The following is a 142741-nucleotide window of genomic DNA, read 5'->3' as shown; positions in this document are numbered from 1 at the left end:
GTCAGAAAGTTTCTCCTTATTTCCAGGTTGAATCTCTCCTTGTTCAGTTTCCATCCATTATTCCTTGGCCGGCCTTCAGGTGCTTTGGAGTATAGCTTGACCCCTTCCTCTCTGTGGCAGCCCCTCAAATATTGGAAGGCTGCTATCATGTCTCCCCTGGTCCTTCTCTTCACTAGACTAGCCATGCCCAGTTCCTGCAACCGTTCATTGTATGTTTTAGTCTCCAGTCCCCTAATCATCCGGGTTGCTCTTCTCTGTACTTTTTCTAGAGTCTCAACATCATTTTTATAATGTGGTGAACAAAACTGGATGCAGTACTCTACCACAACAAAAAAGTTCACCATCACTGGCCTCTATCAAGATGTATAACAATATCATAAAAAGGGAAACTTAAAAAAAAAAATCTGCAAAGTAGCACGGTATTTATTTTGGTGAGCATGGGCTCACCATACCTGCACACAACAGGAAAGGAGCTTGGATTGTGAAATCGCACCCATCATGTTGCATCTGACGAACATGCCACTGCTCTTGCACAACATTGCATTTTTTTCCTCTGTCCACATTTGTTCTTTGCTTTGTGAAACTAATTAGAAACTGATTGAAAAGATTACAGGTCGACTGCAAATGGTTGCTTAAATAGATTTAAAAAAAACAACCCTGAAGTCATGCTTTTTTTAATTGCCCAATTGACTAGACTTAAAATGCAGTTTGTTGCTAAATGCTGCTTTTCGGTGAGCTTAAAAATCGAGCTGGACGAGTTGAGTTTCTTTGTTTTAATTATGAAGAGCAGAAGATGAAGTTGATGAAGAAGGTTGCTGCTGGCGAAATCTATTCAAGGGATCTTGGAAGTCTTCTAGTCCAACCCCCGTCTGAAGTAAGAGACTCTATACCTGTTGTGGTTCGCTGGCAGCCGGTGCAGACGGCAGAGGTATCGGACAGTGAGGACGAAAGGGAACCACCAGTCAGAAAGTCTGACAAGGATTAGGACAAGAGTCCTGCATCTGATGCAGGGATGCGGCCAGGACCATCTGGGAGTGGGGTGCTGCCTTCGGAGCCTTTGGAGTCTGGCAACAGTAAAGCAGAGGACCCAGGGGAGCCTGTCTCCGTGTGCGTGTGCACAGAGCTGCTAGAAGATGAGAGCAGCTGAAGCTGAGGGGGCAACTCGGGAGTAAGGCTGGAAGATGATTGCCCCTCCCATAAGGGATAAAAGTCAGCCCTTGGTGACATGCTCTTTGCAGGAAGCAAAGAAGTTCATTAGATTCTGATTCCTCAGTGAAGCCCTGGGAACTCTGGTTTGTTTTTGCTGGAACTCCTATCGGTGCATATTCTAAGCAATTGGACTTCTGTTTCTTGGCAGCCTTCTACAACCCTGAAAGGTGTGAGCTTATCTCAGAGAACTGTGTATAATTAGTTCTGGCTGGGAATGCAAGAAATCCCCAGCGTTGCATTAAAATAGGTTTGATTTTACACTCAGTTTGTGTTTCCTTAATTTGGACAAAGCCTGCGTCAGAACAATACCCATGATGGGAATGACACGCATGCTGGAAGTGGCACTCAGAGCCATCTCTCCGGGCACGTCAGCTGTCGCACATTGCTCTTCCGGCAGTGGTGGGATTCAAATTATTTTACTACCAGTTCTGTGGGTGTGGCTTAGTGGGCGTGGCAGGGGAAGGATACTGTAAAATCTCCAGCCAGAGGTGGTTTTTGCCAGTTCTCCGAACTACTCAAAATTTCCGCTACCGATTCTCCAGAACTGGTCAGAACCTGCTGAATACTACCACTGTCTTCTGGGTTCCAACATGCGTGAGCCAGCTGGTCTTCGCATGCATAAGAGTGCTGGAAACAAGAAGCGCAGCTCCCGGCGAGCAGCATGCACACCAGCCATCTGGTCTTCCAGTTTTTTAAGGTGCATGTGCGCACGAAGACCACCTGGCTGGCGTGTGCATGCATGTTAGAAATTGGTCAGCCAGTTGGCCTTCGCCTGTGCATGCGCATTAGAAGCCAGAAGACCAGGTGCACCCCTGTGCCTCAAAATTGCTTTCCCCCCTTCTTCAAAAGGCAACTGGACTGTTTTTCCCTTGAGGAAGAAGAACAAAGTGTTCCAAGGAATTTCCTCAGATGTGACGGCAAGGTGATGGCAGCAGCCACAAGGGCTCTCAGAGAGAATGCTAATTGAGCAGATGACTTCAAAGAAATACAATCCTTCCATCACACATACACACCCATTCGGTCAGAATCTATCCGTCCATTCCCCCACCTTCTAGACTCAACTGTCAGTATCTATCCTTCCATCCCCATCTCACCCCATTCCCTCCACCATCGCAATTCATGAAGTTATAACAGACTAATAGAGTTGGAAGGGATTTTGTAGATCATCTAGTCCAACCCCTTGCTCAAGCAGGAGACCCTATATACCATTTCTGACAAATGGCAGTCCAGTCTCTTCTTGAAAGCTTCCAGTGATGACACTCCCACAACTTCTGAAGGCAAAGCTGTTCCATGGGTTGATTTTTCTCCTCAGTCAGAAAGTTTCTCCTTATTTCCAGGTTGAATCTCTCCTTGTTCAGTTCCATCCATTATTCCTTGTCTGGCCTTCGGGTGCCTTGGAAAATAGCTTGACCTCTCTGTGGCAGCCCCTCAAATATTGGAAGACTGCTATCATGTCTCCCCTGGTCCTTCTCTTCACTAGACTAGCCATGCCTAGTTCCTGTAAATGAAATATTTTGTTTTTCTTCCTGAAGGAAAAAAAACAACCCATTTTTTCCAGGAACACAAATTCCTGGGTGACCTTGAACCGGTCACTCCCTTTCAGCCCAACTCAACTCACAGGTTTGTTGTTGTGGGAAAATAGGAGAAGGAAGATGTGTTGAATACGTTTGTTACCTTGAATTATTTGTAAAAAATAGTAAAGACAGGATACAAACAAACATAGAAACCAATCAACAATATAACTTGACATCATTTACCCTATGTTTTCTCTGGCAATCCCTTGGCCTTTGACATATTAATTTTCAGATCCATCCTTCTCACTGCATTATACATGCTAACTAAAATTGACTGCAAATTATTCTATACACACCAAAACACTGTGCATGTCCATATAGGTACATATATGCATCTAGTACATATGCAGGTAGTCCTTGATGTACGACCACAATTGAGCCCAGGATTTATGTTGCTAAACGGGAAATGTGTCAAGTGAGTTTTGTTCCATTTTGCAACTTTTCTTGCCACAGTTGTTAAGGGAATCACTGCAGTTGTTAAGTTAGTAACATAGTTGTTAAGTGAATCTGGCTTCCCCATTGACTTTGCTTGTCAGAAGGTTGCAAAAGTTGGTTGCATGAACCTGGGACACTGCGGCCGTCATAAATATGAACCTGTTGTCAAGCATCTGAATGTAAATCACGATCACGGGGATGCTGCAATGGTCATAAGTGTGAAAAATGGTAATAAGATACTTTTTTTCAGTGCCGTTGTAACTTCAAAGAGTCATTAAATGAACTGTTGTAAGTCAACATATACATATACATATAGACAGACAAACAGATAGATGATAGATGGTTGTAGTGGTGCGATTCAACCGGTGTAACAACCAGTTCAGCGAGCGCATGCTTCATGTGCGCACGTGCCAAATGCATGGTTTGCACGCATGCACAGCATTTAGAAAATACAATTTTTAACTATAATACCTACCTTCTGCTGCAGCCCGGTGAGTAAAACAGCTGATGCATGGCGAATCACTCTGCCATGAGAATCAGCCGTGCTCAAAAACAAAGAAATAAAACACAGGGAAAGAGCAGGGGTCATATGATCACTGGAACAACCAGTCTGAACCGGTAGAATCCCACCCCGAATGGATGATGGATAGATAGATAGATGATTGATAGATGATAGATAGATAGATAGATAGATAGATAGATAGATAGATAGATAGATATAGATAATGGGCCTTTCTCTAAGCAGATGTCCTTAGCCAATCACATGGCATAATTAGTACGTGTTCCATGAGCCTCCCCAGCCAATATGCATCTAATGTTGCATGTCATGTGTCGATCAGTTAGCCCTATGCATTATCTCAAATAAAGCACCACAGTTATCCATACGTGCATTAAACAAGCATCCCATACCCATGTCATACTTTTTTTCATGTTTAGCAAGTGGCTTGCAACTCTATAGTCAGGTCACACATTCCTTAATCTCTATTTATTCACTTTACAGGTGGTCCTCATCTTTATCACCATTTGTTTAGTCTCTCTCTCTCTCTCTCTCTCTCTCTCTCTCTCTCTCTCTCTCTCTCTCTCTCTCTCTCTCTCTCTCATAGCCCTAGAAAGAAGAAACAAGCAACGGCAAACCACTTCCAAAAATCTTGTCAGGAAAACAAGTGCCTAAGGTTTCACTTTCAAGGTGTCACCATGAGTTAAAAACTGCCTTAAGGCACAAGCAGCACTCCACCTTATAGAAGGTGAAGAGTCGTGGTGGCGTAGTGGTTAGAATGCAGTATTGCAGGTTGACTCTGCCCACTGCCAGGAGTTTGATCGAGACCTGCTCAAGGTTGACTCAGCCTTCCATCCTTCTGAGGTGGATAAAGATGAGGACCCAGATTGTTGGGGGCAATAGGCTGACTCTGCAAACAACTTAGAGAAGGCTGTAAAGCCCCGTGAAGCAGTATATAAGTTTAAGGGCTACTGCTATTGTTAAATATTTTTTCTCAATCAAGAAAACATGTACAGGGTGCTTTCTCTCACATTCATGCATTGCTCAGTGACCATGTAAAAGAAATATCTGGCCCCTATATGCTTCTCAGCTTAAAACCACTTCCTCAGGAAACCACATCTGTGTATTAACGCTTCTCTAATTACATCATCTTTATCTGTGGCATTACAACTTTTCATCATTCTCACAGCTTTGATCACACCACCGTTTTTTCTTGGATTCTAACATTTCTAGCACTCATTTTAAATCCTGCCTTCATTCCCACCCAAATCTCTATAATCCCCCTTTTAGCGTGCTGGACTCTCAATTCAACATGGGATCATGTGACTGTAGGATGGCGCAGGCAGCTGTACATGTGGGCCTATTGTCAAGTGCACAAAATGTTGTCGTAGGGGCCCCAGTATACTGTTTGCCAGAGGCCCGTGATGCTGTTAAGACATCGCTGTACCAGGTAAGGCACAAATTGAGGAGAAAGAGCTAGAAAAAATAACTAAATATTGTGATTTGTAAATTGAAAATGAGCGATTGTGGAGGGGAAAAAATCAATGGTTGTACCAATAAATAGGAGCCCTTGGAGCAACACCCAAAGGCCTGCCTAAATACATGGAATTTTTGAGCTTATTAGACCTGAATATCCCAACTTTGCCAAAAAAAATTAAAAACCCACCTTATTCACAACTGCTTATATATTCAGGTGCTACCTTAACAGCTCTTAGGTCCTTGGTTAGGTTTTTACCAGTCCTATACTGTGAATTGAATTGGAGATTAGCCATAATAACAGAATAACACAATTGGAAGGGATCTTAAGTCCATTTTCTATTCATTCTTTTGAGAAGCTATTTTGACCCTCTGTCACTATATGTGAGATAGCTTAAACATCTGTAGAGATTCTCCATCATCCAGGCCATGGTTGTCCCAAAGGTGCTTTTTTCAGGAGGCAACTGGACTTTCTTGTTTTTTTTCTTTGAAGACGTTTTGCTTCTCATACAAGAAGCTTCTTCAGCTCTGACTGGATGGTGGGGAATGGAAGGATTTATATTCCTTGCAGACAGCTGGTCATTTGCATTCTTTTAGAGGGTCATTGAGGCCACTTGGAGGTTCATCTGTGTCCTCAGGGTCATCTGTTTCTGTAGTCTGCAATTTTTCCTCTAGAAATCCATTCCTACTCCCACACCATTCAAAGGGTGTCCATCCCAAATTGTATAGCTAAAAGTCTGTAGAGCTTCTCAAGTCATCCAGGTCATGGTGGTCCCAAAGGTGCTTTTTCAGGGGGCAACTGGATTGTGGGATAGCTTATTTTTTGCCCCCACGGTCTCAATTTGGCTAGAGTATAGATTATTATTCTCAGTTACAATTAAGCCCCAAGCAGCATTCCTTCCTCATGGTAAAAGCTAATACAGGCAATTTTGGTTAGTGAGTCACAACTACAATCTAGACTTTCCCTAACCAAATTCCTGCTGTTTTACCCAAGCTAAGAACGCTAATCTAGAGACAGACAATTCTTTTTTGCAACTTCCCCAAATAAACCCTTTCTCAATATACCGCACGCTTCCTTCTAAACAGCAACCCCTAAGGTACACACTTTGCACAATGTCTTAAGCTGAGAAATTCATCACCCAATTTGCATATTGTATTTGAATTCGTGTGAAAGCGTGTGAATTCGCTGAAAAATGCAGTGAAAAAATACATTCTTCCCATTTGCAGTGTGATGATTAATACCTTGTTATTGTTATTATTATTATGGTTTTAGCTAAAACCCCTTGCCAGAATTTTTTCTGTGCATCTGCCTAGCTAGATATATTATCTGTACTCTTTAAGCTAGGGGTGTCAAACTCAAGGCCCAGGGGCCAGATTTGGCCCGTGGGATGCTTAGATCTGGCCCACAGGGGTGGTCTGGAAACAGCAAAGGGCACTTCTGCCAGTTAAAACGGAGCTCGGGAGAGGACTGCAGGAGGCTGTCACGACCAAAAATGGGGCCTGGGGTGGGGGGGCGTGCATGGCCCCCACAGGCTCCATTTTTGCTGGCAGAGGGCTATCAAAACAAACTAAAAACAAAACAAAAGGAGAAATATTTTCCGTTTTGCATTTGAGCATGCAAGAAGGGACTGGAAGGGAGAAAGGGAAAGGGGAAAGAAAAAGAAGGGAAGATGGGAAGAGAGCAAGGAAGGAAAAATAAGGAAAGAGGGGAAGGAAGAAGGCAGGAGAATGAAGAGAGAAGAAAAAAGGAAGGAAGGAAGGAAGATTATAAAGAGAGTGAGGGAGGGTCTGAGAAGGAAGAGGGAATCCTGCCTTAGCACTTGGCCACTACAGATGCCCCAGACACAAGTGACGTCGAGCTGGCCACACCCACAATTGCCACACACCCTATGGGCACCCTCCCTGGCCCTCTGAGGTCAAATACAACCCTAATGCGGCCCTCAATGTAATCGAGTTTGACACCCCTGCTTTAAGCAATGTCCATCTTTGGCTGTAGAAGCTGAAAGGGCGTTAAGCAAGCAACTAAGAAGCTTTAGAGGGCTTTAGAAGGCGGGTGGGACCACAGCTGTATTTGATTTCACTCCAGAGCTCACCCTTAGCCAACCCAGCTGTTCACTGGACTTGACATCACACAGAGGAAGTTGAAATTGTACCTCGGAAATCAGCCAGACTCGATTCTAAACAAATGCGCAATGCCAAATTTCCCCACGAGTGAAGCTGGGGAAGGAAGAAACAGATGCCTTCCCACTTTCTCAGGAGTCTGTCTGTGAAAGCACACCTTGCTCCAAAATCAGGAACATGCCTATTTTCACAATTCCTGGCAAGATCAGAGGAAGTACTGTTCTGCTTACGTTTGATCAGTGTTAGTTAGCCTTATTGTTAGTGGGGGGAAATGTGTCTGCTTTGATGTTGTTTTGAAATCAACATTCCATATGAGATGAATATAACTTTATTAGGTCATAGACCAGCAATAGACATCACTATTTACAATATATTTAAAAAAATGGTACTGATGCATTAGAGTATATTAATAGTACCATGCAAGGGCAAAAATTTTATTGGGGAACTTCAGGACAGCATTCAATCAATCAATCAGAATAGAACTGGAAGGTACCTTGGAGATCTTTTCATCCAGCCCCCTTGCTCAGGGGTGGGATTCTACCAGTTCGTACCTATTCCCTAGAACCGGTTGCTAACATTCTAAGCAGTAACCGGTTGTTAGAAGAAATTACTGGCCTAATCCTGTAAGGAAGGCAGGAAGGAAACATTCTGGTGTTGCTTACAGAAACTGCCTCTCCGTTAACCCTTATTACATTCTTGGCAGGACTAGACTTCCTGTCTCAGGAACGTCTCTGGAGTTTTTTTTCCCCTTCCTTTGCTGGTACTTTCCTTGTGTGGAGTGACCATTCAAAGTTACAATGGCACTGAAAAAAGTGACTTATGACCGTTTTTCACACTTACGACTGTTGCAGCATCCCCACAGTCATGAGAGGCCAGGCGAGGAGATGCGTGCCTCGATGTGAGTGATGTTGAGTTGGCCACACCCAGCCAATAACATGACTACCAAGCCACGTCCACCCAGTCACATGATCACCTGGCCACGCCTACCACTTAAGCCACGCCCACAGAACCGGTTGTTCAAAAATTTGAATCCCACCCCTGCCTGTACCATTTCAGACAGGTGGCTGTCCAGTCTCTTCTTAAAAACCTCCAGTGATGAAGCACCCACTTCTGAAGGCAAAGCTGTTCAGCTGGTTAATTGTTCTCACTTTTAGGAAGTTTCTCCTGAATTCCAGGTTGCTTTTGTCCTTGGTTAGTTTCCATCCATTGTGTCTTGTCCTGCCTTCAGGCGCTTTGGAAAATAAATTGACCTTCTCCTCTTTACTCAAATCTGATTTCCTTCCATGATTTCAATCTTGCCCTCGACATTACAAGTAGTCCTCGACTTACAACAGTACACTTACTGACTTTTTAATGTTACAATAGCACTGACAAAAGTAACTATTTTTCACACTTATTACCATTGCTGAATCCCCATGGTCATATGATCAAAATTCGGACTTTGAGCAACTGACTCATACCCCACGTTTCTCCAAAAATAAGATTGGGTCTTCTATTGATTTTTGCTCCAACTTCTGAAGGCAAACTTTTCCCCTGGTTAATTGTCTTCCCAGGAAGTCAGGAAGTTTCTCCTTAATTCCAGGTTGCTTCTCCCCTTGATTAGTTTCTATCCATTGTTTCTTGTCCTACACTTAGGCAAGAAAAACCAAAAGTGCACATATAGACTGGGTGAAACCAGGCTCAATAGCAGTAACTGTGAGAGGGATCTTGGAGTCTTAGTGGACAACCAGCTAAATAGGAGCCAGCAGTATGCAGCCGCTGCCAAAAAAGCCAATGCAATCCTAAATTGTATTAACAGAGAGATACAATCAAGATCAAGGGAAGTACTAATACCACTCTATAAAGCCTTAGTAAGACCACACCTAGAGTACTGCATCCAGTTTTGGTCACCACATTATAAAAAAGATGTTGAGACTCTAGAAAAAGTACAGAGCAGAGCAACCAGAATGGATTAGGGGACTGGAGACCAAAACATATGAAGAACGGTTACAGGAACTGGGCTTGGCTAGTCTAGTGAAGAGAAGGACCAGGGGAGACATGATAGCAGTCTTCCAATATTTGAGGGGTTGCCACAGGAAGAAAGGGGTCAAGCTACTTTCTAAAGGGCCTGTAAGCCAGACAAGGAACAATGGATGGAAATTGAACAAGGAGAGAATTAACCTGGAAATAAGGAGAAACTTTCTGACAGTGAGAACAATCAACCAATGGAACAGAAGTTGCCCTCAGAAGTTGTAGGAGCGCCATCACTTGAGACCTTCAAGAAGAGATTGGACTGCCACTTGTCAGAAATGGTGTAGGGTCTCCTGCTTGGGCAGGGGGTTAGACTAGATGACCTACAAGGTCCCTTCCAACTCTGATTATCTGTTATCTATCTGTTAACTCTGTGGTGCTTTGGAAAATAAATTAATCCCCTCTCGTCCCAAAGGGGCTTTTTCAAGAGGCAACTAGACATTTTTATTTTTTCTAAGAAAAAGAAAAGGAAAAGAAAAAGAAAAGGAAAAGAAAAAGAAAAGAAAAGAAAAAGAAAATAAAAAATAAGAAAAAGAAAAAAGGGGAGGAAAAAGAAAGAAAAATAAGAAAGTCCGGTTGTTTCTTGAAAAAGCAACTTGGGACAACCATGACTTGGATGACTAAGAATCTCCATACACATTCCTTCTTCTTTGGGACAGCCTCTCAAATCCCGGAATACTGCTTGCGTTGCCTTAATAAAGTGTTGCCTTAATAAAAGGCCAATTGCAGAATTTGCCCCCGCATTAAGTTTGGATTCTTAAGTAATTCATCACGTCCTTTCTTGGTCCATGTTGCTACACTCTGCATGGCGAGAACTACTGGGATGCAAATCCGCTTTTCTTTCTTGGGAACAAAGGCATTTCTGCTCTTTTTAGTGCTCACTTTAGACTTAAAGGTCATTCCAGTCACCAGGGACTCTGAGTGGTTCTCACCTCCCTAAGCAGGACTCAAGGTGAAAGCCTCAAACAATCCTGCAAGCAGGCATCAAAAAGCCATGTACAATCAGAAGGCCATGTTCCACTGGGACATCATCTCAGGAGCAAATCCCACCTCAGCCCGATTTACAGATTAACAAAGTTGGAAGGGGCCTTGTAGGTCAGCGATGGTGAACCTTTATGGCACAGAGTGCCCAAATCGGAATGGGTGACCATGCGTGTGCGTGTGCTGGAGCACCGGAAGCCCAAAAACCAGCTGGCCAGTGCACACATGCCTGGTTTTTTGGCTGTTTTTCAGGCCGTTTTTCAGACCAAAACAGCCTAAAAATGGCCTGAAAAACAGCCTGTTTGGGGGGCGTTTTTCGGAGCTCCAGCTGGCCAGAGTGCCAGAAATCAGAAAGAGCAGCTGGCAACAGTGCATATGCCCACATACAGGGCTCTGAGAGCCACCCCTGCGGGTCCAGCCAGGAGTGGGGGATTTGGGGGTTTTCCAAACTGCACAGAAACTTAGCTAGGGGCTCTCCCGAACCGCTGCAAACCCCCAGCAGCCCACCCCTGCTTATGACTGTTTTTCCACAGTGATGACCTTTGCAGCATCCCCATGATCACATGATCAAAATTCAGCCGCAGGTCCGTACTTATGACCGTTGCTGTGTCCCGGGGTCACGTGATCAACTTTGGTGACCTTCTGACAAGCAAAGTCCATGAGGAAGCCAGATTCACTTAACAACAGGCCTTACCAACTTATCAACGGCAATGATTCCTTTAACAACTGGGACAGGAAAGGTTGTAAAATGGGGCAAAACTCACTTAGCAAACATCTCACTTTAACAACAAAAATGTTGGGCTTCATTGTGGTCGTAAGTCGAGGACTACCTGTAATTTCCCAGTAGATTTGGGGGAAATGATCATCCATGTTCCCCTAGAGTTCTGGTAGAGACCAACTTAGCTCTCTGACTCTCACAATGCAACTGCAGGCTGGTTAGTTTATTTGCTTATCAAGACTTCTTCTTCTTCTTCTTCTTCTTCTTCTTCTTCTTCTTCTTCTTCTTCTTCTTCTTCTTCTTCTTCTTCTTCTTCTTCTTCTTCTTCTTCTTCTTCTTCTTCTTCTTCTTCTCCTTCTTCTTCTTCTTCTTCTTCTTCTTCTTCTTCTTCTTCTTCTTCTTCTTCTTCTTCTTCTTCTCCTTTTTCTTCTTCTCCTTCTTCTTCTTCTTCTTCTTCTTCTTCTTCTTCTTCTTCTTCTTCTTCTTCTTCTTCTTCTTCTTCTTCTTCTTCTTCTTCTTCTTCTTCTTCTCCTCCTCCTCCTCCTCCTCCTCCTCCTCCTCCTCCTCCTCCTCTTCCTCCTTCCTCCTTCCTCCTTCCTCCTTCCTCCTCCTCCTCCTCCTCTCTGAAGGGATGAGAGAGGGTGTTGATGAGTGATCTCAAAGCACTCTGTGAACCATCTTGGGTCATTTTTCTCTCCCACTGAGAGATATCGCTTGAATAATACAAGCTGCTAACCAATTCCTTTGTTATCACATCTTAACAGGTCATTATTTCAATGGAATCCCACCATGAACGTTGAAAGGGGATTTTGAACAACCACAAATGTTACTAAAGTATGAGTCCAGAGACGGACTGCTGGGGGTTCGCAGGGGTTCGGGAGAGCTTCTAGCTAAGATACTGTGCAGTTCGGAGAACTCCCAAATCCCACCCCTGGCTGGCTCTGCCCACCCCTCCCCTCCCAGGAGTCCCCACATGGCTCATTTTGGAGGAAGGTAAGTGCAGGGCACGCGGGGAGGCTCAGGGAGGGCAAAAAACGGGCCTCCTGGAAGTTCGGGCAGGCCGGAAATAGACCCATTTCTGGCTTCCAGAGAGCCTCCGGAGCCCGGGGAGGCTGTTTTCGCTGTCCCGGAGGCTCAAGGAAAGCCTCTTGAGCCCGGGGAGAGCAAAAACACACCCCTCCCCCACCGTGGTGCAGGTGGTCGACTAGGCCATGCCCACTATGGCCACGTCCACCCAGCAACCGGGCAGAGAACCTGTTGCTAAAAGTGAGAAGGATGAGAAGATGAGAAAGGCGAGATGAAAAAGATGAGAAAGATAAGTTGAGAAGGATAATGGCAACACAGCTCTACTACAAGGATGTTATACTACATGGGTATATACTGTATAATTGTGATAGCCCTACTTGAGATAGAACAGTTGTTGAATCCAAGCTTACGCAAAGGTTAAAGGAAGAGAGCAGGCAATAATTTTGCAAGAAAGTCCATTCTTGCAAAATAGATTGGGAATCTTTGTTTTATATTTGAACTTGGAGGCCACGTGCTACCTACATTTTCCTAGGGAATTCTGCAAAGCGGTTTGCAGTATGTCCCCAATAATAACAAGGTCAAATATATAGAGGCTGAATTAGGAATGGCTATCTACGACCTAGAGAGGACTGTCTCACCATCTCCTGTTTTTCATTGGGATTTTTGCATGCCTTGTTTGCATGTGCTTTACTAGTGAAGCAAGTGCTGTTGTCAGAAAGCTATGGTACTGCGGCTCCCAAGAGCCAAGAAAATCCTTCCTTCGTGTTTCCAGAATGTTGATGACAAGTCTGGGAAAATTTATAAAACATGAATCATATTTCTTTAACCTTGTTATACTTCTGTCTTTGGGTTCATTATGTCATTCTTGCCTGGGAGAATTACTTCTTAATTCAAGGGCACAATATTATCCCATTTCACAATGCCCTATTCACTGTTGTGCAAAGAGATTGTGTGTTGTTAGTCCACTGATTCACAACTATGGTGACTTCGAGATGTCTGGATTCCACTCCCAAAATTCCCCAGCCAACATGCTAGAATGGGCAATTCTGGAAGTTGAAGTCTAGACATGTTAAAATTGTCAAAGTTGAGGAACATTGGTGTAGTCATTGTGGTAGACACTGTCTACTTGTGTCTATACTAAATCTACCCTCAGCCATAGAGATTTAGTGACTTTGGTCTCTTTCACCCTAACCATTTTCAGTTTTTTTTTTTTAATGTGCATGTGTGGGAAAATAACCATAACATTGGAAGGAATCCTGGTGGTCTTCTAATTCAACCCCATTCACAGGGCAAGAATCTTCATAACATCCCCAGACAAATTCAGATGCAGCCATTGCTTGAAACCCACCAGTGGTTCATATAATTCTAAGAGACAGGTTCTTCCCCTGCTTAATAGTACTCATATTCAAATAATTCCTTCTGACTAGAATTCCCTTTAATTTTACTAAAGCATTCAGCAAATCCATGAGAACTAATATGGAAGATGACAAAAAGTGAGTTGATCATAGATCATAGATGAATCAAGCATGAAGCATCCTATCCCATCCTAACCTCATTGGTTCAGCCTAAAGCTGGAAAGAAGTTCGACGGCCTATCAAATAGCTCTGGTTAATTTCTGTGCTGTTCAGTGTATTCATAGATTACTTAATGGGTTAGAAAATACAATTATTATAAGTATTCCTTGACTTACAATCATTCATTCGGTCATCATTCAAAGCAGAGGTGGCATTCAGCAGGTTCTGACCAGTTCTGGAGAACCGGTAGCGGAAATCGTATCAGATATTAACATAGTTGAGAAAGTCCAGAAATAATTCACAAGAAGTGTTCTCTACTCCTCTACTCGTTGCAGAATACCTTATGCCACCAGACTCAAAATTCTAGACCTAGAAAACCTAGAACTACACCGCCTTCGGTCCGATCTAAGTATAGTGTATAAAATCATACATTGCAATGTCCTACCTGTCAATGAATACTTCAGCTTCAACCATAACAACACAAGAGCACACAATAGATACAAACTTAAGGTTACGCACCAAACTTGATTGCAGGAAATACAACTTCACCAAGAATGGTCAATGTCTGGAATACTCTACCTGACTCTGTGGTTTCTTCCCCAAACCCCAAACACTTTAATCTTAGACTGTCTACTATTGACCTCACCCCTTTCCTAAGAGGGGGCATGCATAAGTGCACCAACGTGCCTACCGTCCCTGTCCTATTGATTCTTTTTATTTTTCTTATATGTATCCATTTCATGTATTCATAACTATGTTTATACTTATACCTGTTATCTTGTAAGCGATTGACAAATAAAATAAATAAATAAATAAATAAAATAAATTTTGAGTAGTTCAGAGAACCGGCAAATCCCACCTCTGACTGGAGATTTTACAGTATCCTTTCCCTGTCATGCCCACCAAGCCACACCCACAGAACCGGTAGTAAAAAAAATTGAATCCCACCACAAAGTGACAAGGGCACTGAAGAAAGTGACTTATGACTGGTCTTCACGCTTGCCACCATTGCTGCATCACCATGGTCATATGATCACAATTTGGGTGCCTGGCACCTGGCATGCATTTGTGACAATAGCAGACTCCCAGGGTCATGTGATCAGTATCATCGCCATGAACCGTGGTGACACAGTGGTTAGAATCAGTGTTGGGATTTAAAACCTTTTACTACCGGTTCTGTGGGCTTGGCTTGGTGGGCATGGCTTGGTGGGCATGGCTTGGTGGACGTGGCAGGGGAAGGATACTGCAAAATCTCCATTCCCTCCCCACCCCACCTACCTACTTTCCAGTTCCATTCTCCTGTGCAGGGCAACAAAAGAAAGTCCAGCCGATCAGCTGGGACTCAATAGGAGGCAGAGAATAGATGGGGGTGGGGCCAGTCAGAGGTGGTATTTACTGATTCTCCAAACTACTCAAAATTTCCACTACCGGTTCTCCAGAACTGGTCAGAACCTGCTACCACCTCTGGTTAGAATGCAGTATTGCAGGCTAATTCTGCTGACTGCTGATTGACAGCAGTTCGGCAGTTCAAATCTCACTGGCTCAAGGTTGAGTCAACCTTCCATCCTTCCGAGGTTGGTAAAATAAGGACCCAGATTGTTAGGGGGCAATAGGCTGACAAGGTAAACCGCTTAGAGAAGGCTGTAAAGCACTATAAAGCGGTATATAAGTTTAAGTGCTATTGCTATTTCTAACTTTCCCAGCTGGCTTCCGATAAGCAAAGTCAATGGGGAAAGCCAGATTTGTTTAATAACTGCATAATTCAGTTAACAACTGCATAGATGGTGGCAAAAAAAGGTGATAAAATGGGGCACAACTCACTTAAACAACTGTCTTGCTTAGCAATGGACATGGGCTCAATTGTGGTCATAAATCGGGGATTACCTGTATCAGATTTGCAAATGACAAAAAACCAGAAGGAATTGCAAATAATCTAGAGGACAGCAGTCAGTTTCAAAGCAGTTTTGTAAAAGTTGCAACAATGAGCGGAAACCAGCAAGGTAAATTAGCAAAACTGAATTTAGCTCCTATATTTAAATGGGAGACATCAAAAACATAGGTATAGGATGAGGTGAGGGTGGGAAATCATACTGGGCAACACAACATTTATACTGGTTTTAGATGTCTTAGTAGATACCAAGCTGAGATGAGCCAAACAGGTATTCACCCAACTGAAAAACAACACTTTCACTTTCACTTCACCCAATAAAATGATTTTCTTACAGAAGAACAATGTAGGAGATGACCAGGCTGAGCCCTGGGAAGGAGGGATCAAATGCATCATCAGTCACGAGTCCCTTTGTGTCCACAAGGTATCTAAGTCCAGCCCACCGTGAATTTCTTATCTACCGCCAAGATAGTAGTTCAGATTCTTATAGAGAACTTAAGATTCTTATAGAGAACTTAAGCTTACAGTAAATCTTTATGCCCATTTGAACTGCCTGGATGCCCTAATTTCCCTGGCACTTGACATTCAGTAGGGTGGGATACAGGTAGCCCTTAAGGTAATTACCAATCTTTCCATTACTAAGCAAGACAGTTATTCAGTCATGCTCCATTTTACAATCCTGTTGCCGTAGCTGTTAAGCAAATCACTGAAGCTGTTAAATGAATCATATGGTTGTTTAGCCAGTGCCACTGGTGGAAGACAGGAGATGAACTCAATCGAACACGGGTAAGAGTTGCTACTAAGGCCTACCTTGTGGCGATTTATGAGGTGAAGTGTAAATATTTCTCCACACTAATTGCGTCTGAAGATAGTCACCCAACGACCCTCTTTAAAGTGAGCCGTCTCCTCTTAGGGAAGGAGGAGATTCAGGTCCACCTGAAGAGACGCGCTGAGGAATTTGTCTGGAAGACAAAATCACTCGACTTCGTTCCCAGTTAGATGCCGGCATGGTTGCTGATCCGGTGGAAGCTTCTGAGGCAGGTACTTGCCCTGTTATCTGGGAATGGTTTGACCCTGTTGCTCCTGAGGAAGTGGACAGGATCTTACGGAGTATACATGCGAGCACTTGTATTTTAGACCCATGTCCCTCCTGGCTTGTGAAAGCTTCCCAGGAGGTGACAGGTGGGTGGACTCTGGTGGTGATTAATGCTTCTCTACAGGAGGGGACGGTGCCCCAGTACTTTAAGGAGGCTGTGGTCCGCCCTCTTCTTAAGAAGCCATCACTGGACTCCACCCGGTTGGATAATGTCCAACCTGTCTCCAATCTTCCCTTTTGGGGGAAGGTTGTTGAGAAGGTGGTTGTGCAGCAGCTCCAGAGTTTTCTGGATGAAACGGATTATTTCGACCCCTACCAGTCAGGATTCAGGCCTGGATTTGGGACAGAAACAGCTTTGGTTGCACTTTTGGATGATTTCTGGCGGGAGCGGGATGGGGGTAGTGCATCCATCCTTGGTCTACTTGACCTCTCGATGGCTTTTGATACCATTGACCATGGGATTCTCCTGGGATGGCTTCAGGGAATGGGAGTGGGAGGCTTTGTGCTGTCTTTGTTCACTTCCTTCCTCTGCGGCCGCTCTCAGTTAGTGTTGATAGGAGGGGAGAGATCCAACCCTTGCCCACTGCTTTACAGGGTTCCCCAGGGCTCGGTACTCTCTCCACTCTTGTTCAACATTTATATGAAACATCTGGGTGAGATCATCCATCACCATGGACTGAGATCACCAATATGCTGATGATACTCAGCTGTATGTCTCGGCCCATGGTGAGTTAAGTGTTGCTGTGTCCTCCCTCTCGCAGTGCCTGGAGGCTGTTAGGGGTTGGATGGGAAGCAATGAAACTAAACCCATGGAAGACTGAGTGGCTCTGGGTCTGGGGTTCGTTGGTTCAGGGAGAATTACCACCTTTAGTCTTGGATGGGGTGGCAGTACCCCAAACAGACCCTGTGCGTAATCTAGGGGCTTTCCTGGACTCATGACTCCTGTTCGAAGAGCAGGTGGCAGTCATGGCCAGGAGGGCCTTTGCACAACTGCGGGTTGTACACCAGTTATGCCCTTTCCTGGATCAGCGATCCCTACTCACAGTCACTCATGACCTGGTCACTTCCCATCCTGATTATTGCAATGTGCTGTACACAGGGCTGCCCTTGAAGAGAATCCGGAAGCTCCAGTTGGTGCAAAATGCAGCAGCCCGCATAGTTTATGCAGACCCCGGTGTGCACATGTATCACCTCTCCTGCAGGAGCTGCATTGGCTGCCAATTTGCTTCCGGGTGCAATTCAAGGTTCTGGTTGTCACCTTTAAAGCCCTTCATGGCTTGGGTCCGGGTTATCTGAGAAAATATCTCTTGCCAGTGAGATCTACCTGACCCATTAGAGCGAGGAGGCAGGGAATGCTGCAGGGTCCCACTCCTGAGGGAGATACACCTGGTGGGACCTAGAAGAAGGTCCTTCTCTGTGGTGACTCCATCTCTCTGGAACATCATTCCCCCAGAGATTAGAATGGCCCCTTCATTAATACTATTCTGAAAGGCACTGAAGACCTGGTTTTGCCAGCGGGCCTGGGGAACCCAGAGAGGGATGGAATCCATCAAATGGCTAGTGTGACCCACTGTCGTCGGGGTGGGGGTGGGGGGAGTTGTTTTTTGTTTTTGTTTTGTTTTTTGTTTTCCCAAATTTTGTTCTATTGTACTTTACTAATGTATTTGATTCTTTTTGTTAGTTCTTATTGTTTTTGTTTTTATTTTTTGTTTTAAATATGATTTTACATTGTGTACGCCACTTCAAGTTGCCAAGGGCGAATAGGTGGCAATATAAATCAAATAAATAAATAAATCTGGCTTCCCCCAATTGACTTTGCTTGTCATATGTGTGAAAACTGGTCACCAGTCACTTTTTCCAGTGCTGTGGTAACTCTGAACAGTCATTAAACAAATAGTTGTAGGTCGAGAACTACCTGTAATTCATTGTAGCTGTCCATTGTGTAGGGGCCGCATCAGGGGTGTGATTCAACCAGTATAACAACCGGTTTGGTAAGCACGTGTGTGCACACCAAACGGGCGCTCCGCGCTCATGCTCCCCATTTTAAAAAGCTAAATACTTCCCTTCAACTGCATCTGAAGGAAACAGCTGAGGCACAGCAAACTACTCTGCCGCGCAAATCAGTTGTGCTCTAACAAAAAGACATAAAGTACAGGAAAGAGCAGGGGCAGAGGGGGGGCCCACATGTTTGTTGGAGTGAACCGGTTCAGAGCTAGCTGATCATCGGAACAAGGGTTTCGCCCGAACCCATCCGAACCAGGAGAATCCCACCCCTGGGCCCCATCAAATTTATTTATTTTATTTTATTTATTTATTTGATTTATTTGATTTGCCAATTGTTTACAAGATAATAAGTATAAGTGTATACATAGTTGTGAATACATGAAATGGGTACATATAAGAAAAATAAAAGAAGAATAAGAGAAACAATAGGACAGGGACGGTAGGCACGTTGGTGCGCTTATGCACGCCCTCTACAGACCTCTTAGGAAAGGGGTGAGGTCAATAGTAGACAGTCTAAGGTTAAAGTTTTGGGGGTTTGGGGAAGAAACTACAGAGTCGGGTAGAGTATTCCAGACATTGACCACTCTATTGCTGAAGTCGTATTTCCTGTAATCAAGTTTGGTGCGGTTAACTTTGAGTTTGTATCTATTGTGTGCTCTTGTGTTGTTATGGTTGAAGCTGAAGTATTCATTGACAGGTAGGACATTGCAATGTATGATTTTATATACCATGCTTAAATCAGACCGAAGACGGCGTAATTCAAGGTTTTCTAGTTCTAGAATTTCAAGTCTGGTGGCATAAGGCATACAACGAGTAGAGGAGTGGAGAACTCTTCTTGTGAAATATTTCTGGACTTTCTCAATTATAGCTCAGGGTTTGAAATGATCAATTGGGTTCACGATACTTCGTGATACTTAAATTAATCAGCTAAATACAACCCCAAAGGTCACCGTAGTTGGGATTTCCCTTGACACAAACTGCTTTATTGAGCCAATTTAGACTTTAGACTCTAGAGCAGGGGTAGGGAAACTTGGCTCTTTTATCACTTATGGACTTCGACTCCCAAAATTCCTGAGTGAGCCATAAAAGTTTCCCCATCCTTGGCCTACTGGATTTTCAGTTGTGAGGGAAATCAATTTTTGACTTGAATGGAACTGTTTAATATACAAATGTAGGACATATTCTTTATATGTCCTATATTTGTATATTAAACAATCCCATTCAAGTCAAAAATTGATTTCCCCCACAACTGAAAAAACCAGTAGGCCAAGGATGGGGAAACTTTTATGGCTCATTCAGGAATTCTGGGAGTTGAAGTCCATAAGTGATAAAAGAGCCAAGTTTCCCTACCCCTGCTCTAGAGTAACTTTTATTGTCATTTTAAATGTATACTAATCGGCATACATTAAAATGAAATTTCGTTACATACGTCTCTCAAAAGGTCACCACTTCCAATATACACTACATAAACATGGCTAAATAAATAAAATTTATTGATATACCCACATATATTATATGACATAGAGAAACAACACCATCTAGTTCGGATGTATACATGTACATGGGGAGAAAAACAAATCTTGCAAGTTTACCAGACGGATGACGGAACAAAGCTGTTACAGAATCTGGTAGTCCTGCTAGAAATACTTCGAAACCTCTTCCCAGAGGGGAGCAACAGAAACAAATCGTAAAATAGGTGTGAGGGGTCTCTAACAATGCTTCGAGCTCTAAGCACATAAGTAGCATCCTGAATAATGGGAAGCGAGCTTCCTATAATCTTCTCGGCTGTCCTCACCACACTCTGTATGGACTTTCTATCTGAGGCATTGCTGCCACCGAACCAAACAGTGATGTCATTTGTTAAAACGCTCTCAACCGTGCCTCTATAAAAAGTGGCGAGGACAGAAGGAGAAAGATGTGCTTTCCTCATCTGATGCAGGAAATTCAGCCTCTGATTTGCACTCTTCACTAAGGATGACATGTGGAAAGACCAATTCAGATTCTTAGTTATCTGCACCCAGGGGTGGGCTGCTGGGGGTTTGCAGAGGTTCGGGAGAGCCCCTAGCTAAGATTTTGCACAGTTCAGACAACCCCCAAATCCCACTCCTGGCTGCCCCCCCTCCCCCTCCCTATCAGGAGTCCCCACGTGGTCCATTTTGGATGCAGGTAAGTGCAGGGTACGTGTGGAGGCTCAGGGAGGGTGAAAAAACGGGCCTCCTGGAAGTTTGGGAAGGTTGGAAATGGGCCCGTTTCCGGCTTCTAGAAAGCCTCCGGAGCCCCGGGGGGCCATTTTCGCCCTCCCAGAGGCTTGAGAAAAGCCCGGGGAGGGCAAAAACACCCCCCCCGCCGTGGTGCAGAAGGCCAACTAGACCACACCCACCATGGCCACACCAACCCAGCAATCAGGTAGAGAACCCTTTGCTAAAATTTTTGAAGGCCACCCCTGTCTGCACCTCCAATACTTAATACTGTTGACCATCTCTACAGCTGCATCTTTGATAGTGATTGGAAATATGACTTTCCTTTCTAAAATCTACAACAATTTTTTGGTTTTATTAACATTTAGAACCAGGTTACTTTTATTGCACCCGTCCACCACAACCTTCACCTCTTTCCCTATAAGATCTTCATGGCCTTCCCGGATAAAACCCACCACTGCCGTGTCATCCGCATACTTCACAATAGGATTCATAGCAGATTTGGCACAGCAGTCGTGGGTCATGAAGGTGAACAGTAATGGCCCTGTGGGGAACCTGTACTCAAGGAGATGGCATTGGAAGCTTTTCTCCATATTTGCACAAACTGAGGCCTGTCAATAAGGAAATCCAGTATCCAGTTACATAAAGGTTTGTCTGAAAGGATTGTGAGGTAGACGTCAGATATTTTTTTTAGCCCCTCGACAGAGAGGGGGAAAAAAATTCTGACATCTCCCCCACAATCCTGCCTTCTGAGAGCCTTATAAGTGCCTAGCCACAATTGTATACATGAATCTGGAAAGTGAGATGGCTTCGCTAAAAACTTTCCTGAAATTTGAACTCTTGGTTAGAAGCAACGTTAAAAAGATATCCTCTTCCATTATGTTTTCTCATTCTTAGAAGGATGAATCCAGACAGCAGTTTCCTTCCTTCCAGGATGCCCCATGAGAGATTAATATCATTTCTCGGAGGGTTGTGAAATGGAGGAATTGCTTCTGGCTTGCAATCAGAGAATTTTTATTTTTAGATTCCAGAGATACTACAACTTGCTGCAGTCCTAGAGAATCTCAGCTATTTGACAGTTTCCGCCACCATCCCTAATAATCCCGCCTCCCTGACCCCTTTGAATCCTAGCCAGATTCAGAGTGGACAATTGATCTTTCACATCTAATCATCTCTTCTGTGGTTGTCTCCAGATGTCTATGGAGTTTCTCAGTCATCCAGGTCATGGTTGTCCCAACGGTGTTTTTCCAAAAAACAACCAAGACTTGCTTGTTTTTCTAGAAGATGTTTTGCTTTTCATTCAAGAAGCTTCTTTGGTTCTGACAGAATGGTTGTGAATAAAAGGATTTATATTCCTCACAGTCATGTGGGTCGATGGCCTTCTTTCTCAGAGTTGTTGAGGCCACTTGGTGGTTTATCTGTGCCCTCAGGGTTACCTGGATCCAGATGTTTTTCCTCCAGATGTTCTGAATGAACGTTTCTCAATCTTGGCAGCTTAAAAGATGCGGGAACTTCAACTCCCAGAATTCTGGAGGTTGAGATCCACACATTTTCAAGTTCCCATGGTAGAGAAGCACTGTTCCGGACAGGTCTCCTATCAACCTGCTCACTATGTACGTGTGAGTGAGTGGGGGAGGACCACTCTCTTGGCCAACCCCAACAAAAGATCATCATGAGAAGTTGCCAACAATTAAGTTGAACCTCTTGCTCTCTCCAGCAGCAGAATTCTTGGGCTTTCAACCTATCCAGGATGGTTCCCTTTGGCTCACATCCAGAAGGAGGATGGACTTCATCATCCTATCCAAAGGCCAAAATCCAGAACTCAACATATGGGCAGCCAGTTCCAAAGTACAAGAGTTAATCAGCTGTGTAATGGTGCATACTTGCATGTGGGTAGATATTAGTGAGCAATTCCCTTTGAAAACAAATGAAGTGCAATTTCCAGATAGAAAATAAGTTTATTGGGCAAATATGAATGAAACAAAGGAAGGGAAGAATCATTCATGGAGAATTCCAAGCTTAGTTTCCTTCTTGAATAAATTAAATTTCAGTTCATACTTATTGTAGAGAAGAAGTTCAGGAAGAAACATTTTGAATCTTTTGCTTGAATGTCCTCCCTTCCTTCTTTCCCCCTCCCCTCCTTTTCTTTCTTTCTTTCTTTCTTTCTTTCTTTCTTTCTTTCTTTCTTTCTTTCTTTCTTTCTTTCTTTCTTTCTTTCTTCCTTCCTTCCTTCCTTCCTTCCTTCCTTCCTTCCTTTCTTTCTTTCTTCCTTTCTTCCTTCCTTCCTTCCTTCCTTCCTTCCTTCCTTCCTTCCTTCCTTCCTTCCTTCCTTCCTTCCTTCCTTTCTCCCTCTGTATTTTCCTCTTTGAAAGAAACCACTGCAGAACTCTTCAGTTTATAATTTTCCAGTTTGTTCTAAAATAGACTTCAGGCTAACTTCTTTCTTCCCATAGTACCATGGGGCAGAAGTTTTCCTTTCCTTGCACAGGTAAAGGGATATTTGGAAAGAGCACAATGTGAGGGAGTAAAATGGCATGCTCTTTTCATTCTTGTTTTTACAGATAACTCAAGGTGGTGAACATATTTAACACACCTTCTTCCTCTTATTTTCCCCACAACAGGTTGGTTGGTGTGAGAAAAAGTGATTAGTTCAAACTCACCTATCTGGCTTTCGTGGCGCAGGTGGAGCTTTAACCTTGATCTGATAACTATAATAGTTAAATAACTAGAAAAATATATTTAAAAAAATATCAGAAGAAAAACAAAGGAAAAGAAAAATCAAAATAAAGGTGTGCATGCTTAAAAGCGAAAATTGAATCAATGCCTGCTTCTTCCTTATTTGATCTCCTTGGACTCTGAGCTTTGCAACAAAGAGTTGGAGCAGAGGTGGTATTCAGCAAGTTCTGACCAGTTCTGGAGAACCAGTAGCGGACATTTTGAGTAGTTTGGAGAACCGGCAAATCCCACCTCTGATTGGCCCCACCCCCATTTCTTCTCTGCCTCCCGAGTCCCAGCTGATTGGCTGGGTCTTCTTTTGTTGCACTGCACAGGAGAACGGAGCTGGAAAGCAGGTTAGTGGGGTGGGGAGGGAATGGGGATTTTGCAGTATCCTTCCCCTGCCATGCCCACCAAGCCACGCCCACAGAACCGGTAGTAAAAATGTTTGCATCCCACCACTGAGTTGGAAGGCAATATACAAAAAGTAAAATGTCTCTATGGCTGCAAACAGCAATTCAAGATGCTGGTAGGGAATAGTTCAAGAAATGAGGGAGCTCAATGCAACACCATGTTTGGAGCAATCCTCTGGAGAAGGAAATATTTAAAACTGCTGAATGCCATGTGCTTCTGTAAATGTGCCGCAAGGAAAATTTAAAGAGGGACATGTATGCCGCACGGCTTAGAAAGAGGGGATGATTGACTTACTATATATGGTAATAAAAAATGATAAGTTGTAAAAACAGTAGTACACACCAGCATGCAAAAGTATATAAAACATGAGAAACTTTTTGATGTCAAGAGTTCTAATTTGGAACCATGCCCACTCAACTGATTCTAATAAAACTCTTGATGGAAAGTGATCCTGACTGCAAGTCTATTCTCAAAGAGAAATCCAGAGCAAATTTCCGTCGAACTCCAGAATAGCATAGTAAATTGATTCCAGCAAAACGAGACCCACTGAACCTGAAGGAAATATTTCACCTGCATCTACATAAGGTCCTCATCTTATGACCATCCTGGAGCCTGCGCATGACAGTTGTAAGTCGTGAATGGTTGTAAAATAGGTCACCCACATGACTGACACAATTTTATGAGCTTTTTTTGTGGCAGTTGTTAAGCAACAGCTGTGATTTTTTTTAAGCGAGCATGCAGTTAAGCAAACCAATGGTTCACTACGGGCCTGTTTCGCTAAAAACTGGATATAAATGCCAGGTTTGGGCAAAAACATGGTAAAATGTGCAGTCATGTGACTGGGGCAGGGGGGAAGGCAGCAGAACTGAGTCATAAATACTGCCAGGGAGGTCCATTATCATTTCAACCGGTCAGTTAAGTGATTGGTCATAAGTTGAGGACCACCTGTGGATTCTTGAAGAAGCCCGGTGGATATCAAAGTCCCCATGAAGGAAAATATTGCTTTAGGGAATAACCCCAGTAGCCTGAAAAACCTGTTGGTTAATGTGCAGCAGTCTTAGCCTATGGATCAGCATCTGAACATAACACATAACAATTATTGTAGGCAACTATTGGTTTCTTTCCATTGGGAGGAATGTCTCTCCAATGGTCAGGCATATAATTTCCCAATCAGCTGCCAAGTGGTTGTGGGGATGGCTGCGGGGTTTTTTATCCTTATGGATTTCAAACCAAGCCAAAGCTGATGGACAGGAGGCTCAGAACAAGGATTTTGCTTCACAGACTCTGGAACGTTGAAGTTAATACTCTATAAAGCCTTAGTAAAACCACACCTAGAATACTGCATCCAGTTTTATTCACCACACTATAAAAATGATGTTGAGGCTCTAGAAAAAGTACAGAGAAGAGCAACCAGGATGATTAGGGGACTGGAGACTAAAACATATGAAGAACGGTTACAGGAACTGGGCTTGGCTAGTCTAGTGAAGAGAAGGACCAGGGGAGACAGGATAGCAGTCTTCCAATATTTGAGGGGCTGCCACAGAGAGGAAGGGGGTCAAGCTATTTTCTAAAGCACCTGAAGGCCAGACAAGGAATAATGGATGGAAACTGAACAAGGAGAGATTCAACCTAGAAATAAGGAGAAACTTTCTGACAGTGAGAACAATCAACCAATGGAACAGCTTGCCCTCAGAAGTTGTGGGAGCTTCATCACTGGAAGCTTTCAAAAAGAGACTACACAGCTACTTGTCAGAAATGGGATAGATAGATGATAGATAGATAGATAGATAGATAGATAGATAGATAGATAGATAGATAGATAGATAGATAGATAGATATAGAATTCTTTATTGGCCAAGTGTGATTGGAATTTGTCTTCGGTACAGAATAGAATAGAACAGAACAGAACAGAAGAATAGAATAGAATAGAATAGAATTGAATTGAATTGAATTGAATTGAATTGAATTGAATTGAATTCTTTATTGGCCAAGTGTGATTGGACACACGAGGAATTTGTCTTGATGTAAGTACTCTCAGTATACAGAAAAGAAAAGATACATTCGTCAAGAGTCAAGAATCATAAGGTACAACACTTAATGATAGTCATAGGGTACAAATAAGCAATCAAATCATACTAGGAAACAGTCAATACAAATTGTAAGGATACAATGACAAGGTTACAGTCATACAGTCTGTATGACTGTAGGGTCTCCTGCTTGAGCTAGAACTAGCTTGTAACTAGATGAGTTACAAGGTCCCTTCCAACTCTGTTATTCTATTATTATAATTTATCTATAAAACATGTATTCCTTTTCTGTTGCTTGGGATGACCTGTCTTATAATTCTCCCCACCTCAAAAGCAAATAGCCAAGTCTGTTTGGTTTTAATAACTGGAAGGCTGCCACTGGAATCTCCCGATTGTAAGAAGTTCCTTAAGACGTTGGGAGGTGATTTCCAGCATGACCTCCTCCCAAAGGTTTCCTTCCTTGGACCTGTGGCAGAAGTGTTACACTGTGTGTTACTTGTGCTGCCCCGACAATGCCTGTTGTCGTGGACGCAGCTTGGCATCTTCCTTATACACATCTATAACATAGATGAAAATGGATTATTCTACCCAGAGGTGGTATTCAGCAGATTCTGACCAGTTCTGGAGAACGGGTAGCGGACATTTTGAGTTGTTCAGAGAACCAGCAAATACCACCTCTGACTGGCCTTGCCCCCCATCTATTCTCTGCCTCCTGAGTCCCAGCTGATTGGCTGGGTCTTCTTTTGTTGCCCTGCACAGGAGAACGGAGCTGGAAAGCAGGTTAGTCGGGTGGGGAGTGAATGGAGATTTTACAGTATCCTTCCTCTGCCACGTCCACCAAGCCACGCCACACTCATCAAGCCATGCCCACAGAACCGGTAGTGAAAAAAAATTGAATCCCACCACTGACTACAACAGGAGAAAGATTGTAGTGGTGACAATTGACCTTTTTTTTTCACCTTTGAGGTAAAATAGTTCCAAACAGACCCTCATCTGACCAAAAGTCTCAAAGGTGTGGATTCACACCCCATCCCGAAGCCTTGAAGTTTCCTGTGCTTATTATTTCTGCAATTAATCCAAAATAAATTCTGATTCTGGTTTCATCAAGACCAACGTGTTTTCCTGTGAATCTACTCTATCTCTGTGCAGGTTTTTTTCAAATCCTCCATTGATATGACAGAGTACTGCATTCCAAGGGCTTTTTTCTAAAGTTATAGGTAGTCCTTGACTTATAACAGTTTACTTACTGACCGTTCAAAGTCAACAATGGCCCTGAAAAAAAGTGACTTATGACCAGTTTTCACACTTAACGACCACTGTAGCATCCCCATGGTCATGGGATCAAAATTCAGAATGCTTTTGGCAACTGACTCATATTTATGACAGTTGTAGTGTCCTGTGATCATGTGATTCCCCTTTTGCGACCTTCTGACAAGCAAAGTCAATGGGGAAGCTGGATTCACTTAACAACCATGTTATTACCTTAACAGCTGCAGTGATTCACTTAACAACGGTGGCAAGGAAAGTGGTAAAATGTGGCAAAACTTACTTAACAACTGTCTTCCTTAGCAACAGAAAATTTGGATCTAAATTGTGGTCGTAAGTTGAGGACTCTCTTATATTTGTAGATTCTGATGAATGATATAAAATGTGTTTATAAACTTGAAAGATACCTGGGCTTTACAACTGACATTTCCAACTCCTTCCATTGTTGGCTATCTAGAGGTTCTTCCAGAAAATGTACCCTTTCTTTATTCTCTCACATCCTTCTTCATTCTCTTTTCCTTCTGTTTCTTCTGTCTTTCTCTCTCCCACTTGCCCCATCTTCATTCTCTTTTCTTTCTTCTCTCTCTCCCACTTCCCTCATCTTCATTCTCTTTTCCTTTTCTTCTCTTTCCCTCTCCCACTTCCCTCATCTTCATTCTCTTTTCCTTTTCTTCTCTTTCCCTCTCCCACTTCCCTCATCTTCATTCTCTTTTCCTTCTCTTTCTTCTCTCTTTCTCTCTCCCACTTGCCCCATCTTCATTCTCTTTTCTTTCTTCTCTCTCTCCCACTTCCCTCATCTTCATTCTCTTTTCCTTTTCTTCTCTTTCCCTCTCCCACTTCCCTCATCTTCATTCTCTTTTCCTTTTCTTCTCTTTCTCTCTCCCACTTGCCCCATCTTCATTCTCTTTTCCTTCTCTTTCTTCTCTCTTTCTCTCTTCCACTTGCCCCATCTTCATTCTCTTTTCCTTCTCTTTCTTCTCTCTTTCTCTCTCCCACTTCCCTCATCTTCATTCTCCACCGGATTCCTGGACAGAATTCCGCTATTTTCAGATTCTATTCAAAAGCTGGACCACAACACGCACCCATTTCCTGCTTCCTTCATTGCTATTTCCTGTCCCGCATTAAAGCCAACAGAAATAACAATGACCTAGTTATTTATATAAACTAGTAACACGCGGAACCTCTTCCTGAATTTCAGTTATCCAAAAGCTATTTCCGAGAACATGCTTTTAATCATCTTTTCCCCCTTTGGATTTTCTTGGGGAAATTCTTCAAAGCATGTTTCCTCTCTCATCAAACCAACTGTTCCCAAACTTCCCCTTCTTCTAAGAATTCCTCAGTAAGCCATATTTATGATGGACTGTTGCCAGTGGTGGGGTTCTGTGGGCTTGGTGGGCATGGCGGGAGAAAGAAACGGCAAAATCCCCATTCCCTCCCCACCCCACTAACCTGCTTTCCAGCTCTGTTCTCCTGTGCAGGGCAACCAAAGAAGACTCAGCCGATCAGCTGGGACTCGGGAGGCAGAGAATAGTTGGGGACAGGGCCAATCTGAGTTGGTATTTGCCAGTTCTGCAAACTTCTCAAAATTTCCATGACCAGTTCTCCAGAACTGGTCAGAACTGGTTGAATACCACTTCTGACTGTTACCATTTAAGCTGAATCTTCAAATACTTCTTCAATGCTGGTAATTATTTGCCCTTCTATCCACCTAGAACTTTTGAGTTTTATGATGAGATTTTATGCCTGTACTGGTATAAGCTTCAGGTCCTGTGCTGTCTTGTATTATGTCTGTGTACACTAAATGTCCAAGTTGTGATGTAAGCAGTAGAGAAGTAAAGAGTTATTCAGAGCATTCGTATTTTCTCAAGAAGGTAGTTTGACCTCTTCACTGCAGTTCAAAGCAGTTTCCTTTTTCATCATCTGGAAATATTCTTCGCTGACTCATGAAGGATGGTCAAATGCCAATAACTGTTACAAAGAAATGGACAACTATATAGGAGTGCCGTAAAAATTCAGGGAAAATAATCTAATTACCACACATTCAGGTATGAAAAATATCCATCCATCTTTTTGGGTAATCCCAAAGGTGCTTTTTCAGGAGGCAACTGGACTTTGATTTTCTTTTGAAGACGTTTTGCTTCTCATCCAAGAAGCCTCTTCAGCTCTGACAGGATAGTGGGGAGTGGAAGGATTTATATTCCTTGCAGACAGCTGGTCATTTGCATTCTTTTAGAGAGTCATTGAGGTCACCTGGAGGTTTATCAGCACTTGCAGGTTTATCAGATAAACTATCCTGTCAGAGGTGAAGAAGCTTTTTGGATGAGAAGCGAAACATCTTCAAAAAAAAAAAAAAAACCAAGTAAGTCCAATTGCCTCCTGAAAAAAGCACCTTTGGATGACTGAGAATCTCTACAGCAGGGGTCTCAAACACAATTTACCTGGGGGCCACTGGAGGCAGAGTCTGGGTGAGGCTGGGCCGCATAATACCGTATTTATCGGCGTATAACACGCACTTTTTTCCCCCTGAAAATAGGGGGCAAATGATGTATGCGTGTTATACGCCGATATAATGTTAAGAAGCCAGCGGAGGCCGGGCGGTGCGAGCGGAGGCCGGGCGGTGCGAGCGGTGCGAGCGGAGGCCGGGCGGTGCGAGCAGAGGGCATTATTTTGCATTATTTACCTCAGGGGTCCTCAACCACCGGGCCGCGGACCGGTACCGGGCCGTGGAGCACTCTCTACCGGGCCGCAAAGAATTTTTTTTTTAAAAAAATGGCGGCTTTCTTCACCTTCGGTGAATGCTGCTGGGATCGGGGATCAAGGACACAAATGAAAGAAGGGGAGGGAGGAAGCAACCGAAGTCTGTCCTTCTCTCTGGGTCAGCTCTCTCAGTCGCTCTCTCGCTCCTCCACCAGCACAGGAAGAAACTGCTTCAAAGAAGCCGGGGGGGGCTTTTCCTGTCGCCGCAGCTTCCCTGAAGCGCCCGTTTCTCCCCCACCCCCACCCCGTCCGCCCGCCCGCCCGCAGTGCTCCGTTCTGCCTGCCTGCCTGCCTTCGTTAATGGTTGAATCGGAACAGCTTCGGCTGAGTAAAAGAGGCGAATAGTTATTATTCTCAGCCGAAGCTGCTCCCAAACAACCAGAAACTAAGGCAGGCAGGCAGGCAGGCAGAATGGGACACTGTGGATTGAAGCGGGGTGGGAGTGGGGGTGAAACGGGCGCCGAATAGCTGCGGCGACAGGAAAAGCCCCCGCTTCTTTGAAGCAGTTTCTTCCTTGGATGGTGGAGCAGCGAGAGAGCGAAGCCTCCTTCTCTTCTCTTCCCCCCGGTCCTTGCAAAAATTTTCTGCTTGAAACCGGTCCCTGGTACAAAAAGGTTGGGGACCACTGATTTACCTTATAAGTGGTAATAATATTAATAAAAAAAAAAGTTCTGAGCTACCCTTATTTTGCTTCAAAGTTTTTATTTAGAAATTTAATTTTTTTTCCTGAAATTTCCCTCTTAAAATGAAGATGCGTGTTATACGCCTGTGCGTGTTATACGCCGATAAATACGGTATACTTTATATTATACTTTATATTTATATTATACACTAATATTATACTTTCATATCACGGTGGGGGCCACAGGATATCGTCCTGCGGGCCGCAATTGGCCCGCGGGCCGCGAGAATGAGACCTCTGCTCTACAGACTCTGCATAATGGTAAAATATTCACGGCATCAGGAATCTAACGATTTGTGTAACTCTTGAAATCTAGAAAGGCACCATGAATTCAGACCCAGGAGAAAGCTTGGTAATTCAGCCACATCCAGGACAAGAGCTAGTGCACAAATTAGAAGCTTGCCTCAGAATTGTGGTAATCTGTGTGTGTGGCCAGGTGGGTTGTGTGAACAGCAACAGAACGGGCACCATGGAAGGTTTGGGGATCAAAGACAAGGCTGTATTCCTACCCTGAAGATGTGAGAGAAGCTCTAGTGGTAGGCATATCCTGGATATCTCCATCAATGCCATCTTTATTACAGGTAATCCTTGCCTTTCATTTAGTATTTCAAGCAGGACTACCAGGTTCTGTAACAGCTTTGCACCCTATGCTAGCTGTCTGGTAAACTCGCAATATTTTTCTTACCATATAGATCCAGACAAGATGGTGTTGTTTCTCTGTGTCATATAATATATATGGGCATACACATAATTGTGTATTTATTTATTTATTTTGTCATGTTTATGTAGTGTATATTGGAAGTGGTGACCCTTTGAGATCTGTATGCAACAAAATTTCACTTTAATGTATGCCGATGAGTGCACAAAGTGACGATAAAGTTTTTCTAAGTCTAAGTTCTAAGTGGTCACATGAGCACACCTTGGGCACTTGGCAATTTGAACCGCGTTTATGGCCATTTGCAGCGTCCCATCATCACATGATCATGTTTTATGACAATTTTGCTCAAAAGAGCATTTAACTTATGATTATGCTACAAAATCATGCCCACAATGAACCACTGGTTCAATCAACAACTGTCGATTTGCTGAAAAAAATGTCCCGACTTGCTTAACCATTGCCGCAGAAAAGGTCGTAAAATTGGTTTTACAACCGTCAGGAGTTACAACTGTCATAGGCAGGCTCCGCTACGGTCATAACTCAAGGACTTCCTGGATAGCCAATTGGAACAAATGAACTTTTAGCCTTTCTGTGGTGCTGATTTCCCTGCCTGGACTATCTACAGGGGCTCTCATTGCGTGAGGAAGCTAAACTATTGGGCTTCAAATGACGTTCTCTAACTCAGATCTCTCCTGGAAAATAAGGAACTTGGCAACTGTGGTTTGCAAGTTCAAATGCCAACACAGCTAGTTGGCATCACATTTTCACTGGTTGAGATTCAAACCAAGATATCCATGTGGAGAAGACAGGAGCTGGATAAATGTACAAAGCCATATTTTTAAAATGATTTTTAACAAAGCCATATTGATCTGGTTTACATATGATTTACTGGTTTACTCAACCATGGGAGGTGGTGTTCACACATAATTGCCCTCAACGAAGAATCTTTTTTTAAAAAAAAAATCTACTGAAATTACTCAGTCTTCTCTAGACCAACCAAAGACATTCAAAAGCAACAGTTTATAGTTTTGTTTTATAAACAGGACAAAAAAACAGGACATCTTCCCTCTGTTCAAGTATCCTAAACACATTTCAGACATGTAGGCCAGTGTTTTTCGACCTCAGGCACTTTGAGATGCGTGGACTTCAACTCCCAGAATTCCCCAGCCGGCATGCCGGCTGAGGAATTCTGGGAGTTGAAGTCTACGCATCCTGAGGTATCTGAGGCTGAGAAATGCTGATGTCGAGGTTTATTTGGCTGCTTCAGCCAAGCGATTGAAAGCTTGGGACAACGCCGTGACAGTGTCCAAGATCCGACGGCGATCCTGTTCGGCCAAGCGTGTGCCGCAACGTTGCGCAAACTTATCCGGGTGCCACAAAGCCTGCTGACGCCGGAGGAAGCGCCGGTAAGCGCCTTTGTCTGAAGGATCTACCCCACGAAGGGCTGCTGCGGCCATTTCCTCAGGAGTCCCAGATGAGCTTGGCCAGGGAATGTCCTTGTAACACAATGGATGTGGTGAACTATCTGAGGAGAAGACATGACTGCAGCCTTCCTCATAACGTCTTCTCTTGGCTGCCTGGACTTCTTCCTCCTTGGCTTGGGCACGTTTTAGGTACTCCAGATGCTCTTGCTCCAGGAAGCACTGGAGTTGAACGGAAGACTTCGGAGCTTCTTTTCTAGGCCTCTGGTGACGCCGTTCCTCTTCTCGCCTACGTTTTTGCCCATATTCTCGGTGTATGCGATCAGTCCATTCCTCAAACGTTTCTGAGTTGGGACCAGTGGAGAAATCTTCTGGAAAAGAACGAGGAAATAAGTCGGAGGGTGCATCATGCTCCGTGAAGCTCCCTTTCAAATCTAGTTGATGCCACAACACCCTTACTTTTTAAGATGGTAGAACAAAGGAGCTTCCAAAGCCCCAAATGGCTTAAATAACAGCAAAAAGGGTGCTTCAGTAAATGAAAACAAGGAAGAATCTCTGGTCAAACTTATTGAGAGAATTATTTAATTTTTTTAGGAAAAGTCTAGGGGGCCTGACAACTTGGTCTAAGTGGCAATAGCAACAGCACTTATATGCCACTTCATAGTCTTTGCAGCCCTCTTTAAGCGGTTTACAGCGTCAGCATATTACCCCCAACAATCTGGGTCCTCATTTTATCGACCTTGAAAGGATGGAATGATGAGTCAACCTTGAGCCGGTCAGGATCGAACTCCTGGTTTTGGGCAGAGTCAGCTGGCAATACTGCATTCTAACCACCGCGCTAGCCCTTCTTAGTGACAACTCCACAAACTCATCTGTCATGATCATGGCTCAGAAATCCACAGGGAAGACCACCTCATGGACTGTGGGATCTTCACTGCTAAGGAAAGTCTAGCTTTACCTTCATACTGCCATGGGGTCTCTTGGAACTCGTCCTCACATTCATTGAGAAGCTTGGACCTCCACTCTCTCTCAGCCTCACAATCCGCCTCATTTTCCTCAATCGTTTCCTCGGGGCACTGTGGAGAATTAAAACATGTCACTCTTTGTCTGAGAGAAGAAGACAAAATGGAATCAGTTAATGATCCCTTCACTTCTCTTTTCTCTTTCCTTTCCTTTTCCTTTCCTCCTTCCCCTTTCCTCCCTCTTCATCAATAAGAAACATAACAAAGATTATACAACCGTGATTATCCTAAAACACTATTAGAATAGAATACCTTGTCATTACATTCCACGAATACAATGAAATTTGAAAGCTACTCCAGCACAGTGCCCCAAATACATCACAATCACACTACAGAGATGATAATAATAATAATAATAATAATAATAATAATAATAATAATAATAATAATAATAATAATAATAATAATAATAATCACAAATGCACTGCTTGATTCAAGATTATTACTGCCTTGGAAAAGAAACTGTTTCTCAATCTATTAGTCCTCATTTTAAGACACTTATAACACCTCCCTGATGGTAACAGTTCGAAATATGAATGTCTAGGATGAGAATGGTCTGTGGAGATTTTTAGTGTTCTAGATTACAAAACAGGAAAGTAATAATGATTAAAATAAACGATATGGATCTTTTTCTCTTTCTTTTCTCTCTCTCTTTCTCTCTCCCACTCTCCATTAAGTTTTCATTCCTTTTAAGTTTCGACCATCTCTTCCTAGTGACACCCTTACTGGTGGATTACTCATACCCATTTCTCTTCTGTTGTTGTATTCAAGAGATCTCCGGGGGTCTTCCCAGCTCTATTCTTGATGCTCACGGCAGATGGACAGTGGATTCGCAAGGGTACGAACAGATCTTCATACACTGAGAAGAAGAAAAATCAACATTAATGAATAGCGCCATTTAGTGGCTACTGAGCAAATTGCAGCAAGTTGTGTCTGAATATTCATACTGGTAGTTGCTATACCCGCTGTAAATAGTGTAGCAAAACAGGCTTCTCTATTTATAGATTACAAAAACCAACATATTAAGACTATTGAGCAAAGTGCCTCACAAACCTTTTAAAGATTAATAATAGAACTGCATAACTCTAGTAAACCACAAACTCCTTCTATAGATGCACAGAGTAGTATATGATTTTTGGTTACTCCCTCAATGAATCTAATGAATTGGATTGTGGTCAATGAGAGCTTATGCCATACTAGAGCAGTTGATTTTAAAGCACTGTATCAAAAACTTTTGATCAGCAATTCATGTTCACCAGCATCTACTCTCTCCTCTGTGACACAGGAACAAAAATCTGAAATAAATAAGGAAAAACATTACCACAATTTGTAGTAGAGATGTAGATCCTGTAGGGGGCTGCAAGCAGCACACTGCTGTTCCTTAATACCTACATGGGCCTCTTTACCTACATGATCTCACTCCATGTCCCCGGCTGGTAAGTCCCGGACTGGTACAATGATCTCATCTGTTAACATCACCACTATTCTTAAGGATTGGTGGGGGTTTCACCAATCCTAATGCTGTATCTATGTTGCCTTTGTCTGCTTGTAAAAATCATATAAAAAGAATAAGCGCTGCCCAGGCAGTCAGACATCTTGACATACTGGAAATGACTGGTCTTTGAACTCCATCAACAATTAGTGTTCCTCTCTGACTCTTTTCCTACACCTCAACTTCTGGAAGAGAAATGCTAGATAATGGGAAGCAGGGAGAAATACTGACGGAATACCTAGAGCTATGTTTTGGCTCCTAATCTTGTAAAGATTTCTATGACGGTTTTCCTATTTAATAGTATTTGCTAGACTTATGTAGACAGTCCTCGACTTAACAATCATAGTTGGGCCAGAACTTCCTTCGCTGAATGATTCCATCATTAAATGAGTCGTGCCTGATTTTATTACCTTTTTGACACAGTTGTTATGCAAAACACTGTAGTTGTTAAACAAATTCAACTTCCCCATTAAACTTTGTTGGAAGGACCCTGGGAAGGTTGCAAGTGATGATCACCTGACACAGAGATGCTACAAATGTCTTAAATATGTGAAAATCTATAGAGATTCTCAGTCATCCAGGTCACGGTTGCCCCAAAGGTACTTTTTTTCAGGAGACAACTGGACTTTCTTGTTTTTTCTCTTGAAGACGTTTCGCTTCTCATCCAAGAAGCTTCTTCAGCTCTGACAGGATTCCATTCCCCCACTATCCTGTCAGAACTGAAGGAGCTTCTTGGATAAGAAGCAAAACGTCTTCAGGAGAAAAAACAAGAAAGTCCAGTTGTCTCCTGAAATAAAGCACCTTTGGGTCTTAAATATGTGCCAAGTGCCTAAATCCCAACCATGTGACTGTATGGACACTGTAAGCAATCATAAGAATGAAGACTAAGTCACATTTTCCACTGCTGTGATAACTTCCAACAGTCACTAAACAAATGGTTGTAAGTTACGGACTATCAGTAGCTCACTTTTTCTCTAGTGCTTCAAGACATTTCATTGGGAGAGAATGGGAGTCTCCAATCATGTTATTTTTAATCTTTTATCACCCCAATTAACAACCTTGCAATGAATGTTTGGCTAGGCTGGGCCTGACAAACCAAAAGTCACCCAGTAAGTATCTTCACAGTTGGAATCTGGATCATGTGGAGGCATAATAAGATTGTTGTTTGGAAAAAATGTGAAAAAGCACTACGTGCTTTGAGTTTCAGTTCCTAAATGAAATGTAATTCTGTACGTACATTTAATAACTAACCAAATGGATAAATATTGCTTCAAATGAAGCTTCTACCATTGATTCCAATGAGGGCCTCATGGTTCCCACCCAACTGAGCAAAAAATAGGAATGGTTCCCGGATGAATCCTTTGCACCCAAGGGCATCTCCAAGATTCTTTCCAACTCTGTTATTCTGTTCTATCCTATCTCGGAACAATACAGAACATTAATTTATGCAATAGACAATCTGTCCTATTGGTACTCACTATCTCCATATAGTACAGTAGATGAGAGATCTCCATTTTTTTTTTTTTGATGCAGGCGTCCTTATATTTTAACTAAGCAGCAAAACAAAGTTCTAAAGCTTCGTCTCACCATGATCTCCTCCACGTGTTACGCGCCGGGCAGCCAAATGCAGAGCTGTGTCTCCACGGTGGTCTGGGAGAGAGGGGTCTGCCCCGTACTTCAGCAAAAGGAGGGCAGCTTTGTGGTCCAGGTGGGCACAGCATCGGTGCAAGGGTGTGTGTTTTTTGTGTCCCTTCGTTTCACCCAGGTCCAAGAGTTCTCTGTGATGCCGCAGGAGCCTGCGCAACTTGTGACGGCGGCCCTGTTCCACGTAGCGCCATAACCGGCGCTGGTACTTCAATGCCATGGAACCAGGTGGGCAACGGAAGGAGATGCTCACCCACGAGCCTGGGGAAAATACAATATCAATCCCTGTCTGAGCCCAACCGACCTTATGAAAACAATTGGCAGCAATATTAGATATATCTGCGGTCTAAAGTTTGTGTGTGTGAGAGAGAGAGAGTGAAGGGGGGAGGGAGGGGGAATAGAGCGGGAGACAAAGAGGGAGGGAGAGAGAGGGAAGGAGAAAGGAGGGAAAAAGAGAGGGAGTGAGGGAGAGGGAGAGGGGAGAGAGGAGGGAGAGAAGGAGGGAAAGAGGGAGGGAGAGAGAGAGAGGGAGGGAGGGAGAGGGAGTGAAAGAGAGGGGGAGGGAGGGAGAGGGAGGGAGAGAGAAAGGAGAGAGAGGGAGTGAAAGAGGGAGAGGGGAGAGAGGGAGGGAGAGGGAGGGAGGAAGAGAGAGAGAGGGAGGGAGAGAGAGGGAGAGAAGGAGGGAGAAAGAGAGAGAGGGAGGGAGGGAGAGGGAGAGAGAGAGAATGATTGAGGTTGGAATTAGGAAAGTTTGTTAAAAAGAATTGCTGAGGCAGAAAGTTGCAGCTGCAATGTGTGTAACAAATGGTGGGACACTACTGCCTAGTAACAAGAAAGTTACAAGTTAGAAGGACATAAAGGATGCTAGCTAAGGCACATAGATATATAAACTTTGATAACCTCTAGTTTATTATAACAGTAAAACACTTTTGATAAGACAGCTTATTAACATAGACATATGATGTATGAAGGGGGGTAAAGTAGAAGAATCCAATAACTGCCAGCCTTAGCAATGACAATGAAGGCAATGAAATGATACCTAGCTATACACCTGTGTAAATCAGCGTGAACAGGGACTGGAGAGGGGGAACATCTGGCACGGAAAGGAAACGTGCTTTTATGCTTCTGGTTGTCATCCTATTTGTAAAAGGGTTGAAAAAGTACACTGAATTGTACTTTCGAACTGATGTCCAATTCGAACCACTTCCTTGCTCACAAGTGATAATGGGCAAACAATAGATACAACCTCAAAGAAAACCACTCCAAACTCGATTGCAGAAAATACGACTTCAGCAACAGAGTGGTCAATGCCTGTAACTCACTACCTGACAGTTGTTACGTCCTCAAACCCCCAAAACTTTAACCTTAAAGTTAAACTTTAACCTACTGTGTACCTCACTCAGTTCCTAAGGCCTGTAAGGGGGCGTGCCTACCGTCCCAGCGTGCCTACCGTCCCTGTCCTACTGTTCCCATTCATTTGTACTCATTTATTATGTATATACTTATACCTGTTTATACTTATATGTTTATATGTTATGTTCATACTTATACTTGTTTTCTTATGCATGCTTGACAAACTAGCTAACCAACTAAATAAATAAATAAAATAAATAAATAATCCAGCCTGAAGATCTAAACCACCGCTTCCTTCCCTGTGTGTTAATCCGATTACCATTCCCGAAAAGGTTATGGCACACTCACCTCCCCCAAGCGAGTTTCGATCAAACGTTCATCTTGTTCTTCTGCAAGTCCGGGTGGCTCATTGAAAGCACAGCATTATTTGCGCTGCATTTAGTTCGTTGAAATGCACCTTTTCTTTACCCCCAACTTGATTCCCAGTGAGTTAATTTCTTCCCCTTTCCTTTTCTGTTCCTCCCACCGTAGAGCATCCCTCTCCTTTAATACGTCCTCCCTTCTTCCATAAATCGAGATTACTTTAGCAAATCTCTAGTCGATACACAAAAGCGTCCGGCGTTCGTACAGGAAATGGAAGAGGCAAGTAAGGGCGGAAGTGCTTTCAAGCAGTTCTCTAAACATCAGCGAGGGTTTGATCATGCCCGTATTTGGTGTTCGGCGTTTAAGAGTCCGGCTAGGAAACCAGAGCTGGAAGCACAAAGCAGGCGGTTGGGGAGGGAAGGAAAGAAGCAGAGAGTGGTAGGAGCCGCAATGCTGTAACTTTCTCGAATCGTAATCCCCTCCAGTCCAGATGTATTAAAAGGTCAGTCTCCACCCTTCCCAGCAAGCGAACATATTGTGAGATGAAAGGAATGGGAATTAGAAAGCTCCTGTGTGTTTGAATCACTTTCTAATTTTTCTGTAGGCTATTATAACCTGGCTGCAAAATGAGATGAATAGCACACAGGAGCAAATTGATAAAGGGAAAAAATATATTCACACCACTGCCATCTATTGGTCACCCTGTGTTTTTTTAAAAAAATATATCCAAATATGGTTGTCCTAAAGACATGGGTTTGGGATTATCTCAGTATATCTGCTTATAAATATCTGCCAAAACGAAATGTGAAAATTAGTAGTAATATAAGATGGGGGATTCATGCTGAAGATGTCTTCCAAACCATTGTTGTTTGAAATAGCATATTCTTGTGTGGGTGGGGGTTCAAGCAGACAAAAACACAAATCTATGTACTGTTTCCTTTTGGACAGCCAGGATTGTGTAGAACACAAAAAAGGAATACGAAACAGTAAACCCAAGAAACTAAATGACTGAAGGGGAGGAGAAAGAGAATAGAAAATATAACTGAAGTACTTTACATCAACACAATTCACTGCATCTCTATTTTTCTATGTGGCAACCGAGAACATGTTGACCATTTTCTACACTTGCATGTCTTGAACTTACTCATTCTTCCATTTTCTTACCCTATTTTTACCATTCATATTAGCAGAGATATATTCCATTCCATACTTTGGGCACCTAATGAGAAGGAAGGGCTCACTGGAGAAGAGCCCAATGCTGGAAAAGATTGAGGGCAATAGAAGAATGGAATGACAGAGAATGAGGTGGCTGGATGGAGTCCCTGAAGCAGTAGACGTGAGCTTAAATGGACTCCAGGAGATGGTAGAGGACAGGAAGGCCTGGAGGAACGTTGTCCATGGGGTCGCGATGGGTCGGACATGCAATGGGTTGGCAACTAATAACAACACATTCCATTTTCCCTATCATCTCAATTTACCTATTTGAAATGATAATTTTCAGATTCATGCTCTTTATTTTATGCAATCTGAAGTTCTTATCAAACAGTGTAAAAAAACATTTGGATGTCTATAGGATGCATGCTATCAAAAGGTACTGTATATATTACCTACTCTTCCAGTTCTAAGTGGTTTATAATCTATGAGTTCCAGTTAAAGAATGTAGTTGTTCCAAGTAGTTGAAGTGGGTCAATCCACTTGTTCCTATTGCACATTAATTTTCATCCTCAAATCCACAAAATAGTTCAGATTGTGACGTTTATTGTTTATTCATTTTCAAGGCATGTAAAGCATATTGTCAGGCTACAGAACTTCTCCCATTCACTCAACTAGAATGAACTTCTGAAAACGTATCCAAACGTATCACAAAGGAATTCTTTATGGAGATGAGACAATCCCTGTAGGAGTTCAAAGCAGTCTGAGGTCTCTCAGGCATACAGGGATAGATAAGGGAGTTTAGACCCCTCCCCTTATCTCGATGTGTATTTAATGAAACAAAAGCCAGTATGTTAACTCCTCCCCACCCCTCTTGTTAGAAGGAACTATTCAAGAGATTCCCAAAGTACAATCTCACTGTGGAATTTTTATGACCTTCTCATCTCCTGGTTGTACCTCTCAGAGGTGATAGTTCTGGCCATCTGGCTTTTCTCCCTCCATCGTATCATGTGTGGGTTATACAAATTCGATATAAGATTAAATATATTCAGGTTACATCAAGAAAGGATTTCTTTATCAGCCTCCCCCCCTTTTTCTTCTTCCACTGAAGAAATGACACACGGATCTGACACATATATTAAACCGTATAAAGCAAGGGTCTTCAAACTTGGCAAGTTTAAGACTTGTGGATTTCAACTCCCAGAATTCCTTTACTAACATGACTAGAGGAGGAATTCTGGGAGTTGAAGTCTTATAGCTGTCAAGTTTGAAGACTCCTGGTATAAAGTCAAAGAACCAGTCGTTTCTTCTTTCCTCTTCCTATGGGTTTCTTCCCTGGTTCATTCTGTTCTCTGTTACATATTAGTCCAACGCTTCTCAACCTTGGCAAGGGTATCATAAATTATCAGAGGGGTGAACCTCTCGGAGAGCGAAAATTAGCTAAAGATGGCCACATTAGTGGAGTCACCACTTATGGCAGTGTCATTAATCACATGTCACCCAAGGTCCGGACTCAACTTTTCCCAGTTCCACGCATGTAAACATCGTAACATTTGAGCGAGCCTGCGATGATTAGGAGACCAATGTCCATGCAGTCCCTGCGGCTCAAGCCCAAAGTCTGTAGCCCAACGCCGGATGGTTTGTAAAGCAGTCCCCAGTTAGAAACGATGACAGAGAGGTGGTGGACCGAGACAAATGAATGCTGGAATAATTGGCTCTACGAGTGGAACGTTTGCTCCAGTGATGAGTCGTATCTGTCGGACGGGGTTTCGATGGTCTCCTTGTGTGGGGAAACCAGTGTTGGGCATGATCTTGAAGGAGGGCCCTGCCCCGTGACTGGCTAATCTCTCGAGATAGTAGATCTCGGGCAATCTTGCTCAATTCATTGGCCCCCATCTTGGCTTCTCTCAGATTCGCAGCTGCCACTTCCAGGAGAATGGTCATCCAGGTAGCTGCTGGGTTGGAGCCAGACCTGATGTAGAGGCAGATAACGGTGCCAGCGGGGTCTGATCCGGAAACAGTAGTAGTCTTGGTGCCCACCTCTGGCAGAGGATGGCAAACAGATGCAGGGTCAGATGGTGGGACCCACTTGATGGTCTGGAGGTGCTTCTTGACAGCTTCCTGTGAACGGCCAGGGAAGTGCGGGAGCAGAAGTGTATAAAGTTCTTTGTTAAGCATCCCAGTCTTCCAGAGATGGTCAGAATGCCGACGCAGGGCTTCATCATCCTCCCAGGACCACATCAGGCACTTAGTAGGAAAAGCGGCTACGTGTTCGATGTTAACTTCGACAGGTTGACAGTGTCGTCGATGCGTGCTCAGGCTCCGCTTGGTGGAAAACTGACGGCCACAGGAGCATGCGAACACAATACTCAGTGAACCGGTTTGGGGACATGTGACACTAGTGCTTCCATCTATACTGCTGGAGTCCTGAAGTCCGGAGGGGCCAGGACCCTTTTTCCTTATACGTTCTGTAACCAGCAGTAAACCCCCTGCTAGGTGGTTGGCCCGACGGGGGTGCCCTGGGTCTTAGTTCGGGTACAGGGGGGCATATAACGTGCCTGCACCTTCTCCAGCGGTCGCTACAAGGAAGTGCCCAGGCGGTGTACCCATGAAAGAGAGTCATAGTTACTCCTGCTCCTCCTATGGGTTTCTTCCCTGATTCATTCTGTTCTCTGCTACATATTAGTCCAATGCTTCTCAACCTTGGCAACTTTAAGATGTATGGAGTTCAACTCCCAGAATTCCCCAGCCAGTATGGGAATCCTGGGAGTTGAAGTCCACACACTTCAAAGTTGCCACAGTTGAGAAAGGCTGAATTAGACCAAAAAGAGGTCAAAGATTCAATGGCTGGTGACACTACACGTTAAATAACAAAGTAGCCAAGACTGTTACAGTACCCAGAACCAATGTCAACATATTAAATAAACTATGATTAAGATATGCTTTATTATGATGTGTAACTCATAGCTGGATATGCCCTTATCAGGATCACCAAATGTCCCAAAAGGGTTCAAAGATCAAAGTTCATGTAAGTACGAAGGTTGCGTTCCCAAGCTGCAGCCTTGGCCTCCCTCCGGCGGGCCTCCCGTTTTCCCACTGTTGCTGCTCGTTCTTTTCTGGATTGTCGCTTCACAGGTTCCTCTACAGCGCAACGGTCGTTAGGCCTGAAGTGGGTAACCTTGGGTTTGAGATTACTGCAGAAGCCGAGACCCTTTTGATCTCTCTTGAGGACAGTCTTAATCGGGAACTTGCGACCAGCACCATTTGGGCCCAGTCCAGTTTCTTTATCCCAGCCGCCTTTGACCATCAACTGGAAGCCCACGTTATTCTCAGGGATGCAGTACCGGGTGGAGGGCAACGGGTCACGTCGATTGAAAAGGTGGGCAGTGGAACGCTCGTGGAGAGCCACAGTGTCCTCGCTATAGTAGGCCTGGCACACTTCGCAGTATTTTCTCTCAGGTAAACTGCAGAAAGAAGGGAAATGATTTGAAACAAGGCAAGCCACGTTTATACAAACTGTAACTTGAACCATGCCAAAAGATGGTAATGGGAGATTGGAGCAGGGCTGTAGGTTTTTTTTTTCTTGAAAAATTCTGAAATTCTATCTATGAACAACATTACAGGACCATGGCAATCTTTTTCAAATTAACTTTGCTTAGCCTAGAAGACTCTGGTCTTTATTAGTAATATTTATATTACCAACTCATAACATATTTATATGGTCTTTTTAGAGTTGCCAACAGAAAGGGGGGGGAGCAGTGAGCAGCTTGCATTCCATAAATGTTTTCATGGCATAGAATGGATTTAATGGACTTTGGTTTGCTCTACCTGTAGCCATTAGTGCAATAACTAAAAATCAACATTAGGGTAAACTTTTTAAAATTTTGACAATTTTTGACTTGCTTTTGGCCTACCTCATTGGCCAAAATGTTGCATAGCAACACTCAGAAGCAAATGCGCTCAAGAGCATTTCCTCTGTCAGGAAAATTGGATGAACTCAGAAACAGGAGAACTCACCTAGAGGGTTCATTCTTCACCTGAGGCCTTTTGCTCTCCCGAAGGATGCTGACCACCTCTCCGTGTCCAGCTTCTTCAGCCAGATCCATAGCATCCCGGCCTTGTGATTCACAAACTCCCAGCCAAGCTGCCTCATGTCTCAAAAGATAACGCACCGCTTCCTCTTGCCCAGCATAGGCTGCACACATGATGGCTGTCCAATAAAATCCATCTTTATAATTGACATCACACCCTTCCTTCTCCACGAGCTTTTGGAGAGCCTTCATGTTGCCATCTTGAGCGGCTTTCAAGAGCTGATTCCCTTTGCGGGTGTCGGTTTGTTCTGGGCAGCTCAGGATGCAAGGAGACACCTGCGCTGGCCGACGGAGTACACGAACTACCCTTCGTTTCCTTGGTGACGCACTTTTAGAACTACTTGTAAGTGCCAGGCTCTCGTAAAAGTTACGCACTGCTTCACCAGATGAGTTCTCTTCTACCTGGATGGTGGTGCAAGAACTTCTGTTTTTTTTCTGAATGTGTCCATCTCTCCAAAGATCCGATTCTTCCTGGGCACGAGTGAAGGCGATCAATTGTTCACCATGGTTCATGTTGAAGCAAAATTGTTCTTGGCTGAAAAGCTGTAACCCCCATAAACCGCTGAAAGAGAAAAACAAGACATTTACATAAAACACCAATTATTTACCATAGACAAATACGTACTATCCTTACACGTTTTGTAGCAGTGCACAATGTGGCATCAAGCACAGAAACATCCTGAAGATTGGGTTCTTTATTTCTCTAATTAAAATGTAAGACTCTAGGTATTGTGGTTAGCTGGATTGGGTGAGAATTCAAACACAACATTTCTACCGCATAGGGATTGTTATAGTCTGTACTGACCAATTTCAACAATTATGCAAGAAAACTGAACATTTAATTTCTCTGATCCTTTTTTGGGTCTCCAAACAGGTGCCATCCAGAAGAGGGTTCACACACTACTTTAGAGGACTAGACACACATGAAGTAAGTAAATCAAACTCAGAAAACAACCTAGTCTGTTATTTTGCCATCCCTTTGTTTTTATTGACCTGTTTTTCTCTCTTAAATCATGGGGGTCAATATTATTATTAATGTTAATAATAATATCAAGATGGAGTCAATAATATTAATAATTTATTTATTTATTGAATGTATATTGCCACCTATTCGCCCATGGTGATTCAAGGCAGCTTACAGAATGTAAAACCATATTTAAAACAAAATAAAACAAAACAACAATAAAAACTAACAAAAAGAATAAAATAAATTAATAAAGTACAGTAGAACATCATCTGGAAACAAAATAAAAAATCACACCCCCCCCAACTATTAGGACTGCAGAAAAAACAATTACTACCACCCTGCCTTCAATTGAGGACCTGTATACTGCACGAGTCAAAAAGAGGGCTGTGAAAATATTTACAGACCCCTCACATCCAGGACATAAACTGTTTCAACTCCTTCCCTCAAAACGAAGCTATAGGGCACTGCACACAAGAACAACTAGACACAAGGACAGTTTTTTCCCGAAAGCCATCACTCTGCTAAACAAATAATTCCCTCAACCCTGTCCAACTATTTACAAAGTGTACACTACTATTACTGTTAATCTTCTCATCACTCCTTATCACCCATCCCCTCCTACTTGTGATTGTAGGACTATAACTTTGTTGCTTGTATCCATATGATTTATATCGACTGTTTCCTAGTATGATCTGATTGTTGATTGTACCCTATGACTATCATTAAGTGTTGTACGTCATGATTCTTGATTCTTAACCAATGTACCTTTTCTTTATATATACTGAGAGTATTTACACCAAGACAAATTCCTTGTGTGTCCAATCACACTTGGCCAATAAAGTATCCTATCCTATCCTATCCTGTCCTGTCCTGTCCTACTCTACTCTACTCTACTCTACTCTACTCTACTCTGCACCATTTTGTTGAAAGATACCCTAAGGCAGGGATGTCAAATCTTGGCCATTTTAAGATATGTGGACTTCAACTCCCAGAATTCCCCAACCAGCACAGCTGACTGGGGAATTCTGGGAGTTGAAGTCCACAGGTCTTAAAATGGCCAAGATTTGACATCCCTGCTCTAGAGCAATGTTTCTCAATCTTAGTATAACTTTAACACATGTGGACCAACTCTCAGAATTCTCCAGACATATCTTAAGTTATCAAAAAGTTAAGAAACTCAGGCTAGAGAAAAAAAATAATTGCAACCCCCTATTCAATAGTAAAAGAACAGTGGGTAATATTTTCTACACCATATATCAACCATCGTTACGAAAAGTGGAAGAATCAAACAGATTCCGCATTATTACCCTGGTGAATCTGACAAATTTTATTGGAGGAAAAAAACTTGTCTCTTTAACCCTGAAGTTTACAGCCGCATGTCCCTTTCACTGTGTATCTCTAAGGCTCCTCTTAAGACGTCATAGCAACAAGCGACTCCCGGAGGGGATTTTTTTTCAAACGGAAGTGCCCGTTCGGTTGCCTAGCAACGCGCGGGAACGCTACGTACGGGCGGCGGAGGCTCAACTATACACGCAAGCTCGACTTATCCTCCAGCACTTTTTGAAACGGGGTGGGTGGATTAAAAGCACAGAATAATACAAAGAGTACGAATGTAAAAGGGAGCCTTCCACATTGCAGAAGAAAGGGTTTGAAGTAGCGGAGGTAAGGGATCCTTAGGAGCCCTTGATGTTGTGAGGCATGCGCAGTGGTCATGCATGCTCTCTACGCGCATGCTCACTTTGGCCCACAAAAGGTCCTTCTTTTTCCCGCCTTTTAGCGACAGACCTCTTTTTGAAGGTTTTCCTTAATTTGCACCCTTAGGCCCAATACTATGCCTTCTTTTCAAGCTTTCTAAATGGATATTTTAAGAGAGCAATTGGTCTAAAAAGTTGACACCTTTCACCTGTAAGAAAATAGATTTCCAAAAGTTTTAAAGCTTGTTTACTGGCTGCATTATTCCTCAGTTAACATTTTATGGAAAAATAAAAGGGAAAACCAGAAAAAGGAATGAATCTGTTAAAGATTCATGAGGATTAAAAAAAATGTTTATAGCTTCGGTTTACAAAGGAAAATTCAAGAGCAAAAGCCCAAAAGATAAAGTAACATATTTCTGAAATAAAGCACTGTTCTATATAACAATAATAAAAGACATGTGATCACTGTAACCACAAGCCACACTTGGTTACTAATGTTTTGAATCTTTTTTTAAAAAAAAAGTCCTGTCAAAAGCTAAAATCCAGAACGGAGTATTACCATTTTTAATTTCCTGATTTTCAGGACAAGGAGTCCAAGCAACTTTCAATATAAGCAATTTAAATAAAAATACAATACACCATAGGTCGCTTGCGTATCTAGAATCCATCACAGAGGGCAATTGGTTAAAAAAAGTGTAACCCAAACATTACTTATATGTGATGATTGTACTTTACTGTACATATTGATGGATATTTTCCTCATTTTTCCATCACACAGGCATGGCTAATTGATACAGAAACCATGACAGCCATTTTGAGATCAACTACCGCAGACAGGATGAGCCGGCGAAGCAGCACCAGCATCCGGGATGGTAACTTATTGGGGAAGGGAGGTCATAACTGAATTCAGGGAAGTGGATTTGCTTCCTTCTTACATAGTCTTTGAATTAAAAGTGGGACAACTCTGATTTTTGTTATCCCTCTTAGCTACTGTATTCAAACCTAATAACAGTTTGTGAATTCAATAAAGGAGGATATTTGTAGCTCAGGGTTGAAATGAGGGGTCCTTGGTGCTCTCTGAGCTTGCTTGTTTTCTTGCAGACATTTCATTACCCAACTAGGTAACATCATCAGTGCTAGGAAGGAGTGCAGTTTGCTGTCAGTTTACATTATATTCTAGAATATAAACTGACAGCAAACTGCACTCTTTACTAGCACTGATGATCTTACCCAGTTTGGGTAAAGATGCTTCTGCAAGAAAACAAGCACACTTAGGTTTGTGATTTAACAGATAACAGATAATCAGAGTTGGAAGGGACCTTGTAGGTCATCTAATCTAACCCCCCCCCCCGCCCAAGCGGAAGACACCATTTCTGACTGTTGGGAGTCCAATCTCAAGAGATGGCGCTCCCACAACTTTTAAGGGCAAGCTGTTCCGTTGGTTGATTGTTCTCACTGTCAGAAAGTTTCTCCTTATTTCCAGGTTTGAATCTCTCCTTGTTCAGTTTCCATCCATTATTCCTTGTCTGGCCTACAGGTGCTTTAGAAAATAGCTTGACCCTTTCCTCTCTGTGTGGCAACCCCTCAAATATTGGAAGACTGCTATCATGTCTCCCCTGGTGCTTTGCTTAATTTGCTTAATTTGTACTGTAGGGGAGGGAGTTCTGGATTTAATTCAAGGCCCCATAATTAAAGGACTGCTCATTCAAGCATGGTATCCTTTTACGGACCACTTCTGTTTTGGTCTGCATAGATATAATATTGATGCTACAATCATGGTTAAAAAGGAATGTGCAAGGAAACAGAAATAAGCTACAATGGGAGCTAGCACTGCAATATTTACTTTTGTTTTATAAAATAGTGTTAATCCTTCAAAATCCTGTTTGGAAAACAGCACGCCCTGGCTTGCATCTCTATCACATTACACTTTTTCTGTCACATTTTTGGAACTAGGCAATATGGGTAGTCCTTGACTTATCACCTTTCATTTAGTGATTGTTCAAAGTTACAACGGCACTAAAAATATGACTTATGACCATTTTCACACTTATGAGTACTGCATTATCTCCATGGTCACAATGATCAAAATTCAGACACTTGGCAAATGGTTCATATTTAAGACGGTTGCAGAGTCCCAAGATCCCTTTTGTGACCTTCTGACAAAGTCAATGGGGAAGCCAGATTCACTTAACTGTAACAAGAAAGGGTGTAAACTGGGGCAGATCTCACTTAACCATCTGGCTTAGCAACATAAATTTTGGTCTCAATTTGGTCATAAGTTGACGACTACCTGTACCCTACACTCATTGCTACTTACCGCTTTCACTAATCTTGATATAACATTGAAGTATTATAATGTACCTCCTTTTTTGTTCCTTTATGTAATATAGTGGGCAGTGGGAGGAGTATTCAATTGTATTTGGCTACCAATGGGCACCCATCACCCCACAAATCCTGCTATAGGCCATCATCATAGTGAGGTAAGGCTGGGAGAGTTGAGTGAAGAATGCCAGGAGCCTAAACCAGAATATAGGATCCCCTCAGGATTACCAGAAGCATCAAGGGGATCCCCGCTGACCAGCTAAAGCTGCCAAGGCACTTATATTCAAGAGAAGTGATATAAGAGGAAAGTCCTGGAGGCAGATGAACAATTTAGTGACAACTAAATTGACCAACAACCAAAATAACATCTCTGTATACGAATGTCAGCAAATGGGGTACGGGTAATCCTTGATTTACCACCATTCATTTAGTGACCGAAGCTACAACAGCACTGAAAAAAAGTGAGTTATCACCGTTTTTTCACACCTACGACCATTGCCGTATCCTCATGGTCACATGATAAAAATTCAGACGCTTGGCAACTGGCTCATATTTATGACCGTTGCAGTATCCCAGGGGGTCATGTGATCCCCTTTTGCAACCTTCTGACAAGCAGAGTCAATGGGGGAAGCCAGATTCACTTATAACAACCATGCAACTACCTTAACAGCTGCAGTAATTCACTTAACAACTGTGTCAAGAAAAGTCCTAACCAGACAATGTCTCTTCATGTCTCACTTAGCAACAGAAATTCTGGGCTCAATTGTGATTTTAAGTTGATGACTACCCAAATCCAGATCTGACTCTATTTTTGGTACAAGGGCTCAGTTGTAACACCGAAGACTTGGCCAAGGGCTGACTATGAAACGAACTGCTCATATACAAGTAGAGAAAGGCAACCACTTTCCACGATCCTGATCGCACAAGGACCATTTTCAAGAAGAACGTCAGGAATCGCTTGGAGGTCCTGAAGCTCATCGATAGGGAACTAGAGGAACGTGGAATGAAATCAAAGATGTGAAGGAGGAATGTGAAGAGAGAGACTGCCAAAGATCAAGAATTAGGGAAAGGAAGCGAAATGGTACCTAGCTAGGTCATCACGAAATGATACCTAGCTAGGTCTTCATTCAGTTTACACCCGTGTAAATCAGCGCGAACAGGGACCGGATCGGACAAATAGAAAAGAAACGATAAAGCCTCTACGCTTCTGGTTGCCCTTCCGCCCTACTATTTGTAAAAGGATTGGAAAAGTACATTGAATTGTACTTTCGAACCGATCGCTTCCTTGCTCACGAATGACAACCCAGCCTGAAGATCTAAACCACCCGTCTTCCTTCCTTGGGTTAATCCGATTACCATTCCCGAAAAGGTTATGGCACACTCACCTCCCCCAAGCGAGTTTCGATCAAACGTTCATCTTGTTCTTCTGCAAGTCCGGGTGGCTCATTGAAAGCACAGCATTATTTGCGCTGCATTTAGTTCGTTGCGCACAGCATATTGAAAGGAAATTTGGACTAACTCCCCACCTCCCCCACCAGCGTCCATTTCCTTCTCCGTTGCACTCTGGGACTGGTAGTTTCCCGGTTCCTGTTCGTCCGTTCTCTCCTTATTCCGTAGTACTGCAATCCCGTGATGCCGTTTCATCGGCGACTGTAGCGCGTGCGCCGTTGAAGCTGACAAGAGGCCTTACTGGTCCAAAGCTTGTTTGCACCCCGCGTCCCTCTCCTTGAGGCAGTCGTGCCTTTTGGGGTGAGTTATTGGGCTGTAGATTTTGGGAGGTGTTGGTCAGAAACATAGTGGGGAGGCATGGCCAAGTAATGGCGTTCCCCAGTTAATATTCAGGGAAGAGCGGAGGTGGAGGCGAGGGCAGCAGCGAAAATGTGTGCCGGGCGCTAAAAAAAAAACACCGAAAAAAGGAAGGAAGAGAGTCGATTGCATGTTTCTTGTGAAATGATGCGGTAACGGGGAGATATTACTACTCTGAGAAAAAGCATTTTTTTCCAGTGATGTCGGAAGTGGGTTTCTATTTGCAAAGAAGAAACAGCTTATGGGATTCTTGTGTAGCATTGGTTCCCATGCACAAATGCAAGACGGTAGTTTATCGTCCAGCGTAAAGCAAGGGTTGGGGAACATGAGCTGAAAAATTCTATGTCGTGTAGGGAGTTTTTCCACAAAGAATTTATTTGCGAGTGATCGCTGTTAACGCTGAGGATGCTTCTGTTCCTTTCTTTCTCTTAGAGGACGGGAAGATGAGTAGCTCTGAGGAGGTATCTTGGATTTCCTGGTTTTGTGGTTTGCGTGGCAATGAGTTCTTCTGTGAGGTGAGTTGGGAAGCATTGTCCACTGACATATTCAGTGGGGCCTGGAAATTAGCAGTGTCCCTTTTTTAAAAAAAGATTTGATTTGAACATATTGAGAGAGATGATAGAGGGTTTTAAATAAATAGGAGCTGCAGGCAATTTCAGAAATGTGTTAACTTGGGTCTTAATGTACCTTGAGAAAGTAAAGTACAGACACTTGAGAAGTCAAGATCAATTGATCCTGGTTTCTATTTGTTTTCAGGTGGATGAAGACTACATCCAAGACAAGTTCAATTTAACTGGCCTCAATGAACAAGTTCCCCACTATCGCCAGGCTTTGGATATGATCCTCGATTTAGAACCAGGTGGGAAACAATCTAAATCTGTTTGTATCATGGATTACTTGACATTATAGAGACTGAGGGGCCCTTGGTGCTCTCTGAGCTTGCTTGTTTTCTTGTAGATGGTTCATTATATCTTTAAAGTAACATCAGTGCTAGTAAGGGGTGCTGTTTACTGTCAGTTTATATTCTGGTATTACAGGGACTTTTGAAAACATGATTAGCGGGTTGTAACCTCTTGACCCTGCTATGCCTCCCTGCTTGATGTTGACACACATGCTGGCAACATACACTTGACATGTGCATGAAGTAGCCATTACTCAGAAGACAGTTTGGTGAAACTAACTAGGGCTCATTGGATATGTCACTGAAAACTCTTCATATGTATCTAGCCAGGATCAGAAACATGAATTGTCACAGGTTGATCATATGGGAAGCTTTTGCTAACCAAGGTAGAAAATATTGAGATTCATAATCTTTAGCCATCCTTTTTCTTTCCAATTTTTCAAAATAGGTGGTCCTTGATTTACAACCAGAATTGAGCCCTAACCTTCCCTTGATAAGGAAGGCACTTGAATGAGTTGTGCTTGTTTTACAATCTTTTTGCCACAGTTGTTAAGTGAATCATTGTAGTTGAGTGAATCAGTGCAGTCATTAAGCAAATCTGGCTTCCCCCATTGACTTTTCTAGTTTGAAGCTGGCTGGGAAGGTTAAAAATAGTAATTGCATGACCCCAGAACAGTGCAACTGTCCTAAATACTTGCCAGTCACCTGAATTTTGATCACATGGCCATGGGGATGCTACAACGGTCATTAAGTGTGAAAACTGGTCATAACTTCCTTTCCCCCCTGTCATTATAATTTTCACTAAACAAATAGTTGTAAGTTGAGTATTACCTGTACAACATTTGGATTTCTATCTTGTTTCACTATCTGTCACCAGAATCACTCTCTGAAAACAAAACAGAATGGGTACAAATTTGGTGTATAGGGGTCCGGGGCAGAAAGCCAATAAAAAGAAATTGAACTTTAAAAGGGGGTTGGATTCAATTGAAGGTTTTGGAGGAAAATATTCCAATTTTGGAAGATGCAGTTGGTCAACAGCATGGTATACTGTTGACTGCTTCCTTCTAGGCCTCCATCTTTTCTTCCTCCCAGTCACATGGCTGACAGCAGACCGTTTATAGCCTGGGCTCCATGTCAAAGCAGACATGTAGCAATACAGTATGTGGAGAAAGCAGAAAACTATGGCAACAACTGGCAAAGGGTTTGGAAAGGATTCCAGGAACCATACTTTGCATTCTTTTTCCTGTTTCATGTCATAAGAATAGAAGCCACAGGTTATACAATATGCTATTACTAACCACCATATCCCTTTGTTAACTGTCTTCATAAATATTAATTCTCTGAGGGCCTGGTAATCTAAAATGAATCCTGATTCAGTCCCCAAAAGCAGGATTTTTAATTTTCTAGTTTTCTATTAAAATTCTGCAGGGCACTCTAAATATAAAATATTGTCTCTTGTTTTCCCCTCTTGTTTTGTGCCTTCAAATAAGTCTTGATTCCTGGCAACTATATTGACAATTTCTTGCAGTTTTCTTGGCAATGTTACTGGTATTGGTTTGCCATTGTCTTCTTTCTAGGGCTAAGAGGAAAGGCCTGACCCTAAGTCATCAAACCATTTTTGTGCTTAAGGCAGCATTAGAACTCACACTTCCCTAGTTTCTAGCCTAGTGCCTTTAACTAGTGCAACAGCTCACTCTCTCTCTCACTGAACTTAATGTGTATAAAAATAAAGGCTTGCTAAGAAAAACAGCAAGAATGTAAAAGGAATAGGATACTACACTTGATCTTAGCCAAAAGGCTGAGAAGTGGGTAGAAGAAATACACACTTAAAAATATGTTGATTTTAAACATCTGAGAAATGACATAGGCACCTATCATGTTTGAGAAAAAGATAACAGTAATTTATGTTTCTGATCTTAATTTGTTAAAATAAATGATCAAAATATTTTGCCAGTTGTATTACATTGTGAATTACAATTTAGTGTGGCAGGAATAGAGTGGAAGACAACAATATTTAAGAAAATACTGGCTAAGTAAAGACATAACAGTAAAAGTGAGCTAACAATGTGGAATCAATATCTGATAATGCTTCAGTAGGAAAGTACAACTTTCTGCCTCTTTGTCAATGTCACAGTGCATTGCAGCAGAGCACTTCCCTTTCTCTTGCAGATGAAGAGCTGGAGGATAATCCTAACCAGAGTGACTTGATCGAACAGGCAGCTGAAATGCTCTATGGACTTATTCATGCCCGCTATATCCTCACAAACCGTGGTATTGCCCAGATGGTAATTATCCATGCTATTTAATAAGCGAGTACTCTATACAATCTTTTTTTTTTTTTATGTTCCTGGACAGAGGTTCCCAATCAGAGATTATAAAACCTAAAAGGGAGTATAATTTGAACAGATACTGCAGATTCATCTAGATCAGTGGTCCCCAGCCTTTCTGGCTTTTTGGGGGGGGGGAAGGGGAGGGGATCTGCATGAGCAGTGGGTGAGTGTGCGTATTTATGCATCTCCATTTGCACAAGCAACTGGCAGCCACACCCGCTGTTCGCATTAATGGAGCTTTGCACATACACCCGCCACTTCTGGGGGTTGGGGATCCCTGATCTAGACAATTGAGTTAATTGGTAAGTGCAAGTTTCCTTAAAGATTTTCCTTACAGATTTCTCTGCCCTGAGCCAGCAGATCAGTTCCTTTCCAATTTATGGGAAGATTGTGTTTTCTATATATATTTTTTTCTCCTATTTCTAGCTTGAGAAATACCAGCAGGGAGACTTTGGATACTGCCCTCGAGTCTACTGTGAGAATCAGCCTATGCTGCCCATTGGTGAGTATGTTACATTATGGAAGAAATGATTCAGAGCTAATGTAAGGGGTCTATTTTATAGGAGGAGATGAAGAAAAAAAAAAACCTGGGCTACAGAATCAGGGTGATATAGTGGGCAGATTCAATCATAGGATGCGTTCAGTTCAGGCTCTTTTAGAACTAAATTCTTGAATCGTCCACTTTGGAAACCTGCAAACTGTAGATCTGGGACTGTGGATGAAAGTCAGGTCGGTAAGTCTGTTCCAGAAGTCATATCAAGTAACTTCTTTAAACTAATTTAATTTCTGAATTCTATCTTACTGTGCTTTGTCTTCACTGCTAGGTTTATCCGATATCCCAGGGGAAGCTATGGTCAAACTGTACTGCCCCAAATGTATGGATGTCTATACTCCCAAATCTTCCCGCCATCATCACACAGATGGTGCCTATTTTGGAACTGGTTTTCCTCACATGTTATTCATGGTGCATCCTGAATATCGGCCGAAGCGACCAGCCAATCAGTTTGTGCCCAGGTAAGGCGCCATCAAATGTATAACAGAATATACTGAATAAAAGTTTGGTCATCTCTAATATTATTGCTGTCACTCAAAAAGAGAAAGAAAGGATGTAGTTGTTCCCTAAATGAATGAAGGATCATTTCATTATTATTAAGGATAGAGTTGCACTAGAGACTTCTCAGACAAAAGTGGACATCTCTGTGCTGCGAAAAAGAAGACTTGAAAACAGTCCTGGTTTTTGTGTTGTCAGTGTTTATTTGCAACTGATCTCACAGGTCATAAATTTCAATACTAGCCAGAGCCTGGGATGTTATTGTTATGGTTGTTTTCAGAGACTCAGTGAATGTTGAAATATAGCAATGTTAAGCAATACTGTTAGGCTCTCTATAAGGGCTGGCTGTGCTGCTTCCCAATATTGTGCTCAAGAAGAGGTGCAGTTCAAATCATTGTTAAATGTGATGAAACAGTGGAATGGAAATAAAGGGTTAATAGGACACTTCCCTATAAAGAAGGAAGGCAGGCAGGCCAGAAGCTAAGAGAATAGACAGACACGGAGTGTAAGAGAATCAGAAGCAGTTGACAATGTGATCAGAGTTAAAAGAGAGGAAGGAAATGGAAAGAAGCGGTATATGAGCCATGGTGGTTAGACACTGGTTAGAGTGCAGTACTACAGACTATTTCTGCTAACTGCTGGCTGCCTGCAATTTGGCAGTTCAAATCTCACCAGGCTCGAAGTTGATTCAGCTTTTCATCCTTCCAAAGTTGGTAAAATGAGGACCCAAAATTGTTGAGGACAATGTGCTGACTCTGTAAACCACTTAGAGAGGGCTGTAAAGCACTGTGAAGCGGTATATATGTCTAAGTGCTATTGCTCTATATAAAACAAAGGCAGATACTGGTAGTTCTTACGACTATTTAAATAATTCTTCTGTAAAAAATAATGGAAATACATTCTGCAACATACAGAAGAGTATGCTTTTGTTAGATCAAATTTTAACTGCTTATAAACAACTGATTCTCTGAATAAATGAGGTATGATAACATAATAACAATTCTCTTCCTACTCCAAATCCAGTTTGATACACTATGCTGCCAGAAAAAGAGAAGAATCTCAGTAGAGAAACTTATCATTATGGGGCAAGATTTTAAAGTATATATATTTTTTCCTGAAAACCACTATATCTGAGAGTGTTACCTTTTGAGAAGTGTAATAAGACTTTATCCAGAGAAATTATTTTCTTCTAAACCACACTCTGTGGAAACCTTGATTTTACTGTGCTTTTCGTATCCTTAGGAAGTTAAGTAAACTTAAGCCAAAGTTATTTTGCTGAGACCTGTAAGTATAGCATTGGGCCGATTTCCACTTCTATCAAATTTCAAAGTTTAAAAAAAAATATCTAAGATTCCTTATCTGAACCAAGTAGTCATACCGAAATCTGACAAAGTCTTTGTACACTTTAACTGAAAATATAGGTTGGTTATTTGGGCAAGACTTTTACATCTTCCTTCCCATCCCGCTTTAACTCTTTTATTTCTTTCAGACTTTATGGATTCAAGATCCATCCTATGGCTTATCAGCTGCAGCTTCAGGCCGCCAGCAATTTCAAGAGCCCGGTCAAAACTATCCGTTGATTTTCTGTATCCAGGTGCCCAGGATCCTTCCCTGAAAACTTCCTTTACTCCATTCAGGGCTGCTCATACTTTGATTTTTGGTGAAGTCCCCTATGGACTGTTTGTCACTTTCGGCCTGGTTTTTAGTCTCATTTCTGGTGCGTGGTTAAAATGAATAATAAATGATTTCTGTTAATTCCCAGAAACAAAGACTGTGACAGATACATTCAGTAGCCCACTTGAATGTCATACTTTTGTGGGGGCTTTTTTTTCTTTTTTAAAAATAAAAAAAAATAAAAAATCTAAAAGGTGAGAATTAAGGGTCCTTTTTTGTTCAAGAGAAAGGACTAAATTTTGGCAAGGTATGCTATAAAATAAAGAATTAAACAGAAAAAATACATATGATTATACCAGAAAAATAAACCCAAAGCACTGAATTAATTTGGTAGAGTCCGAGATTCTAAATTGTAAATATAAGCTACCACTCATGCATTTTTACTTCACAATAATTGTCCACTTGAGTATGTTTATAAGGAGTGAAGGAAGATGAATCATTTGCATAAGTAGAGTTTTAAATAAATAATTTTGATTGAGTTACAGTTATATTCAGATAACTTTATTGTAGTCATTCATCATCAGAAAGGAATGCAGTGGCTCATGCGGTTAGGATGCTGGGTTGGAAGTTGGCAAGCCTACGTTTGAGACCCGAGTGCTGCTGTGTGGGCAGGGTGAGCCCTTGTCATTTGCTCCAGCTCCTTGACAGGGACATGAAAGGAGCAACAACAACAACCCCCAAATCCTTTCAACCCAGAAGCACCTTAAGGACCAGAAGAAAGAGTTATATAATATTAGCTTGGAAGGAAAAGAAGTGACAAGAAGTTCTGTGTCCTGGACACTGTGTGAATTGCCACGAGGGAAAGGAGAATTAGAAATATTTAGTGAGAGAGTATTTAGCACAGAACATCATCATTTATATGCCCGGATCTATTTGATTTATGAGCTGTTTGATATATTAAAGTTGGATTTTCTGTCAAATTATTAAGTTTAATTATATATACCTCTAAGCCTACTGTTCCTCACTAATTTATCCGAGCGAGCACTATGCTTTAGATTAGCTCTTCATACTTTTGTACAATAGGAAATTCAGTGGCCTACAATGTTTTTGCTTTATCCATGTTCTGCAACTGTGCTGTTGCTATCACAGCTCCTATTGTTGCTGACTGCGCTTTGCCTAATTCATGGTGACTGGGTGGCTTAGAGAAGTAAAACCTCAAATATAAAAACAAACTCCCATCTCTCCAGTGACATTTTTTGTTTGTTTGCAGAAGGTAGCTATGTGTTTTAGCCAGGTGACTTCAACTGGGTGCTAAGCCATTAGATCTTTTCTTCTCCCCTCCAAATCCATAGAACTTTTGCTTTTGGTAATTGCTGTCCCTTTTCTCTTCCCTAGCTTCTCTCATGTTTTCCCAAAGTGAGGGATTTTGCCATGTAGGGTGATTTCAGATTATCTTAATTCCTGCAAACCAGGTTTATTCAAGGAAGAGGCCATTCTCCACCTCGGGATTGCTGAAAAGAAGGAACAGCTGGAATTTAGAGAAATGAAGGGTGCAGCAATGCTTCAAATAAACAAGGATGCGTATAGACTAGCATCTCTTTCTCTCTATAGCCAGCAATATGCTTGCGTTTTTATACCGCCTGGGCAAAAAGGAATCTGTTGGGAATCACTTCCAAAATTGTTCATGCCCATGTAATTAAAATCCCATTTACTCTAAGTCTGTCTCAGTGATTCAGCAGATAAATACCAATGGGTTATTTATAGTTTAAATCTGGAAATCTGGATTTAAAGCTGTGTTACTTGCCTTGTGAGAAATCTTAAGGACGGCACTAACATTTTGAGAATTTACAAAGCAGAAAAAAAAAATTTTAAAGAAACATTGGCCGCTTTCCTTTTTGCCTTTTTTTTCTTATCCGCTAAACATTTAGTTGAAGCTGAGCTGTCAATATTTTTGGCTATCATACTCTCCTGCAATACCTATGCTTGCAATTCTGGCTGCAGTTTGCAATGCTTTCATTTAACAGGAATAATTAACATTTCCACCTGAGATCTGCGTAAAACTTGCAAAAAACAAAACAAAACCCGCACCCCCTCCCCTCAAGAGGTTCTCCTTGCGCCCCTAGGATTGCAAGTCTAGTGTCGCCCCCAACGCAGCCAATCCGGAACAGGCCACTCATTGTCCACAAATCATAATCGTAGCATGGCGAAGACCATGGATTAATCACGCTCCTAAAGGCTGCTGGGAACTGTAGTCACACGGCCCTCCTTCTTTTATGCCCCCATCATTTAAAAAAAAACATTCCAGAGGAATTCTGGGAGTTGTAGTCTAAAAGGACTTTTCTCTGCATTTCTTCAAAAAGGTATATTTCTGTCCAAGCCGCGAATAGACAGTGGAAATTGCAAACATTTTTTATTATTATTTCTATTTTTTTAAATGTCTATTTAACACACGCGCAATGCACCCGCCCTCTCACGGCTCCGTTGATTGAACGCTCATCATCCCCACCTGGATCACTCCCATCTCCACCTCCTTAATTGGTGCTCAGCGTTTCGCTCCTGTGATTGGCTGGTAGTAAAAAAGCACCTGCAGCTGAAAAGCTATTTCAAGATTGCGGGGAAAGAGCCCGGGACAAATTCAGGGATTTGTTTCACAGGTTGGCGCTGCTGCGACTTCTCCGAGAAATCGAAAAACGATGGAAGCGGTGAGTAGAAAAGGCTGCATTTCTCGCCCCGAATACAGAAGTGCTGATGTTGCGCAGCCGGGAAGGGAAGAGATGAGTGTAATATGACTGTGCTGTTTAGGACGTGCTTTTTCTTGAGGCTCGGCAACTTGAAAACGGGTGGACTCCCAACTCCTAGCATCTCCTAGGCAGCATGGGATATGGAGTCTTCGAGTTTGTGAAGTTGGGGGGGAAAAATTGGTTCAGAAGTTTGGTGTAAAACAAGTGTAGCGTTTTGTCAGAAGTGCAAAAGTTATACTGGAGCTTAAAATACACTAAAGAGGACATTAAAGGAATTGGTCCAATCTTGGTCAGATTTCAATCAGAACAGAGCTGGAAGGGACCTTGGAGGTCTTCTAGACCAACCCCCTGCTCAAACAGGAGACCCTACATAATTTCAGATAGGTCCCTTCTTAAAAACCTCCAATGAAGGAGCCCCCACAACTTTTGAAGGCAAAGCTGTTCCACTGGTTAATTGTTCTCACTATTGGGAGGTTACTCTTTAGTTCTAGGTTGCTTTTCTCCTTGATTAGTTTCCATCCATTGTTTCTTGTCTGGCCTCCTGGTGCTTTGGAAAATTAGTTGACCCCCTCTTTGTGGCAGCTGCTCAAATACTGGAAGACTGCTATCATGTCACCCCTAGTCTGTCTTTTCTCTAGACTAGCCCCCTGCAATCATTCTTCATATTTTTAGTTACCAGGCCCTTAATCATCTTAGTGGCTCTTCTTTGCACTTTTCCCAAAGTCTCAAGTTTTTGGTAATGTGACCAAAACTGGATGCAGTACTGCATGTGTGCCTTACTAAGACTTTATGCAAAAATTTATGCATGATTTATGCAAATCATACATTGCAATGTCCTACCTGTCAATGAATACTTCAGCTTCAACCATAACAATACAAGAGCACACAATAGATACAAACTCAAAGTTAACTGCACCAAACTTGATTGCAGGAAATATGACTTCAGCAACAGAGTGGTCAATGTCTGGAATACTCTACCTGACTCTGTGGTTTCTTCCCCAAACCCCAAAAACTTTAACCTTAGACTGTCTACTATTGACCTCACTCCTTTCCTAAGAGGTCTGTAGGGGGCGTGCATAAGCGCACCAACGTGCCTACCATCCCTGTCCTATTGTTTCTTTTTATTATATGTATCCATTTCATGTATTCATAACTATGTTTATACTTAAACCTATTATCTTGTAAGTGACAAAATAAAAGCTGGAAACACTTTTGGGTGGGGAAAAACTTTGCCTTTCCCAAGTTGGAGAAAGGTATGCTAAGGTATAGCTTCCTTAGTCTTCCACAGCCCTAGTGGGAGAGTCTATAATGAAGCATTTCTCAGTTTGGGCAAGTTTAAAATGGGTGGACTTTGACTCTCAGAATTCTGGGAATTGAAGTTCACACATCTTTAACTAACCATGACTGAGAAACACAGCTATAGTGTATGAAAAACTGAGGGTAATTAACCCAGCCTGTTGGGTTGCTTTTCCACATTTTGATCCAAACCATTTTTAGAGTGTTGTGAACTGAATAGTATCCTTATGTGTGTAATAGTAATGAACAAAGAGACATTTTCCACTGCTTAGCAAAACTTGGCTTCTCACTGTGAGAAAATATTGTCTTTCTCTGCAGTGTGAACAAACTGTAGTACATACCTTTGCATAAATGCTTTGTACTTTCTAAGCTAAGTTATCTGAAATTACTCCAATTACTTGATCTCCTGGGTTTCAACACAGCTGCAGTCTCATTGAATTGCAAGCTCCTTTTTCTTCTTTTCCTTACATAAAATGTTTATGGAAATATGTACACTTCATGTACACTAGTTGTTTTCTACCTAGCTAGGATAATTTTATTCATAAGCAATTAAGTTTTTGGGAACTTAGCCTAAACAAAAAAAGCTTCACGCATTATGCTAAAGTTTAACCGGGTTTGCTTAGCTTTGGCTTTGCATGTGCAACCCAAACATTTTTAGGTTTCAAAATACAAAATGTAATGGAATGTGAGAAAGACCTTGAAATGCAGAATGAAGACATGCCTAGGGAATGGTGAGATAAGAGCAGGCATATCCTGTAGGTCCGTAATGGATAGAGAAAGAGGCGGAGGGGGGTGGCGGCCCTCCTTAATTTCTCAGGCTGCAAAGGAGAGGGGAAAAAAATCCTATTTTCAGACTTGTTAATATAGCTTTACAACAAAGTAGAATTAGCTGTCTAGTCATCATGTCTCCTCTCTGTTCTGCCCGGGAAAGCTAACAAAAACAGATCAGCAGGATGTACAAATCCAGTCGATTGTGGTTTATTCATGAAACCATGTTGAAATCACAGTGTGATGTGAGAATTCAGCTACGGTCTATAGTAGAGATGGAAAATTTGTGGAAACTCTGAAATGGGTGGAAAAACAATCTTGGGTTTCTGGGGAAACACTTCCAGAATTTGAAACGTGTATATTTTTTTAAATAACATGTGTATTTTAATCTATAAAAATAACAAGGGAAGCACATATCAGCACAAAGGAGGAACAAGTGCTTTTTTTTTTTTTTTTTTGATAAAAGAACAGTTCTAAAAAAATGAACTGGAACAGTACTTATGGTAGTACATTTGCCACTCGAGAAATCCTATATGTTGCTTTAGAAGTTTTATGTAAAGAAAAGAAAGACTAAGCTCTTCAGAGGAAATTTTCTTTCCTGACTTTTTCCCCCCTGTGCTTTCAATTTTTATCAGTCATGAGATAATTACATTATTGATTAATGTTCTTTTCTGTTTTGGGCTAGAAGTTTGGCAATTCTCACCCCATGCTCTTCTTTTTTTAGAAACTGGTTGCTCACGTGAAAATCAGGTCTGGCACTTGCATCAAAGTGAAAGCCAAGGTAGACATAGATGCCAAAAGGTTTGTCAATAATAGAATTACATTACAAAGAATATTGGGTTGGATGGATATTGGGGTGAATTCATTCTGACAGGGACACTGAATCCATTTTTGTTCAGTAGATGGTTGGACCTGTACATATCCTTTACATGATCATTTGTTGTAATTTTTTGGAGAACCTTGGTTTTTTTTTAATCTAACAATGAATTGTCTTTGCATGGTAATATAAAGATACCCCCTTAATGAAGGCCAAATAATATAAAATCCTTCAAACGCCATTTAAAACACATAGAAAATGAAGCATACCGGTCTTTGACTTGAAAAAAGCTTGAGTTTGGAATAGTTCTGCAATTCAGGTTTTTTTTTTTGCATGTGCACATGGAGTACCAGGGCAGTGTTTTTCAAAGTTGCCAACTTTAAGATGTGTGGACTTCAGCTCCGTGTCTGCCGGCTGTGGAATTCTAGGAGCTAAAGTCAGCATATCTCTTGCTGATATTGGAAAAATACTAGATCCAGGGAAGGAAGGGAGTTAAAACTTGCCTGTCACATAGAATGAGAATGTGAACAAGTTTTGGCACATCAGATCTAACCTGTGAATGACTCAAGGGTCCAGCATGTATTCATAAATTGGTTATTTCTGGATCAGATACCAAATTACTCTAATTATTGGGTAGCTATTCTAATGCAGCCAGATTGTATTTTCTAGTCCGGAAGAGAAAGGGGATTAATCCTTTCCTGTGGTCTTGGGAAATAAAGATGAAAGTCCAGAGTAGCCTTTGTAAGTAGGACTGCTCTGGACATCTCCTCTTTATGGTTTCTTTTTTATATTTTGCACATGTACCATGGATGTAGAGATCTGAATGTGGCAATAGATTTCTTGGACTATCTACTAACGATCAAAACTTGTTCTTTCCAGTTTTGCCATCAACCTGGGCCAAAATGAATCTGAACTGGCCCTTCACTTCAACCCTCGCTTTGACAGTCAGGGGGATGTTAAGACCATTATTTGCAATTCCAAAACGTGTGGAGAATGGGGGATGGAGATAAGGCAGTCAGCATTCCCTTTCCAACAGGGGGAAGAATTCAAGGTAAGAAAAACTGTTGGTCTCCCCCTCTACTTGGTATCTTCCAGATACCAAATGTCAGCATGGCTATCAGACCTGGAAGGGGCATCAGGCTGAGGAAAACTGAACTCTACAACTAATTGCAATAAAAGCAAAGTAGCTTATCAAGAATAAACAGAAAGGTTGACATCTCTGGACAAGATTGGGAGTGGCTGTATTGGAGGGAATGACTGCTGCTTGAAAACCAATTCATGTTTTGTGGATTAAATAAGTTTTTTTTTTAATAAAACCCATTGCACTGGTAGTTTACCATTACAAGAATGCCTTTCTGAATTTACAGGACCTGGCAAGCTAATATGCAATTGTCTTGGTGTTGTCTAAAGTTGGACATTTGCTTTCTTGGAAATGGTAGCTTTTAACCAAGGTTTGCTGTATTTGCTTACATCTTGTAAACTTGGCAAGTTTAAGACTTCTGGACTTCAACTCCCAGAATTCCTGAGCTAACATGACAGAAGGAGGAATTCTGGGAGTTGAAGTCCATAAGTCATGAAGCTGTTACGTTTGAAGACCCCTGGCTTACTTGATTTGTACCAGAAGTGGTATTCAGCAGGTTCTGGCTAGTTCTGGAGAACTGGTAGCAGAAATTTTGAGTCGTCCAGAGAACAGGCAAATCCCACCTCTGACTGGCCCCGCCCCCATCTATTCTCTGCCTCCCATTGAGTTCCAGCTGATCAGCTGGGTCTTCTTTGGTTGCCCTGCACAGGAGAATGGAGCTGGAAAGCAAGTTTGTGGGCTGGGGAGGGAATGAGGATTTTGCAGTATCCTTCCCCTTGTCACGCCCATCAAGCCATGCCCACAGAACAGGTAGTAAAAATTTTTTGAATCCCATCACTGATTTATACCCCAGCTGATGAACATTCAAGGGAGCTAATGAAATGTGATGACCCAGAGTGGGATACAAAAGCAACAGTCACAAAAACAGGTGAAGTCCCTTTAATTCCTTCAACTTGGCTTCAAAGCTCCAATTATTGAAGAAAAACTTCCTCACAAACAGTTGCAAAAAGGAAGAAATGCCGTTCAAACTCAAAATACATATAAATTATAAAAGGAAAAAACAACACAAGCCACACTGAAGCAATTAATGAGACAAGGCAGGATAAGGGCTTGAAGACGTCCACAGATATCAAAATACACACACACCACAACTCAGATAAGAACTGACATACTAGAATGATTTCACGCTTTACTTCCAGCACTGTCCTTTTAAACAGTCCTCACAGTTATAGCCCATGAAGAGGATCAGGGCCCCTTCCTCCCCCATAGACCACACCATTCATGTTTCTCCCTTATCTGCTCCTCCCTGCCTACCCTAGGATGAAGAGGGAATGGGCCTGGGTCTTCCTCTGACTGCTTAGCCGGCCTGTGCTCTTCCCCAGTTTCCTCCACAACCTCCTGAGTCACACTTCACTCCCTGTCAGCTGTTCCTCCTCTCCCTCTCAGTCAGACTCCAACAGGGGCATGACAAATGTTTTGGTTTTAAAGCTCCAATCTTTTATTTATTTTTCTGTGCGCGTGCACAATCTTTATGTGTATCTTCAAGTCAGTTTTTGACTCCTGGTTGACTACCTGGAAAAAGTCCTGGCAGTTTCCTTGGCAAGTGTTTGGAAGAGGGTTTGCTCTTGCCTGTTTCTCAGGGCTTGAGAGAGGGAGACCGGCCCAAAGTCACCCAGCTGGCTTTGTGCCCAAGATGACGCTAGAACTCGCAGTCTCCCGATTTCTAGCCTAGTGCCTCAAAAATGACACCAAATGGGCGCACTCTTTCTTATGAACTTGTGAACAATACAATAAACTATATCTCAAGAGACTTTCTTTTTCATCTCTTCCAGCTCTTTGTCTGCTATGATGCCCAACAAATCCTTGTGAAAATGCAGAAGGGGGAAGAACTCCTGTTCCCAAATAGACTGGAAATGGATACAGCGGAATACTTCTCTATTGCTGGTGATCTGAAAATTAAAGCTGTCAGATTTGATTGAGCCCATCCTTTGTTTTGAAGCCCGAAATAAAACTTGCATGAATAAAGTGAGACTGTCCTTGCCTGATTCTGTCATTTCAGTCTTCTGAACAAATTTCTGGGTTTATATTTGTTTGCGTGCAGTAATTCGGAATTTGCTTCCTGTTCAAATATGAAGAAAGGTCTACTGGGATCTTTTGACACTACTAATTCTGTGAAGCAAGGTATCAAATGCAGATGCAGCTCATAAAAATCTATGCCTTCAATGGGTTAGTTTTCAAAGATGCACCAGACTCTTTCTAAATTTTGGCTGCCCTGGGAGATCAGAGTAAGAAGCAAATCTCAAAACACACTCCAGCTATGAAACTTGTTGGGATAACTTGAATTTGGACAAATTCAAACCAAGTGGACAATTTTACTTAGCCCACAGAGTTGCATAAGAGGGAGCAAGGAGTCCAAGGTTGCTGTGTTACATCTCATGGCTGGGGCTGCTGGGAATTGTAGTGTTCTAGAGGCTGCTGAAATACAAGTTCCATACTCCTGGGCACAGTGTATATTTTGAGTGACATGATGCAGGAAGAGTCAACTACCTACAGAGTAGTTTGCCTCTGATGGGAACTAATAGATGGAAAATCAGCTAGGTTTCTTATCGCTTATAAATCTTATGTTTTCTCCTGTTTTCTTTCCATTCCTCCCCGCTCCCCCCAAATCTTGTGAAAAAGATTAGCCTGGGATCCTGCAATACCAGAGTGGAGATATGAATTGTGGACTTGATGTTAGTCTATTCCAGGGGTCTTCAAACTTGACAGTTTTAAGGCTTGTGGACTTCAACACCCAGAATTCCTCCTCCAGTCATGTTAGCTCAGGAATTCTGGGAGTTGAAGTCCACAAGTCTTAAACTTGCCAAGTTTGAAGACCCTTGCTCTATTTCCTATCACTCACAAGCTATTGACCCCTGACATTGCTGAATTACTATAGAGGCCACACTAGGCCAGTATACTAATATAAAATTGTTTGTTTGGATTTGGCCTAGAAGATTGGATCATTCCAACCTTTGTTGTAAATCATAGCTTATTGTTTGGTACATCCATGGAAGAGAATATTTGCAGCTCAGGATAAACAGTGAGGTCCTTGGTGCTTTGTGGTTTGCTTGCAGACATTTCATTACCCACTTAAGTAGTAACATCTGGCACTCAATAATTAAACATCTGCAAGAAAACCACCCTCTGCACCAAGGACCCCACAGTTTGGTATCTATTGAAAGCTAATGGCTTGTGTAACCTATAATTAATGCTTAACAGGTATGAATTAAGCCAAACTAATTCTGGGTGATGGCTCCATCACCCACTATTGGCTTCTGGTGGTTCATTCTGCCAATGAAACCCTAGTTCTGTTGTTCGAGCCCCATTCTATAAAGCAGAAGAAACCACATTTCCCCCATGGATGGGTGTCTGAAGGAATCTCCAAAGCTTATGGAAGGTAACAAAAGTGATTATGGGCTATTAAGGTGCTATTTATTCCTAGTGACCATATAATTTTCTCTGTTTATCTGGTCCCTCAGATTTTGCAAAGGATTCTCCCATCACTGTGTTCACCCCATTTTCTGCTGGTCCTATTTCGTTCTCTTTTCCCAGGATCAGAGCCTTCTGTAGAGTGTTAGATTCTCACGATAGAATAGATAAAATTGAATCGAATTCTTTATTGACCAAGTGTGATTGGACACACAAGGAATTTGTCTTGGTGCAAATGCTTTCAGTGTACATAAAAGAAAAGATACATTCATCAAGAATCATAAGGTAGAGTAGAATAGAATAGAATAGAATAGAATAGAATAGAATAGAATAGAATAGAATAGAATAGAATAGAATAGAATAGAATCTTTATGGCCAAGTGAGATTGGACATATAAGGAATTTGTCTTGGTGCAAATGCTCTCAGTGTACATAAAAGAAAAGATATATTTGTCAAGAATTATAAAGTACAACACTTAATAGTAGTTCTAGGGTACAATAAGCAATCAAATCATACTAGGAAACAGTCAATATAAATTGTAAGGATACAAGTGACAAAGTTACAGTCATACAGTCACAAGTGGGAGGGGATGATAATTTCAACCTGATCATCTATACCTCCAGCGAGAACTCTTGAGTTGATCTGTTTCTCAACCTTGGGCAATTTTAAGATGTGTGGCTTTCAACTCCTATGCTGGTTGGGGAACTATGGGAGTTGAAGCCCACACATCTTAAAGTAGCTCAAGGTTGAGAAACTCTCTCTTAGGTTATCCATTGTTTTTCTTGGCTCTCCACCAATCCTCAGAAATCTTCTCCAACACCAAAGTTCAAAGACCCTTAGAAAACAAAGGCAGCCTTTCCAAGCCTACTTATTGTGTTTCTTGGGGGGAGGGGGAGTTGTTCCTTCAATACAGGTAGTCCTCGACTTACAACAGTTCATTTAGTGACCAAAATTACACTGGCATTGAAAAATAGGGACTCTGGACTGTTTTTCCAAAGGTACGACCTTTGCAGCATCCACATGGTCAGGTGATCAAAATTTGGACGCTTGGCAACTGGTTGTATTTAACAGATAACAGATAATCAGAGTTGGAAGGGACCTTGTAGGTCATCTAGTCCAACCCCCCCCCCCCCCACCCAAGCAGGACACCCTACACCATTTCTGACTGTTGGGAGTCCAATCTCTTCTTGAGGATCTCTAGTGATGAAGCTCCCACAACTTCTGAAGGCAAAGCTGTTCCATGGGTTGATTGTTCTCACTGTCAGAAAGTTTCTCCTTATTTTCAGGTTGAATCTCTCCTTGTTCAGTTTCCAACCATTATTCCTTGTCTGGCCTTGTGGTGTTTTAGAAAATAGCTTGACCCCTTCCTCCCTGTGGCAGCCCCTCAAATATTGGAAGACTGCTATCCTGTCTCCCCTGGTCCTTCTCTTCACTAGACTAGCCATGCCCAGTTCCTGTAACCGTTCTTCATATGTTTTAGTCTCCAGTCCCCTAATCATCCTGGTTGCTTGGTTGTTTATGACGGTTGTAGGGTCCCAGCGTCATGCAATCCCCTTTTGCAACCTCCTGGCAAGCAAAGTCAATGAGGGAAGCCAGATTCACTTAACAACCAGGTTAGTACTTTATCAACTGCAGGGATTCACTTAACAACTTGGACAAGAAAGGAGCCAAAAACTCAAACGTCTTGCTGAACCACAGAATCGTTGGGCTCCATTGTGGGGGTAAGTCGAGGACTCATCTATTTCCAATTTCCCTCACAGAAGGGGGAAACCCCCCCCACACACCCACCAAAGCCTAAAACGCGGGGGGGGGGGGAAAGCGCTCAGTCTGTGACCGGTGTTGCCAATGGGGCACTACTCCAAGGCCGCCACCTGGCTCAGGTGCGCCGGTGGGAGGTGGAAGTAGCTCAAGGTCTTAACCGCGGCGCGGGGAAAGATCAAAGGCAAGGGGCGAGAGAAACCCCGAGAAATCTAGTCTGAGGATTCTAGGTGGGCGTGGCCAGAGGCCGGTTGGGCGGGGAGGCTTGGGCTCCTATGAAAGGGAGCGGTCGGCTTCGCGGCGATTTCGATTTTTCTTCCCCTGTGTTCGTTCCTGGCGCCCGCGTCATCCTCCGCGTGTCTGAACGCGCGCTGCTCTTCTCGTTGTACCAGCAGGGTCCGGACGTTTTCCTTCTGGCTTTGGGTATCTCTCTCTCTATATATAGTTAAACTCACTCTCGGTCTTAAATCTGGTTTGTTGAATGGCTCCGGGTTTCCTCGTTGCCTTAGAATAAAATAGAACTGGAAGGGACCTTGGAGGTCTTCTAGTCCAGCCCCCTGCTCAAGCAGGAGAGAACCTATAGTATTTCAGATAAGTGGCTGTCTAGTTTCTTCTTAAACACCTCCAATGATGGAGCGCCCACAATTTCTAAAAGCAAGTAATTCCACTGGTTAATTATTCCCACCTTTAGGAAGTTTCTCCATAATTGCTGGTTGCTTCTCTCTTTGGTTAGTTTCCAACCATTGTTTCTCGTCCTGCCCCCTCTGGTGCTTTGGAAAATAATTTGATCCGTCCTCCTCTTTGTGGCAGCCCCTCAAATGCTGGAATATGCTATCATGTCACCCCTAATTCTTCTTTTCTTTAGACTAGCCAAACCCAAATCCAGCAGTTGCTCTTCATATGGTGTAATCTCCAGGCCTTTGATCATCTTAGTTGCTCTTCTCTGATTTTTTTTTCCAAAGTCTCAACATCTTCTTTCTAGTGTGGTGACCAAAACTGGTTGCAGTATTCCAGGTGTGGCCTTATTAGGGTTTTATAAAGCGGCACTGATATTGCATGTGATCTTGATTTTATGCCTCTGTTTATACAAACCAGGATTGTATTAGCTTTTTTGGCTGCTGCTGCACACTGCTGGCTCATATTCAAGTGATTGACCACTAAGGACTCCAAGATCCCTTTTACTGTTTTTGAACCAAGCCTTGCCTAATCTGTACTTGTACCTTTGATTTTTTCTTGCCTAAATGTAAAACTTTGCTTTTCTCCACATTAAAATTCATTTTGTTGGATAGGGCCCATTGTTCAAGTTTGTCAGGGTCTGTTTGGATCCTGAGCTTGTCTTTCAGGGGTGTTGGCTATTCCTGCCAGTTTAGTGTCCTCTGTAAATTTGATGAGTGCCCCCTTGTATTCCCTCATCAACAGGTTTTGGAATCGAAGTTGCCTCCATGCCATGGTATAATGATGTGCAACGCAACATAATTAATAAATGAATTGCACTGTTATTTATTTACATTGTTGTGGGAGATGACATGGCGTTAATAGTAAATATTAATTAAAAAGTAATTTAGTAGTGTTTAATAGCTAAGTGCTTATTTGATTTTAAATAATGTTTAGAACTAAATATAGATAGTTTTCGACTTACAACATTTAGCTGATCAAAGTTACAACGGCACTGAAAAAAGGGACTTAGCACCGTTTTTCATGCTTATGACCATTGCATCATCCCTATGACCACGTGTTCTACATTCGGATGGTCGACAACTGACTCACATTTATGACAGTTGTAGTATCCCAAGAAAAGTGGGGCAAAACCCATTTAACAAATTTTTCACTTAGCAACATAAATGTTGGGATCAATTGTGGTCGTAAGTTGAGGACTACCTGTATATTTAGTTTTGATATATTTTATTTTAAATGGTTTATTTCCTGCTTGTGCACCACTCAGAATGTGGTGCAAGATGGAGATGCCATATAAATGTTCTAAATAAATAAATAAATGCTATCTTATGGGGACTTTTCAAATGTCAGTTTCAAATTTTCAAACATTGTTTTTTGACTAGGGGAGTCAAATGATGAATGGAAAGAACTGAGTTTTTTTGGGTTTTTTAATTTGCTCCAATTTTTGTCCCCAATTCTGAAGGAGTGGTATCTAAGTGAAAAGAGAGTTTTCTCCAGTGGTGGGTGTTAGGAATGTAAGTCACCTAACAGTTGGGTTGGAAAATATATAAACCAGGATAGACATTTTAATACTGTCTCTTTAAGGGAATGCTAAAATGGTAATTGGGTGTGGTTCCTCAAACGGCCATAAGATGGAGCTAGAAACCTGGGTTGTTCTGTTGTTGCTGAGAGCATTGCCGTTCCTGCATTTTCCCGATCATAGTTCTTGGATTTGATGTAAGTCTGTTACTGAACTGTTTTTGATACTGGACTTTGATTTTGGATTATCCCTGGACTAAAAACTGACTGCTTTAACCGTATATGACTTGGGCTGTGTTTGGACTTTGCTTAACCGTTTACTGGAAGTAAAACCTACATTTTACTATACAGTGTAGCTGTGTGCTGTGTGTGTGTTATTCAACATTACTCTCACTACATCTCCCTGTGTGCGCTCATTCTCCTAACGGGGAATTACCTCAACAGTGGGATTCAAATTTTTTTACTATCAGCTCTGTGGGTGTGGCTTGGTGGACATGGTGTGGCTTGGTGGACATGGTGTGGCTTGGTGGGCATGGTGTGGCTTGGTGGGCATGGCAGGGGAAGGTTATTGCAAAATCCCCATTCCCTCCCCACCCCACTAACCTGCTTTCCAGCTCTGTTCTCCTATGCAGGGCAACCAAAGAAGACCCAGCCAATCAGCTGGGTCTCAGGAGGCAGAGAATAGATGGGGGCAGGGCCAGTCAGAGGTGGTATTTGCCGGTTCTCTGAACTCCTCACAATTTCCGCTACCTGGTTCTCCAGAACTGGTCAGAACCTGCTGAATACCACTTCTGGTTTTCTCCCTTAAATTTTGTGAGACAGTAAAAGAACTTTTTTTTAAAAGAGGAGAAAAATGTCCTCAGGTGTATGTATTCTGATATGTGGGTGGAACTCATTTCAATGAATTTTGAGGACAATGGACAGAGATTATTTGTAAGTGTACTTCTTATGTGTACAGGTAGTTCTTGGCTTATGGCCACAATTGTGCTCCAAATTTCTGCAGTTAAGTGAGTTTTGTCCCATTTTACAACCTTTCTTGCCACAGTCATTAAGTGAATCATTGCAGTTGTTAAGTTAGTCACCCTGTTGTTAAGTGAATCTGGCTTCCCCAATGACTTCGCTTGTCAGAAGGCCGCAAAAGAGGATCACGTGGCTCTGGGACACAACAACTGTCACAAATGTGACCCAGTTGCCAAGCGTCTGAATTGAGATCATGCGACCATGGAGAAATTGAAATTTGGTAGTTGTATTTTAACTTTTTTTGAATTAAATAATGGAAAAAAGAACAAATGATTCTAAATCAAGTGCTATCTTGATTAACAACTATTTATTGTTATCAATGGTATTTGAGGGGGTCAGCCTATTTTTCAAAGCACCTGAGGGCAGGACAAGAAACGATGGGTGGAAACTATTCAAGGAGAGAACCAGAACTAAGGAGAAATTTCCTGACTGTGAGAACAATTACTTTGCCTTCAGAAATTGTGGGTGCTCCATCACTGGAGGCTTTTAAAGAGACTGGCCAGCCATTTGTCTGAAATGGTATAGGTTCACCTGCTTGAGCAGAGGGTTGGACTAGAAGACCTCTAAGGTCCCTTCCAACTGTGTTATTCTTGTTAACAACTTTTTGGTGGGATTGGGAGACAATCCCACCAAACAAAATGGGTGATCATCCCATCTCACCTTAGTTTCCTTTTCTTTCTATATAGGTTGATCTTTTGCAGGAGTGGCAAAGATAAATAAGTAAATTTTTTTAAAAAAGCGCTCTCCCTAAACTTTGATGCTCAAGCATTATTACACCCTCTGGGAAGAACAAAACCGGCCTTCAGCTTCTCGCCCTCGGCACCATGAGCCAGGAAATCTCCGACAAGATATTCTGCTCAGAAGTGACCTGTTCCATTTGCTTGGAGTATTTCAGAGATCCCGTCATCCTTCAGTGTGGACACAATTTCTGCCACGACTGCATTATGAAATACTGGAGGGAGTTTGTGCTGAAGTATATTTGCCCTCAGTGCAAAACGGTCGCTGAGACGGAGGTTGTTCTCCCAAACAAATCCCTGGAAAAAATTGCAAGGTTGCTTGAAAAGTTGAAGCAGGAGGCCGGAGGCAAAGAGGCCTGCGAGAATCATCAAGAGCCTTGGGAATATTTCTGCAGGAATCACCAAGCCCCCTTGTGCAAGTGGTGTGCTGGATTCAGTGATCACGAAGGTCACGTCAGGATCTCCTTGGAGCAAGCAACCCAAGAATTTAAGGTGGGTGAATCCTCTATTTCTAAAATAATGATGGAATAATAATGTTTTTTTTTTTTTTTTAGATAAAGGTAAAGTTTCCCCTCACACATACATGCTACTCGTTTCCAGCTCTAGGGGGCACTGCTCATCTCCGTTACAAAGCTGAAAAGCCAGTGCTGTCCGAAGACATCTCCGTGGTCATGTGGCCGGCATGCCGAAGGTGTATGGAATGCTGTCACCTTCCCACCAAAGTGGTCCCTATTTTTCTACTTGAATTTTTACATGCTTTCGAGTGGCTAGGTTGGCAGCTGGGACAAGTAACGGGAGCTCACTCTGTTATGCAGTGGTAGGGATTCAAACCGCCAAACTGCTGGCCTTTCTGATTGACAAGCTCAGCGTCTTAAGCCACTGAGCACTGCGTCCCTTTTTTAAAAAAAAAATGTGGACAAAAGCTTGGATGGGAGCTGGCTGTGGGATTCTGGGAATTAAAATCCAACATCTTTTATTATTATTACTTTTTATGCAATTCCCTTTGTTATATATACATTTTCCATATCCACAATGGCGGTCTACTATCTGGGTATCATCTCTTTTAAATACAAATAACAAACCTTATACACACATTAATTATGACCATTATTCACTTAATCTATTCACATAATCTTCACTTATCCTTATTAAACAGTTTCCATTATTTAATTAAACACTCCATTCAATTTTATCATATAGTTAATATCAGACCTTATAAACATCACATTTATCACCATTGTCCTCCAAATCTAATATATTTCCTTATCCTATTTATAAAACATTATTTAGTTATACGCTTCATTTTTATTTACATATCCTCTTTGATTTTAATTTTCTAACTTCTGCTTCTACTTTCTAACCATTGATAAAATAGTTCCCAAGTTAAAAAGGATTCTGTGTCCTCCTTATCCTTAATCTTCAAAGTTAATCTAGCCATTTCAGCACAATCTAATATTTTCTTTATTACATTTTCCTGTGTAGGTATATTTTCATTTTTCCAATTTTGTGTATACATCTTAAAGGAGAATATTTGTAGCTCAGGGTTGAAATGAGGGGTCCTTGGTGCTCTCTGAGCTTGCTTGTTTTCATGCAGACCTCTTTCATTATCCAAACTAGGTAACTAGCACTGATGATGTTACCTAGTTGGGTAATGAAACGTCTGCAAGAAAACAAGCAGGCTCAGAGAGCACCAAGGACCCCACACATCTTGAGGGGGGAAACAGTGACTTAAATATGCCAGAAAATGGTTTTCATTTTAAAAAATGAATTTTTTAAAATTAAATTAAATTAAAAATGGAGAATTAATAATAAGGAAAGGGGAGTGGTTGTCGTAGGAGAAAAAAAGTTCGTCTTTCTGAAGATTTTGCTCATTGTGTTTGGTGCCACAAAGACTGCTTGCCAGAACGTAATTTGCAGCCTTTAACTGATAAGGTCTGTAGTGTAGTTAACTTTGAAGGACTATTGCCTGGACTTTTCGGTGGATGAATGCAATTAATTCACAAGAGGTAAATAAAGAGGGGTTTTTTTTGTGTGACAAGAAGTCTGTTTCTTGTTTCTGCTAAGGCTGGGTCAGAACACGGAGAGTCAATTAGCACCTCAAATATAGAGCAATTCATCCCGACAAACCTAGTTCTGGCAAAGGATTCTGACTTGTACATCTGACTTGATGTACACTGGAAAATGAAAGGTTCTCTGCGACAACAGGCCGCTTCCAAAGCCCTACTATTTATTTTCCAGCCTGGGAGGGGCTGGATAGAGTCTACGACTTCTTTCCCCTGAGAGCCGGCTTATTGCCTTCCGTTGCTCTCCTCTCCTCTCCTCTCTATGCATATACGCATCTAGGATGAGCCCCATTTGTCTCCCCCTCACTCAGCTCAGGCCCCGAAGACAGCGGCCTCTCCACCTGGGGGTGGATGGAAGGCCTCAGCTCTGCATCTGCTTCTGATTCTGCTTCCTCATCAAAGCCTTCCAAAGGCTCCAAAGCTGGCCCAGGCTCCCCTCCCCCTCCTCCTCGTCTGACTCTGCTGACATGCCACAACACAAAAGATGATCACATGACTCTGGGACATTGCAACTGTCATAAATATGAGTCAATTGCCAAGCACCCAAATTTTGATCCGTTTGTTCGTAACCCATGTGAAAAATGGTCGTAAGTTATTCTTTTTTTTTCAGTGCCGTTGTAACTTTGGTCACTAAACAAACTGTTGTAAGTTGAGGACTACCTGTATGTTAATCAAAAACCATATCTTAACATGACTCTGCTCTTACAGTGTTTCCCTCTTAACTCTGGGTCCAGCTATTTTGGGCTCTTGGGTGTTGCAGTCCGTAATACCGGAAAAGCTATCGATTCCTCATTTTTATTATAATTTTGTGTGATTCTTTGACTTCGATTGGCCCCAAGTTAAACACAGATTAACAGAGTTGGAAGGGACCTTGTAGGTCATCTAGTCCAACACCCCCATCCAAGCTGGAGACCCTACACTATTTCTGACAGATCTCTTCCAGTCTCTTCTTGAAAGTTTCCAGGGATGAAGTTCCCACAACTTCTGAAATGAATGGGAAGCGAAGAAGTCTTGAGAAAGTAAAAGTGAAAAGTAGGCCAAGAAATGTTTGTTTGTGGTGAAGAAAGTGATGGCTTTATAAAGCCAAATAAATGGAACTAGAACCATTTGCCTATTGATTTTAATGAAGGAACCTGTTATTAATGACAGATGGCCTTCTGAACACGCTTATGTTTTTTTTTTCCCAGGATTATTTCCGTGAGTTCCTTGTTTACACAGAGAATCAGAAAAATGTGATTCTGAAGCATAAAATAGGCATAGAAAAAGAAAGTCGTGATATAATCGTAAGTGTTGATGTTGCTGGCAAGTCACTATGTAAGATATTTTTTAAAAAACAGCCAATTGCTTTTAATTTGTAAATGTGTAAAATGGCATCCTTCATTTGGAGGAATCTGATCCCTGATGTCTTCAAAATCTGGTCTCTGATATGGAACAAATCTAAATCATGAAGACCGATAAAGTTTGCAGCTCAGGGTTGAAATGAGCAGTCCTTCATTTGCTCTCTGAGCTTGGCTGTTTTCTGGCAGACGTTTCATTACCCAAATTAGATAACATCATCAGAGCTAGTCAAGCTACCTAGTTTAGTCAATGAAACATCTGCAGGAAAACAACCAAGCTCAGAGAGCACCAAGGACCCCTCACTATGAACACCATAAAGTCCTTTTTAAAGTTTGCCCAGTAGAATTCAAATCAAGCAATGTCTGAATCTAAATCTTAGTGAGTTGGGTAGACTCAGTCATTGTGACTGAGTTAAGATTTCGTATGTCACGAGAATAACAGAATAACAGAGTTGGAAGGGACCTTGGAGGTCTTTTAGTCCAGGGTCCCCAACCCCTGGTCTGTGAAACAGCATTGGTCTGTGGCAAGCCAGAAACCAGGCTACACCAACAAATGAAACTCCATCCACAGGATACAGACTGTTGTGGCCCGCCAGCGGCTAGCGGAGTTGGCAGCAGGGTAGAGGGGGTTGGGGAGGAATATGGGCCAGTCCTGGAGGCTGAAGAAGGCTCGGACGAGGGCTCTGCATCAGAGGCACAGATGGGGCCAGAACAGGCTGGCAGTTATCAGCTGCCCTCAGAGACGGACAGCAGTGAGGCAAGGGAGCAGCTGGAGCTGGTTCCCTGCGTGCACATGCACAGAGCTGCCAAAAGAAAAGAACAATTACGAACTAAGAGTTGATGTGGGAGTAAAGCCACAGGTGAACGGTGAATGCCTCCTCCCATAGGGATTAAAAGAGGAGCAAAAGGGGAGGAGGCTTTTGCAGGAAACAATTCATTCCTTCGTTCATTGCAGCAGTGTGAAGACCTGTCTGTGCATCTCAGATACTCTGTGCTGAGTCCTTCCTTGTCAGCACTGCACTTGAAAATATTTACTTGGCAGCTCTCCAAGCTAGATAAGGTCTGTGCTCCTAATTAAGACCCTTGAAAGACTGTTTGCCAGGCCTTTGGCTGAACATGAATGCAAGAAATTCACCTTCGTTTAATAAAAGGGGTTTTGCCGGGGGGAAAATGTCTGCTTAGTGCTTTTTGGGGAAGTCTAGGTCAGAACACAGACAGTACACAAAACCACACCCCCTCCGGTCCGTGGAAAAACCTCTCTCCACGCAACTGGTCCCTGTTGGCCAAAAGGTTGAAGGCTGCTGCTGTAGTCCATCCCCTTGCTCAAGCAGGAAATTCTACACCAGGGGTGTCAAACTCACCTGCGGGCCAGATTCAGCCCGCAGGGTGCTTAGGTCCTAAGTTGGAAACAGCAAAGGACTGGCCCAAAGTGCCTCTGTCCCCCCCCCCCCCCCAAGCTCTGTTCTTGCTGGCAGAGGGGCTATCAAAACAAGCTAAAAATAAAACAAACTCGATTGCAGGAAATACGACTTCAGCAACAGAGTAGTCAACGCCTGGAACTTACTACCTGACTCTGTTGTCACATCCTCAAACCCCCAAAACTTTAACCTTAAACTGTCTACCGTGGACCTCACTCCATTCCTAAGAGGCCTGTAAGGGGGCATGCATAAGCTTGCCTACTGTCCCTGTCCTACTGTCCCCATTTATTCATGCTCATTTATTATGTATATACTTATACCCGTTTATACTTATATGTTTAGATTATGTGCATCCTTAGATTTGTTTTCTCATACATGCTTGACAAACAAAACAAAACCAATGTTTCCCCTTTTGCATTTGAGCATGCAAGAAGGGACAGGAAAGGAGAAAGGGAAAGAGGAAGGACAAAGGAAAAGAAAGGAAGATGGGAAGAGAGCAAGGAAGGAAAAATAAGGGAAGAGAGGAAGGAAGAAGAAAGGAGAATGAAGAGGGGAAGGAAAAAGAAGAAAAGGAAGGGAAGGGAGGGAAGGAAGGAAAGGAAGGAAGGAAGGAAGGAAGGAAGGAAGGAAGGAAGGAAGGAAGGAAGGGAAATTATAATGAGAGTGAGGGAGAGTCTGAGGGAAGGCTTGCCTTAGCACTTGGCCACCACAGGTGCCCCTGACACGAGTGATGTCAAGCTGGCCACGTGAACCATGCCCACTCCCGGCCCTCCAAGGTCAAACCCCTTGACTACAACACCCCAACTGTCTCTATTCTCCCCTCCCTATGCCTCTTCTCCAACACGAGTCTCAAAAGAGCCTCAGTCAGGCCAGCTTCAGGATTGACACCCTTTTCTTTCTGTTGGATTCCCAAAGAAAGGGACACAGACCCTGAGGAAAGAGAAGGAGGACGCGTTTGAGGAGCTCCGCCGCTTCCTCAACAGTGAAGAGCATACTCAGACCTGCAAAATCGGTGAGATAGAGAAGAACGCCATCCAGAAACGGGAGGAACGAATGGATGAGCTTTTCCAGGAATTCTCCTCCTGCGATAAGATGATGCGAGAATTGCAAAAGAAATGCAGCCAGCAAGCAAACAGCTTCCTGCAGGTAAGCTGGTAGACATTGTGGAAATAAAGCTCTCCTGGAAAGTAACTAAATTCTACTCCTGTGTTAATATGGATCAGTTGGAAACCTGGGGCTCTGCAGACAGTGAAGTTCAATTCCCAGCAGCCTAAATGAGCATGTCCAAAAGGTGTTCAATGCTGGGAGTTGTAGTTTAATTCAGAGGTGCCATTCAGCAGGTTCTGATTAGTTCTGAAGGACTGGTAGCAGACATTTTGAGTATTTTGCAGGAAATATGACTTCAGCAACAAAGTGGTCAATGTCTGGAATACTCTACCTGACTCTGTGGTTTCTTCCCCAAACCCCAAAAACTTTAACTTTAGACTGTCTACTATTGACCTCACCCCTTTCCTAAGAGGTCTGTAGGGGGCGTGCATAAGCGCACCAACGTGCCTACCGTCCCTGTCCTATTGTTTGTTTCTTTTTTTTCTTATACGTATCCATTTCATGTATTCATAACCATGTTTATACTTATACCTGTTATCTAATACTTGCTTGACAAACAAACAAACAAATAAATAAAAATAGTTCAGACAACTGGCAAATCCCACCTCTGACTGCCCCCGCCCCATCTATTCTCTGCCTCCCAAGTCCCAGCTGATTGGCTGGGTCTTCTTTGGTTGCCCTGCACAGGAGAATGGAGGTGGAAAGCAGGTTAGTGGGGTGGGGAGGGAATGGGGATTTTACAGTATCCTTCCCCTCCCACGCCCACCATGCCATGCCCACAAAGCCATGCCACACCGACACCACGCCGACAGAACCGATAGTAAAAAAAGTTGGAATACCACCACTAGTTTAATTGCAGCTAGACTGCCACAGGCCACGTATTGCTATTGGCACAATATTAGGCGGGTTGCTCAGAAGGATGTTGCACATTGTATTTAGTGAACCTTCTCCTAATAAAAGTGGAAACCTGAGGCCCATCAGAGACCCATTTGGTTGCCACAATATAAAAAAAGATGTTGAGACTCTAGAAGGAGTGAAGAGAACAGCAACCAGAGGTGGTATTCAGCAGGTTCTGACCAGTTCTGGAGAACCACTAGCTGAAATTTTGAGTAGTTCAGAAAACCGGCAAATACCACCTGTGACTGGAGAATTTACAAAAATTTGAATCCCTTCACTGACAGCAACAACAATGATTAGGGGACTGGAGGCTAAACCACAGGAAGAACAGTTTCAGAAATTGGGTATGTCTATTTAATGAAAATAAGGACTCAGAATGACATGATAGCTTACTACCGGTTCTGTGGGTGTGGCCTGGTGGGCATGGCCTGATGGGTGTAGTGTGGCTTGATGGGCATGGCAGGGGAAGGATACTGCAAAATCCCATTCCCTCCCTACCCCACTAACCTGCTTTCCAGCTCCGTTCTCCTGTGCAGGGCAACCAAAGAAGACCCAGCCAATCAGCTGGGACTCGGGAGGCAGAGAAGAGATGGGGGCGGGGCCAGTCAGAGGTGGAATTTGCCAGTTCTCCGAACAACTCAAAATTTCCGCTACCGGTTCTCCAGAACTGGTCAGAACCTGCTGAATACCCACCTCTGCATGATAGCAGTTGTTCCCAGTTGTTCCCTCCACCACAAAGAAGAGGGAGTCAAGCTCTTCTCCAAAAACCCCGAGGGCAGGACAAAAAGCAATGGATGGAAACTAATCAAGGAAAGAAGCAACTTAGAACTAAGAGGGAAATTTCCCAACAGTGGGAACAATCAGTGGAGCGACTTGTCTCCAGAAGTTGCGGGAGCTCCAGCACTGGAGGTTTTCAAAAGAAAAGATTGTACAACCATTTGTTTGGAATGGTATAGGCATAGGGTCTCCTGCCTGAGCAGCGGGTTGGACTTAGAAGCCCTCTAAGATCCCTTCCAACTCTGTTATGCTGTTCTAGATCTTGCTGATCTTCAAATCCTACCATCTGTCACCATTGATCTGGCTGTTGGCTAGAAAGTGTAGTTCAGCTATAATTCGATGGTCACAAATGCCTAACCTTTTCTGTGCTGAAATGCAACTTTCACTGTTGTACATTTAGAATAGAGTGGAGTGGAGTGGAGTGGAATAAGAATAAGAATAAGAATAAGAATAAGAATAAGAATAGAATAGAATAGAATAGAATAGAATAGAATAGAATAGAATAGAATAGAATAGAATAATAGAATAGAATAATAGGATAGGATAGGATAGGATAGGATAGGACAGGACAGGACAGGACAGGACAGGACAGGACAGGACAGGACAGGACAGGACAGGACAGGATAGGATAGGATAGGATAGGATAGGATAGGATAGGATAGGATAGGACAGGACAGAACAATAGACTAGACTATAGACTAGACTAGACTAGAACAGAACAATAGGATAGGATAGGATAGGATAGGATAGGACAGAACAATAGAATAGAATAAAATAGAATAGAATAGAATAGAATAAAATAGAATAGAATAGAAAATAGAATAGAATAGAATAGAATAGAATAGAATAGAATAGAAAATAGAATAGAATAGAATAGAATAGAATAGAATAGAATAGAATAGAATAGAATAGAATTCTTCATTGGCCAAGTGTGGTTGGACACACAAGGAATTTGTCTTGGTGCAAATGCTCTCAGTGTACATAAAAGAAAAGATACATTCAAGAATCAAGAATCTTAAGGTACAACACTTAATAATAGTCATAGGGTACATTCCCCCACATATTATTACAGATTGTGACCTAGTAAAAGTCCATACTGAGATCAGTTTGGTTCAAGGGACAACAGGAGCGAATAGAAGAGAAGAAGAGAAGAGAAGAGTTGGAAGGGACCTTGGAGGTCTTGCCCCGCTCCACAAAGGTGTTTTTAATTCATTTTCTCAATTTTCCAGTGCAGGTAATCCTCAACTGGTTGCTTAATGACTGTTACTGTGGACCTCCCTAGGCCTACTAGCAACCTGTTTTCGGAGTTCTGATGGCCGCACACATGCATGCCTGTAGGGCTGTGATCATCACATTTTGGGCACTTGGCAACTCGCTCACCTTTATGGCTGTTTTTTTTTTTTTTTAGTGTCCTGTGGTCATGTGACTGCAATTTGTGATTTATTTATTTATTTTGCTAGTTTCTAGTGTTTACTTCCAATTTCAGCAAAAAAATGGCCATGGGGAAAAATGAATTCACTTCATGCCAATGGTGCCCATGTAATGACAGTCATAAAAAAACAACAGTTGTAACTGAATTTGGTCACGTGATGCCTCAACTTATGACCTCAATAAAATATGATCATAATTCCAGGTTCAACCTGTTCTCCTCCCTATGCTAAGTGGATGGTTCTTTGATCAGCCCAAATATCAGTTGCTATCAACATTTTAACTTTCAGAATGCTCTGTGACCAGTACTGAAACTGTTCTCTTTTTCTTCTAGGATATAAGCAGCACTCTAGAGAAGTAAGTTGATCCAACAAAAAGCAAGAGATAATCTGTGCAGCAATGCTGAATGTATACTTCCTTGTTCTGATGTTCTTGAAATGCGCTGGAACGATATACTTCAACTACCTGATATCACAAAGCAGGATTGCCACTCCAGGACATTGCAACTGTCATAAATTACATGCTACCGGTAGTTAAATCAGGGGCACAAATTTTGATCACGTGACCATGGGGATACTGCAGTGGTCATAAGTGTGAAAATCGGTCAAAAGTCCATCACGCAGGTTAATCGAACCATCCTCACCTGCAGCAGAGGTTAAAAAAAGTTAAGATGTACTGATCTGAAATACGTAGGGTGGTCTCCATTCAGATATAGATGGAATTTTGAGTTTCTACAGTATTAGTGCATTCTATAATTGTAAGCTTATATCCCAAATGAAATCTCACATACAGGCAGTCCTTGACTTACAACCATATGTTTAGTCACCGTTCAAAGTTGCAAAAGCACTGGAAAAGGGGGCACTTCTGACCGATTTTCACACTTCTGACCATTGCAGTATCCCCCATGGTCACGTGATCAAAAAATTGGGTGCATGACAACTACCGGTAGCATGTAATTTATGACAGTTGGACTGTCCTGGAGTTGTGGGATTACCATTTGTAACTTTCTCAGCCAGCTTCTGATTAGCAAAGCCAACGTGGGAAGTCACATTCACTTAACAACTATCTAATTCACTTAGCAACTGCAGTGATTTGCTTAACAGTGGCAAAAAAGATTGTAAAATGGGGCGCAACTCACTTAACCATTTTACTTAGCCACAGAAATTTCGCGCTCGATTCTGGTTGTAAGTCGAGGACTACCTGTATTGTATTCTCTCCGTCAGTATCCTATAGTACCAATTTGGTTTTACCTCCTCCTTTAACTCCTCCCTAAAGTTCCAATGTTATTGGTTATTTTCTTCCACTGATGGACAGAAGAAAGAAACCCTGGCATGGAAGCTTTCGACATGCCTAGCCATAATATCTTACTCGCTCTCTCTCAGCCTAATCTTCCTCATAGGTTTGCTAGGCAGATCAAATTAGAAGTTGAATAATTAAGTTGTCAGCATTCCAAGTAACAACCTCCAGAGAAAAAGACTCCGAGAATATCATCTTTCCAAAGATCCATTAATTAGAGATGTCATATTGGCACATGTGGGGAAAACCCGTATCTGAAAGTTCCAGGTTTTCCCTAGCCCAAAGAAAACCCCAAATCCAACCCCTAACACCCAGTAGTCCATCACATGGCCCAATCATTCATTTGTTCCAACTGGAGACTATCCCCAGCCACTCCCTTCCGGGTGCAGGGTAACATGTCCTTGACTTTCTGAGAAAAGAATGTAGTTGTGGCAAATCTTCCACCGCTCCTTGAAATTCCCCTCCCGAATTTTCAGGCACTGAATCTGGCAACTCAGAAGCCTCAAAGGAAAATGGCTTCAAAGCTGACGTAAATATATTGCCCTTTTAGAGCTTCTAGAACAGGGGTCCCCAACCTTGGCAACTTTAAGACTTGTGGTCTTCAACTTCCAGAATTCCTCAGCCAGCTAGCTGAGGAATTCTGGGAGTTGAAGTCCACAAGTTTTAAAGTTGCCAAGGTTGGGGACCCTTGTTCTAGAATACTGCTTTCCAACCAGGCCACTTCCAAACATGTGAGTTTCCACTCCCAGAATCTTTGGCCCTTGCTGAGAATTCTGGGAATTGAAGTCGTCCTATCTGGACTTTTCCCTGTTGAGAAGCAGTGTCCTATCTAGAAGACACGTGGAACATAAATGTAGTATATAATTCTGACGTAATAAATAAAAATTACACATAAAGTATTGTATCACTAGAGACAGTAAAGATGAATCGTGGGTTAGGACTTCAGAATTGTCTGGGAATTGTGCAACAGGTGTCACAAATGGCCTCTTTGTCCAATGCAGTACAATGCAGTGAGCCATGAACAGATCTGTACATTGGGGAAACAAAATAGCCACTTCATAAATGCATGGCACAACATAGGAATAGAAACCCATCAGGACTAGATTCAGCAGTCCATCCGCATTTAATAAAAGACAAAGGCCACTCTTTTGAAAACAGCAAAGTCATCATTTTGGACAGAGAGGACCGCTGGTTTGGAAGAGGGGATAAAGAGGCCATCTATGGTCAAAATTGAACAGCCCTCTCTCAACAGAAGGGGAGGGATACGATGTCATCTATCTCTGGTCTACAACACCGTCCTTTCAGCAATTCCAAGAAGGCTCCACACCAGAGGTGGGTATTCAGCAGGTTCTGACCAGTTCTGGAGAACTGGTAGCAGACATTTTGAGTAGTTCGGAGAACCGGCAAATCCCACCTCTGACTGGAGATTTTACAGTATCCTTCCGCTGCCATGCCTTACCGAGCCACGCCCACAGAACCTGTAGTACAAAAATTTGAATCCCACCACTGCTCCACACCCATTGGCACCATTCAGGTTTCCCTGAGGACACAGATAAACCTCCACGTGGCTTGAGCTCACTAAAACAGGGGTGTCAAACTGGCAGCCCATGGGCCAGATGCGTGACTTGCAGGCCACGCCCACCCAGCTCCGTGAAGGGGGGAAAAACATCGCAATATGTCACGTGACAGCAATGTGACGCCATAAGTTTGACACCTGTGCACTAAAAGAACGCAAATAGCCAGCTGTCTGCAAGGAGTATAAATCCTTCCATTCCCCAACATCCAGTCGGAACCGAAGAAGCTTCTTGGATGAGAAGTGAAATGTCTTAAAAAATAAACTAACAGCCTTCTTCTTTAATGAGAACAGAAAAGAAGATACTTCAATGCAGAATGTCTGGGACACAATGAAGGCTTATGCAAGAGGATTGATAATGGATTATACAAAGAAAAAGAATATTAGAAAGAGGCAAATGATTAAAATTTTAGAAGAGGATTATAAAAAATTGGAAAAAGAATTACAGAGAACACCGCAGAAAAAGATATTAAATTTAAAATGGACATAATTAAACATAAAATGGACCAAACAGAGAAAGAAGAATTGCGCAAAAATTAGAAGTGCTAAACAGAACTACTTTGAAGATGCAAATAGGCCAGGTAGATGGTTAGCATATAAATTGAGAAAAGAGAAAGAATCCAAGAAAATACTACAATTAATGGATGAACAAGGCCAAGTCTGTTATGGTAATAAGGAGAAAAAGAGAATTATTCGAGACTTTTATGCACTATTATATTATATAAGCAGGAGGATCTTGATGAGGGGAAAATCAAACAGTACCTACAAAATGCCAACCTACCCAAGATACCGGACGAAACTGGGAAAATGTTAGAAAATCCTATAACAATGATGGAATTAACTGAAGCACTTAATAGACAGAATAACGGGAAAGCACCAGGACCAGATGGCTTTCCGGCAGAATTTTACAAAACACTACAAGAATCGTTGAGTATCTCATTGTTAGAAATTATGAATGAAGTTATGATAAACAAGAAAATGCCTAAAACATGGTCAGAAGCTTATATTACGCTCATCCCAAAAGAAGGGGCTGACCCACTACAAATTAAGAACTATAGACCCATTTCTTTATTAAATGCAGATTATAAAATCTTTGCTTCAATTTTGGCAGAAAGGCTTAAAAATACTTAAATAATTTTATTCATCCTGATCAAAATGGATTTTTACCAAAGAGACAAATTAAAGACAACATGAGAGTAATTCTGGATACTTTGGAATACTATGAGGCACATCCTGAAAAACAAATGGCTTTGATATTCTTAGATGCCCAAAAAGCATTTGATAACGTGAATTGGAAATTTATGTTATTATTACTGGAACAGATGGGTTTTGCTAGAAAATTTATCCAAGCAATAGAAACTATATATTATAAGCAGACAGCTAAAGTGATGATAGATGGAGAATTTACAGATTCTATTAATATTAAAAAGGCACAAGACAAGGATGTCCATTATCCCCTCTGCTATTTTTATTGACTTTGGAAGTGCTAAACAGAAATATTAGAGAGGACACAAGCATAAAAGGAATGAAAGTTAAAAAGGAGGAATTTAAGTTGCAAGCCTTTGCAGACGACTTGGTCTTTATTTTGGAAGACCCTTTAGAGACAGCTTTAAAATTACTGGAAAAGATAGAGACATATGGTGAGATGGCTGGCTTGAAAATAAATAAAGAGAAAACAAAGATTTTGACAAAAACATGTTATTGAGACAAAGAGAAGAGTTGGCAGACCTATTGAAAATTCAAGTTACGAATAAAGTTAAATACTTGGGGATAATTTTGACTTCAAGATGTATTACATTGAAAGAGAATAACTATATCAAACTTAAACAGCAGATAGCATCCGACTTGAAAAAGTGGGAAAATCTACAATTGTCTTTGATAGGTAGAATTTCAACAATTAAAATGAATATTCTACCTAGAATTTTATATTTGTTTCAAACAATACCAATCAAGCTAAGTAAGGACTATTTTGAAGAATTAAATAAAATTGTGTTGAAATACATATGGCAAGGTAAGAAAGCGAGAATAAAATTAAAATTTTTACAGGATGCTAGAATTAGAGGAGGATTTGGCCTTCCTAACTGGGAGTTGTATTATCAAGATGCAAACTTAATGTGGGCTAAAGAATGGATAACATTAAGAAAGACTAGATTATTGACATTGGAAGGACATGACATTGTTGGGTTGGCACGCTTTTTTGTGGTATAAAGGAACTAAATCGCAGGGCTATTTTAGAAGGCACTATATACAGGAATCGTTATGGTTGAATTGGGAGAAAATTAAGAAACAATGTTATTTAAAAATCAGGACTCATTTTATTGGGAGTTCTGGACACTGAATTTTCAAGAAGAGATTGGACTGCCATTTGTCAGAAATGGTGCAGGGTTTCCTGCTTGGGTGGAGGGTTGGACTAGATGACCTACAAGGTCTCTTCCAACTCTGATTATCTGTTATCTGAATTGAAAAATACTAATGGAAGATTGATATTCTATATGGTAACCGCAGCAAATTTATTGTATGCACAATAGTGGAAGAATTATAAAATTCCCACAATGGAAGACTGGATGGTAAAAATTAAAGAGTTTGCTGAAAAGGCAAAATTGATTTGTTTGGTTAAAGTACAAATAACGAAAACTTTTTTGGAAGACAGGAAAAAACCTTATACTAAAAAGAAGATCAAAATGAATAGATTATTCTTGGATTTGAAAATGACTAAAAATATGGATTAAATGAAGGGACGGTGAAGGGATTTCTAAAATATTTATGGAGGGAAGATTGGAAATCATGTATATATTTCTTACTTTTTAGTTTTTCATTTCTTGCACTTGTCCTGTTCTTCTTCTTTTTTCTTCTTATAGCTCTTTACTCTATGGATATTCTTGATAAGTATAAATAAATAAATGAAACAAAACAAACAAAGAAAATGAATTAATATCCCGTTTCCTATTAGGTGTAAAAAGAAGGAGATTCAACATCGCAGGTTTTTCCCTCCTAACAATAAATGGGAAATATGGAAAATATGGGATGATAACATCTTTCTGAAGAGTGCCATCAAGCAATTCCAAGGTAAAGAGGATGCTGGCCAATATATCCTGGCAGTCCTTGACTTATGACCACAATTGAGCCCAACATTTCTGTTGCTAAGTGAGATAATTAAGTAAATTTTATTCCATTTTATGACCTTTCTTGCCACAATTGTTAAATGAATCCCTGCAGTTGTTAATAACATGGGTTGTTAAGGGATCGGATAACCATTTGTCTGAAGTGGTGTAGGGTTTCCTGCCTAAGTAGGGGGCTGGACTAGAAGACCTCCAAGGTACCTTCCAACTCTCTATTCTATTCCATTCCACTCCACTCTATTCTATTCTATTAAGTGAATCTGGCTTCCCCATTGACTCTGCTTGTGAGAAGGTAGCAAACATGACCAGGGGACACTGCAACCGTCATAAGTACATGCCAGTTGCCAAGCATCCAATTTTTGATCATGGGACCATGTGGCCGCTGCAATGGTTGCAAGTGTGAATAAGCCACTTTTATAAGCCAAAAGTGGCCATAAGTTACTTTTTTCAGTAATCAATCAGAATAGAGCTGGGAGGGACCTTGAGGTCTTCTAGTCCAGCCCCCTTGCTCAAGCAGGAGACCCTATACCATTTCAGACAAGTGACTGTCCAATCTCTTCTTAAAATCCTCCAGTAATGAAGCACCCATAGCTTCTGAAGGCAAAGCTCTTCCGCTACTTAATTGTCCTCACTGTTGTTAACTTTGAACGGTCATTTAAATCAGAGATCTCCAAACTTGGCCAACTTTAAGACTTGTGGACTACAACTCCCAGAATTCCCTAGCCAGCATGGAATTCTGGGAGTTGAAGTACATAAGTCTTAAAGTTGGCCAAGTTTGGAGATCTCTGGTTTAAATGAATGGTTGCAAGTTGAGGACTAACTATACGTGGCTCTCTCGTTTGTCACACAGCAACCACCCTAAGCTCCATTAAAACAAATTCCTATATATTGTATTATTATTATTATTATTATTATTATTATTATTATTAGATCCCAGTAAGGTGGCCTTCTGCAGCTGACCAATGGTAATCTTGTCAGCACCAATTGTTTTAGTGCTTACTATATTATTGTTATTGTTTATTGTTATTATTGTTGTTTATTGTTTTTATATTATTATTATTATTATTATTATTATTATTATTATTATTATTATTATTATTATTATTGCATACCTTTGTGCTTTATAAAGTCTGCTCAGTTGTTTTCTTATTCGGTGCTGCATTGAAATAAGACGATTCACAAGCTTTAGGAAGAGAATTGTTGACTTAACAAGGGACATCTGGATGCCAGCAAGGAAGCAGGGGGAATAATAGAGAGTATTAAAAAGAACCAATGAAGACAATTTGCATGATCAAGCTTTGATTTCTTCCGCAGAAAGTCTGAATTTGGGGTTCTCCCTGCAGCAAGGTGAGTTTCCAGACTACCATAGACAAAGTTAAAAGGCTGTTCAGTCCTCTTTCTTGCCATCTTCATCATCTTTTTTTAATGACCCCATAATCCCTTGGGGGCTGGAGTCTGGGCAACTGAATGGAGATGAATGTTTACTGGCTGGATGCCCTTCCTGTTGTCAATGTGGAGTTTTGTTCAGCAGATCTATTCTCATTGTGCCCAGAGAGAAAAATATCTGTCTCTACCTAGGATCGAACTCACAGCTTCCTGATTGTGAGGCGAGACTCCACCTCTAGGCCACGGTACCACTCCTTTTTGTTGCCATCTTAATGGCATTTAATTTTTTAAAAAAGTTATTTGCCTCCATACACGTGCCTTTTTAGAGGCAGAGGATGGAAGAGAATCCACATTTGATCACACCAGCTTTCTGTGACTTTAAAAATGGTTTTTAAAGAGGAAGGTGGGCTGTGATTATATTGTTTAACTATTGGCTTTATTTATTGTGGATTTATTTTCTTATTATTGGCTAGAGGTTTTTTTGGGAAACTCTTATGTGACCACAAGTGAGCCCAAAATTTCCATTGCTAAGTGAGAGGGTTGTTAAGTGAGTTTTGCCCCTTTATACAACCTTTCTTGCCACAGTTGTTAAGTGAATTACAACAGTTGTTAAGCTAGTAACACCACTGTTAAGTGAATCTGGCTTCCCCATGGACTTCACTTGTCAGAAGGTTGCTAAAGGTGACCCCATGACCCTGGGACACTGCAGCCGTCATAAATACGGGCCAGTTGCCAAGCCTCTTCATTTTGATCATGTGACTGTGTGTTGTAAGTGTGAAAAAAGACCGTAAGTCACTTTTTCCAGGGCTGTAGTAACTTTGATCGGACACTAAACAAATGGTTATAAGTCAAAGACTACCTAAATAAACACCACAGGTAGATAAACAACTACAATCTTTTTTCAGTCGGAGGTTTTGCGCTTTATTCAAATTACTTTTACTAGATCCAGACACGGATGTGGGTCGAGACTGAAAACATTTGGGTTATTTATGTTGCAGGAAATGGAGAGAGGGTTTAAAAATGCATTAAGATTAGCCCAGAATTCCAGACCATTGTATTTTGACAAGACTATCTACCTGTCCAGTGGTGGGGATGGGATTCAAATTTTTTACTACCGGTTCTGTGGGCGTGGCTTGGTGGGGATGGCCATGTGACTGGATGGGCGTGGCTTTCTTTTTTTTTGCTTTTTTTTGTCCCACCCACCCATTTTTTGGGCCTTGTGGGCCTCAGAGGAGCCTCTGGGGGGGGGGTCGTTTTTGCTCCCAGAAGGCTCCCCTGAGGCTCAGGAAGGCAAAAAATAGAGGAGGGGGCTGAGCTCCTCCCTCCATTTTTTTGCCTTCCTGGGCCTCAGCAAGGGAAATCCTGGCACAGCTGATCTTATGAACAGCTGACTGTCGCGAAGGAAAAAAAAGAAAAAAATTACTTTAAGTCAGGAGGGCGGGATGAGCAAGCATCAGGCAGGCGGGGCAAGTGAGCCAGCGACCGGGTCAGGGGCGTGGCCAGCTAGAACTTACTACCGGTTCGGTGACCCACGCCAAATTCTTGCTACCGGTTTGCCCGTTTGCCCAATCCGGTGTGAACTGGCTGAATACCACCACTGGTGGGTTTCCAATTTTTTTCCTACTGGTTCTATGAGCATGCAGGGCTCCAAGACTGACCTCTGTCCAAACGTTGGTGAGTCAGCTGAGCTGTTTGTTAGCTCAGCTGAGGCGCGGCAATCAGCTCTGCTGTGCGAATCAGCCGAGGGAATATAGGAGAGCTAACGGCGGGGGCAGGTGGGCAAGGCCTGTCAGAGGTGGCATTTGCCAGTTCTGTAAAGTACTCAAAATTTCCGCTACCGATACGCCACAACCGGTCCGAATTGGCTGAATACCACCTCTGTACCTGTCCATATTTGGGGAGGCAATCTTATATTTTGGGGGAGCTCCAAAATAAGCACTTGGGCTTATTTTTGGGGAAACACAATTAAAGGGTGATCAGCCCGGCTGGGTGTCCCACTCTCTGGCGCACACACAAGAAGCAGCAAGCGCATGGGGACAGATGGTATCCGGCAGCAGGTGAAGCCTGCTGGCCAGGGGTGGGATGCTACTGGTTCTGCCGGTTCTAAAGAACTGGTAGCTCTGAAGAGCAGCAGACGCTGAACCAGTTCTGGGTTTGCTGCTGTTTGGTCCACCCACCCGCCCGCCTGGGCTCTTACCTGTCTTTTATTTCCTGCTTTTTCAACCTCAGCTGCTTTGCATGGGACAGCTAAGGTTGAAAAAGCAGGAAAAAATAGGCTTTTTAAACACTGCGCACCTGCACGCAGTGCTTTTCAGCTGTCCGGGAGGCACAGCTTAAGGTTTTTTTACACGCGCGCGCACAGCAAAACGTAGTCACCAAACCGGTAGTAACACTGGTTGAATCTCACCCCTGCCAGTGGTGAGCATACTTTGGGGCTGTTCGGCCTGCACAGTGAAGGTGAGTTGATTACCTGTCCAAGCAGCAGGCAGAGGCAGAGGCATGAGGAGGGGAGGCAGGGGACCTGGACGCGCTGTGCAGGCCACAGGAAAGCTGAGATTCAGTGGGCTGGAGTGGCTGGCCAGCCACAGGAGGCTTGTCTTCAGGTGGTAACAGATGGAGGCAGAGGTGCGGGAATGCAGGCGATCCCGATGTACCATGTGGGCTGCAGATAAGCCGAGAGATACACCTGTACGTATCCAGATTGCCTGCCTTCTCCCCCGTGCATGTGCCTCCATCTGCTGCCAGTGCCACCACACAAAGATGAGCCTCCAGCAGCTGCCCATGACATTGGCCCACGATGTATCCCACACAGCACATCTGGATCATGTGGCTCCCCTTCGCCTCTGCCTGCTGCTTGGACAGATAAGCAACACCTGCACTACGCGGGCTGCTGCTGCTGCTGGAAACCATCAGCCTGTGCGTGTTTGCTGCTTCCTGTGCTGGCCACACCTTCACTGGGGCTTAGTTTTGGGGTAGGGCTTATATTACACACATGCTTTAAAAATCAGACTAGGTCTTATTTTCAGGGTAGGTCTTATTTTTGGGGAAACACGGTGTTTGCCTCCAAGATTGGTCTCCCAACCGTCATGCTTGCTTATCTCCATCTTTTATTTCTTCCCTCCTCCAGCGGTGATCACTTTAGACAAGGAGACGGCTCACCCCCTGCTCATCCTATCGGAGGACTGCAAAAGCGTGACGCTGGGAAACGAGGCGGCGTGCTTTGCAAAGTCCCACAAACGATTCGACATGAGCCACAGCGTGCTGGGCTGCGAGGAGTTCAAGGAGGGCCGGAGTTATTGGGACATTTCCATGGGCAAGGAGGGGGACTGGACAGTGGGCGTGGCCCGGAAATCTGTGAGGAGGAAAAACGCCATCTCCATTGAGCCCAGAAGTGGCATTTGGGCCATAGGGAAGCGTGGCAACGACTATTTTGCTTTAGATCCTCCAAATTATTCTCGGTTGCAGCCCACTGGGGGGCTGAGAAGGATTCGGGTCTTTTTAAATTACACCGGGAAGCACGTGTCTTTCTTTGACGCCGATGAAGCCAACTTACTCCATCATACCTACACAAGCACCGTCTCCAACGAGGCCTTTGTTCCTTTTTTTCACCTCTTTCACAAGGCTGTTCTCACCCTGACTCCCTAAGTTGGCTGGAAGGAAGGACGTCGGGTAGCTTTTAAAAGCCCCGCACTCCAGTTTTCATGACTCATTCTTACAAAGGAGACAAAGCAACACATCAACCACACCTATAGTTTGCCTCTTTTTCCTTTTTCTTTTGGACTATTGTCACAAACCGAATCTAATTCATTCGAAACGCCAGCTTCTTGCTTCTAACCAAGCATCCTTCCAAAGGTTTTCTTTTTCTTTTTTTAAACAGGGGAAGCTTTTTAAAGCAAACTCTAAATGCACACTTCACATAAAGCATGGGTTCGTGTTTTTAAGTTTATGTATTTGAAACTCGAGGTGGTGGGATGGTTGTGGTTTTTCAATGCTGAGATGTATTAAAACTGGTTGAGTTTATGTCTGCTTTCTTTCTTTCTTTTTTCAGCTTTAGGAAAATATTGTACAGGTAGTCCTTGACTTGCAAACAGTTCGTGTAGCTCAAAGTTACAACAGCACTGAAAAATGTGACTTATGGCCGTTTTTTTCAAAGTTACGACCTTTGCAACATTCCCATGATCATGTGGATCAAAATCCAGATATTTAGCAACTGGTTCGTACTTATCACCGTTGCAGTGTCCCGAGGGATCATGTGATCCCCTTTTGTGACCTTCTGACAAGCAAAGCCAATGGGGGAGCCAGATTCACTTAACAACGGGGTTATTAACATACCAACTGCAGCGATTCACTTAACAACTGTGGCAAGAAAGGTTGTAAAATGCACTTAACAAATGTGTCAGGATAAATTTTGGGCTCCACTGTGGTCATAAGTCGAGGACTACCTGTATATCACTATTACTATCATCTGTGGATGGAGTTTATAGAAGTAAACAGAAGTAGCAGAATTTTGCTACATTAGGAAACTAAAATTTGTGTCTTTGTGTTGCCACCCAGTGGCCAGCTAGGGAACAGCAGGTATAATAGAAAATTTACCTCCATCTCAAATCCTGTGCCATTGATTTGACGATCCTGAGGGGTGACTATTTAATACAGAGGAGGCAAGGGGCACCAGTTACAATTGCAAGATGACACAGCAATAGACACAACCTGGCCAAATTCCCCAGAAATAAAATACCCAGGCAACAATCTCTTTCAAAATGATCAGCAGCATTTCCTCCCTTTTTCGTTTGGACTCTTGAAGTCAGTTTTGACTCGTGGCAATTATAAGGATAAGTCCCTGCAGTTTTCTTACCAAGTGATATTGCTCTTGCCTTTTCCTGAGGGCTGAGCGAGAGTGACTGGCCCAAAGTCACCCAGCGGTCTCGTGACTATGGTGGAACTATACCGTAGAACTTACGGTTTCCTAGTTTCTAGTTTGGTAACTTAACCACTACATCAAACTGGGTTTTCTATTGTACAAAGTTAGCACCCACCCCTCTCTCCTAGAAGAATGGAATATTCTAGTAAACATTAAAAAGGCAGAATATTTCCCCTAAAAGAGAAATTAAAAAAATCTTAAAAGGAAACAGAAATTCAGCCCCAGCTCCCTGCCCCCAGCAGATATTTTGGTGCCAGCTTATCTACAACACAAAAGACTGGGCCAGCCTATCTATAAAAAAAAACAACAACAACCTTCACCCTCCAGGACATAATAGGATTATCTATCAGCAGAACTCCCCACATGGCACAACCAAGCCCCTTCATTACATCACCCAGCAAGATTCAACCAAGCCTGGGACACAGACAGCCTACAAAGAATAGAATAGAATTCTTGATTGGCCAAGTGTGATTGGACAAATACTCTCAGTATACATAATAGAAAAGATACATTCGTCAAGAGTCAAGAATCATAGGTACAACTTAATGATAGTCATAGGGTACAATAAACAATCAAATCATACTAGGAAACAGTCAATATAAAGTTAGCTAAGACCTCTGCCCCATGGCAGCCTGACAACCAATAGGGTACTTGCCCTTGCCACAGGAACAGGAAGCTCAAGTTAAATAAATATATCTCTCCATTCCATGTTTTCAGCTGCATCAGGACCATTTGCTTAATGGTTCTGCTCCATTAAATCATCCTTCCAAGCAGCCTCCATGTTTCCAGTGTCTTTCTCCCCACTTGGAACTGAACCCAGATGGACATTTCTTTCATCAATTTCATTTTGTACACTTAAATTAGATTACATTGCAGTATCCCTATGTAATCTAACAAAGCACTACAACAGTCCAATATGTATACAGGGAATATTCAACTTATGGCTATAATAAATCCTGGAATTTCTGTCAAATTTAGACACCGACCTGACCAGGTCTGATTTTACTTTTTTGGGGATAATGGTTGTTAAACAAATGCCCTGGTTAATGAAACCTAGGATGTTTGTTTGTTTTTACTAAAAATCAGCTGAAAAGTCAAGAAACCTGGAAAAAGTTGTAAATTGTGGTCATGTGACTGCATACTACTCAACCAGTTACAGGTGAGCCAGTTGCCAAATGCCTGGAAATGCCACATCTGGCAACTGGCTCACCTTTATGATTGGTTGAATTTTCTGCAGTTATATGACTGCAATGTATAACTTTTTTTCAGATCTCTTGTCTTTTTGGCTGATTTTTGGCAAATACCCCCCTCCCCCCAAATTTGCTTAACCATGGCATTTGTTTAACAACCATTAAAAAAATTAAAATCAGACCTGGTTAGGTGGGTGTCTCAGCTAATGACAGAAATTCCAGGATTTATTACTGTCGTAAGCTGAAGACATATGACCTTTCCTTCTTCACAGATATCTTCATGGTTATGTGCAATATTTGCTGCTTTTGCTTTCCTGCTTAAAGGACGGACGGCATCATGGAATGAATCACACTGGTAAAAACTGCACATTTTGGAAATATATAGAAAGGAACTCTAAGGGGGTTTTCTTTTAACAGATTGAGTTGGAAGAGACCTTGTAGGTCATCTAGTCCAACCCCCCCCCCCCAAGATGGTGCAGACTCTACACCATTTCTGGCAAATGGCAGTCTAATCTCTTCTTGAAAGTCTCAAGTGATGAAGCTCCCACAACTTCCGAGGGCAAGCTGTTCCATTGGTTGATTGTACTCACTGTTAGAAAGTTTCTCCTTATTTCTAGCTTGAATCTCTCATTGTTCAGTTTCCATCCATTATTCCTTGTTTGGCCTTTGGGTGCCTTGGAAAACAGGTTGACCCCCTTCCTCCCTGTGGCAGCCCCTCAAATATTGGAAGACCGCTATCCTGTCTCCCCTGGTCCTTCTCTTCACTAAACTAAGCCATGCCCAGTCCCTGTAACTGTTCTTTTTAAATTTAAACGTTTTATTTTAAGTAATGTGTTTGGAATTGTGGGAAGCTTTAAACCCCAAAAACAAAACAACAACATTTGTGCTTGTTTCACTGGGAGGCCATACAGCCTCCTGGAACATCTTGATGGATCACATGTGCAATAATCTAATTTGCTTACAAAGAAGGAAATGACCCTCACCAGCCTGTATTGAATCAATTAAGACTGGTTTGTATCAGAGAACATAGTTGGTTTTGTTTTGAAACCTCTATCCTTCATGGAATGGCTGGAGGTTCTTTCTGAGTCTTTGCACAGGATTCAATGTTAAGATCAGGATTTTTCATTTGGATGAAGATAAACTTTCTCATGTCCCAAAGGTGCTTTTTCAAAGTGCTTTGTCCAGTTGCCTCTTGAAAAAGCACCTTTGGGACAATCATGACCTGGATGGCTGAAAATCTCCATAGACATATAACTTGCTCATATTTAGATTTAATTTAAGACTGAAATAAGGGACGCAGTGGCTCAGTGGATAAGACGCTGAGCTTGTCGATCAGAAAGGTCGGCAGTTTGGCAGTTTGAATCCCTAGTGCCATGTAACGGAGTGAGCTCCCGTTCCTTGTCCCTGCTTCTGCCAACCTAGCAGTTCAAAAGCATGTAAAAATGCAAGTAGAAAAATAGGGACCACTTTGGTGGGAAGGTAACAGTGTTCTGTGCACCTCCGGCATTTAGTCATGCTGGCCACATGATCATGGACACGTCTTTGGACAGTGCTGGCTCTTCTGCTTTGTAACAGAGATGAGCACTGCCCCCTAGAGCCAGAAACGACTAGCATGTATGTGCGAGGGGAACCTGTACCTTTACCAAAGATTGAAAGACTAAATCGAAGGTCCTTTAGAGAAAGTCCATCCTTTCCTTTATTGCTGTTAAGTATTCAGAGTTTGACACTGCAGTCTCTGAAGCCAATAAGCATTGCTTGGATACCAACTTTCTAACTCACTTTTAAGACAATTTCCCAAGAGGCTTTTTTGAGGAGGGCAGCAGATGAATAGAGCAGCTGCCTCAAGGGAAGGAGCAACTAAATTAGAGAGCCTGGACTTTAATTCCTGTTAAAATCAACTCATACTCTCCATTTGCCACTCCAGCACATTCAATTTGTTTTAATGAAAGTCCAAGGGACTTGTTAACATGATTACTATTATTATTTCCATCATAATTCTTATTGGATGACTTTATGTCTTGCCTGCACATAGAGTTCATTTCCTGTCATATTTTTCTTTTACTTCTTCTCATCATAATATCTCATACAGGGGAAGTGCAGATAAAGTACTCAGCTCTTGGAGGATAAGAGTATGCTGTTTATTTCAGGATCTGGTGAAATAAAACAACTAATAAAAGGGGTTAAGAAATAACAGCTTTAATAAAAAATGTATTTGCATTTCATCATTGTAACTCTGTCCCTTGATACTTCAGTTTCTCAACAAAAAATATATTACAGCTGGATTTGCTGATCTGCAACCGTAATACAGATTAATGTTACAATTGCCCATTGGAAGGTTGTTTCCACAATATAATTCATATACCCCTGCCCCTCACTCCACAAGAAATACAGAAAACGACATCAATTTTGTGGCCCCCAATTTAGTGATCCCTCAATAAACCTCATTCCCATCATTGCCAATGACTGCTGTAAATGAGGGAAGTTGTCCCACATGTGATTGTATTTGGGAAACTCCCAAAAGGGACTATCCAATTGAGTATGAAGACTTAGCAGATAAGGAAGATGGTACCAACTGTTTACCACCCCATCGACCTATGGATTGTGCAACAGAATTGATCCCAGGAGTGCCGTTATCCAAACCACGAATGTATTTAATGACCCAAAACGAATTGGAAGAAATGAGAAAATACATCAACAAAAATTTAAAAAGAGGATTTATCACTCCAGGAAGTCCACTTCAATGTAGTGCTGATCTAGATTGTGAGAGAAGTACAAACTACCATTGGGGTATTTAAGGATATAAACCTGTGGCTTTGTTGGTATCTAATATATCATCTACCGTGTTTCTCATATAATAAGGCCGGGTCTTATTTTCTTTTGAGCCCTGAAAAAATGGCTAGGCCATCTTTTCGGGGTGACTTAACCCCCTTTGCATCTTTGGGCAGGCAGGTGGTGACGGCCGATGTTGACCTCAGCGTTGGTGGGGCACTTCGTATCGGGGTCAACGCAGGCAGCACCATATCCGGTGTGCAACAAAAGTACTTCTAATGGCAAGCCCCCTCCACCATTCCCCACCATTTCGCATGGTTAAATATAGGCCTTAATTTGTGGGGGAGGGGCTTAATTTCATTTCATGCCTATAAATCATGCTGGGACTTCCTATTGGGGGAGGCCGTATTGTTGGAGAAACAGGGTATCTAATCTTGGTGTAGCAGTGAAAGTATTGAACTTGGAGCGAGGAGACCCAAGTTTGAATCTCTTCCCCACCATGAAAGGTCCAGGGGTGGAATAACAGAATAACATAGTTGGAAGGGACCTTGGAGGTCTTTTAGTCCAACTCTCAGCTTAGGCAGGGAACCATTTCAGAAAAATGGTTGTCCAATTTCTTAAAAACTTTCAATGTTGGAGAACCCACAACTTCTGGGAGGCAAATCAGTCCACTGATTAATTGTTTTGTGAGGAAATTTCTCCTTAGTTCTTGGTTGGTTGTCTCCTTGATTAATTTCCATCCATTGCTTCTTATCTTGCCTTCAGGTGCTTAGGTTGACCCCTTTCTTTGTGGCAGCCTGAGTCATTGTAGAGTAGTATTAACATGGTGTTGTAGGAGTGGGGAAATCCTGGTTTGGGGCCAGTTCTCTCAGTCCTAGACTGAATAATTGAGAAAAAACTCAATGTGTCAACTATCAATGAGCTGGATTACGGTCCATATTTTTCAATGAATAGGCCTTCATTCAATACTGGATTGATTCAGGCTGATTCAACTCTATAAAGTGATTGAAGGATTTTAAATATTTACACGCTCCAGCCTTCAAAGTAAAGTTTCCTCACACTGCCTTGCAAATCCCAGTTGAAAGGTTTACAGTTTAAAACATTAAATATCACTGATAAGGTTTGCTAAGCAGTTTAAATCACAAATAAAATGGGAAAGTTCCAAGATTTATGTTAACATTAAAAACATTCCAAATCATCACACACATTTTTATGTAATATGTTCTGCTTTGCAGGATAACATATCCTTAATTGAGTAAAGGGAATTGGGTGCCTCGTGGAAGTGTCACGGTTACTATTTTTTTATTGTTCATTTTAAATTTTTGTCTCAGGACAAAGTTGCAGTAAAATATTCTTAGCAGGCAGATAAAGCAGTTACTTCCCTTGCATTAATCAGGATATACTCATTCTTATGTTTCACATCAGAATTGCTACTTAGGAGATACAAAATAAAAGCACCTCCAATTAATTATGTTACGTTACGTTACGTTACGTTATGTTATGTTATGTTATGTTATGTTATGTTATGTTATGTTATGTTATCATCCCACACTATTTACTATTTTTTTAAAAAAAGAAATCTACTGCGTGCAAAAACTTTCCCCCTCCTTACGTCCTCCAAACACCCAAACTTTTGCAAAACCGAAAGAAACGGAGCGCCTGTCTAAAAGAGAAGCAAGGCTCCCCTCTGCACGTGCTACCGATTGCAGCCAATCATAATTGCCATTTTTGCTCAATTCTCTTGTTAAAGCCCCAATCCCGAAGTGGCTGTTCGGCGTGGGGCGAGGCCAGACGGCAGCAGAGCATTTCGGGAATGGTAGTTTAATATTTTCCTATAAAGGCAGGAGTAGGAAAGGGGTTGTTGTTTTTTTTAATGTAAAGAGTGCAGTGCTTCCTTGTAGGTTTGTGATGTTTGTCTGTTCGCGCGTCTCCCGTTGGTGATAATTGAAAACCTGATTTATAAAGCTGAGTGGTTTCATAAAAGGCCATTTTAAAAAACAATTCAAAACTGAGAAGTGTTAAATGGGGGTCTTTCTGTTTTGGTCCTGTTTACTTTAGTATCTCTAGCTCTAAGAGGAATTAATGCTTTAAATTAATGTACTCCAAAGATGCTTGCAGAAAGTGTTCCTGTTGCTATTGTTGAAAAAAATGTTGTTCCAAGATTTGGGTTCCAAAGGGAACTGTACCACTTGGAGAAAGCCTGGACTTTGTTTCTTGCTATTTCTAAGGAGACCTAAAATTTGAGACAGTTTATTTAGTTATTTGTATCCTGCCTTTATTATTTTTGCAAATAACTCAAGGCGATAAATATACCTTCAACAGACCTTCCCCCTCCTATTTTCCCCACAACAACAACCCTGTGAGGTGGGTTGGGCCGAAAGGGAGTGATTGGCCCAAAGTCACCCTACTAGTTTTCATGGCTAAGGTAGAACTAGAACTCAGAGTCTCCTGTTTTTGTTAGCCTGGTGCCTTAACCACTAGACCAAATTGATTGAATTTGATTTTGTTCTGGGGTTTCTTTGCTTTTATTGTGCTTTAATTTTTAATTTGTTTTTTTTTTTATCATTTTTTAAGAAACAAACTCAAACCTAGATGCAATTCTATTAATGGGGAGCTCGAAAGGAGAATAGATTCTTAACTTGCCTCCAGAAGTTGTGAATGCTCCAACACTGGAAGTTTTAAAAAAGCTGTTGGATAAACATTTGTCTGAAGCGGTGTAGGGTTTCCTGCCTAGGCAGAGGGTTGGACTAGAAGTTCCCCAGGGTCCCTTCCAACTCTGTTATTCTGTGCTGTTCTGTTTCATTTTTGGAATAAATAGAAAGTTAGCATGCCGATCCACTTGGTGGTGGTTACTTGAATGGCAGAAGTCTTAAATGCTATGTAAGAATATCAACTGAAAGATGCCTAATAGAACTGAGGTGATTTAGTAGATTTTAAGCCCTTTAATTTGTGTTACGCATGGATCAAATGAAGAGAAAACCGAGAGTTAACTGCTTTATCAAATAATAAGCATGATACATTTGGGTGTTTTGTGAATGGCTGCTATTTACCAATAATGCAAACTGTTAAGTTTGAGGCATGGGTTCAATGAACGGAGACCAGACTGTAAACCGTGAACTTCAGCTCTTTATTCACAAGCATAACAGAGACAAAAAAACCCCGGCTAGCAGTCACTCTTTTATAGCGTAAGCTGCTATCCGGATACCCAATGGATAGAGTTACAGCGTTTGAATGTTGGCGCGGCCCGCCAACAGCCAGTCAGATTGCTCGGACTGGACCAATCACAACTTGCCATTTTATAGGCCAATAGAACGAGCAGGATTACGATCCTGCTAGGCAAATGAATCTTTATTAATTTCTTTCGTTCACAACACCCCTCCCCTGGGTTTCGTTTGACGGCCGTGGTGACGTAATCACACAGGTATGCAGGTCGTTTACCTGTCTAACTGATTTTCGCTGTTCCACCGGTTTTTGTTTAAGGTTCGGTGCCGGTGGAACGCAAGGCTCTTCGTCCGGGGTTGATTCCGTGACACTATCAGAGTCCCTTAAATCTCTTCCTGGATCGGGCGAGCATGTTTCCGCTATGGTGTTCCTCTGCGGGAGGATGCCCCGATCCCAGGCCTTCAGGTGGCACGAGCATTCGGTTTAGTGGCCGTCTGTCCCCGATTACGTCGTCGTCTATGTGGTCTTCGCCCCTTTGGTATTCCCTCCCCTCAGTTTGGAAGTCCGGGGGCCGCTGATATTTGATTGTAAACGAGATCGGAGTTGGTCTATGTGGCGTTTCCAAATCTTGCCGTCTGTCGTCTTAAGGCGGTAGGATCTAGGGCCAGTAAGGTAGACTACGGTGGCTGGGACCCACAGAGGTTCGCCGGAAAGTTTTTTTGCAGTAGACCAAGTCGCCTACCTTGAATTGGCGATATGTTCCGCTGGATCCACAGGGTTTCTCGGGCGAGTAAGATGGGTGTAGTCGGTCGAGGTGGGAGCGAAGTTTCCGCCCCATTAAAAGTTCGGCTGGGGTCTTGTTGGTGACACTGTGGGGTGTAATGTGTTGTAGTACGAGTATTTTGTTCAATCTAGTCGATGTCTCCCGGATCCATTTTTGGAGTGTCTTTTAAGGAATTGGACCATTCGTTCAGCCCTACCGTTTGCCGCAGGGTGAGCGCGGTTAGGGCATGGCAGATGCCCCGGTCTGCTAAGTATTGTTCAAGGTGAGGGCCGTAGAACTGGGGTCCGTTGTCGGAAACTAGAACGTCCGGGAACCCGTGCGTTGCAAATAATCTATCTAGTTTTTAATGACCGAGTCAGTGGTTGTGCTTTTCATCTTGTGGATTTTGAGCCAGTTGGAGTAGGCATCCACGGTTAGGAGAAAAGTGTGTCTTCGTGGGTCCCGCAAAATCAATGTGGATGCGGGACCACGGGCCTCGAGGAGTTTCCCATTCGGTGGGAATTGCTCTCGGTGGGGCGTTGCTAACTTCTTGACATTTTTCTACACGTGGTAACCCAGGCTTCAATTTGTTTATCGATGCCTGGCCACCACGCCGTAGCTTCGAGCGAGGGCCTTCATACGGACGATGCCCGGGTGTCCTTCGTGTAGTGTTTGCAACACGAGTCGCTGTAGTTTCTCTGGCACGACGACTCTATCTCCCCATAGGATGCAGCCCTTTTGGGAGAATAGTTCCGTTTGCCGGTGCTTAAAGGGCGTGAAAATGGCGGGTGTTTCTTCGACTGGCCACCTGCGTCGACCCAACTAAGAACTTTTGCGAGGATAGAGTCTCGTTTTGTGCCGGCAGCGATATCTCTTGCCGTTAGTGGCGGCGAGTTGAGGGTTTCAATTTGCAACGTGGTGAGGGTTGGAGCTGGGTCGCTGATGGTTTCCGGAAGTGGGGAACAGCTCAAAGCGTCAGCGTGGGGAATGGCTTTCCCGGGCGGATGCTGTAGTACGTAGCTGTAGGCTGCTAGGAATTCTGACCAACGAGTCATTCTAGGCGATAATATGTATAGGGTTGGTTTATCACCTGCTAAAATGCCAAGTAAAGGCTTGTGGTCTGTAACTAGAGTAAAAGGCCGCCCGTAAACATATTCATGGAATCGCTTAACGGCCGATACAATAGCAAGAGCCTCTTTGTCCAGTTGGCTATAGTTTCGTTCAGCCTTCGCTAATGTCTGCGAAAAGTACGCAATGGGAGCTTCATGCCCGTTTGGTAACACGTGACTCAAGATGGCTCCAACCCCAAATGGTGATGCGTCACACGTAATGTTGAGTGGCAAGGTCTCATTGTACTGCATTAGAACAGTATCGGATGTTAATAAATCTTTCACTTTTTGAAAAGAGCGTTCTTCTCGATGTCCCCAGACCCAGGTGGCTTTCTTGTCGAGAAGTCTATGTAGGGGCTCAGCTACGGTCGCCTTCTGGGACAAGAAGATGTTGTAAAAGTTAATAAGTCCAAGGAAAGCCTGGAGATCAGTCTTATTTCTAGGTCTTGGGGCGTTCTTGATTGCCCTGAGTTTGTTTTGGTCGGGTGAATCCCTTGTTTATCGAGGAGATACCCAAGAAACTCCACCCGCTCAGTACACAGTTGACACTTATTTTTTTCACCTTGAGGCCGGCGTCTTTGAATCTCTGTAGAACTAGTTTGAGACGCCGTTCGAGCTCTTCTTTATTAGGAGAAGCAATTAAAACATCATCAAAATACGGTACAACCCCTTTGATGCCTTGCAAAAGTCTCTCCATTAGACTCTGAAATATCCCGGGAGCTACACTCACCCCGAACTGGAGCCTGTTGCATTTAAAGGCACCACGGTGGGTAACGATAGTCTGTGCCTCTGCGGTCTCTGCATCAACGGGTAGTTGTTGATACGCTTGCGCTAAGTCTAAATTTGCGAAAATCTTCCCGCCGCCCAGGGAGTGGAGAAGATGTTGAACTACCAGCACCGGATAAGCGCTCTGTTGAAGTGCGTGGTTCAGAGTGGCGCGGTAGTCTCCACAAATTCTGATCGACCCATCCGGTTTGATGGGGGTTACGATTGGGGTTTCCCAATGGGCGTGGTCAATAGGCTCCAATACCCCTTGGGCTATTAACTTATCAAGTTGTTCGTCAATCTTGGGTTTAAGGGCGAATAGAACCCGACGAGGCTTAAGGCGGATAGGGGCTACTTCTGGATTGAGGCTAAATGCTATAGGGGTCCCCCTGTACTTGCCTAAGTTGTCCGAAAACACATCGTGGAACTCCTGGACGATGTTCTCTTCCCAATCGTCGCTTCCGGCCTGGTGAATGCCGGCCACCTCGATCCCGAGTGGGGCGAACCATTGTAGGCCTAGTAAGCTGGGTCGGTCCCCATTGACGACAGTTAATGGGAGAGACACGGCACGATCTTTAAAGGAAACACGGACTTGACTCACTCCGACGACTGGGATCAAGTTCCCCTGGTAATCTCTGAGGATGATTTTCTGTGTCCTGAGGTCTTGCCGACGGACGGTAGGGATCAGCTGTTTAAGGGTCTTCCAGGAAACCATCGAGAGGGACGATCCGGAGTCGACTTCCATCAGGCAAGGTTTGTTCTCGATGGCCACTTCCACTCGGATCTTTTGTTTGTCTAATGACGAAGCGTGGCCGATAATAATAGTCTGGTGAGTCTCTTCTCGCCGTGCTGGAAGAGTAGATGTTTTACTGTTGTAGGCATGGTTGTTCCATTGGTTATTCAAATGATCCCGATTTGCAGGGAGGTTTCCTGTGGTCTGGCGGAGGTTGTTCTCCCTTCTATTTGTGTTGAATTCCCTCTTACTTCTGCAGACCCGAGCGATGTGGCCTCTTTTCCCACAGGAACGGCAGATTGCGCCGAGGAATTTGCAACCGGATCGCGGGTGGTTCCCCCGCAACCCGCACATGGGCGCTGAAGTTTTAGCATTTGTTGATCTCGTTCGCCCGAAGTCTGTTGACCTCTTCTTCATCACTCTTGGATTGGGACTCGAGGTCCTCATGGTGTGCTGTCGCTGAGTGTCTCTCTGGTTGAGGCGAGGCTTCATGGGCGAATTGACGGAGCGGTACGCTTGTGCGGCACATTCGAGCGGCCGACTTCTTGGTTGTCTCTGCTGCAGTAGCGTCAGCAATGGCATCTGCAAGATCGATGTCCCCTTTTGCCATGATCTTGCTTTGGACTGCGTGGTCATCTAACCCCAGAACTATGCGGTCTCGCATAGCTTCTTCTAGGTCTGAAAACCCACAGAGGCCTCCCAGGTTCCTTAGGTCAGCGATGAAGTCTGCAATACTTTTACCCTTGCGCTGATCCCGTTGATAAAATTCGTGTCTCCGAACCAATGTTGGTATGGCGGGGGCATAGTGAGCCCGTAGGATAGGCTCAAGGTTGTCCCAATCCATTGCTGTCACTTCAGCCGGTTTCGCGAGCGCCTTTGCCATTCTAAAAACGGCTGGTCCACAATGGGTCAAGAACACCGCCCGCTTCTTTCCAGCTGTTGCGTCCTTCAAATTGTTGGTTTCTAGGAACATTTGGAACCGATCCATATACGACTCCCAGTCTTCCTTTTCCGGGTCAAAAGGAGCAGGTGGTATAGCGCCACCTGACATCCTGCCACTGTAGATGCGCTCTCAGCCACGTGCTTCGGTTGGTGCTCTGTAGGGTTTATTCAGCTCTATTGTCTCCGCATCCCACCTTCGTCGCCAGTGTTAAGTTTGAGGCATGGGTTCAATGAACGGAGACCAGACTGTAAACCGTGAACTTCAGCTCTTTATTCACAAGCATAACAGAGACAAAAAAACCCCGGCTAGCAGTCACTCTTTTTATAGCGTAAGCTGCTATCCGGATACCCAATGGATAGAGTTACAGCGTTTGAATGTTGGCGCGGCCCGCCAACAGCCAGTCAGATTGCTCGGACTGGACCAATCACAACTTGCCATTTTATAGGCCAATAGAACGAGCAGGATTACGATCCTGCTAGGCAAATGAATCTTTATTAATTTCTTTCGTTCACAACACAAACTAACTGCGGTGCCTATATTTAATCTACCTTGTTTTTACAGATGACTAATTTCACCTCCCAAAAGGAAGGTAGGTAGGGTGTATGTATGTGGGGTTACATTTAGTTAGCATCTTTTCTAACTAAACATTTTGATTAAAAGGCACATACACACACACAAATACTTCATGGATTTGATGAAATGGAATGGGTTTCCAAAAGTAATACTTTCAAATAATTTGCTATAATATTGTTCTTTGAGACATTACAAAATCTTATTTTTGCTGTAACAAACACAAAATAGAACTTTCTGAACGTTATTGTTTTCTGAAATAATATATTGTTACTCAAACTAGTAATAAACTAAACTGGGTTTGTGGCAGGGAGGTTGATAAATGGAAGTTTTCAATGTATGTGAATGAATCTTACATACATCCATACATAAATTTGTGGATTGTTCAAGTTCTGGAGGAGCAGTAAACAATGGTCAACTTTCAAAACTGGAATGTTTCAAATTGATTTATTGAAAAGTCATGGAGCAAATGCTAGTTGCTTAATGAGAGAGCTATGAAAAAAAGGGAAACAGTATTTTGGAAAAGTGTGGCGGTTTGGGATCAAGGTATTTATATAATTTATATAACTGTGTAGATAACATTGTAGAGATTGTAAGAGGAGAATCACAATAGTCTCTTGTAGTAAAACATCAGAAGGATTCTGAGAACATCTTTTTTGCTGATTGCACCTTTTTAGCACGGAACAAAATAACAGAGTGGGAAGGGACTGTGGAGGCCTTCTAGTCCACCCCACTGATATAGCAATAGCACTTAGACTTATATACCGCTTTACAGTGGTTTACAATGGTTTACAGATACAATTTGGGCCCAACAATTTACCCATCTTGGAAATATGGAAGGCTAAGTCAATCCTTTCAGAAAAAATGGTTGTGTTAGCCTGCATCTTCAGTTTCTTTCAAGCTTGCTGCCAGCTGCCATGGAAACGATGGTGGGGGAGGAAGCGTTGCATGAGATGGAAATTTCTGAGAAGCGGAGAGGAGACCTGGTCTCAGGGAGGCCAGCTTGGGTTGTTTTCAAGGCCAACTGTCCAGGCTTCGGAATGTGCGAAGGAGGAACAGTGCACCTGAACCAGAAGTTTTCCCAAAATATATTTCTGGCCGATGATTGAACTCTGGTTGCCTGGCTACTGGGTGGTGGGTTCTGTGGTTTGCTTCAGCTTGCTTCTTTGTGTGAATTTTCTTCAGATCTTGCCTGACCATTGCTGTATTCAGTTCATTCCTACTAAAAGTATATTTTCTCTAAATTTATGGAGTCAAGGGTTTTTCTTAGGGATTGCGTGGAGGCAGCCCTGACAGGTTGTCCAGTCTCTTCTAAAAAGCCTCCAGTGATGAAGCACCTGCAACTTCTGATGGCAAGCTGTTCCACTGGCTGATTATTCTCAATTAGGAAGTTTCTCCTTAATTCCAGGTTGCTTCTCTCCTTCCTAAAGCTTCCACCCACTGCTTCTTGTTGTACCTTCAGGTGCTTTGGGCTGTTGGGTTATTCTAGCAGTGGGAGAAGCCTAATGCTTGGCTCACTTTCTTTTGAAGGCAGTGGGTGGCATTCCACCCAAACACTGAAAATGTTGTTCATATACTGTATTTTGAATGGAAGATTACATATTTTGGGAAAGAGGGATGAGTTCTCCACTGGGGGATTGTGATGACCCGGGGTATGGAACAAAGGCAACACAGATAATCAGTAGGAGTCCCTTTATTAGCTCCAACTTTCCCCCCAATGTCCTGGTTACCTTCTAGTTGGAGAAAAACTCTCCCAGGAACAGCCTTTGGCTGCAGAGAATCAAGTCCAAAACATGGTTAACAAAAACTAACTATGTCCAATCAATGCAAGATGTAGTCCAGCAGAGCAAGAAAAGCAATTCCAGATGTGAAGGAACAGCTGTGATTCAAGCTAGTTGGGAGGATGCCAGGAACATAGATAACCAAAGTGAACACAAGATAAACTCACGTTTGTTCCCAGAAGATGCCACACTCAGCTTGCATTTCTTAAACTGTCATTCCCAGGTGTGGCTAATGAAGGGAATTAGGGCCCTTTCCTGCCCCATAAGCCACATAACCCACATTGCTCTCTTCTCCATTCCACCCTGCATGTCCTAGGATGAAGAGAGGGTGGGCCTGAGTCTTCCTCTGAACTCCCTCTTCCTTGTTCTACCTCTCTCCTGCTCTGCCCAGCCAGACTTTGCCCTTCCCCAGCTTCCTCCACAGCCAAGGGAGCCATACTCCCACTCCCTGTCAGCTGTTGTTCTTCCTCCTCAGATTCAGACTCTGACAGGGGCATGACAGGGATTGTAATATGCTGATCTTAGTTCCTTTCTCTTCCATACCAGAATCTGTTCTTTTTCTGCAGCTCCAGAGCACAAGATACTGCTAAGCCTTCAGCTGTTGCCTCCTGAGTGAAGAGCCATGGATCTGCAGCACATTGTACAGAAGCTGCGACGGGAACTAACCTGTTCCATCTGTTTCAAGAGTTTCTTCAATCCGATAACGCTTGCCTGTGGGCACAATTTCTGCCATGCCTGCCTTGTGAGTTACTGGGGCCAATTTCCCTTCGAGACGGCTTGTCCTCAATGTCAGGTGAAAATTCCTCGGCTGAACTTTATACCCAACATCCAGCTGGCGAATATTACAAAACTGGTTGAAGAGTTGAGTGTTGATATCAAGCAAATCACAGCAGAGGGCCATGTGTGTCAGAAGCATCCTCCAACGCTCCAGGCTTTCTGCAGGAATGAGCTCGTCCTCTTCTGTTCGAGGTGTGATTTATCTCGGAAGCATCTGACTCACGATGTTGTCCCTGTGGCTGAAGCTGCCCAAGAGTACAAGGTGGGAATCTTTGATAGGCGCTGCCCATGTCAGTCATTGCAGGTCATCTAGACCAAGGGTCCCCCAACCTTTGAACCGTGGCCCACTATCGGGCCTTGAGCCATTCAGAACCGGTCCATGGAAGGGGCAAGCAAGCACACACGGATGCATGCATCCCCTTCTCTGCCCCCCCACTCCATCCGCAAAGCCAAAAAGGTTGAACTCTACTATAAGGTATTGAAGAGGTCTCTGTTCCCTAGGAAGTTTAAGTGAGCTCTGTGTCAGCTTTGGAAACTATATTAGCACCAGAAGCTTCCACGCCGCCACATTCTTGAGCCTGGGAAGATAGAATGAAGATTTTGATGAAGCTGGATAGCAATAGCAATAGCACTTAGACTTATATACCGCTTTACAGTGCTTTACAGCCCTCTCTAAGTGGTTCTTACAGAGTCAGCCTATTGCCCCCAACAATCTGGGTCCTCATTTTACCCACCTCAGAAGGATGGAAGGCCGAGTCGACCTTGAGTCTGGTGAGATTCGAACTGCCAAATTATAGGCAACCAGCAGTCAGCAGAAGTAGCCTGCAGTACTGCACTCTAACCACTGTGCCATTGTGGCTTATAGGATTGCACTTGTGTACAAAGTACACACACATATACCCTACAAATGTGTGGAAGAGGTCAGTTTGTGAGTTTTGGTCTCCACAGGTAGGGATGATATTACAGTATATTTGCAAACACTGTGCCAGTGATTTGTGTTATAAAGCAACTATGGCTTATTTCACAAATAATATTTACCAGTTTCCCTACCTGTGCAACATTTAATAGAGTCTGAATCCAAAGGTGCTTTTTCAAGAGGCAACTGGATTTTGTTTTTCCTTGAAGACGTTTTGCTTCCTATCTCAGAAGCTTCTTTGGACTGAAGAACTGAACTGAAGAAGCTTCTTGGATGAGAAGCGAAACATCTTCAAGGAAAAACAAAAAAGTCCAGTTGCTTCATGAAGAAACACCTTTGGGACAACCATGACCTGGATGACTGAGAATCTCCATAAACAGAACATAAAGAGGAGGTGAGGATGAAAAAGAGTCAGAGAACTGGGACTGTTACAATCTTTGATGATAGCTTCCTACTATTTGGCGATTATCTTGTGATGATATCCTCCTAGATTATTATCTCAATATTTTTTTTTCTTCTTCTAGGGCCATTTGTTAAGTGCCGTGGGGACTTTAGAGAATGAGAAAGAAAGGATTTCAAAACACCACACAGATGAAGAAACCCAAGCTGGGTCCCTGATTGTATGTGTCACTAAGAAATGGCTTTTCTTTTTAATGCTGTTTGAAATACTTGCCTAAAATAGTTTAGTCTTCTCCACGGATATTCGAAGGATCAGCATTTTGGAAATCTTGCAAAGTTTCCCTTGATTCCTGGAGACTAAATAGGCCAGTTCCATACTGTTTTCAGCCATATGGAAATAATTTACCATGGTAGTTTGCCAAGACGAGATTTTTTTAAATGTTTATTTTCCTATCTACAACCGTTGGATTCTTTAGTGTTCTTCCATCCAAGTTTTCCCAAAGGTGCTTTTTCAAGAGGTGCTTTGTCCTTGAAGATGTTACGCTTCTCATCCAAGAAGATTCTTCAGCTCAGTTCAGTTCTTCAGAACTAATGAAGCTTCTTAGACGAGAAGTAAAACGGCTTCAAGGAAGAACAAAGTCTAGTTGCCTCTTGAAAAAGCAAACAAACATTCCATCCAGTTCTCCGTAAACATTCCATCCAAGTTCTAACTAGGTCCAAACCTGTTTATTTTTATTTTTTTTTAAGATTAGACAAGACTGACTTGGTGCTATTGTCTGCTGGGAAATGTTCTCTATAATGTGATGTGTTTGAAAAGCCACTAAGGTTAAACGAGGAATAGATAACCTTTGGGTCTGGAAGGCGGGTAGCATATTAAGGATGTTGAATATACCATAAATGTCCCGTAAAAAGATTGCCATAAACTATGTTACCAACTTCTACTTCCTGAGTGCAAATATTCCATGCTGCTTGTCACCCTTGCAAGGTAGTCCAGACAGGAAGCATACCCAGATGTCCTAACTCTTCTTTATTTTTAAGTTTACATTAATAAAATCTTGCAAGTCTGAAAATACAATTATGCCCCATCACTTTCACAGCCTAAGAAAGGGGGTGAGAGGTCCCCTTCAAGATATATTTGCCACACCCACATTCCTTCAGTGGGCTATGTTGCGTCTTTTGCAACTGTTCCATTGGGTGTACCATCAATCAATTAATCAATCAATCAGAATAGAGCTGGAAGGGACCTTGGAGGTCTTCTTAGTCCAGCCCCCTACTCAAGCAGGAGATTTTATAATCTATTCTATACCCTTTCAGACAAGTGGCTGTCCAGTCTCTTCTTAAAAATCTCTATTGATGAAGCCCTCACCACTTCTGAAGGCAAGCTATTCCACTGGTTAATTGTCCTCACTGTTAGGAAATTTCTTCTTAATCCCAGGTTGCTTCTCTCCTTGATTAGTTTCCATCCATTTCTTGTCCTGCCTTCTGGTGCTTTGTAGAATAGCTTGACTCCCTCCTCTTTGTGGCAGCCCTTCAAATACTAGAATACTGCTATCATGTCACCCCCTAGTCCAGTGGTGGCTAACCTTTTTGGGCTCCAGTGCCAAAAATTGCGAGCGTGCCAGCGCGCCCGCACTCGCATGCTGGGACCCAGAATGCAATGCGCCCCCCCCACACCCCCTGAACATGCGTGCGCAATCCCCCACTCCCACCTCCTTACCTGCACTGCGTCTCACAGCTGATTTTTCGGCTGGTTTGAGGCCTTTTTCAGCCTCCCAGAGGCTTGGAAAAAGCCTCTGCAAGGCTTCTCAGGCTGAATTATAGGCCCGTTTCATCACTTCCGGTATTACAGGAAGTGACCAAATGGGCCTATAATTAGGCTTGAGAAGCCTTGCAGAAGCTTTTTCCAAGCCTCTGGGAGGCCGAAAAAGGCCTCAAACCAACCGGGGAAAAAAATCAGCTGTGAGGCGCGGGCATGTGCCTGTGGCTCATGTGCCAGCACAAATGGCTCTGCGTGCCACTTGTAGCACACATGCCATAGGTTTGCCATCACGGCCCTAGTTGTTCTTTTCTCTAGACTAGCCAAACCCAAATCCTGCAACCATTCTTCATATGTTGTAGTCTCCAGGCCTTTAATCATCTTAGGTGCTCTTCTTTCCACTTTTTCCAAAATTTCAAAATCTTTTTTATAATGTGGTGACCAAAATACCTGTCTCCCAAGGTCTTGTCCACATACCCTCAAATTGTGCCTCTTGTTTAATTGATGCTATGGTGACAAAATGCAAGACAACATCACAGAAATGTCACAAAGTACCTACTGTGCACTGTTTGTCATTGTGACATCTTACTGGTGTCTGTGTCTGTCGCTGAATGCCATTTCCAAGCTGATTTGGTTCCTGACCAAGATTTTTTCCTCTGTCCATCTGTTGCTCGCAGGAACTAATAGAAAAAGAGAGGCAATTCGTTATCGCTGAATTTAATGCAATACGCCAATTTTTGGAAGAACAAGAGAACTTTGTGCTGCTTAAAGTTATGGAAAATTTAGAGAAGGGGATGCTGTGGAAAAAGGCTAAACATGCAGCCATCTTATTCCGGGAAGTCTCAGCTTTTGATGAACTTATCCAGACAGTCAAGGAGAAGTGCCAACAATCGGCAGTTGAGCTTCTGCAGGTAAGAGATTCCAAAATTGGGACAAAGACACCTGAGAGAACAGCTTCCCCTAGATCAGGGCTGTCAAACTCGTGGCCCGCAGCCCAGATGCGTCACACGCTGTCCATGCCCACGTCCGGTTTAACAAAGCAGGAAAAAATCGTGATACGTCATGTGATACCGCTGTGACAATGCAAGTTTGACACCCCTGCCCTAGATAGATCTGCATGACTGCTGCAATTCTCCTTGGAGGACTTCCTGATTCTGCAGTAGCCTTCTGATATTCATTTGCAATTCACTGAGACATTTTTGTTTTGTTTTCATCACAAAACAATCTGGGTTGGTGGTCTCCCGAGTTCTTTTGCTCTATGAAATGTAATTACTGCAGTTATCCTGCTGTTACTGTTTCATTCTATATTGTCTTTTGATGGCTTTCCTTGATATTAAGACTAAGGGTTATGTTGTTGTTAGTCGCGAAGTTATGTCTGACCCATCGTGACCCCATGGACAATGTTCCTCCAGGCCTTCCTGTCCTCTACCATCCTCATGAGTCCATTTAAGCTCACTGCTTCAGTGACTCCACCTCATTCTTCTATTGCCCTCAATCTTTCCCAGCATTAGGCTCTTCTCCAGGGAGTCCTTCCTTCTCATTAGGTGACCAAAGTATTTGAGTTTCATCTTCAGGATCTGGCCTTCTAAAGAGCAGTCAGGGTTGATCTCTAGGACTGGCCGGTTTGGTTGCCTTGCAGTCCAAGGGACTTGCAGGAGTCTTCTCCAGCACCATAGCTCAAAGGCCTCAATTCTTTGGCGCCTCAGCCTTTCTTACGGTCCAACTTTCACAGCCATACATTGCAACTGGGAAAACCAGTTTATAAAAAGTTTATAGCTTTGATAGAAAAAAATAAATTATATATTTTGTATATAAAAATAAATTATATATTTTATAGAAAAGGTTTATAGCTGGGTTTAAACCCATGATTCCCAACCTATGGTCCAAGAAATGAAGCTGTATGGGTAGGTGGTCCCTTAAACCCTTAACCATCTTTAGTGCAATCCAGTACATATGGAGGACGTTCAATTACAAAAAGCTACTGAGGCTTTCCCCCCACTTGGACCTAACTGTGGCACAACCATGCTCTAATACAGGGGTGTCAGACTCACACTCCGTGAGCCAGATGTGTCACGTGCTGGCCCTGCCCCCTGCCCTGCTTAGCGAAGGGGAAAAAAGTCCGGATATGACGTGATACCGCCGTGACAACACAAGTTTGACACCCCTGCTCTAATACCTTCTGTTCTTCCACTTTGTTCTCATTCTCAACCATTGGAGACACAGATACAGAGCATCCTTAGTTATACTGGTGTCAAAATAACATGCCTTATTCTGACACCATCTGTTCTGACCAAGGCTTCCTGAGACAGTAACAATCACACGCTATTCCCCAAAACCTTGTTTTTATTTCAGCAGCTATGATTTATATGCAAACAGTTTGTGAATATTCCCACAGAAGTCTTCCACAGTCTTTCAGGATAAGGCTGATAAGCACCCACCTTTATCTCTCTTGAAATGCTGCCAATGACTAAATTGCCAGTTAGCTGTACAAGGCGAAACTGAGCACAAAGTCAACATGGAGCTTCAGATTTTAAACCAACCAGAACGAACAAAGTTGCTTCCTGCAAAGGCTCATGTCCCTTTTCTCCTCCTTTATGTCTTATGGGAGGGGCCAATCACCTCCAAGCCTTACTCCTGGGTCGCCCCTTTTGTCTTAACTGTTCTTGCCTTCTGGCAGCTCTGCGCAAGTGCGTACTGGGAACAGGCTTCCCCTGTTCCTCTGCCTTGCTGCTGCCAGATTCTGGAGGCTCCAGAGTCAGCACATAACTCCCAGATGGCTCTGGCCCCATCTCTGTATCAGACGCAGATCCCTCGTCCGAGTCCTCCCCAGCCTCCAGGACTGGCCCATGTTCCTCCCCACTGTCCGACTCTGATGCCATCTCCTCAGGCTGCCAGCGGACCACAACACCATCCAAGAACAACCTCAAGGTGTGTAGAAGGTGCCACACCTCAAGGTGTGTGGAATCTGCCAGGTTATTTCATTGATGATCTTGGAAGGGAGAAGCCTGGAATAAGGAGAGGATAGCCATCAGCAATGAGGGCAGTCCATTTCATGGGTATATAGTAGCTGTAGCTTTCTGCTGAAGGCTGAATGGAAGGCCCTTCAATGTTTTGCCTGGGAAAAAAGTCAATGGAAGTGGCTCGAACAATATTTCTTGGAGAAATATTGTAGAAGACTTCAGCATCTAAGATGGAACTATCTTAGCTTTGGACAGGATGCTCATTGACCGTTCCAATGTGCCACCTGTCCAATATGTAGATTAGGATACAGTCTAGCTTTGATGTTCTCAACTGGACAGGAGATGAGTGGAGTTAAATGAGGAAGGCAGGTGCGAGAGTTGAGCAATAGTTATTTCTGCAACTGAGACGTGAATGGAGAAGTTGACATCATCATGTCCCTTCAAGCATTCTGTGTAATTGGGAGGACCTATAAATTGCTGATAAGTGCCTGTTTTGCATGCTGAACTGTCTTCTTTGATTTGGCCGCTTCAAGTTATGTGGATTCTCAGAATCCCCCAAGCAGTATTGCTGATGCAGAGAATACTGGGGTGCGAAATTCCACATATCTGGAGAAGACAAAGGCTGGGGAAAGTTGATATAAAACAATACAATGGAAACATTTCCAAGTATTATTCTAGTCTGGGATTTGAAGGGCACTTTTAATATGAACAACCACCTAATTCCTTTCCACTTTGACTCTTTCTCTCTTCTAGGATGTGGGAAGCACTCTTAAGAGGTAAGCTGACTTCTCCCTAAATTGGAATTGTGGATGCAAGGAGAATGGCTAGGCACAGAGGACAGTCGATTTTGTTTTTATGTGTGTTATGCAAATTAGTGGAATAGTAGAAACCCATTTTTTTTTGTTGATGCTCCAATTTAAGACCTTTAAAAAAAGAAATTGTGGACTTCCGGTTTGTCGGCTTCGCGAGCGGCAGGGATTCGCGATACTGCGCGATCCCTGCTGCGCTAGCCGTTTTTTGGTGCTCCGATCCGGATGGGTTCGGAGCTAAGGCTGCCCTGCAGGGGTAGCTGAAGATAGGGGGATCCGGAGAGGGGTTTGGGGGTGTTGCAGACCCCCTCCCTGGCCGGCAGAACCCCCTTTTCCCAAGACGGTGCAGCGGCGGTCTGTAATGGCCGCCACAAAGAAGCCAGCAGCTGGGTAAGAATGCGCAGGAGGAAGAGGAGAAAGCCTTTGAGAGTGAAAGTTTTCTTGGTTGACCCAGGACTCTAAGACACATTTAACACAATTCCTGGAAATTATGGCTTTTTGAATGATTCTTTCCACAAGAGAAAATGAGCGGCAATTTTGAGGTGCTGAAAAGAAAGTTTACTCTCCTTCCCTACGGAATCAATAAGTGGATACTGAGAAACCTGTCTTTTTCAGGTAAAAACTAGCTTTGTGTGATAAGTGGGAAGGGAGAGGACAAAGAATATATTCATGTGTTAGGATTTTGTTGGAGGAGATGCCTTAAGGATTTGAAGACTGAAATATAATTCCAATAAGGCTTTAAGATACAGATTTGGACTTTCTTTTTTTTGATTGATACTACCCCAGGAAGAGAAAGTGAGAACTTTGTCTTGGCTTGGATTGATTGAGGACTTTGGGATTGTTTTATTTTTTTGAAATATCTTGGTTGGTGCAAGAAGAAAGAGGGGGAAAAAAAAGAAAAGAAAAGATTTATAATGGCTTTTTTTGCTGAGGAACTGAGAAAAGAATATGAGCAAACAAAAACAGATGGCAAAGATGGTGTGAAAGAAGCCTTCCTTTTTTTAGAAATGGCGCTTGCTAACTATCAACAAACACTACAACAGATGGAGGTAGCAGCAGCAGCAGAAGAAGAAGAAGCCATCTTTAATGAATTTCAAAATTTAACTAAGAAAGAAGGAAGGAAGAAAGGAAGGAAAATGAAGGACTTAAGATTTAAAAAAACACTCAAGAAAGAGAAAAATAAGGTGCAAAATCAATATAATGATAGTAAACAAAAGAAAAAAGGAACACAACAGAGAAGGGAAGCCAGTAAGGCAGAGGCTAGGAGAAGGGGGGTAGGAAGGTCTGGTGGGGAAGAAAAAAAGGAAAAGGTGGAGAAAAGCCACAAAGTTTTGAAATCAGATGGGAAAAGAGGAATCTTTTTAGGGACAAAGGGTAAAGTACAATTTCTTTAAAAAGATTTTGCAAGGTACATAAGATGGTATTGTAGCATTTGTATTAGAAATAGAAAATTAGAATGGTTTAAGAGTTAATAAGAGATTAAACTGTTGAAATGTTTAGTAATGATTTTAAAATTTATTAAATATTAAATTTTAAAATTTAATAAAATATTAAAGGGAATGTTTAGAATATTGAGTTTTAATTAAAGAGTTTAATATGACTATGGTATTGATGTTATTATAAAATTATTATAGTAGCATTTGTTTTTGGAAAAGGCAATGGGAATGTTATAAGATTCAATATTTAGATCTATTATTTAACTATGTATTTAATCATTTTGGATTTATTATTTTTCTTTTATTAAAAATAATAATAATTAGTAGATAGAATGTACCAAGCAGAATCAGATTGGGTATTAGGTGTTATTTTAAATGTTAATCTAATTAATTTAGGGGGAAGATAGAAAGGCATCATACTCTGATTAGTGATTTCAGGAGAAATTCTTTTTTTTTTTATTATAAGGAATGAGATAGAGGGATAATAAAGAATGGACAAAAGATACAAATATAATGACTCAAATTAAGATGGATTAAATAAGATAGAATTAAGAAGAGTGAAATGTGTGGAGAAGCTAATATAGAAGATATAGAATGGTAAATAAAATAGGTAATGATATGTAAGATGAGCATGAATATAATTGAAGTCCATGTAGAGAGAGGTACCTGGGGCCAAGTTACTTTCCTAAAAGATTTTTTATATGTTTGTGTGTTGTGTGTTTATGTTTCTGGGAGAATTAATAAAACCTTGCAGAAATACAGAATGAGAATAATGGTAACCAAGTCAGAAAGAAATAGATGAAATAATAATAGTGAAATTGAATAAGAGTAAAGAGAAGTAAAGAGAAATTGGATAAGAGGTATTTGTATGCTCATATGGAAATGGTTTAAAATAGAATTATATTGTATAAAATAAGGTTTTATTTGACTTGTAAAATTTATAATGGGAAAAGGTTTAAGTATGTAATGGTTAATGATGATTTGTTTGTCTTTAAAATTAATAAAATTTGTTTTAAAAAAAAAGAAATTGTGAAATCATGGGATTCCATATTTTTTGTTTTGACATGTTAGAAATGAAAACAAGTGTATTTGATTATCACTATAAAAGTTTGCATAATTTGTTTAGACAATCTAATCCAAATTGTACTGCATGTATTCAAGCCCAGTTACTTGAGTAGAGCAAGTTAACATCATGACGCACAACTGTGACCTAAGTGATGATCCAGTGATCTTATCAGAAGATTAATGAGGATAATCTTCAGTGATGATTAAGAGAAGTCAACAAGAAGTCAACATGATAGATAAGAGACAGGCCTTGGAGTCCACTTTGCATGTGGCTCTGGTTAAATATCAATTCTTGGGGGACTTTTGACTTTCTGAGTAGTTTTCCTTTTATTGAGTCTGTCATCTGCACCTCTGTAATGGTCTGGTTTGGCTCTGCAACCAAACAAGGCAGATACAGACTTCAATGGATAATTAGAACTGCAGAAAAAACAATTGCTACCAACCTGCCTTCCATTGAGGACCTGTATTCTGCACGAGTCAAAAAGAGGCATGTGAAAATATCTACAGATCCCTCACATCCTGGACATAGTTTCAACTTCTTCCCTCAAAACGACGCTATAGGGCACTGCACACTAGAACAACTAGACACAAGAACAGTTTTTCCCTGAACGCTATCACTCTGCTAAAAAACTAATTCTCACAACACTGTCAACTTATTTACTAAGACTGCATTACTGTTATTCCTCTCATCCTTCCTAGTACCTACCTCTTCCCACTTATGACTATATCTGTGTTGCTTGTATCTCTACAATTTATATTGTTTTGTTTCCTAGTATGATTTGATTGCTTATTAGTAACCTATGACTATCACTAAGTGTTGTATCTTATGGTTCTCAATGAATATATCTTTTTCCTTTATGTACAGTGAGAGCCTATGCACCAAAGACCAATTCCTTGTCTGTCCAATCACACTTGGCCAATAAAGAATTCTGTTCTATTCTATTCTATTCTATTCTATTCTATTCTATTCTATTCTATTCTATTCTATTCTATTCTATTCCTATTCTATTCTATTCTATTCTATTCTATTCTATTCTATTCCATTCCATTCCATTCCATTCCATTCCATTCCATTCTAGTTTTCTTCCTGCTTTTTTGTTTCTGCCTAGGCCTACTAGACTTTATCCTGTCCCTCTTACCTGCTTCATCCTAGATCACCATTCTTTGGCAAAATGGTGGGATGCAAATTCCATAAATAAAATAGGCTTATTATGAAGACTATCAAGTCCCATGTAATTTCTCAAAGGAAAAAGAGTAGCCAGCTGGAAGCATCCACCCAATTGTAGGAATAGGGATCAGATTTTGGAGAATGGGTGGGCAGACCTTTTGAGTCTGAGATTACATTTTGTCCTCATATTTTACCTGGTTGATATGACTTCACTGGATTGAATGATGCCTGTACTTTGGAAGAAGGACAGTTGAAGAGTTAATATGGATGCCTTGAGCCCTGTAGAGTATTTACCCCTTAAATATCATTTTTGACTCATATTTTCTTAAGGTTGGGTAGTTTATATATATATATATATATATACACCAGCTTCTTTATTGATACAAAGAAAAGTACAAATAGCCTTTAAAACTTCTGGAACTGTTTTTTTGGTGCCAGAAGCCTTGGTCACCTTGAGTATGTTGAAACGGACAGTCTTGTTGAGGGGGTGGCACTCTCCCACCATCACAATATCCCCAATCTGCACATCCCTGAAGCAGGGAGACAGGTGCACCGACATGTTCTTGTGCCGCTTCTCGAAGCGGTTGTATTTGCAGATGTAGTGCAGGCAGTCCTTGCAGATGACAATGGTGCATTGCTTCTTCATCTTGGTGACCACACTGGAAAGGATGCGGCCCTGAATGGAGACGTTGCCGGTGAAGGGGCACTTCTTGTCAATGTAGGAGCCCTCGATGGTCTCCTTGGGGGTCTTGAAGCCCAGGCCGATGTTCTTGTAGTAGCGGGGCAGCTTCTCCTTGCCGGCGTCGCCCAGCAGGACCCACTTCTTGTTCTGGAAGATGGTGGGCTGCTTCTGGTAGGCCCGCTCCATCTGCGTGTCCGCCATCTTGGCCACGCGGAACAAAAAGAGACCACGCGCGTGGCACGCCGGGAGATTTATCCTTGCTCAAGGTTGGATAGTTTTGAAAGGCCCTAACATTCTTAACAATCCAGTGATAATTGTAGTTCTCCCATACTTTAGGAAAGGCGCTGGGAACCATAGTTTGGAAGCTGGCTCTTTTAAAAGATATTCTTGATCGCCTATAATTTCAATTGTAACACATTCACTTCCCTCCTTCCGTCTATGGAGCAAAGAACAATACTTCATTTTTCATGTGAGTTTATTGAGCCCTTTTGGATCTGAGGACGTTCAACATTATAAAAAAAGATCTTGTCCCGGATTTTTCTATTCCTCCAAAGATGGCCTCAGCAGAGATTATACTACCTGAGACTCAGGAAACAACCGAATGAAAAACTGCTGGTAACCTTCTACCGCTGCACCATAGAAGAGTATTTTAACTTACTACACCTGTGTATGGTTTGCCAAATGCACAGTGACAGATAGGACAGGGATCCAGAGGGTTAACATCATTGCCCAGAGGATCATTGGTTGACCTCTCCCCTCTTTGGAAGAGCTTTATAGCTCCCGCTGCCTTAAGAAAGTTCAAAACATTCTCAAAGATCCATCTCATCCTGGGCACCCTTTTTTTGAACTATTACCATCTGGCAGACGGTACAGGATAATAAAAACAAGGACAAATAGGCTAAAAAATAGCTTCTATCCCGGAGCAGTAACTATATTGAATTCTTCTGTATAATGCAATATTAATGCAATATCAGGGGTTTTCAATTCAGTTGTTAGAATGTGAAGGATAGGTATTTGTGTTTTATTTTTATAGTTATAATGTACACTGAAGATGGCATTTAATTTCATTGTACGAGGTGCAATGACAATAAAGTAAACTAACATGTTTGTTTTTTCTTAGCTGTAAGGAAACACTTATGAATCCAGTAACGCTTCCTCCATGGGTGAAATTGGGAGCCTGGGATTTAGTTGACTTCAATACCTTTCTAGGGACTCTCATGAAACAATTCAAAGGTAAGAAAGGGACTGAAACAAAACATAAAAATTGGTGATGGGGAGATGCTGATTGGTGCAGGTAAATGCTGGAAAACTAGAAGGGCCTTATCAGGAATTTAAGGTCCACTTGAGAAGAAAGTTTTAATTTTTGGAGGAAGTTGAACCAGTCACAATGGCTCAATCGGCTTTTGTTGCAGAACTCTGCTATCAAAGTTGTTAAGTGGAAATAAGATTGGCATGACAAAGGAATGGAGGAAGTCTGGAGAGGTAGCAAGGATTATTTTCAGACTGAGATCCATACAATGCCTTTAAGAGACCCACTGACATTAAAAAAAAACAATTGCAAATAGAGTGTTTGCTTTGTATGAGAAAAATCTGGATTCAATTTTTGGCATCTCCAGGAATTATTGGGAAGCACTTCTTTTCCTGAAATTTTCAGGAGGAAGGCATTTTAGGGAGTTCCTTAATATTTGAATTACACAATGTTTTATATTTGAAACTAAGTCTGCAGGTAATTTCAAATTCTGCTGAGGAATTGCAAGGCAGTATGTATGTAACTGGACATCAGAACTTTGCTTGCATACTCATAACTAGGAATATGAAATATGAAAACATTTCATATTTAGAGAAGGCAAAGATTGGATTCAAGTATCATGTTACACCATGTTGTTTAACTGTGGTTGTTGATTAAACTTTTAATTGAGTTCAAACACACTGAGCAGAACCAGCATTATGAATTAGTCTGTGATCTAAAAATCTAATACAACTTGTATATAACTCTTCTAATTTTTATAAATCATTTGGAAGGCTTGGAAACATTATTTAACATTCAGAATCTGCTCAACTATTGTTTAGTTAGGTGGTCTTGAAATGCAGTGTCCATGATACCTTGACAGCAAATTATATTTTGTTCGAAGAAGTGTTGCGTTGAGTTACTTAATCTGTTTCTCTATTCCCTTAGATATCCTGGTGTCTGGATATCAGATTCAGAAAGGTATATCTCTGGGTCTGAAGGGTGGCTAAATCTTCACAAACTTCTTTGCTTGTATTTCACATGGGCGTTCACCATCTATCCATCCTGGGTCCTTTGTCCAAAACAGGATTGAGCCTTTTCTATTAGAAAAAAAGAGAGAGATAATTTCAGTGCTTTTAAATTGAAAGAAAACATAGCAATGCTGCGTAGTTCTGTGATTTCTGCCTATGCTCGTCGTTTAATGACCCGGTAATCTCTTGTGGGGTGGAGGAATGGAGCTGAGTGTTTATTGGCCGGATGCCCTTCTGGTCGCCAATGTGGAGTTTTTGCAGCAGATATATTCTCGTTGTACTCAGAGAGAGAAACATCAGCCTCTACCTAGGATCGAACGCACAGCCTCCTGATTGTGAGGCGAGAGCTCCACTTCTAGGTCACCGCACCATTTTCTGTGATTTCTCTGTGATATTAATATTTAATACAGGAGGATTACTGTTTAAATGTCCTCCTTTTGATCGTCAAACTACAATCCACATTTTTCAAGTCTGTGAGATTACAACGTCATTGGATGGTGAACTGGAGGATGTTGCTGAAACCCAAAATTTCTCTGGAGAGTGACAAATCCAATAGCCTTGTGATTCAGTGGTGGGACTCAAATTTTTTTACTAGTTCTGTGGGCGTGGCTTGGTGGGCCGGGCTTGGCTTGGTGGGTGTGGCAGGGGAAGGTTACTGCAAAATCCCCATTCCTTCCGCACCCCACTAACCTGCTTTCCAGCTCCATTCTCCTGTGCAGGGCAACCAAAGAAGACCCAGCCGATCAGTTGGGACTCGGGAGGCAGATAATAGATGGGAGCGGGGCCAGTGGTGGGTTTCAAAGTAAGTTACCACTGGTTCAGTGGGTGTGGCTTGCGCAGGCCACGGCCACCGAACCACAGGCGCAGAGGCTTTCCTACTCACCTCTTGCTATCCTGCACTCTCCCTATCACTGCAGCAGCTGATGCCCGGCAATCTGCTGTGCCGCGCAAAGCAGATGTGCTTCAAAAGCAGGGAATAAAGGTGAGTATGGGAGCCCAGGTGGGCGGGTGGGCCCAACAGCAGCTCCTCAGAGAGAACCGGTTTGGTCTCTACTGATCTTCAGCGCTACTGGTATGCCAGTCAGAGGTGATATTTGCCGGTTCTCCAAACTACTCAAAATTTCTGCTACCGGTTCTCCAGAAGTGGTCAGAACCTGCTGAATATCATCTCTGTTGTGATTGCAACCTCTCCCCACTAGAGGTGGTATTCAGCAGGTTCTGACCACCTCTGATTGGCCCTGCCCCATCCATACTCTGCCTCCTGAGTCCCAGCTGATTGGTTGGGTCTTCTTTGGTTGCCCTGCACAGGAGAATGGAGCTGGAAAGCAGGTTAGTGGGGTAGGGAGGGAATGGGATTTTGCATTGGGATTTCCCTTGCCACGCCCATCAAGCCACGCTACACCCACCAAACCACACCCACAGAACTGGTAGTAAAACATTTTGAATCCCACCACTGCTCCCCATCCAAGTCTTTTCCAACCTGGATCCCCTTAATTCTTACCTACAATTTCCAGGAGGCACAAATCTTCTCCCCCCCTTTTTTTCCCCATTTCTGCTTCTTTGCCGTTAAGAATGAATCCCACCGCATAGCCAAAGGCGTATCAGATAGTATTCTTTACTAACGTGTGAGCTTTTGATGAGCAGCCTTCCATCTTAGGGATGACTTACGGCAATTGTGTTTCTTCATAGCAAATGTGACTCTGGATCCTGACACAGCTCATCCCAAGCTCATTCTCTCTGAAGATCTTAAAAGCTGCTGGTTGGGAAGAAGTCAAAACCTCGTCAACGATGACAAGAGATTTGACCTCATGCCATGTGTGTTGGGACGCGAGATGTTCGTCACCGGCAGGCATTATTGGGATGTTGCTGTGGAAAATGAGAGCGATTGGGCTGTCGGAGTTGCCCGAAGTTCAATGAAGAGAAAGGGCATTGAGGCCTTCCGTAATATGGAAGGGATCTGGGCAATGGCAAAGTGTTGTGGCAGGTTCTGGGTGTACATGAACCCTCCAGCTTTAGTTTCTGATCCAATGCGTTGGAAGATCAAGAAGATTCGAGTCTCTCTGAACTACGCTGGAGGCCGGGTGGCTTTTTATGATGTTGAAAGAGGAAACCTGCTCTATGCCTTCTCCGTAACTTCATATTTTGGAGAGCCCATTCACCCTTTCTTTTGGATTGGGAAGAAAACCCGTCTCTCGCTTTGCCCCTAAGGCAGAAAACCCACCACCAGATCCCTTCCGTCTCTAGATCTCTGGGGCCTCTTTCTTAGTATCCGTTTCCCTTTATCTCTGTTTTCTTCCTCTCCATCTCATCCTCAAGCACCAAATACTTGGAATGAATTTTCAGGCGCAAACTGGCGTGATGTGGAAGGAACTCTTACAAAGTTGCTATGTTCTTTTTAAAGGGAGCCACACCTGATGCGAAATCCACCAGCCTTGGAGGGGTCAAAATTCCCAAGTAGTGCTGGAGGGTGCAGTGTTAAGGAAGACCCGTCTTAGCGATTTTATCATTTTATAATCTTTAATGGAGGCATCCAATTAAAGTTTTAGTGTGGGGAGCAGCTCTTAATATGGAGAAATAAGAGCTGAACACAATCGTTTCGGGGATGCTATTTTGAACACACGCAAACACTTTTGTTAATCACAGCGAGTTGATTTGTAGTTAAGCGGATCGGGATACTCACATTTAAAAACACCGTTCTTTTGCATAATAAAGATGAAAACCAATTGGTTTTTTTTTTAGAATTTAATATGTGGTTTTTAATAAAGGATTATTATCCCCCATTGCTTTTGTGGTTCTTTTTAGTTTTCAAACTTTTCAACCACTAAATGCACATAAGCCTCTCTTCATTTTTAAAGAAACTCCTGTTTAAGCATCACCTCTGCCTTTTCTTTCTTCTACCTTGCTACGTGTGAGGCCGAAAGTAGTTTGCTACTTCTTTCCTGGCTACTGGTTGTTCATTTCTCCCGTGCTTCTGACCCCAATCTTCCTTAGAGGGGGAAGGCAGAGGTTGGAGTGGGCAGGGTTAGCTATTCATTGTGTTTGCCCTATTGGCGAATATTTGTAGCTCGGGTTTGGGATGAGGGTGAAGGTCATCTAGTCCAACCCACTGCCCAAGCAGGAGACCTTACACCATTTCTGACAAATGGCAGTCCAACCTCTTGAAAGTCTCAAGTGATGGCGCTCCCACAACTTCTGAGGGCAAGGTGTTCCATTGGTTGATTGTTCTGTCAGAAAGTTTCTCTTTATTTGCAGGTTGAATCTCTCCTTGTTCAGTTTCCATCCATTGTTCCTTGTCTGGCCTTCGGGTGCTTTAGAAAATAGCTTGACCCCTTCCTCTCTGTGGCAGCCCCTCAAGTATTGGAAGACTGCTATCATGTCTCCCTTCTCTTCACTAGACTAGCCAGGCCCAGTTCCTGTAACCGTTCCTCATATGTTTTAGTCTCCAGTCCCCTAATCATCCTGGTTGCTCTTCTCTGCACTTTTTCTAGAGTCTCAACATGTTTTTTATAGTGTGGTGAGCAAAACTGGAGGTTCGTTCTCCGAGCTTGTGGGTTGGTTTCTGAACTTTTCATTACGAGGCTAGGTAACATCTTCAGCAGAGTTGAGGACATCCCCTAAACTTCGCTGAGATGTTACCTAGCCTGGTAAGGAAATGTTCAGAAACCAACCCACAAGCTCGGAGAACGAACCTTCACCCTCATTCATAGCATCTCTCATGCTCTCTACAGCATCTTTTGAGCAAGATAGGAGATCCTGCACTTAATCGAGCTGGGCTGATCCCCAACAGCTAATCAGGCTCAGACCTAGGTAATATATGGATGGGGGATTACAAAGCCCATAATGAGGCTTGACTGGCAAAATAAAAAGACTTCTGAAAGACTATTGTGAAGCAGTTTTGTATTTTGTTTTGATGAATATCAAACAGTTGATGAATATCAAACATTTTGATGAATATCAAACAGTGATGGAGATATTACTCTTCTGCTTTATTTAACTTTTTTACACTGCTTCTGGGAGAACTGCTACAAACACTAAATACAGTTATATTAGGGCTGTGCACGTCAGAACAAGACACCAGGAGAGTTTTCCCCCAAATGCCATCGCTCTGCTAAACAACTAATTCCCACAACACTGTCGAATTAACTACTAAGTGTGTTACTATTCTCATCCTTCCTATTACTTACCTCTTCCCACTTATGGCTATATCCATGTTGCTTGTATCTTTACAACTTATATTTTTATTGTTTCCTAGTATGATTTGATTGCTTATTGGTATCCTATGACTATCACTGTGTTGTACCTTACGATTCTTGACAAATATATTTTATTTTTTCTTTAAGTACACTGAGAGCATATGCACCAAAGACAAATTCCTTGTGTGTCCAATCACACTTGGCCAATAAAGAATTCTATTATATTCTATTTCTATTCCTCCATTCCCTACATTCAGGCTGGAGGATTATACAAAAGACTTCTACAGAAACGATCCACTATCAGGGCACGGGGGTGAAGGGAAACAAACGTCTCACACAAGGGTTTGTCTAATTTACAAAAAATTGCAACCATGCTCAAAAATTACACAAGGGCTTGTCTAATTTACAAAAAATTGCAAGCACGCTCAAAAATTACTCCGCCTTCTTTTCAAACCCGTGGCGATCACATCCCCTTAATTTCTTCAGCCGCTCAGAAATGGGGGGGGGGGGGTTGCCCGCCAAAAGATGCCAACCGACGACTTTCCTTTACTGCAGAATCCGGGGCGCTCTCCGAATAGGCGGGATTTTACAAAACGAAAGCGGGAGAAAAGAATGGATCCCCATGGAACGCCGGTCTAAGAGGCTGCCGGCCAATCACAATGGTCGAATGAAAGGAAACTGAAGATTCCATTAGATGTAGCGCCGCCAATCTCGACCAATTAGCAATTGCCGAAAGAACTAACGAGAGAGGGGAAAGAAATAGAAAAGGGGCGAAGGGGGCGTAGCTCTTTTCCCATTGGAAGAAAAGATGATTGAAATACTAACTAGGTTCTCTTACAGAATCTACTAGAGAGGAGAGAAGAGGTTGAAAGCTGGTGGACGTGGCCGGTCGGGGATTGTGGTTCCGTGGTCTTATCGAAGCGTGGAGGATCCTTTCTTACACGCTCCCTGGAGCTGCTAAACGCGGCGGCACTCTCTTTGTCTAACGGAGTTTCCTAGCAGTTGCTTGTGTGAGCCCTCGTTGTAGCTTCTTTGGGGTAAGTCTGTAGTAGGATGGCGTCTATGGGTACCGAGAAGTAGTAGTTTGTGTGACCCTTGATGCGAAACTGGGTTATGCACCAACCATCTTCCACAACTGAGTATTCTCCGGTTGTGTTTTCCTAGAACCTCCATTATCCCCTGCTGGCACAGGTGAGGCACATCTGTCTCTCTTATTTTAATTCAGGAGTTCAATGCCGCTTACAGAACACTTCCCCCTCCCTCTCTTGTGAGGTAGGTTGGGCTGAGGGACCAATTGGCCCCAAATCCCCCCAGTTAGGTGAGCGTTGGTTTCCTTACTACCAGTATGATACCTTACTTCAGGGCTCTTCAAACCTGACGGCTTTAAGACTTGTGGACTTCAACTCCCAGAATTCCTCTTCCAGTCATGTTAGCTCAGGAATTCTGGGAGTCCACAAGTCTTAAACTTGCCAAGTTTGAAGACCCTTACCTTAGATACTATACTGCGGTTTGAAGGCATATATATTTATACTCTAGATAGCATAGGGTTTTTTTCTGCTTGGTTCTGACACTAGGAGTTAGGAAGCTAAGGGATATTCTTTCCTTTCTCTTCCCCGCTTTTTCCTGGAATTAGGGAGAAACTTCCTAACAGTGAGAACAAATAACCAGTGGAACAGCTTGCCTTCAGAAGTTGTAGGTGCTTCTTCACTGGACATTTTTAAGAAGAGACTGGGCAGCCACCTATCTGAAATGGTATAGGGTCTCCTGCTTGAGCAGGGGGTTGGACTAGAAGACCTCCAAGATCCCTTCCAGTTCTATTCTGAAACTAAGGACATTTTGGAGGGATGGAACATCTAAGATGGAACTCTCCCTCCTACCCAGTAGCTATTTTCTCTCTTCTTTTTCCTCATGCAGCTTACTTTCTGGTGGATCTGCTGCAGCTGTGCTTGCTAAAACTGCCCCTGGCTCTTGTGGAAACAGACCTCACACATTCAACTTTGCTTACTGTGAATTTCGGACGGCATGGCTACTGGGAACATTGGGAAGAAGCTGCAGTCAGAAATAACCTGCTTTGTGTGTTCGGAGTACCTCATACAACCGGTGACTCTTGACTGCGGGCACAACTTCTGCCATGCCTGCATTGTGAAGTGCTGGGCACAGATTTCCGATGGGACCTCTTGCCCTCAGTGCAGAGTAGCGGTTCCTCGGTTGAATTTTAAGCCAAACGGACAGCTGGCTAATGCTGTCCAGTTAATCAGGCAACTGAGTGATCAGGCAAAGCAGATGGCAAGGAGGAGCAAAACCTGTCAGGGACATGAGCCAGCCATGTCTTTCTGCAAAGATGATCTTGTCCCCATTTGCGTACATTGTGATGGATCCCAGGAACATGAGACTCATAATGTTATCTCCGTGGCACAAGCTGCTGAGGAGTATAAGGTGGGGGATTCAAAAAAAATATACTGTCAGTGTTCCAACTAACAAACTCCAAACCAATAAACTCGGAGACAAGCATTTTCTCAAAGTCCCATTTTATTAGGGTTGTCCTATTGGCACATCTGGGAAAACCCGAATCTGAGAGTTCCGGGTTTTCCCTTCCCAATAAAACAGGGGTCTTCAAACTCAACAGCTTTAAGGCTTGTGGACTTCAACTCCCAGAATTCTTCCTCCAGTCATGTTAGCTCAGGAATTCTGTGAGTTGAAGTCCACAAGTCTTAAACATGCAGAGTTTGAAGACCCTTGCAATAGAAAGTCAAAGATCCATCCCCTGCACCCACCAGTTCCATCACATGGCCCAATCAAACACGTCCCAACTAGGGACATTCCTTGAGTCACTCCTCTCCAGGTGCAGTGTGACATGTCCTTGACTTCTAGAAAAGAATGTTGTTGAGTCTAATCTTCCACCTCTCTCTGAAATTCCCCCTCCCATTTTCCCAGGCACAAAATATGGCAGCCTTGAAGCTTTGAAATAAAATATGGCTTCCAAGACTGACATATACGTTGGTTTCATAATAATACCAGTAACCTTCAGGAGCTTGAGTAGAGAATTTGGATATGGAATAAGAGAGCAAGACAGCATTTAGAAAAAAAGTGTCCCTACTGCTTTAAAACTCATCAGCCAGCTGTCCGCTTGCATGTTACTTCTTGCATTGGCTTCCATTTATTTGTTTCTCTTTCAGGATCAAATTTTAAGTTGCATTGAGAGTCTAAGGAAGGAGAAAGAAGTGATTAGGGAGCATCTCTCAGACACATATAAACAAAGTCAAGACCTGATTGTAGGTATTGCTACTATTGAGAAGTGAATAATCATGATATCCTGTTTTCAATACTATCATAAGATATACACGTGGCCTCAGGATTGAACCATGGGGCCCTTGATGCTCTCTGAGGTTGTTTGTTTGCTTACAAACAACTTGTATCCTACTAGCTTACATCAGTAGTGTCAGATTATGTTATTGTTACTTAGTTGGGTAATGAAACATCTGCAAGCAAACAACCATTACTGGGTTGTTGTTTTTAGCAAAGCAATATCTCTCAGTATATTGGCTGGAGTGAATGAGATATCTTCAAGTGACTGAACCCAGGTCTAATGATTAAATATAAGAATCAAGAATTTTCTGCTTCAGTCTTATCTTTGGTGCTAAAGGCAGAGTATTCCCAAGCTAATAGTTCCTTGTTAAATAGTTCCTTAGGTAAATAAGCTAAAATAAGCAGGTTTTGATTCCTCAATAACCTGTGTGAACAAGACCATCAAGTCAGCAGGTTAGATGTGCACAGGAGCTGAGTGTTATCAAACTGGACTGCGTAGTTAGAACATTGTATGAACCCAGCCAATGGTTGTTCTGTTGCAAGCGTCGTCCATTATTTTTAAGAATTAATAGATATGCTCACCTTCCTCTCAAAATCCTTTTTTCTACAGCAACTAGTTGGAGCGGAGGAAAAGAAAGTGGTGGATGGATTCAATCATCTGCGTCAACTTGTATTAGAACAAAGCACCTTTTGGCTTACTAAGGTTGAAGAAGTAAAGATGGAGATCACGTTGAAAACCAATGATCAGATGGCTGTAATCTCCAAGGAGCTGTTTGTTCTTGATTACATCATCCAGGACATGGTTGAGAAATGTGATCAGCCAGTCTTGGAATTCCTAGAGGTAAGAAATTTGGGACAGTAGGAGAGGGAGCTCTTGGACTCATTTTTCATGCTGGTTTGTTCCCTGATTATGGAATGAAAGTGATGCTAGTTAAATGTTGTTGCCGTTGTTACTGAGCTGGGAGAAGTGGCTTTCATGATAGAATACATCAACAATGAAGGACCCTGTCCCAAAGATGCTTTTTAAAGAGGCAACTGGACTTCTGACATTTTAAAAGACATTTTGCTTCTTATCCAAGAAGCTTCTTTAGTTTCTTGGATGAGAAGTGAAACATCTTTGAAGAAAAATCAGAAAGTCCAGATGCCTCTTGAAAAAAGCGCTTTTGGGACAATCGTGACTTGGATGACTGAGAATCTCCATCGACCAATGAAGGACCCCACTTTAAAAAAGAGGAATTTGATGTATGGGGGCTCATTCATTCATCCATCTTGGTAAGCACACACAGAATTTTGGGAATATGTTGTGCGTACTTTTACAAAATGGTAGCCCAAGTGAGATGAGTGCATAAGAAAGCAGGATATGAAGCAGGAAGCTTGGTAGATACCAACGAAGATATCTACAGACATGTGGTATCTTCAGGCAGCATGTTTAGCACACCTGCCTTGCTTTGAAGCTAGAGTCTTCACTTTTGGTGGAGTCTTACTCTAAATGATGGACCTAGGTCCAGTCTTTGGCATCTGCAGGTAAGATTATACATCTGGACAATGGCTTCCAGTGTTTAATTGGTAATAAACTAGATGGGCCAAATGGCTTGACCCATTCTTCCAAGAAGCATTGATAAGAAGCATGTCTGAAAGAGAAGATTCTATGCAGACCTATACAATCAATTGCATCTCCAGGGACTCTGCTAAATAGCAAGAAAGCATATTGTAACCAGATATTTATTCTACACCTAGGAATCATTTAGTTCTACATTTAGTCCACAGAATAAGTTCAAAAACATACCTAATATTAAAATTGTTTGGGTATATTTAAGAAAATGGATTCACCTTCATATATTTGATTTATGACCACAACTGAGCCCAAAATTTGTTGCTAAGCAAGACAGTTAAGTGAATTTTGCCCTGTTTTATGACCTTTCTTAAGTTAAGTGAATCACTACAGTTAATAACATGGTTGTTAAGTGAATCTGGCTTCCCCATTGACTTTGCTTATCAGAAAGTTGCAAAAGGTGATCATGCAACCATCATAAATACATGCCAGTTACCAAGTGACTGAATTTTGATCACATGACCACAAGAATACTGCAAAAATCATCAGTGTGAAAAATGGTCAAAGGTGACTCTTTTTCAGTGCCGTTATAACTTTTAATGGTCACTCAATGAATGGTTGTAAGTCAAGGACTACCTGTATTACTTTCTTACTCACTTGAATATTCAGGCTTCAGTCTGAAGATACAGGACAGAATCAGTGAGTTTTTTCTCTAGTTCCCAGTTGGTGTAACCCAATTTGCAGAATATGTTTAACCTATTTTTTCCCAATAACTTTTTATTTTACTTTTTAAAGTTTGAATATTGCCTTTCAAAATCTGGTTTCTCTAAAATGGCCACTGAATTTTCCTAGTCTTTATGGATGAAGAGTTTCAGTGTATTCATGTCCAAACTTTAAAGTATGCCTTTAGAATCTTAGATATGGAATCTGGGCATTGCTAAATATTATATATTGCTGAACTACAGTTCCTAGCAGTCTTTGTATGCTTAATGATGAGAGATATTAGTTGCTCTAGCCGTAACAACATTTAGAAGGCTTTTTAGCTATTAGCCCTGCTTTTAGAAGGATTTTGGACAAGTGAGTACTGATGGTTTCTTATTTTTTAATTTTAGAATGTTGGAAGCATCTTGGAATGGTAAGTTGATCTCCTTGAAATGGCCAGGTCAATATTTATTTTGTATGTGGATGGATAGATGGATGGATTGATGGATACATATTGAAAGCTGCCTGGTTTTCTGATATACAAAAAAATGACATACTTCATTTTAATATACCAATTCATCTACATGGGGTTATAATAAGCAAGTGCAACCAATTTGCTTACTTTGGAAATTGGGGTGAAAATGATTTGAAGTTAAATGGTTTGGTTGAGACAGAGGATATGTTGTTTTCAAAGAAAAGTAGTATGAATCAGAGTTGGATAGAAGCCTTGATACATATCACTATATAGCTTGGTGCACGAGGTATAGGCATCACAAAGATTAATTAAACTTATAGATTGAATAGTGCATTAAATATTCATGATTACATGAATAATGGTGCTCAATTAACATTTGCAAAGGCAACAATACCATAGTTACAAGTGGAATAGAAACTTGTATTTTTGGTCTTATTTTGGCCCATTTTTGCATATGGCTGTGATGGCTATTGAAAGTTGGGATGGCATTTGGTTTCCTAAAACTTGTAGCCCGTTTTTTTTTTTTTTCCTGGTTTCTGCACTCTATTATTGAATTTTGGCTCCCAACTGATTCTTAACAATATTTATCATTTTTATCATATGTAGGGAAAAGTCAGGTTGACTGATCCTGGTTTAGCAGGTCTTGTAAGATGCCACTTTTCATGAAGCCCCAGATGTACCTATGAAAATCCACCAAAATTCAGGATTACAAGATCTGGATTTGGGAATAATTGTATTTAATGCAGTATGGTTTCCCCAGTTGTGGCTTCTTTTCCTGCTTTATTTCTTCTATGCATCAAGGAAATGTATAGAGAGAAACTCTTCTGTCTCTCTGGAGAAATTTCTGGATTGGACATACTAAAACGAGATCTAAGTCTAACTCTAGTTTGTCCCTCACTTTTTAAGAAAGCTTCTGAGAATTACAGGCTGGATTGACAATTGACTATGGTCTATTTTTCTACAGCTATAAGGAGAAGAAGAAATTTGAAAATCCAGTGGTCTTTCCACCAGAGATTAAACATGAAATTTGGGGATTGCAGGACTTCAGTGCTTTTCTGCCTGCTGCTATGAAGCAATTTGAGGGTAATGGAAGGGCTTTGTCATACTTTAACTCGATGCCACAATTGGAAAGTCAATCATAGTTTACAAAATGGACTATACATACTCCCTAGGCTATTGTCCAATTCATATCTTTCCTCATTAACAATAATCTCAAAATAGTCAATTTCCTCTTGTTTGGGGATGAGACCATCTGTGGGAAGGGAGGAGCCTGTGTTGATTGAAGCAGAGAGGGAAGAGCTTAGAGCCTCTTCCACTGGTCTCATTCTGAATAATTCATTTACTTTTTTGGTCCTTTGATGTAGGGAAGCTTGTGTTTGTTGGGGAAGGAGAAAGTAAACCATTCTGATAGCACTGATAATGTTATCTAGTTTGGGTAGTGAAACGTCTGCAAGAAAACAACCAAGCTCACAGAGCACCAAGGACCTCTCATTTCAAAACTGAGTCACCAATATTGTCCTTTATTGGAAAAAAGTTCTGCTTATTGGCTAAAATGTGCCTCATTTAAAGCAACCAAAGCGCTATGAAGATGTGACATACATTCATTAAGCATGCAATCAACTATAGCAGGGGTGTCAAACTTGTATCGTCATGGTGTTATCATGTGATGTATCGCGACTTTTCCCCCCCTTCGTTACACCAGGCGTGGGCATGGCCAGCATGTGACACATCCAGCCCATGGGCTGTGAGTTTGACAGCCACTATAATACACTGCTCAAAAAAATAAAGGGAACACAAAAATAAGACATCTTAGATCTGAATGAATGAAATATTCTTATTAAATACTTTATTCGTTACATAGTTGAATGTGCTGACAACAAAATCACACAAAAATTATCAATGGAAATCAAATTTAGCAACCCATGGAGGTCTGGATTTGGAGTTACACAAAATTAAAGTGGAAAAAAACACTACAGGCTGATCCAACTTTGATGTAATGTCCTTAAAACAAGTCAAAATGAGGCTCAGTAGTGTGTGTGGCCTCCACGTGCCTGTATGACCTCCCTACAACACCTGGGCATGCTCCTGATGAGGTGGCGGATGGTCTCCTGAGGGATCTCCTCCCACACCTGGACTAAAGCATCCCCCAACTCCTGGACAGTCTGTGGTGCAATGTGGCGTTGGTGGATGGAGCGAGACATGATGTCCCAGATGTGCTCAATTGGATTCAGGTCTGGGGAATGGGCGGGCTAGTCCATAGCATCAATGCCTTCATCTTGCAGGAACTGCTGACACACTCCAGCCACATGAGGTCTAGCATTGTTGTGCATTAGGAGGAACCCAGGGCCAACCGCCCCAGCATGTGGTCTCACAAGGGGTCTGAGGATCTCATCTCAGTACCTAATGGTAGTCAGGCTACTTCTGGCAAGCACATGGAGGGCTGTGCGGCCCCCTAAAGAAATGCCACCCCACACCATTACTGACCCACTGCTAAACCGGTCATGCTGGAGGATGTTGCAGGCAGCAGAACGTTCTCCATGGCGTCTCCAGACCCTGCACGACTGTCACATGTGCTCAGTGTGAACCTGCTTTCATCTGTGAAGAGCACCACCAGTGGCGAATTTGCCAATCTTGGTGTTCTCTGGCAAATGCCAAACATCCTGCACGGTGTTGGGCTGTAAGCACAACCCCCACCTGTGGACGTCGGGCCCTCATACTACCCTCATGGAGTCTGTTTCTGACCGTTTGAGCAGCCACATGCACATTTGTGGCCCACTGGAGGTCATTTTGCAGTACTCTGGCAGTGCTCCTCCTGTCCCTCCTTGCACAAAGGCGGAGGTAGCGGTCCTGATGCTGGGTTGTTGCCCTCCTACAGTCTCCTCCACGTCTCCTGATGTACTGGCCTGTCTCCTGGTAGCACCTCCATGCTCTGGACACTACGCTGACAGACACAGCAAACCTTCTTGCCACAGCTCGCATTGATGTAGCATCCTGGATGAGCTGCACTACCTGAGCCACTTGTGTGGGTTGTAGACTCTGTCTCATGCTACCACTAGAGTGAAAGCACCACCAGCATTCAAAAGTGACCAAACCCTCAGCCAGAAAGCATAGGAACTGAGGAAGTGGTCTGTGGTCACCACCTGCAGAACCACTCCTTTATTGGGGATGTCTTGCTAACTGCCTATGCTTTCCTCCTGTTGTCTATTCCATTTGCACAACAGCACATGAAATTGATTGTCAATCAGTGTTGCTACGTAAGTGGACAGTTTGATTTCACAGAAGTGTGATTGACTTGGAGTTACATTGTGTTGTTTAAGTGTTGTTCCCTTTATTTTTTTGAGCAGTGTATATACTGGGCTTCCAGTATATTAGCTGCTTGCTGAGAAGCCCTGGTCAAAAAAAAAAGCAGAATGTGCCTTATGCTCCTTTGGCTCATAACATTATACAATGTCTACCCCTTTATGTTTGTAAATTACAGCATGGCAGCAAATGTTTTTCATTCAATAGGTTTGATGGTTTTTCTGGGTGACCTCATTACTTAATCCCATCAGGTCAGCATGGCAGCTCTATTATCTTTGAGATATGATCAGTAAACATAAACAATGTGGTTTACTGGGCCACTGGTCCCTTTCTGATTCTTCACTGTTTTGCCACTCAAGATCAATTCAGCTTTTTGTAAATGTTTTTGTTACAGGGACACTTTAAGCTATTGGAGGGGGAAGGCATCTGATAGGATTGGTAGCGAATGCAGCTCATATGTATGGAATGGGGCAGCAACTTTTAGTACCACACTGGTGTGGCCAGTGTGAGATAGTAGTGAAGAAGCTGGACTCAAACAGGTCCATAGAAGGTCCCTGAATGATTTGGGTCAGTGTTACTTTTTCACTGTCTGCCCAACTTATTGTGAGGGGTAATTTTATAGCTGGAAATAAAAACCCAACAACCAGCAGAGGCAGTATATACTGTGCTGCCCTAGGATACGAATCTAATACATGTTTTTCTTATTCATTTCCAAGAAACCCTGGAATCCGGATATCAGCTGAAGAAACAAAATGGTACATATCTGGGGTTTGTAGACATCAAATGGACATTAAGGGGGCAGTGCCCATTTTTCTTGTAGGCAGTTGAGGCTATTTTAATACAACTTTTAGAAAGTGGCATTATGGGTTTTTAAAAGGGACCTTGGAGGTCTTCTAGTCCACCTCCCTGCTCAAGCAGGAGACCCTATATCATTTCTAACAAGTGGTTGTGTTGTCTCTTCTTGAAAGCCTCCAGTGATAAAGCACTGAATGGAGAGGCTGACTGCCACTAAAGGTTTAATATGTTCTTTTCAAGAAGAGGGCAAGGGGAAGGATTTATTGAAAAGGGAGTTGGCAAAAAGACCATTAGTGGAGAGTAAGGGAAAAACCTGATTCCAATTTTGGGGTGATAAAGTTTTTAAGAAAGGATTCCCAGGAGGACATGGAATACAACAGAAGCCAGTGAATAACTATTGAATTATGGGTTATGTATGGCCCAGGTTTATTCTGTTGGTGACCTTTTAAGATCTTATTTGATTTCACTATACTGTTCATTGAAAGTTGTTTATAGAGAAGCCCTCCAAGGATTTTCTCCCAAGAATTGCAAACTGGTTTGTCCACAAGGGATTACAAATCTCACAAAATACTGAAGTTTGCTCTGGAGAAGGAAGACCTATCACATTAAAATACAAACCATCAATCTTCTGAAATACTACCTGGTGGCAGCCTTTGAACATTTGTGGATTCACTTGCTTGGGAAAAGAGCAGGTGTGCCAAAACACTAAGATAAGAGACAGGGAGTATGAGCTAGACAAGAGAGTGAAGACCGAGATAAAATACATGTGCCTTAAGTTGAGTTCAGGTCCTAGTTATAATAATTGTTTTCTTGCCAACACTGCAAAATGCTTTGCCATTACTTTCCTTCTGGATGTGTTGTTGACTTCGCAGTTTTTTCTTCAACCCTGAGATTTCATGGTGTTCTCCTAGCACTAGCAGGTTTAACCCTGCTTAATTTTGCCACTACGTTTTTTTTTTGTTTTTTTTTGAGAAGCAACCTCTAAATCTTCCAAATCTATGTTCTTTCATGCCTGAAGTTGGGCTTATTTTTTTTACCCTTTCCTCTTGCAGAAAATACCACCTTGGAGCCAGACCCAAGTCAAGAGAAACGCTTGAGGCTAGAGGAGACCTGTCAAGATCCATGAAAGATTTGGAAGGCAGATGACTTCTGAGGAGTCACAGTAGGATGTCTGCAATGTAGATTTTCAAGAGCTTTGGTGAAGGGAAAAGGCCTTGTTTGGAATGAAAGGCTGGTGCAATTTCCAGCTGGAAAAATCAAGGAAATACAATTGTGTGTTAATTCTCAGGGAAATCTTTTAAATCTATTTACCTTCTCCAGAACTTCATTTTCTAGAGGCCTTTTATCCCTTCTCCTGATTTCCACTTCTCTTTCCACCTTTTCTTCTTCAAGGCCAAGCAGCCTCTGATCTTCCTTCAAAGCATCTGTGTGTGGAGGAGGTAAAAAAGGTCACGATAGCAGCCATGACTATACAATTGAAGGCCCATTCCTTTGTGTGTGTGTGCTCAGTGTGACCCATGTAAAAAAGGATGGGACTCCCAATTCTATGGTTGTGGTGGCCATCTTCACTTTTTGACCCCTCTTGCAAATGCCCCTGCTTTCATTTCAGCTTCCTTCCCTAAACAGGTTTATTCATGGAGATGTTGCAGCTAAATGTGGCCTGAATAAAATTATAGATTTGGATCTGGGCATCTATTACATGTTCCTTGATGGGATCCCTCATCAATGAAGAGTTTCTCAAAATATTCTTTGTTAAGGGAGAGCATCCTGACATGGAGAAAGGAAATGATTTCACTTGCAGTCAACTCAAGTGAAAAATGGGACACAGTAGTTCTTTTAAAATGTACTAATTTGTCTTGGATGTTCCTTTTCGAAAAACCTTGATTTTTATTTGTTTTTAGTATGGCTTTAATAAACTGTATTTTAAACTGAAAATAAACTATATACTACCTAACACATAATTATAATGGATTGCAAATAAGGTATAATCATTGGTACCTTCTAGATCCACTGTTGTGGGAATCACTGTTGTGATGAGCAGATATTTCAATGGCTTTGTGAAATGCAGTATTAATTATTTGGAGACATAAAGATATCAGGTTGGAATGGACCTTGAAGGTTTGCTAGTCCAACCATCCCCCCACGGTAGAACTTTTCATAACCATCCTGGAAAAATAGCTGTTCAGCCTTTGAAAATCTGTAGTGACAGAATAACAGAATAGCAGAATAATATATTTGGAAGTGACTTTGGAGGTTTTCTAGTCCAACGCCCTGCTCAAGCAGGAAACCCTATACAATTTCAGATAAATGGCTGTCCAATCTCTTCTTAAAAACCTCCAGAGACAGAGCATCCACAACTTCTGGAGGCAAGTTGTTCCACTGATGGTTATGTCAGGGAATTCCTCAACGGTTCTAGGTTGCTTCTCTCCTTGATTAGTTTCCATCCATTGCTTCTTGTCCTGCCCTCAGGTGCTTTGGAGAATAGCTTGATCCCATTTTTTGTGTGTGGCAGCCCCCAAGATATTGGAACATTAAGTCTTTCTTTTTATTAAACTAGACTCCAGTGCTTATTATCATTTCAGCTTATCTTGGTATATCCGCCCCCCCCCCGGGGCTGATGAGCATTTTAAAATCTTCTGTACATCCATTTTCATTTCCTCAGAGGGCCTCTGGGTCCAACAATGCTGTTAGAAATAGATGATGGTAGATGTGATATTTTGTTTTTGTTGATAGCTTGAAATGTAAGGAGAGAGAATTAAAAGGATGCGCTGACATACCCCAGCCATCCATTGGCAGGGACCCTGATGTGTTTGTTTGCTGAGTGAATGGATTAACAGATTAACAGAGTTGGAAGGGACCTTGAAGGCCATCTAGTCCAACCCCCCTGCCCCGCCCAAGCAGATCTTACACCGTATCTAACAGATGTCAGTCCAGTCTCAGTGCCCAAATACAGCAAGAGCTGTCCCTCCGATTACTGACCGGCCATTCCAGTTTGCGTCTGCCTTTGAATGCCGACGAGAGGCTGAGGATACCTGGTAGACCAAGGGTCTTCAAACTTGGCAAGTTTAAGACTTGTGTGACTTGCAAAGTGTGAAAAAGGTAAAATATTTAGGCATTTGGTTAACAGCAAGATGCTCTTTAGTCAAAGATAATTACAACAAATTAATAATACAAATTAAAAAAGAATTAGAAATGGGGAAATTACAGCTATCATTACTGGGAAAAATCATGGCAATTAAAATGTCTACCAAAAATACTGTATCTTTTTCAAACTCTACCAATAAGATTGGATAAAACCTTTTTTAAAGAATTAGATCGAATAATAAGTAAATTTGTTTGGGATGGGAAAAAAGCCTGGATAAAATTGAAACTATTACAGGACAAAAGAGAAAGGGTGGCTTTGGATTCCCTGACTGGGAAATGTATTACCAGGCTGCGGCTATGGTATGGATTAAAGATTGGATCAACCTGGAAAATAGAAGAGTATTGTTGATAGAGGGTCACGACTTGCAGAGAGGGTGGCATAGTTTTCTATGGGATGGGAAATGTAAACAGCATGCATATTTTCAGAGACACAAGATTAGAGATTCATTAATTCGGACATGGAACAAGATTAAAAAGAACCATTATACTAAAATACCAAACTGGTTGTCAACTATGGAAGCACAAATCTACCCAAACGCAATGGATCTGGGAAAAAAGAGGACTTATAAAGACTTATTAGACACACAAGAAAGATTAAAAACGAGACAAGAATTACAGCAACAAAATATAAAGATAGATTGGTGGCCATACATGCAAATTCAGGTGAGATACAAAAAGGACAAAGAACAATTTGGTTTCTGCATGGAAAAGCATCAATTAGATGAAATTCTACAGGAAACAATTCTACAGCATACAGGGAAAATCAATATAAAATGTTCTACAGATGGCACCTTCCTCCTGCTAGACTGGCAAAAATGTTTGACTCAAACCCAAACTGTTGAAAATGTGGAAAAGAAAAAGGCATTTATTTCCATACCAGGAGGTGAAAAAATATTGGAATACAATTAGACAATGGCTAGAAGAAATCACAAATCCGAAAATTGAATTTAATCCAGAAATTTTTTTATTAGGTATAATAACACAAAAATGCAATAAAACAGATATATTATGTTACACACTTTAACAGCTGCAAGGATTTCGTATGCACAACTCTGGAAAGAAAAAGGCATTGTTATAAAAAAATAATAATAGATGCAGTAATAAATTAGTTTCTACAGCTTCGGTACAAGCTAGGCCTCACATAGGTTGAAAGCGCGTACCAGGAACAGACAACATCAATCAACAAACACGTCATCATGGGCAAATAACTGGAATGTAAGCGCTGATTTGCTACTTAGTACCTTTTAAACTGACCATGTAACTGTGATTGGATGTTACTATGTGTGCACTAATATTCCTACTCATGTAACTTAATGATTGGATAGACTTCACTGCTTGTGACGTATCACTGTGTGTTTTTAATAAAAAAGCTTCCCCAAGCTTATGCAAGGGGCAGCTCACCCAAGATAGAACCTGCGTTGGTGTCTTTCTTGATGCATTCGACCACCCAGTGAGAAGCCTTCCTAATGCGGAGCAAAGCCGCATCTGGTGACCCCGACGTGATCCGTTAAAAGAAACAGGTGCGTCTGTCTTCGACTGCTTATCTCACCCGGCCGGACGAGCCAGTTGCAACCCAGGGACGCCGTTTCGTGTCACGGATCCCTCCCCAGGAATCTTCTGCAAAGAAGACATCCTCCCTTCAGGTGAGTATGGGCGGAAAGTTCTCCAAAGCGCAGATAGCACATTTGCAGGAACTAGGAGAATTAACGAAGAGTTCAATTCTTATTCTTAGGAATCAGGGCAAAACGCTCCCGGTTCCAACAAAGAAGGACCTTATCACCCTTTTGACTTACATTTACACACAATGCCCGGCTTATCCGGAGAAAGGGTCCTTGAAAGTCTCCACATGGCAACGTTTGGGTGATTATTTTCATGATAACCCCAGGGCTCCGCCAAAGATTCTGACCACATGGATAATAGTCATGGAATGTTTAAAAATCCATGGTTTAGCACTGACCAAAGCCCCCCCCGGGTCCTCCTCCTTATACAGCTGAAACCAAAACAAAGGACGCTCTCCCGTTAGAAGCTTCCTCCCCTACTGCCCCCAAACCCATAAATCCTCCTAACTCAAATTCAGCAGAGGATCAAACACCCATGGGAGCGATAGCACAAGCCATGGCGCAGGGACGCAGGGAGGGCTCTCTTACCCTGAAGGAGCTCTCTCTCTCTGTCCTGTTGAATATATAGGGGATGGAACTGGAAATATGGTGCCTAGACTTGAACCTTTACCCATGAAATTAATCAGAGATTTAAAACAAGCCGTGGCCATGTACGGCATCCAGGCACCATATGTCAGAGGCTTCATTAACACCATCAGCACCTCCTTTTTCATGTTACCCCAAGATTGGAAAGATCTTTTCCGTATGATACTGACTGGACCACAGTATGTTGTTTGGGAGTCAGACTTTCGCGCCGAAGCTGAAAGATTTGCCTGCGATCGTGGCGTGGCCGCGAGAGCGGATCAAATCTTCGGTGCGGGGCGATATATGGACTTAACAGCTCAGATGGCACTCCCACAACGTATTCTTGCCTTTATCAGTATCATAGCGGTCAAAGCCCTTGACAAGGTCGATGATCCTACCTCTGGCATCGTAGGATCTTTTTCAAAAATTACTCAAGGCTCACATCAGCCTTATGCTGAGTTTGTAGAGGAGCTTCAGAAAGCCATTCAGAGACAAATCTCAAATGAAGAAGCCCGTAAAGAGCTTCTGTTAAAACTGGCTGTTGAAAATGCAAATGAGGATTGCAAGAGGATTCTGCAGCCCCTATCTGCCCGAGGGGGGGCTTCCCTCTTGGACTATCTAAAGGCTTGCAGAATCGTGGGAACTGTCTCTTACAATATGGAGCATCTGGCCATGGCCTTGCAGCAAGCAAATTCTCAAAACAGGCCAGCCGGAAACTGCTTCAATTGTGGGAAACCTGGCCATTTCAAAGCACAATGTAGAGCCAGAGATAATACACAAAACAACACCAAACCTAAAACAGTATGCCCAAGGTGCAAGAAAGGGTACCACTGGGCAAACCAGTGTCGCAGCAACATTTCTCAGCCACAGGGAAACTAGAGGAGGGGCGATCAGCCAGCCCCGCTCCAAAGGCTGACTCCATATCTTTCCAACTAATTGCCTCAGAAGATATGGAGATTGACATTCCAGGCACTGTTTATTTTCTCCCCACATGCCTGAAAACGATCCCTCCTGCCATGACACCCCTCATAATTTATCCCATCCGAGACCTCATGGCAAAGGGAATCATTGCTTCTCCGTTTCTGAGAGATTCTGATGACTTTTCATCAGTGGCCATGGCAGTAATTGGGAATACTCCCACAAAATTTAGCAAGGGAGAATTAGTAGCAACCGCTGTTCCGGTGCCTGTTAAAACGGCTGATGCTTGGGCATTTACTGTCCATCAAACAGTGGAACAAGCCAGGCCTGTGTTACAATTCACTATCCGTAACAAAGTCTTTTTGGGTCTCTTAGATACTGGAGCTGACGTAAGTGTCATCCGAACGGCTGAGTGGCCGGACGATTGGCCTTTGGAAACTGCCCCAGCCGTTTGGGGAGTGGGAGGAGTTCAGCA

At 42.4% G+C, this 142741-nt stretch overlaps 7 protein-coding genes and 2 pseudogenes across 10 annotated transcripts; 5 read left to right on the top strand and 4 right to left on the bottom strand.

Annotated features, from left to right (window-relative positions):
- Window positions 1-32133: 32133 nt before the first annotated feature.
- NFKBIL1 (NFKB inhibitor like 1) lies at window positions 32134-38876 on the bottom strand. Of its 3 annotated transcripts, none has more exons than XM_087954254.1 (5): window positions 38780-38876; window positions 36788-37105; window positions 34452-34567; window positions 33645-33762; window positions 32134-33057 (listed from the first exon to the last, which is right to left on the bottom strand). In XM_087954254.1, the coding sequence occupies exons 2-5, from the start codon at window positions 37062-37064 to the stop codon at window positions 32516-32518; spliced, it is 1053 nt and encodes a 350-aa protein (XP_087810380.1). In that variant the 5' UTR covers window positions 37065-37105; window positions 38780-38876; the 3' UTR covers window positions 32134-32515. The 3 variants fall into 3 exon arrangements, with proteins under 3 accessions (XP_087810380.1, XP_087810381.1, XP_087810378.1); XM_087954255.1 differs by having other exon boundaries at window positions 32134-33054; window positions 38546-38831; XM_087954252.1 differs by having other exon boundaries at window positions 38546-38828.
- A 1538-nt stretch (window positions 38877-40414) lies between these two features.
- Window positions 40415-50348, bottom strand: GPANK1 (G-patch domain and ankyrin repeats 1). Its single transcript, XM_026686362.2, has 3 exons — window positions 50172-50348; window positions 43730-44365; window positions 40415-43176 (listed from the first exon to the last, which is right to left on the bottom strand). The coding sequence occupies exons 2-3, from the start codon at window positions 44314-44316 to the stop codon at window positions 42723-42725; spliced, it is 1041 nt and encodes a 346-aa protein (XP_026542147.1). The 5' UTR covers window positions 44317-44365; window positions 50172-50348; the 3' UTR covers window positions 40415-42722.
- Window positions 50349-50357: 9 nt separating this feature from the next.
- Window positions 50358-56746, top strand: CSNK2B (casein kinase 2 beta). The gene is made up of 7 exons (XM_026686364.2): window positions 50358-50535; window positions 51025-51107; window positions 51349-51451; window positions 53663-53778; window positions 54250-54325; window positions 54648-54837; window positions 56364-56746. The coding sequence occupies exons 2-7, from the start codon at window positions 51036-51038 to the stop codon at window positions 56452-56454; spliced, it is 648 nt and encodes a 215-aa protein (XP_026542149.1). The 5' UTR covers window positions 50358-50535; window positions 51025-51035; the 3' UTR covers window positions 56455-56746.
- Window positions 53153-53303, bottom strand: LOC148131624 (U2 spliceosomal RNA; annotated as a pseudogene).
- A 2304-nt stretch (window positions 56747-59050) lies between the features above and the next one.
- On the top strand, window positions 59051-65218 carry LOC113424586 (16 kDa beta-galactoside-binding lectin-like). Its single transcript, XM_026686353.2, has 4 exons — window positions 59051-59190; window positions 62018-62094; window positions 62990-63161; window positions 65024-65218. The coding sequence occupies exons 1-4, from the start codon at window positions 59182-59184 to the stop codon at window positions 65168-65170; spliced, it is 405 nt and encodes a 134-aa protein (XP_026542138.1). The 5' UTR covers window positions 59051-59181; the 3' UTR covers window positions 65171-65218.
- A 7236-nt stretch (window positions 65219-72454) lies between these two features.
- LOC113424578 (E3 ubiquitin-protein ligase TRIM39-like) lies at window positions 72455-92413 on the top strand. The gene is made up of 6 exons (XM_026686348.2): window positions 72455-72859; window positions 75618-75713; window positions 78101-78331; window positions 81729-81751; window positions 87214-87329; window positions 91896-92413. The coding sequence occupies exons 1-6, from the start codon at window positions 72455-72457 to the stop codon at window positions 92411-92413; spliced, it is 1389 nt and encodes a 462-aa protein (XP_026542133.2).
- A 15604-nt stretch (window positions 92414-108017) lies between these two features.
- Window positions 108018-124476, top strand: LOC113424580 (zinc finger protein RFP-like). Its single transcript, XM_026686349.2, has 7 exons — window positions 108018-108510; window positions 109689-109784; window positions 111997-112230; window positions 115033-115055; window positions 120560-120672; window positions 121616-121648; window positions 123388-124476. The coding sequence occupies exons 1-7, from the start codon at window positions 108094-108096 to the stop codon at window positions 123903-123905; spliced, it is 1434 nt and encodes a 477-aa protein (XP_026542134.2). The 5' UTR covers window positions 108018-108093; the 3' UTR covers window positions 123906-124476.
- Window positions 119098-119679, bottom strand: LOC113424579 (small ribosomal subunit protein uS17 pseudogene; annotated as a pseudogene). Its single transcript, XR_015748292.1, has one exon. The product of XR_015748292.1 is annotated as a small ribosomal subunit protein uS17 pseudogene (transcript).
- A 2207-nt stretch (window positions 124477-126683) lies between the features above and the next one.
- On the top strand, window positions 126684-137982 carry LOC113424592 (zinc finger protein RFP-like). The gene is made up of 8 exons (XM_087954251.1): window positions 126684-126928; window positions 127806-128327; window positions 129068-129163; window positions 129808-130038; window positions 131862-131884; window positions 132891-133009; window positions 135943-135981; window positions 137074-137982. The coding sequence occupies exons 2-8, from the start codon at window positions 127914-127916 to the stop codon at window positions 137145-137147; spliced, it is 996 nt and encodes a 331-aa protein (XP_087810377.1). The 5' UTR covers window positions 126684-126928; window positions 127806-127913; the 3' UTR covers window positions 137148-137982.
- The last annotated feature ends 4759 nt before the right edge of the window (window positions 137983-142741 follow it).

The sequence above is a fragment of the Notechis scutatus genome, chromosome 2, assembly GCF_049901735.1.
Source record: "Notechis scutatus isolate UNSWTSFEM ecotype Mainland chromosome 2, rNotScu1.2, whole genome shotgun sequence".
In the NCBI taxonomy this organism is placed as follows: Eukaryota; Metazoa; Chordata; class Lepidosauria; order Squamata; family Elapidae; genus Notechis; species Notechis scutatus.
Note: the sequence above shows the minus strand (reverse complement) of the source record. Positions and strands in the feature narration are given on the sequence as shown.

Coding starts and splice junctions, on each gene's coding strand:
- LOC113424580 (XM_026686349.2), top strand. CDS start 108,094: ATGGATCTGCAGCACATTGTACAGAAGCTGCGACGGGAACTAACCTGT. Junction 109,785..111,996: donor CCCAAGCTGGGTCCCTGATT/GTATGTGTCACT, acceptor TGTTGCTCGCAG/GAACTAATAGAAAAAGAGAG. Junction 115,056..120,559: donor GTGGGAAGCACTCTTAAGAG/GTAAGCTGACTT, acceptor GTTTTTTCTTAG/CTGTAAGGAAACACTTATGA.
- NFKBIL1 (XM_087954254.1), bottom strand. CDS start 37,064: ATGGCATTGAAGTACCAGCGCCGGTTATGGCGCTACGTGGAACAGGGC. Junction 33,763..34,451: donor CAACAACAGAAGAGAAATGG/GTATGAGTAATC, acceptor AATTCTCCACAG/TGCCCCGAGGAAACGATTGA. Junction 33,058..33,644: donor GACCCCATGGCAGTATGAAG/GTAAAGCTAGAC, acceptor GTTCTTTTCCAG/AAGATTTCTCCACTGGTCCC.
- LOC113424586 (XM_026686353.2), top strand. Junction 62,095..62,989: donor GTAGACATAGATGCCAAAAG/GTTTGTCAATAA, acceptor TGTTCTTTCCAG/TTTTGCCATCAACCTGGGCC. Junction 63,162..65,023: donor AACAGGGGGAAGAATTCAAG/GTAAGAAAAACT, acceptor CATCTCTTCCAG/CTCTTTGTCTGCTATGATGC.
- CSNK2B (XM_026686364.2), top strand. CDS start 51,036: ATGAGTAGCTCTGAGGAGGTATCTTGGATTTCCTGGTTTTGTGGTTTG. Junction 54,326..54,647: donor TCAGCCTATGCTGCCCATTG/GTGAGTATGTTA, acceptor CTTCACTGCTAG/GTTTATCCGATATCCCAGGG. Junction 54,838..56,363: donor GCCAATCAGTTTGTGCCCAG/GTAAGGCGCCAT, acceptor TATTTCTTTCAG/ACTTTATGGATTCAAGATCC.
- LOC113424578 (XM_026686348.2), top strand. CDS start 72,455: ATGAGCCAGGAAATCTCCGACAAGATATTCTGCTCAGAAGTGACCTGT. Junction 72,860..75,617: donor AAGCAACCCAAGAATTTAAG/GTGGGTGAATCC, acceptor TTTTTTTCCCAG/GATTATTTCCGTGAGTTCCT. Junction 78,332..81,728: donor AAGCAAACAGCTTCCTGCAG/GTAAGCTGGTAG, acceptor TTTTTCTTCTAG/GATATAAGCAGCACTCTAGA.
- GPANK1 (XM_026686362.2), bottom strand. CDS start 44,316: ATGAACCATGGTGAACAATTGATCGCCTTCACTCGTGCCCAGGAAGAA. Junction 43,177..43,729: donor GTGAAGAATGAACCCTCTAG/GTGAGTTCTCCT, acceptor TTCTTTCTGCAG/TTTACCTGAGAGAAAATACT.
- LOC113424592 (XM_087954251.1), top strand. CDS start 127,914: ATGGCTACTGGGAACATTGGGAAGAAGCTGCAGTCAGAAATAACCTGC. Junction 131,885..132,890: donor GTTGGAAGCATCTTGGAATG/GTAAGTTGATCT, acceptor ATTTTTCTACAG/CTATAAGGAGAAGAAGAAAT. Junction 133,010..135,942: donor TGCTATGAAGCAATTTGAGG/GTAATGGAAGGG, acceptor TTCATTTCCAAG/AAACCCTGGAATCCGGATAT.